Source organism: Ceratotherium simum, chromosome 16 (assembly GCF_057802395.1).
Source record: "Ceratotherium simum simum isolate JZ-2026a chromosome 16, ASM5780239v1, whole genome shotgun sequence".
Lineage (NCBI taxonomy): Eukaryota > Metazoa > Chordata > Mammalia > Perissodactyla > Rhinocerotidae > Ceratotherium > Ceratotherium simum.
This window is the reverse complement of record NC_141915.1, coordinates 18,993,078-19,129,201: the sequence shown is the minus strand read 5'-3', so window position 1 is coordinate 19,129,201 and position 136,124 is coordinate 18,993,078. Positions and strand designations below refer to the sequence as shown.

The 136,124-nt window shown below is 49.4% G+C and overlaps 8 protein-coding genes and 1 long non-coding RNA gene across 15 annotated transcripts; 3 read left to right on the top strand and 6 right to left on the bottom strand.

The window, feature by feature from the left end:
* The first annotated feature begins 21,805 nt into the window (after positions 1 to 21,805).
* Positions 21,806 to 36,197, top strand: FOXN1 (forkhead box N1). The gene is made up of 8 exons (XM_004433383.3): positions 21,806 to 21,954; positions 22,310 to 22,768; positions 25,139 to 25,249; positions 27,063 to 27,193; positions 28,521 to 28,617; positions 32,117 to 32,324; positions 32,497 to 32,988; positions 34,612 to 36,197. Exons 1-8 carry the CDS (start codon positions 21,832 to 21,834, stop codon positions 34,929 to 34,931), a joined length of 1,941 nt encoding a protein of 646 aa, XP_004433440.2. The 5' UTR covers positions 21,806 to 21,831; the 3' UTR covers positions 34,932 to 36,197.
* A 5,766-nt stretch (positions 36,198 to 41,963) lies between these two features.
* UNC119 (unc-119 lipid binding chaperone) lies at positions 41,964 to 47,840 on the bottom strand. 2 transcript variants are annotated; one of them, XM_004433381.3, is made up of 5 exons: positions 47,552 to 47,840; positions 43,901 to 44,014; positions 43,306 to 43,408; positions 42,968 to 43,140; positions 41,964 to 42,681 (listed from the first exon to the last, which is right to left on the bottom strand). In XM_004433381.3, the coding sequence occupies exons 1-5, from the start codon at positions 47,775 to 47,777 to the stop codon at positions 42,569 to 42,571; spliced, it is 729 nt and encodes a 242-aa protein (XP_004433438.2). In that variant the 5' UTR covers positions 47,778 to 47,840; the 3' UTR covers positions 41,964 to 42,568. The 2 variants fall into 2 exon arrangements, with proteins under 2 accessions (XP_004433438.2, XP_087296871.1); XM_087440745.1 differs by lacking the exon at positions 47,552 to 47,840 and adding an exon at positions 44,688 to 47,396.
* A 1,103-nt stretch (positions 47,841 to 48,943) lies between these two features.
* PIGS (phosphatidylinositol glycan anchor biosynthesis class S) lies at positions 48,944 to 64,127 on the bottom strand. Its single transcript, XM_004433379.3, has 12 exons — positions 64,057 to 64,127; positions 63,639 to 63,778; positions 63,442 to 63,553; positions 56,421 to 56,510; positions 56,049 to 56,140; positions 54,652 to 54,859; positions 54,231 to 54,373; positions 53,392 to 53,506; positions 52,078 to 52,223; positions 51,414 to 51,514; positions 50,413 to 50,623; positions 48,944 to 50,064 (listed from the first exon to the last, which is right to left on the bottom strand). Exons 1-12 carry the CDS (start codon positions 64,088 to 64,090, stop codon positions 49,789 to 49,791), a joined length of 1,668 nt encoding a protein of 555 aa, XP_004433436.1. The 5' UTR covers positions 64,091 to 64,127; the 3' UTR covers positions 48,944 to 49,788.
* On the top strand, positions 58,205 to 60,533 carry LOC101397181 (rhomboid domain-containing protein 3-like). The gene is made up of 4 exons (XM_087440236.1): positions 58,205 to 58,830; positions 58,897 to 59,027; positions 59,668 to 59,851; positions 60,317 to 60,533. The coding sequence occupies exons 1-4, from the start codon at positions 58,229 to 58,231 to the stop codon at positions 60,531 to 60,533; spliced, it is 1,134 nt and encodes a 377-aa protein (XP_087296362.1). The 5' UTR covers positions 58,205 to 58,228.
* A 1,883-nt stretch (positions 64,128 to 66,010) lies between the features above and the next one.
* ALDOC (aldolase, fructose-bisphosphate C) lies at positions 66,011 to 70,169 on the bottom strand. 3 transcript variants are annotated; one of them, XM_087440744.1, is made up of 10 exons: positions 69,538 to 70,169; positions 68,891 to 68,944; positions 68,317 to 68,438; positions 68,024 to 68,235; positions 67,859 to 67,913; positions 67,604 to 67,764; positions 67,399 to 67,482; positions 66,979 to 67,153; positions 66,647 to 66,846; positions 66,011 to 66,512 (listed from the first exon to the last, which is right to left on the bottom strand). In XM_087440744.1, the coding sequence occupies exons 3-10, from the start codon at positions 68,426 to 68,428 to the stop codon at positions 66,417 to 66,419; spliced, it is 1,095 nt and encodes a 364-aa protein (XP_087296870.1). In that variant the 5' UTR covers positions 68,429 to 68,438; positions 68,891 to 68,944; positions 69,538 to 70,169; the 3' UTR covers positions 66,011 to 66,416. The 3 variants fall into 3 exon arrangements, with proteins under 3 accessions (XP_087296870.1, XP_004433435.1, XP_014645260.2); XM_004433378.3 differs by lacking the exon at positions 68,891 to 68,944 and having other exon boundaries at positions 69,538 to 69,631; positions 69,864 to 70,169; XM_014789774.2 differs by lacking the exon at positions 69,538 to 70,169 and having other exon boundaries at positions 68,891 to 69,529.
* Positions 70,170 to 70,325: 156 nt separating this feature from the next.
* SPAG5 (sperm associated antigen 5) lies at positions 70,326 to 94,687 on the bottom strand. Of its 2 annotated transcripts, none has more exons than XM_087440743.1 (24): positions 94,547 to 94,687; positions 94,171 to 94,296; positions 84,870 to 85,960; positions 84,600 to 84,774; positions 79,024 to 79,098; positions 78,685 to 78,777; positions 78,461 to 78,595; positions 78,114 to 78,233; positions 77,909 to 78,001; positions 77,693 to 77,806; positions 76,978 to 77,071; positions 76,671 to 76,818; positions 76,489 to 76,591; positions 76,166 to 76,299; positions 75,815 to 75,953; positions 72,784 to 72,895; positions 72,530 to 72,616; positions 72,156 to 72,291; positions 71,928 to 72,039; positions 71,458 to 71,538; positions 71,129 to 71,284; positions 70,974 to 71,048; positions 70,762 to 70,842; positions 70,326 to 70,522 (listed from the first exon to the last, which is right to left on the bottom strand). In XM_087440743.1, exons 1-24 carry the CDS (start codon positions 94,595 to 94,597, stop codon positions 70,451 to 70,453), a joined length of 3,603 nt encoding a protein of 1,200 aa, XP_087296869.1. In that variant the 5' UTR covers positions 94,598 to 94,687; the 3' UTR covers positions 70,326 to 70,450. The 2 variants fall into 2 exon arrangements, with proteins under 2 accessions (XP_087296869.1, XP_004433434.1); XM_004433377.3 differs by having other exon boundaries at positions 72,156 to 72,276.
* A 122-nt stretch (positions 94,688 to 94,809) lies between these two features.
* LOC147914941 (uncharacterized) lies at positions 94,810 to 107,875 on the top strand. The gene is made up of 4 exons (XR_015554668.1): positions 94,810 to 95,084; positions 95,423 to 95,554; positions 99,736 to 103,406; positions 107,731 to 107,875. It is a non-coding gene; the product is annotated as an uncharacterized LOC147914941 (long non-coding RNA).
* Positions 99,070 to 105,994, bottom strand: RSKR (ribosomal protein S6 kinase related). 2 transcript variants are annotated; one of them, XM_004433376.3, is made up of 13 exons: positions 105,611 to 105,994; positions 105,533 to 105,535; positions 105,030 to 105,269; positions 104,849 to 104,932; positions 104,647 to 104,715; positions 104,192 to 104,261; positions 103,856 to 103,960; positions 103,634 to 103,674; positions 103,365 to 103,392; positions 103,165 to 103,254; positions 102,989 to 103,077; positions 102,750 to 102,860; positions 99,070 to 102,322 (listed from the first exon to the last, which is right to left on the bottom strand). In XM_004433376.3, the coding sequence occupies exons 1-13, from the start codon at positions 105,776 to 105,778 to the stop codon at positions 102,101 to 102,103; spliced, it is 1,320 nt and encodes a 439-aa protein (XP_004433433.2). In that variant the 5' UTR covers positions 105,779 to 105,994; the 3' UTR covers positions 99,070 to 102,100. The 2 variants fall into 2 exon arrangements, with proteins under 2 accessions (XP_004433433.2, XP_087296867.1); XM_087440741.1 differs by lacking the exons at positions 105,533 to 105,535; positions 105,611 to 105,994 and having other exon boundaries at positions 105,030 to 105,494.
* On the bottom strand, positions 106,074 to 132,244 carry BLTP2 (bridge-like lipid transfer protein family member 2). Of its 2 annotated transcripts, XM_087440740.1 has the most exons (39): positions 132,134 to 132,244; positions 131,145 to 131,268; positions 130,588 to 130,637; positions 130,141 to 130,288; positions 129,844 to 129,962; positions 129,552 to 129,612; positions 129,170 to 129,359; positions 128,459 to 128,582; positions 128,173 to 128,297; positions 127,854 to 127,921; positions 127,594 to 127,739; positions 126,798 to 126,916; positions 126,523 to 126,686; positions 126,107 to 126,365; positions 125,393 to 125,598; positions 123,106 to 124,198; positions 122,497 to 122,688; positions 122,152 to 122,354; positions 121,886 to 122,004; positions 121,544 to 121,764; positions 121,040 to 121,230; positions 120,767 to 120,866; positions 120,433 to 120,635; positions 119,281 to 119,572; positions 116,413 to 116,570; positions 115,934 to 116,140; positions 112,562 to 112,661; positions 112,148 to 112,330; positions 111,651 to 111,772; positions 111,001 to 111,156; positions 110,792 to 110,913; positions 110,039 to 110,219; positions 108,859 to 108,945; positions 108,548 to 108,658; positions 108,272 to 108,407; positions 108,037 to 108,167; positions 107,753 to 107,854; positions 107,336 to 107,470; positions 106,074 to 106,916 (listed from the first exon to the last, which is right to left on the bottom strand). In XM_087440740.1, the coding sequence occupies exons 1-39, from the start codon at positions 132,199 to 132,201 to the stop codon at positions 106,734 to 106,736; spliced, it is 6,699 nt and encodes a 2,232-aa protein (XP_087296866.1). In that variant the 5' UTR covers positions 132,202 to 132,244; the 3' UTR covers positions 106,074 to 106,733. The 2 variants fall into 2 exon arrangements, with proteins under 2 accessions (XP_087296866.1, XP_087296865.1); XM_087440739.1 differs by lacking the exons at positions 106,074 to 106,916; positions 107,336 to 107,470; positions 107,753 to 107,854; ... (2 more) ...; positions 108,548 to 108,658; positions 132,134 to 132,244 and adding an exon at positions 131,489 to 131,822 and having other exon boundaries at positions 108,814 to 108,945.
* Positions 132,245 to 136,124: the final 3,880 nt, after the last annotated feature.

Sequence of the window (136,124 nt, the reverse complement as noted above, 5' to 3'; positions counted from 1 at the left end):
TAGGTCTCTCTCATTGTGGACAGTGGCATGTAAGTCCTGAGTTCATCTAGATGGAAGTTTCCAAGGGTGTCATCCAGTTTCATCCTGCAGTGGCATAAAGAAAGAGATATTTACCATCACCTTCGTGCCCAATAAAAAAGGGGCCTGGGTTGTGAAGAGAGAAAACCAGAAAGGATTTAATTCTGGATTCCCCCTGGGCTGGTCCTTCACTCAGTACTCCCAGAGCTGGGGGTTCGGTGTTGGGGGAGATGTAGATGGGAGGGGATTGCCTCATGGGGGAGACCATGGCTGTCCCCAGGGGATAGGGGATCCTGACAGGACATGCCAGATATCCAGCAAAGTGAGGAGTGTCAGGCCAGTGGCTCTGCCCCTGCCCCAGCCCCCCAGGCTGGCATTCCTCACTCATGAAGTCATAAATCACAGCTCCCACCCAGACCCATACTAGGACCCCCCCAAGGCCCCAGGCAACAGCCCCCCCCATTGGGAGTGGGCTGGCCCCAGAATGATGGGACTCCCTCACTGGCTTACCCACCATGCAGTAGGTTCCTAAGGAGCAGCCTCAGCCCTATCTGTAAGGAGGACCCTCTGCTACTGCTTTCTTCTGGACCCTGGTTGGGTATCCACTGTCCAGCCCTGGCTGGGGAAGAGGTGGGTGTGCCTCTCGGGGGGCACATGCCCCCACCCGCTGTTCTCAGCTCCCCTCAGTCCTGCTTAGAGAGGGCCAGGTGGACTGAGGCCACACAGCAGTCCCAGGGGATGAGGACTGGGCTGCCCTGCCTTGTCAGAGGAGGAGGTGGACAAGAGCTGGCCTGAGGGTTGAGGGGTCAGCTGTAGTGGGTGCCCTGGCAGAGCTCAGGGCACAGGCCTCCCCCAGGCGCTCAGAAACCATCCTCCTCAGAAAGCAGGAGGGCGGACAGGAGGCAGGTGGCACTTGTCGTGCTAATCACTATCATTAGCTGGGCAATAAAGCGGCAAGGCCTGGGCCAGCCTTGGAAGAAAGGGCCTGTCAGCCCAGGTCAGGTTTGTGCAGGCAGCCCGGCGCCTCAGCCCCTCCTGCACTCACACTCCGGGCTGCACAGGTGGATGAGGTGCTGCTGGGACTGGTGTCTGCACCCTCCCTGCCCGGGCACCCGTAGCCTTTCGCCCATGGCTTCCAGGAAGACAGCGAGGGCCTTGGGAGTCGCCTACCAGCTGAATGTGTGCGGTCCCGGGACTCAAGAACTTCTCTGGTAGGTAGCTCCCTGTTGCTGGAGAAGATCAGTGAGGCCAGAAACAACTTGAGCACAGTCTGCCTGATGCAGCTGTGTCCTCAGTCCCTAGCACAGGGCCTGGCACAGTGACTATTGTATGAACGAATGTATCAGAAGCATAGGGGACTTCTTGCTCCTGGAGGGAAGTTGGACATGCTGCCCTCTAAGCCCCTTTCCAGACTGCTGTGTGTGGAGTGCTGTGTGACCCTGAGACAACATCTTGGCCTCTCTGGGCCAATGTCACCTTAGGCTCAGCAGATAGGCCCAGATTTCGAAGGCACCTCCTACTGTTTTCCCCAACCCCTGTCCCCTAGGGCCCTGGGAGTGTCCCTGTTTGCCTCCCCACTCCTCCTGCTGGCCAGCACCAGCCCCAGAGGCAACTGTGGCACCAGAAGGTCCAGGGAAGAGCTCTCAAGTCACATTTTTCAAGGAGAAACCTGGCAGGATGGGAAAGGGGCACTTGTTAGGGAGATGGAGAAGGTGGAAGCAGGGCTGTTGATCCCACTCTCTGGGTTCACCTTGACTTGGGCCTTAGGTCAAGGGCAGCTTTAGGAGTTGGGGTCCTCAACCCCAGAGTAGGCCCCTTGGGGGCTGGAGCCATGACTTCCCTGTCTCCCCAAAGCCTCAGAGGGGAGGCTGCTTCCTGAAGAGGGAGGGGTGAGCTGTGTGGAGGGAGGGCGGGAAGCCAGGGGGTGCAGGGTGAGGGGGATAGGGAGGGGATGGGTGGGGTTCTGGTGGGCGCCAGCCTGGAGACGGTGCCCCCCGCAGCCTCCACCCGAGTCTGGGCCCCATTAGTATGATCAGCAGAGCCATGAGGTTTTACTAGGGCAGGGAGTCTGAGGGTCTCAAAAGGCTGAGCCCTCAACATCACGGAGGAGAAGGGGGAGAGGAGGGCACAAGAGCGGGGGCAAAGGAGAGGGAGCAGCCTGATGGGAAAGGTCGTGACAGGGATTCAGCAGAGTTGCTCTTAAGGGTAGAGAGATGCACAGACATGTGAACATGGAGCCACAGATTCCTGGGTACACACAGAACAACTCATAGACATGTGCACACCCACGGATACCTGTGTATACAGTTACACACACACACAGACACTCACGTGTGCAGTTACTCACAGGCACTCACAGCCCTTCAGACGCCCAGAGTCATTCACAGAAACACACACAGTCGCAGACAGTTGTACACACACAGTCCCTCAGATATCCACATAAACCCGGACACCCGTGCACACGGTGTCAGACCTTAGTGTTCTCACAAGTATACAGATGCTCACACCCATTGAGACACAGATTCTGGATTGGCACACCCAGCATCACATTGTAGCTCCACAGATGTAATGCACACCCACCGTGGCACATGTGAGCATGAGAACAGAAATGTAGATACACACCCACACACAGGTACATGGGGACTTAGACACTGATGCCAGTGAGTGCACACACACACACACACACACAGGCATTGCTCCTTCCCACCTCCACAGCTGTGCCTCCTGTAGCAGGAGGGATTAAGAAAGACGAGAGAAGCCTGCCCTCCCCACCCAGCAGGACTCTAACTATGTCCCTCCCCACTGGACGCCCCCACCAAGCTCTCAGCTTGGAAACTCCCTGGATTTCCGAGAGGGTCAGCCAACCAGAACAGGCTTAGACCTCCCAACCTGGGGCCCTTGCCACACACCCTCCACAGCTCTGGCCAGTGCTCCTCCATCATCCACAGCCAAGGAGCTGCCTGCTCTCCCCCAGGAAGCCCATCCTGATTAACCCCAGACCTCTCCAACGCTTCTTTCACATGGGGTCCTTGGGCCTCAGGGCCTCTATGCTTGGTCCCAGTTCCTCTGCGGGTGTTCTTAAATGTTTTCCATGCCAATGGAGTGAGACTCGGAAGGCCTGGAAGGGGCAGAAATGGAATCCACTTTGGGAAGACAAGTCCAGCTTACATGAGCAGAAGTGGACAGAAGATGGCCAGTCCTGATGTGGAGTACAGGGAGGGGGGCCCCTCCTCCACCACACTGAGGCTCCAAGAGTGGGAACAATGCTCTTCCTTTTCCCTGGGGTCACCAGAGTCTCACCCCAGACTGGAGCATGGCAGACATTGGCCCCAAAGATTTCTATCCCCGGTCAGGGCTGCTACTGGCTCAAAGCAGCCCAGCCCTGGGCAGAGCTCAGCAGCAGAGAGTGAACCAGTCCTGACTTCTGGGCTCCAGAGAGACAGAGCTTCCCCTGGTCCCAGTTTGTTTAAAGACTCAGCTACAGCCCTTCCCGCTCAGCTACATCTGCAGGTCCTGTGGTTAGGGTGCTGGAGCATGTGGGACCAAACCTTGATAGAAGTCCTTTCCAAGGAAAGCAGAGCCGACACTGCAGCAGCTGGAGTTGAGGCTAGACACCAGGACAGACTTTCCGGGTCTAAGAGAGAACTCTGAGGGGCTGATGTGATGAGAGAAGGAGAAGATGGTCCTGTCGGGGGGCAGAAAACGAGGAGAACGACCTCATAAATCCTATTTCAGTCCAAGGTCTCTGGAATTCCCAAGGCTCCTGCTTCAACTCCCAGACTGCATGCAATGAGGAAGTAGTGCTTCCCAAAGGAAGGAGGCAGCCAGAGCCCGCACCCATTCCTGGGGCAGAGGAATCCTGTCCCAAGAGAAAGAAGTTCATCTCACCCATCAGAAGCAGAGTCTCGCTGTGGAAATGTGAAAACCACAGTCTCTCTGGTCATCCCATCAGAGCCTCCCTGGGACCCCTGGCTCCTGAACTAATTTTCATTTCTTTGATTTTCAATGAAGTTGAAAATCTTTTCATTTGTTAATTGGTCGTTTGTATTTTATCTGTGAATTGCTTATTTATGTCCTTTGCCCATTTTCCTCTGAGATTGTCTTTCTTCTTATTTATTTAGAAGAGCTCTTTATATATTATGGATATTAACCCTTTGTTTGTTATATACATTGCAATGCTTTTTTCCAGGCTGCTTTTTGTCTTTTAACTTTGTCTATGGTATATTTTGCTCTAATGAAATATTTAATTTTTACTTAGTCAAGTAACATATTCTTTTATGGCTTCTGGATTTGATGTCGTGCTTTAAAAATGCCTTCTCTATCCCATAATTATAAAAATGTTTCCTATATTTTTTCTATTTATTTGTATGGTTTTCATTTTATATTAGATCTTTAATCCATCTGAATTTTTTTACATATAGCATGAAGTAGAATTTAACTTTATTTCTTCCAAATGGAAAACCTATTATCCCAAGTCCATTTATTGAATCGTTTACACTTCCCTCTTGCTTTAAGACACCTTATTATCATATACCCAATTCTCACAAATACCCAAGTTTTTTCTGGACTCTATCATCTTCCATTAATTTATGTGTTAATTTGCACCAAAATCACACTGTTTTCATTGCAGAAGCCTTATTGAACATTTTTAAACCTGATTAGGAAAGCTCTTCCCATTAATCTTCTTTTTCAAAAAGTTCTAAGCCATTCTCATATATTTACTCTTCCTCAAACTTTATTTTTTATTTATTTATTTTTTTTGTGAGGAAGGTCAACGCTGAGCTAACATCCATGCTAATCCTCCTCTTTTTGCTGAGGAAGACCGGCTCTGAGCTAACATCTATTGCCAGTCCTCCTCCTTCCCCACACCCCAAAGCCCCAGTAGATAGTTGTATGTCATAGTTGCACACCCTCTAGTTGCTGTATGCGGGACGCGGCCTCAGCATGGCCGGAGAAGCGGTGCGTTGGTGCATGCCCGGGATCCAAACCCAGGCCGCCAGTACCAGAGCGCGTGCATTGAACCGCTGAGCCACGGGGCCGGCCCTTCCTCAAACTTTAGAATCAACTTGTCAAGTTCGGGAGGGTGGATATTAGACATTTATTTGAATTACATTCAGTGTGTAGATTATTTAGGCTAGAACTGACATCTTTACAACATTCTATTGAACATTCCAATTCAGGAACATGATATGCTTTTATATTTATTCAGGCCTTATTTTTATGTCTGTCTGTAAAGTTCTATTGTTTTCTTCACGTAGATTTTATTTTTTGTTATTAGGTTTATTCCTGGGTATTTTGTAATGTTGTTGCTATTATGAATTGGATCTTTTGTCTCTATATTTTCCAATTGGTTGTTTTAGTTGTACAGAAAAGGTTTTGATTTTTCTATACTTAACATATATTCTGCTACCTTACTAAATTCTCTCATTAGTTCTACTAGTTTTTCAGTTGATTCTCTTAAATTTCCTAAGTAAACAATCACATCATTCATGAAGATTTTGCCTCTTTCCTTCTCATATTTATGTCCCTTATTTCTTTTTCTTATCTTATTGCGCTGGTTAGGGCCTTCAGAATAATGTTGATTTGATAACAATGATAGCAGCCTCCAGTTTACAGCTTTCATGGTTCTCCATGCCCAGAGTATCCGTGTGGAAATAGCTGTCAGTCTAGAAATAACAATTAGCCCCGTATACATCAGATAGGAGCAATTAGCAAACATACCGGAAAGTCCTGACAGCTGCCCTTTCACTGTGCAACTCCATTGCTTATTAGGTTAAGGGAGCAGGGCTTTGATTGCTAGTGCAAGGCCTGGAGAAAAGTGGATTGAGTCATGGCCCCTGTTGTAGCCCCAGAACACAATTCCTATACCCAAGCGGCCAAGCCAGCACATGCTCATTTCTCACCCAGCACCACTGGGCTTGGGGAAGAGAAAGGGGGCCCATGTTTATTGAGCATCCACTATATACAGGAGTTGTGCTAAGAACTTTAAATGTAATCTTATTTAATCCTCACAACAACTTTATGGGTGAATAATATTATTCCCTTGTTCACAGATGAGGAAACTGAGGCTCAGAGTGGTAAGTAAGGAAGATGACACAGCTAACCATCACTCACAGACGGGTTCATTGTTATCTGCCTCGGCACCCTCTTTTCTGAAATAGATGTTCCGTGCCTAGACCAAGAAGTCTCAAAATGTTTTGGTCTCCCCTACACTGGTGCCAGATGACCACTACCATCTCCCAGCCAAGGCTGACATTACCTCCCTCCTTGGACTGAGATAGAGTAAGTGAGGAGGAGTTGATGTGTCCATGCCCTCAAGCTAGAAGCCAAATCCCAGGACTTGCTAGGCAACAAACCTATCACTAGGTCCCTGGAGCCTTTAGCTCCAGGAAGAGATACAAGTGGGCTTAGAGGCCAGGACAAGGGGGAGGGGAGGAGGGAAAGAGTGACCAGGGACAGGAGACAGGGGTGAGCAAAAAAGATGAAAAAGGAAGTGAGAAGGCCCTGGGGACAGGGTGTGGGGCAAAAGCAGGGAGGGCTGTCAGGGAGCCAGGGACAGGCCCCAGGCCTGGGTCCAGGTAGGAGAAGGGGGGGCCAATTCCCAGGGCTTACCAGGCACTCCACTCTCAATGTGGACTCTGAGGGGCCGGGACCAGGGCCACAACCACATGGGTTTCTGTTTCCATCCTCCAGACCATAAAGAGTGGCTGTGGGATCATGACAGAGAACCAGGGGGCCCCCATCTCCAAGCTGCCCAGACACACACACACACACAGGGCAGAACTGCTGACCCAGAGCAGAGACATGTGCACAGACACGAGGGTACAAACACACAGATGACACACAAGAGGACATGGACACACGCCTGGATACAGGGACAGAGACCCACACACAGACATGGGGGAAGACACAGACACAGATGCACACCAACCCAGGAGACAAACATATAGACAAATCGGGAGACTCATGTGCCCACGGACACATGGAGGGAGTCACAGACACATGATCCTACGGGTGCACACACCCACACACACAGGAGACACTCTGAAGGTGCCAGAAGAACCCTCAGATAGACAAACGGCCCGGACCCCGTGGAGAGACAGTTCCTAGCAAATCTGTGCTTGTGCCTGGCCCTTGGGGGGGTCACAGCTACTGCCTGTCCTCACTGAGCCTCAGAGAACTCTGGGCCACTACCCAGAGCTGCTCCTCAGAACCCCTTCACGGGCTCCATGAACACACATGTGGTGGCCTGGCTCTCCTGACACGCGTGTGCATGCCCCAACAGTCCTGTGCCACACCCGTTGGGGCTGACATCCCCGTTCGGGGGTGCAGCTGGGGGCCACAGGACAGCGTCCTCCTCTGCAGGCCACAGGCTGTGCCCACTGGCAGAGACAGGGACCCGGGCTGGCCCAGGAGGAGGGAGGGGTTGGGGGGACTGGGGCGCGGCTGGGGCGGGCACAGGAGCCGGTACCTGTCAAACGAGAGCCAAGGAGCAAACTAGCTTCTTAGTCACCTTGCTCTTCTCCCCGTTTTGGCAGCAGCCCCTCGGGGCAAGGGGAAGCTGATATCATAATCATTGGCTCACCCAGCAGCTGCCTCCCCTCACCTGATGTCAGCACAGACCCGGGACGGCCGAGCTGACGGACTGACAGACGGACGGAGCTCCTGGCCCCCCAGGCCCAGGCCCCCACGCCGACCTGCTTCACTGAGCAGGTAAGAGGAGACCCGGCCCAAGTCAGCCGTGGAGGCCAGCAGGGCTGGGCCAGGGCCTGCGGAGGGGGGTTGCCTTTTTAACGGGCCCTGGGAGTGAGTGGGAGCACCTGGGTGCTCCCCATCGTCTCACTGCAGCTCAAGGGAGACTCAGGAAGTGGGGTGAGTTCCTGAAGGCTGAGGAGGACCCCCTCCTCCATGCTCCTCCCTCTTCTTCTTGTTCCGGGTTGTCTAACTTCAATCCTTGTTGTCGCGTGGCTTTTCATTCTGGTGTTTGTTGGATTTTGTGTGTGTGTCTCTGTGTGTTGGACAAGGAGTGCTTAGCCACCGTGCGCTGGGAGAAAATGAGGGCTGGGAAGGGCCAGAACTGGAAAACTAGAGCTGAAAGACAGGGAGGCCGATTTCCAACTTCATGGCTTTTCTGGGTGGAAAGTGGAGAGCCCAGCTCCGGGGGCTGGGTGGTGCTAAAGGTGTGTGTTGATCAAGGAATCACTCAACATCTCCCGGCAGCCTGGGCTGGGGTCTAGATGCCTGGAGCCTGTGAGGAGGCCTGGGTTGCAGGAAGGAGATGGTGCACCTGGTGGAGAGGCAGACAGGTGGCAAACAGGTGCTGTGGCCAGTACCTGATGCTGAGCCCAAAGCAGAATCCTCCGGAGGTCTAGGAACGTCTCTCTCCCTCAAGACCCCTGAAACCAAAAGATCTGGGATATGCAGGGAACTCGCAGACTCTTGAAGTCTAGAATTGGAGGTCTGGGATGTAAAGGCCCTTAGGGAAATGATTGGAGCAGCAGGCAGCCCCTCTGGTCCCCCGCGGCTCCTCCCCACCCCCTACGGTTCTGGCATTCCCCGTGGAGTCCCCCAGCCCCTCCTTAAATGTCCAAAGCAGCAAGTTAGATTAAGAACAGACTCTAACAAGCGGGTGTGTGTGCCTCTTCCCTGGGCACCTACAGGTGTGGGGGGGCATGTCTGTGTGTGCGTTGTGGCCAGGCACAGCTGGTCAGCAGGAAAGGACCCAGGTGGAGAGGGCCCATCCTCTTGAGAAGCTTCCATGCTGGTCATCTCCCACACCAGACAGGGCTGCCCCCTCCTCAATTTCCTAATCTCGAAGGAGGAAACTTGATCGGTTCCCTCATGGTCCTGAAGTCCTTCGTGGAGTCTGAAGTCTCTCCTGCTGCAGGTCCAGCTCTGCTTGCCCCCATAGCCGTCTCTTTCCCCCCACTGATAAAACCCAGTTCCTCTGGGCTGACTGGAGGGTGAGGTGGGGACGGGGGCATCGCACTCCTGTCCTGTCCCCATCGGCCCTGGCTCAGGCCCTTTTGCCGCCTTGGTCATTCCCTGACCCCCAGGACACAGGCAGTGGAAGGGCATCCCAACTCATGAGGGGCAGCACCTCCTGTCCTGGGGTGGACCAGGAGGACCAGAGTCGGGCCGGGTCCTGGGGAGGCCTGGGATCCTCAGGGGCCAAGGTGCCATGGGGAGAGGCGCATGTCCTCCCAGTTCCCCGCCCAGCCCCGCCCATGCTGCCTCTGCCGAGCTCAGCTCCCGGCTCCAGGGCCTGCCGAGGCACGCTGCCCCCCCAGGCCCGGCGCCTCGCTCACCTCCCAGGACCAGGAACCTGTTCTCCCGGGAATGCCAGGGAGTTCTCAGAGGATTCTATTTCCCAGGGGCTCAGGGAGCCCCAGAATCCTTTTGATTCTGCTCCTCAGAAGGTGAAAAAAAATATTAGGGGGTTTCAGACCCCTCTCTGCTCCCCATCTTTGTCTCATCCATGCACTGACCCCACATGGCCCCCAACCAACAGCCTTTGTCATTCATTGTGAGAGGGGAGAAGGCTTGGGACAGTTAAGGACAAGGGGAAAGCCCACCAGTGACATGTGCCTTCTGGGAAGCTATCATGTGACCCCTGGGTCTCAAGGAAAGCCTGCCTTTAGCCCTCATGGAGAGTCCCATCTGCCCTCTAAGAAAGCAACATAGCACCACTTCCCATGGGCTCTCCATCCTTCCCAGCCAAGAAGTCCTTCCTGATGTCTAACCTCCCTCCTTCCAGCTTGAGTCTTCACGGACCAGCAGAACTCCCACTGCCCAGGGCTCAAGCCCATAGCCAGAGACTGCTACTAGGTCACATTGAAATTTCCTGGGAGCTTGTATACAGGAAGGGACAGAAAGAAGGCCCCATGCCCAGTGCCCGTCTTAGTTTCTCCAGCTCCATACTCTAATGAGGAGGGAGCTGCTGGGAGCCACTTCTGCCCACCTCCCCTTATTTCCTCATAGCAGAGGGATGCAGGGGCCATGGCCCAGTGGCATAGCGGTTAAGTTCGCACTCCGCTTTGGTGGCCCAGGCTTCACTGGTTCGGACCCCAGGTGCAGACATACACACCACTCATCAAGCCATGCTGTGGCAGGCGTCCCACATACAAAATAGAGGAAGACTGGCACAGATGTTAGCTCAAGGCCAATCTTCCTCACAAAAAAAAAAAAAGGAAAGAAAGAAAGATGCAGGGGACAGAGGTCCCACAGGTATGCCCTCCCCTCTTTCCTTCCAAGTCACAGCCTGCTATCCCTGCTGAGGCCAGCAGGGGGGAGCTCAGCAAGCAGAGATTGGCTTCTGCAGCAGGAGACATCGACATTAGACTTCAGAGAGACTTTTCAGCATTTTAAATTGAGTTTGGCTCGACTATGTGACCACAGGAGGTGGTTTCCTGAGTGGAGAGGCAAGCATTGATCTGGCACCAGTGCGGTCGGGCTGGCAACATGCCCAGGAGCAGGGGAATGACAAGATGACCTCGGGGAGAGTGCATCTCAGAAGCATCAGTCGAAGGGCCCTGAGTGATTTTGGTCTTTCAATTTATCCATCCCCATCCTTTTTCCCTTCCTCCATCTCTGTGCCCATCTCCAACCTCAACCCCTACACCATCCCTAACCCCTCCACTCCATCCCTATCTTCTTTCACAACCCAACCCTATCCCCATCCCCATCTCCAACCCCACCCCAACCCTCTTCCTATCCAACTCCCCATTCCCATCCCCATTTTCACCTCCATCTCCACAAACTCATCCCTCTCTTCTGCCTCTACCTCACCCCCTCAGCCCCACCTCCACCCTCATCCCTAACCCCGTCTTCCCATTCCTCACCATCCCCACCTCCCCAGGATGTCTCTCTCCATACGTCAGAGATCAGCCTTGGAGTCCAACCCCCCTCATCATCGTCCCCACCAGGTCCTAGTATGTCCTCCACATTCTCTTAGTATTAGGAAAAGCCCAGAGCCATGCCACTAGGACAAAACGGATTGGATGGTATCATCCCTGGAGAGGCCCTCAGCTTCCTGACCCTATCTGGTCCTTAAAGGCTGGGTGCTGGCCCAACAGCAAAAATGAATTCAAGTACAACAAGACAAGTTGAGGTCTGATGTCCAGATGGACCTCTCTATACTGCAGGTGGGGGGCAGGTGGAGGTGAGAGATGGAGAGACATGCTCAAAGAGTCCCAAACGGAGGCAGTAGCAACCTTTCTCAGCGGGCTGGGAGCATAACCAATGCAATTAGGCATGGCCAGGCTGTAGGCAGGGACATGGACAGAAGCTGAAGCAAGGAGGCCTGCCAGGTTGTTTCGGAAGGACTGCTGTTGTGAGCATCCCCTGGTCTCTACCCTGCCTGTGGCTCTTGCTTAGTCAGCTCAGATTAATGGGGCCGAGGAGAGAATTAGCTGAATCGTGATCTCTCAGGGAACTTGAGTTGAGAGCCAGCTGTGAGTCACAGAGAGAAGGGAACCCATGCTCTCACAGCTACTCTGGAAGCTCAAGGGGGGTGGGGGATGGGAGGTGGGGGGTAACCCTCAAGACTCCCCCCCGGACGCAACAGAAAGCCCACTGGGAGTTCTGACCCTAATCCTCTACCCCACACACATGGGAGGATGCATGGTCAGTCAACTTCAAACCCTGCTCCCCCAGTCTGAAACTACTGCTTCTGACAAACTACAGCCAGGCTGGACACCAACACACGCAGGCGCGCACTCACACACACACACGCACACACACACACACGCCCAGAATGGGGAGTGTCCCTGGAACCGGATCGTCGGAGACAGTTGGAGATCCCACCCACACTTGTAAATTCCACAGCCATGTCCCAGACTATACCAGCCCATCAGTCTTGGAAGGCACAGGATGTGCATGAGGACACACACACATCACCCTGATCAGAAAACCCAATTATCAGACTCTGCCCTTAGCAGTTCCCCCCAACAGAGCCAGGGTGATCGCAGCAGTGTTCACTGTCAGAAATGTCCCCAGCTCCCTCTGGAGGGGTTCCTGGAGCCCATGTTGGGCCCCACAGAGCACGTGGCTTTGGAGAGGAGGCTCAGTCTCTCTGGGCCTTCCCATGAATATGTCCAATCTGCCAGAGATGGGAAGAGTTATGGTGAGAAAGTTCTTCAGGATGACAATGACAAGCCCAAGAGGATCTGAGAGAAAGTTAGGGGCTGGACCCCAGGAGTTGGATGGGCTCAGGGAAGCGGCCCCAGAACCTGCCACTTCTCCACATCCTTCTCCTCAGATGGGCAAGGGAATGACTGGGCACTCAGAGCCAGCTTCACTCAGCCCAGTTGCCTGGAGGAAGGACCCATGCCCAGGTACCTGCAGTGCGGGGAATAATCCCTTCTGCTGGTGGCTCTTCAGTTTCCCCATCAAATAGAAAGGGGCTTGGGTGGGAGGGCCTCCCACTGCTTTCCTCACTCCAAAGTTTGGTAAGTCCAAGCAGTTAACTTACTGTCTGCCTCGTGTGTGCGCACGTGCTCTCTGGACAGTGCGGGGAGGGGCTGCACCAGTAGGTATTTGTCTTGCACTAGATCTGTATTATTAGCAGTGGTGGCAGAATTAATATCCCTAATAATAGATTGGTAATAATGAGCAGTCCTTCTGACAATGATATGTACAGAGTGCAAGAAGCCCCTGGCCCAAGGGATGGTGGGATCCTGAGCCATCTCATGCCCCCACTAAGGTGGGCAGGCAGAGAGAGGCCCACCAGCTGGATGTGAGCACTTCTGACCACCCCCATGGGGAGCACCCTGGGAAGGGCAAACGATTGAAGGGGAAAAGATCTCAGACCCCATCTCTCTCCTGAAATCCCATGAGCCCGGGACCCTAGCAGAGGAGGCAGGGGTAACCAGACAAGATAGTGTTGGTTTATTTTCCTTAGAGCATTTTGACATTCTGGTTCTCATTCAGTCCCTAGGACAGCCAGGTGAGGTACGTAAGGCAAAGATGAGGATCCCATTTCATAAAGGAGGAAATGAGGTTCATTCCCGTGACCAGCACACACTGGTGGCAGAGATGGGAGAGGACGTTTCTGGGGTCCTTCGTCAGAAGGACTCCCTGTGAGGGCAAAGGGGGGCTTTGTAGGGCAGCTGGGGGCTTCTGAGATGATAAATGCCAAGCTAGGGGATGAGATGAAACAAGGTCCCAGTCATCCCCGTTGGTGTCACAGCTCAGATCCTCAGCTGCCTTTCACTGCCATAGCCAATCAACTCAGCAGCCAGTTACCAATGTGGCCCTCAGGATGCTGGAGGTGGAACCACCAGGCTCAGCCCTGAATGACTTCATTCATCAATCTGTCCTCATTCATTATGAGGGTGGGACTTCAGGACCACAGGACCACAGAGCTAATGGGTGCTTAGAGGCAAGCAACTTCATCCCATCCTCCAGCCGATTTCTCCACCCTCCTTCAGCCCGAATGGCTGGAGGAAGCTTGTTGTAAGGAAGGATAAAGGTGATATTTCATGATCTGTGAAAAATCCTCCTGTTCCTTCAGTCACTCCCCAACTCATCTTCTACCCTTGGGTCCCTTTCACAGCTGGGCAGACTGAGGATTAGAAGAAACTTTCTTCTGTAGAAATCAGTGTTTAAGGCCTCAGACCACTGCTCTCTGCACACTTCCCATGAGAGGATTAAGCAGACAAGAAGTCCCCACCCACGAGGAGACCAGCTCTCCAGTCAGGCCCCCAATGGTTCTAGGTCACCTTGCCCACCTACAAGTCCCTTGCCAGGCCTGTTTTCACCATCAGACCCAGTCATGCCTTTAAAAGTCCCTGGGGAAGAGGGGGTGGGGGACACCTTCTCCCTAAGTTGCCCGTCTAAGGGTCTCATGTTCTTAGAATTGAGAATTTTGCCTCCCCTTCCCCCTGCTAACCTTGGAGGGCAAGCTGACCTTGCTTCTGGGAGCAAGATCTGGAGGTGGGCTCACGGCCCCAGAGCCTGGACTCCAGAGTAGGCAGGAGAAAGGAAAGACCATGAATGACACCCAAGAGTGAGAGCAAAAATCCCTGGGGGCTGCAGGTGTTTAGGTGGGAGGTCTCTGGAAAGCGGCATCTAAGGAGTAGGAGAACCCAGCAAAGCCAGTCTCTTAGACCAGCTAGCCATAGCAGAGGTGAAAGGGGGTCCTGGTAGGTATGTCTCAGAAAGGGGTAGATGGGAGCTTGGAGGGGTAGCATTTCTTGTTTCCTTAAAACCAAGCATCCCTTCCTTCCCATCTACCAAATCAGCATCCACAGGCAGGTCAAGGACTCCCATCAATCTGTCCCGCTGTCCATTCATCCATCTGTCTGTCCATCTGTTTATTTATCCATCTGTCCAGCTTTATATCCTGTCATTTGTCCCTCCATCAATCTGTCCATCCATTGATTTGTCCATTCCATCTACCCATCTGTCCTTCCATCCACCCACCTATCCATCCTTCCATCCATCCACCAACCCATCCATTCATCCATCCATCCACCCATCCATCATCTATCCATTCAGAGAGGTCAGGCCCCAATCAGTCTCCCCACGGCTGCTAGGAAGGGCCTGTGGTCCTCTGGCATTTATGGGGCATGTGACCTGCCTGCCTGGCCTGGGGAGGTAGCCCCACCCCAGCCCTCAGGCAGGGGGCCGGTCCAGGCATATGGGAGTATTTATACCTCAATAGAGGCTCCTGGGATGTTGCTGGGCTGAGTGACTCCCCGAAGCCGTGATGGTGGCCATGGCCCAGAACCCACTGTGAGTGCTTGGATTCAGCTCCTCTGGGGCCAAGGCTGGGTGGCAGGGGCTGGGGACGGGCTGGAAAGATGGGAAGCTGCCCAGAGGTGGCCAGGGATGGTGGAAAGGAAGGCGTGCTGGGCAAAGGAGAAGGGGAAAACAGGAAGCTGTTGGAGTCAGGCATCCGCAGCCAGTCTGGGACGCACCCTGGAGAAGGGATGAGTCCATTGCCATCTACTAGTCTCTGGAGGGTCCCTTGGTGAATGTCAGGAAGGATAGGGCAAGAGAGATTAAGGTTAGATATCTGAAAGAACTTCTAGGTCAGCCCCAGGCATGGAAGCTGGCTCAAGTACTTTTTCAGGATGGGCATACCGAGTACTACTCTAGGACTGGCCTACTTCCAGAGGCAGGGGAATGACTGAAGAGCTTCTGGACAGCCCTGATTTGGGGGATGGGAATGACTCAGCTGCAGGTGTCAGTGGCTCAGGTTTGAGGAAAGCATCACATGGAGGACATGATTGTTCTTCATCCTTTGTTCTTCCCCACTCCATCCCCTGCCCTTTCTGTCTGTAGCTGCCTCTCAAAGCGCTTTAATCAGATCTCAAGGCAGGGACAGCTGACCCATTTCCTGAAACCGAGGCAGGGTCAAGGGCCAGAGGGGCCAGAATTTTGGCCTCAGAACCCCCAACCTTAATGGGAGGAGAGGAGCTAGAAAACTTTTCCTTCTTGGCTCCCCCAGACTCCCAGTATTCTAGGGTACCCAAACCTCAGGAGCGGCCCCCAGGCCCTTGCCTGCCACTCCTGACTTAGGTAATTACCGAGCTGCTCCAGGGGACCCCTCCCAGGAGCCAGGTGGGCGGAGCCCCAGGTGGGGCCACAGGCAGCACTGGGCACAGACCCCACCCCTTGTAAAACATGCTGCCGCAGCCAGCAACAGAAACCATTAAGGCGGAACTGCGCTGTCTCCACCTCTCTTATAAAGGCCAGGTAGGAGGCAGCCCCAGTGGGAGGAAGTGTGTGTGGAGAGAGCCCAGTGAGGGCCTTCAGTGTCCTCTGTGACTCAGCTGCCCACAGGGGATGCAGGGACAGACCCTCCCAAGGAAACCTCCAACCTTGTCCCTGAGCCACCACTCTGGCTTCCAGGTGTGAGCAAGGAAGCTGAGGTGTTCCTGAGGTGGGGCCATGTAGCGTAGTGGTTAAGCACAGTGGCTTTGAAGCCTGTGTCTGAATCCTGGGGAGCATAATTTACTAGCTGAGTGAACTTGGGCAAGTCAGGTTAACCTCTCTGAACCTCAGTTTCCTCGTCTATAAAACGAGGGTGATAATACAGCACCTCCCTTGTGGGGTATAATAACTTACCCAGCTGTACCTGGTGCCCTTGAGGATTTCCTCAGGGAAGTCCCTCCTGAAGGCAGAGCAGGGGTGAGGGCCCTGCTGACAACTCTGTGGACCATAACACATCCACAGGACCAGCTTCAGCATCTTGAGATGCAAATGGTCCCTACACCTCATTTTATTTATAAGGAAACTGAGTATGGAAAGAAGTGATTTGTCCAAGGTCATACAACCAGCAAACAGTGTGGCCCCCGACCCCACCCCCAAATGGCCCCGTCTGCCTGAGTCCTAAGGGGTTAGGAAAGGGGTCTCTGAGAGGTGGGGAGATGTGCTGGGTAGAGGGGGCACAGGGTCCGGCTGTTTGTGAGAAGAACACAGAGCAGGGATTCAGTAATGATCATTGTTGATCCTGTTATGCTTTCTGGGGAATTTCTTACTTGTCATGCTCCTTACTCAGTTTAGAGAGGCATTTCTTTCTTTCCTCTGACTCCAGGGAAGATCGAGTCTACTTCTTTTTGTTTGTTTGTTTGTTTGTTTGTGAGGAGATCAGCCCTGTGCTAACATCTGCCAATCCTCCTCTTTTTGCTGAGAAAGACTGGCCCTGGGCTAACATCCGTGCCCATCTTCCTCCACTTTATATGGGACGCCACCACAGCATGGCTTGCCAAGCAGTGTGTCGGTGCGTGCCCCTGATCCGAACCGGGGAACCCCAGGCCGCCGCAGCGGAGCGCGCACACTTAACCGCTTGCGCCATGGGGCCGGCCCCTCGAGTCTACATCTTCCAACCCCAGTCCTGCCCTTCCGCTCCCCATGGATCATGGAAGGAGAAGTTCAGAGAGCAGAAGGTAGACAGAATGCCCAGATACTGAAATGTCTTCAGCTAATGTTTCGCCAGGGTTGCACCCCTGGAGTGTGTGTGTTTGGGGATGTGGTTGGAACTCTTGAGGCCTGAGAATCAAGAGATGTGGTTTTCAGTTTTAGCTATTTGGCCCTGGGCATGTCACTTCTGTCTGGGCCTCAATTTTCTCCCCTGAAAAATGGAGTCAATGACCTTGCTCCCCTACCAGTGGTGTGCTAATAATAAACATTCACCAACCAGCTCTCCAAAAAGAGAATAAGAAAAAAATAGCTCTGATTTGTAGTATTTGCTAATTTCCATGGGTAAATACTCCCACTGTGGCCGATTTCGGCCAGCTTCACTGAACGTGGAATTGGGACGAGGTGGGCACAATCGGCTCTCGCAAGCCTATAGCAGCTGGCTCCAGCACACCACAACCTGCTACCCTCTGGGGCAAAGAGGGGATGAAATGAGATGATAGACACAAAGGTGCTTTGTAAACTGCAGAGTGCTTTATAGACGCAGGGTTGTGATGATGATCATCCTTATGGTTGAAGGGACCCCAGGGCACCATCCACCATGGAGAGCCCTGGGGTAGCTCTAGCCCAGGAAGGGCGCAGGTTGTGGGTTGTGGGAGCCCACACTAAGTGGCAGCGTCAAGAGTGCCACCCGGGGTAGCTTCTGGGATCTGAGGAAGGAGGAGAGCTGCCTGGACCTCCTGCCTTGGTTTGCTGATATTTGCAGACACACCTCCCATAGCGCTCCCTGAAACTGAAGTAGGTAGGATAGAGGTTAGACTTCAGTGAAAGATTCCTTCTGAATGCAGATGGCTCTTAATGGAGCCATCAAAGATGCCTCCTGAGGGATCCAGAGAAAGATTCACCCCACCCCCTTCCTACTTGAGTCCCTGGGAGTTTCTACAGCCATTCTCCCACAGGGGAATGGCTGAAATGATCTCTGAGGCCAGAGAGTCAAGAGGAGGTAAGTGTAGCCTCTGTCAATAGGGGAGGATGATGTCAGGGAGACGGAGGTGGGAGGCAAGAAAGAGGAGTTCCCTCTGCTTTCCTGCCTCCCACCTCCAGAGCTCATGCTTTCAATTAACTCTGTCCCACTGTTAATTATTAATAATAGCTATCATTTATTGAGCATATACTACGCATTAAGCTATTTACAAGCAATATTTCGTCTAATCCTCCAGAGACATATATATTATTAGCCCTATTTTACAGATGAGGAAACTGAGGCCCAGGGAAGGAAGTTAAGCAACTTGCCCAAACAAAGTCCCAAAGTTACTGGGATTCAAATCCTATCCTGATTCTAGAGCCTCTGAACTAGATCATTCATCTTCAGAAGCTCCACCAGCTACTCCAGGGAGGGGTGAGGGGCCAAGGTAGCCTCATCCCTCTCCCCACAGTGAGCCCGTCCCTGTGCTTGACAGGATTCCCCCATATATACCAGTTAAAGACCTTCTGCCCAGCCCCTGAGGCAGAAGGGCCGTTTGGAAAGCAGTTGGTGGAGAACTCCCTCTTTCCTGGGCTGTGTGGTCTTAGGCAAGTCACTTAACCTCTTCTCTGGGCCTCCTTTCCTCATCTGTAGAATATAGCTTCTGCTGAGGCAACCAAGCAGGTATCACTGAATCAGGAGTCATCATTTACAAAACCTACCCAGAGGAAACCCTGCACTGAGGACCATCCAGGGACTTCTGCATCCTCAATGCAAATCAAGGGGCTGGCCTCTGAACTCTGCATAGCCTCCCTGGTTCTAATCCTGTCCCTGGGGGGTTGGAGAAGGTGGGGTGGTGGTTTGGCCAAGCCAATGAAACGATATGAAAGTCATGGCTGTAAACTGAAGTCTTCAGTTAAGGCCTCTGACATGCAGAAACTCAGCCAGGGCTACAGATAATGTCCTGGGACATAGTGGCTGGGGCAAGGATGGGAGTAAGGCAGATGCTGCAGGAGTCCTTCTGGGGAGGCCAAACCCCCAGTGGGAGGTGCGGCCCAAGCCGGGGCTCAGAGAGGCCTCCTCAGGTTCATGTCTCAGAGGAGCAGAGCTGGAGTCTGAGCCCTCTGAGGCCAGGCTGCGTGAAGCCCAGGCAGACAGGGCAAGGCTAGCAAGGGCAGCTGCCACCTGGGCATAGGATCATCAGCCAATCTCCCCAGGCCTGCCAGGCCTGAAGCAGCAAGAGTATCAGGGAAACTAGAGTCTGGGGTCACAGCCACAGCCACATCTGTCCAATGAGGCCAGATGTACAACATGTGTCCTTGAGCATTTTCTATGTGCCAGTACCTTATACACATCATCTCACTTAATCTTCGTGACATCCTTATGAGGTGGGTCCACAAGCCCCGTTTATTAGAGGAGCAAAGTGAGATACGAGAATTACACAGTTTGTTCAAAGTCACACAGCCAGGAAGTGACACAGCTGAGACTCAAACTCAGGTTGGCCCAAATCAAAAACCTTTCCTCTTAACCACATGCTACTCTGCCCCCGGAGAAGAGAGCAACCACCGCCCCATGGGTTACAAAGCCGGAGACCTGAGGGGTGGAGGAGCCCCCAGCCTTGCCTCTGGAGGTGCTGGAGAACGCCTTGGGAGAGCGGCTCTGGGCCGGGGCCAGGCGTGGCAGGCAGGCCCGAGCTGTCCAGGAGCTGTCCAGGGAGCGCGAGCCAGGTCGGGCGGTCATGCGGAGCCAGAGATGGGCTACCCTGCACCTTGGGCCCCAGGCCTACTCCACTGCGGTGTCCAGTTACGGCCAGCTCGGCGCTTCCCTGGTCACGCCACATTTAGCAGTGCCGAGTGAGCGGGCGCCAGGACACGGAGAAGGGGCGGGGGAGACTCTTGCAGGGGCGGGAGAGCCTCCCACCAGGCCTCCACCTGGACCCCAGCCACTAGCCCCCTCTGCCACTGATTCCCTAAGAGACTTTGGGCCAATGCCCTCCTTTCCTTGTCCCCATTACTCCCCTGTCAAGTGAAGGGGACAGTTTATTTACCAAAGATGTACCAACCCCGGGCTGGGCACCATGGGGCCATTGAGGCCATCCCTCCCTCCCAGAGATCCCGAGACAGCATGGCTTGGGAAGTGCACAATTATCCTGCTCTGCTTGTGGGGGGTCTTGGGTAGGAGGGGTAAGTGTAAACCTTATGCTTTTCTAGTTGCCTGGCCCCCAACTTATCCCATCCCCACTCTGACCCCACCCAATCAAGAAACTGTAAGAGGAATGCAGCCTCCAGAGTCGGACAGGGCTGGGTTCAAATCCAACTCTATCAAGGATTAGCTATGTGACTTGGGCAAGTCACGTAAGCCCTCTGAGCCTCAGTTTCCTCATCTGGAGAGTGGAGTTAAAAACGTACATTCCACACAGGTTTGTTCTGACAAACCAGTGAGAAAATTCTCCAAATCATTTACACAATGACCAGCCTTTATCAGGGACTCCCTGGGCAAAGAGGAGTAAATTCAAGAGGAACTACCTTGGGGCCGGCCTGGTGGTGCAAGCGGTTAAGTGCGCGCACTTCACTGCGGCGGCCCTGGGTTTGCCGGTTCGGATCCCAGGTGTCCACCAACGCACTGCTTGGCAAGCCATGCTGTGGTGGCATCCCATATAAAGTAGAGGAAGATGGGCACGGATGTTAGCCCAGGGCCGGTCTTCCTCAGCAAAAAAAGAGGAGGATTGGCAGATGTTAGCACAGGGCTGATCTCCTCACAAAAAAAAAAAAAAAAAAGAGGAACTACCTTTTGCAGGTGGTGGAGAATGAAGGCAGAGGATGACAATAGTAGTAAGAGGCATACTAATGATGATACTAATAACGAGAGCTGGCATTTATCGAACACTTACTACGTGCTAGGCACCGCGCTAAATACATTGTGTGCATGATTTCATTAATACAGCATCCCCATGAGGGAGGCCCTGTCTCTTTCCTTGTTTTGCAGATGATGCTGCTGAAGCTCAGAGAGCTTCGCTGACACAGCTAGCAGGGAAAGGCAAAGGCTGGCTTTGAGTTGAGTCCTCTTACCACTTGGCTGTGTTGGGGACAGAGTTCTCCTATAATTCTAGAAGGTCTGAGCAAAAGAGCCCTCAGATATCATCTAGTACAAGCCCCTCGTTTTTTGGATGGTGAAATGAAAGCTTAGACGGGACAGTGGCCTGCGCAAAGCCGCAGGTACGAGATAGAGTTTGGAGGATGCGGGAGAAAACAGCTCATGCCAGACATTCCACAGTGGGCCAGTGGCAGCGTCCTCGGTACTGTGCCTGGCTCACAGGGCCACCAGGCAACCAGGTCCCTGCAAGTCCCTGGCTGCACACTGTGGTCATGCCAGCCAGACCAAGGCCCCCGAGGGTGGTACTGTAGGCCCAGCCTCTGCAGAGGGCTGGGTCACCTGCAGTGTGAGGATCACTCCCACCCCAGGCCTGGGCCTGACCCCCTTTCTAGCTCCCCTTCCTCTCAGGACCACCCACTTGCTCTGCCACTGAACAGAGACTGCTTGCCACTGTCACCTAGCCCAGTCCCTCATTGTGGAGACAGGAGACGGTTCCAAGGAGCCGGAGGCAGGGTCTCTCTGGGAACCACTACTGGTTCACTCCTCTGCAGCTGCAGAGCCTGAGAGCAGCCAAGGCCTTCCTCCTGGGGGGGTCGGTGGAAGCTCCTAACGGGCTCATTTTGCTCTCTCTCCACCAGTCTTCCCTCTCTCTGTCTCCTTCTTGCTCTGTCTCTCACATTGTTTATCTGCTTCCTTCTGTTTCTGATGTTTCTCTCAGTTTGTCTGTCTGTCTGCGTCTCTCACTCTCTCTCATCAGATGTTTGGCTGGAGTCAGGGTCCCAGCCCAGGGATGGGGTGGGAGTGGAGGTGGTCAACTTGGGGTTGGTCACCCCTGGACTCTGGTCCTCGCTCTCATCACAGCCGGCTTTCTTCAAGGCCAGGAGTGGGTGATGGTGTCGCTACTCCAGCCACAGTCTGACGTCACGCTGCCGGGCCCCGCCAGACTGGAGGGCGAGCCCCAAGGGGACCTCATGCAGGCGCCGGGCCTCCCGGGCTCCCCTGCCCCACAGAGCGTAAGTACCTGGCACCTAGGACTGGGCTGAGGCCTCCCGGGGTCTGTCTTAACCCTTCCACCAGCAAACAAGTACCCAGTGACTCCACAATCCGGAAGCACACAGCTATGGGCCTCTGTTTATCCCCTTTAGTCTAGGGCTTTCCCAGCGCAGGGCTGTGCATCCACCCGACTGGGGGCACCCCAGGTTTAGGAGCAATGTGCCTTCATCAGATTGGGGCATCCAAGGGCAGGCTATGTCTCCTCCATCATTTAGGGGCTCCCCAGAGCTCAGCCACAGACCCCGTCACCTTAGCACAGAGTAGGGTCCTAGTCCAGCCTCCACTCACAGGCTCTCTACCCTCTGTCCACCCCAGAAGCATGCCAGCTTCAGCTGCTCATCGTTTGTGCCTGATGACCCTCCAGAGAGGGCACCCTCACTGCCCCCTCACAGCCCCAGCATCGCATCACCAGGCCCCGAGCAAGTCCACTGCCCAGCTGGCCCCGGCCCGGGCCCCTTCCGGCTCTCAACCTCAGACAAGTACCCTGGCTTCAGCTTTGAGGAGGGCCCAGAAAGCAGCCCTGGGCGCTTCCTCAAGGGCAGCCACGTGCCTTTTCACCCATACAAGCGGCATTTCCATGAGGACATCTTCCCCGAGGCCCAGACTGCCCTGGCCCTCGATGGACACTCCTTTAAGACCCCAGGGGCGCTGGAGGCCTTCGAGGAGATCCCCGTGGAAGTGGGGGAAGCTGAGGCCTTCCTTCCTGGCTTCTCAACAGAGGCCTGGTGCAACGGGCTCCCCTACCCCAGCCAGGAGCACAGCCCCCAAGTCTTGGTGAGTACCGGTGGCCAGTGGGCATCCCACCTACTCCCTGTCTCAGTTCCCGGCAGCCCAGAATGAGTCCTCTGAGATTCAACTCCCTGCCTTCCCTTTCCAGACCTTTCCACTCAGGCTCAGTGTGCGCAAGGCAAGCAGCAAGCTGAGAGATGTGGAGTCTCTTGGCTTCATTCTGGGCTTCCAGGCCAGCTGGGAAGGGAATGCTGGCCTGGCCTGGCATGGAGGGGGTAAGGAGGGGAGGTCAGGCTAAGGAAGCTGGCAGCTTCCCAGAGGCTCCTGAGTCAGGATTCCAGTGTGTGACTTCTCTCTGCTTGTTAAGTGTCAAGAATCCCCAGCTAGACCTACACGCCCATATGCAAATGTGAGAAGAAAAACACATTCCAGAGGCCAAGAGAAAGGGTTTATCGAGGAACCACAGAATACAATATTCCCCTCTCCAGCATTAGCATACAGAGTTGAGAGAAGACTTAAGTCTTCTCAAAGGACCTTCCAGGTCCTGTTCTTTGCCCAGAGTGGGGCCTGGGTGTATTCACAGAAATACCTTGAAAGCACATTGGAAGGTCAACGTGTCCTTCCACAGCCATACTCACGAGCTGTGTGACCTTGGAAAAGTCACTTAATTTCTCTGAGCCTTATCTGAAAAGTATGGTTAACAGTACCTGCCTCATTAGATTGTTGCCTTAGGAAGAGGAAAGCTAAAGGGAGCTTTGCTCCCCATTCCCCAGCTCTGGTTTGGAGGTCTCCGAGGTGGTGGGCATCTGGACTAGGCACAGCCCAGGCTGAACCCACTCAGTGCTCACCACCCCTCCTCACTTCTTGCTTTCAAATGGGCTCCCATTCCATCCCCAAGCCACCCCCAAGAAAGGCCTATTTCCCAGGCTTGGAAGATAGAGAAGGGGTTGGGCACCTACGAGGTGTGGCTGAGACAGGACCTGGTTCTGGTTTGGGACCCTTTGATGTTTTCTCCTCAGGCCACCAAACCTGACAGCAGCTCACAGTGAGGGCACCATCACACCAGCTACCACCCCCCAAACGTCCACTCAGCAACAGCCCCTGGTCACCATGCCAGATGCTTTCTCTCAAGTGCCCCGTTTAATCCTCACAACAAGCCTCTAAAGAGTTCCCACTATCCTCATTTTGCAGATAAGGAAACTGAGGCTCCATAGAGCCAAATGACTTGTCCCTTGGCCTGTAAGAGGAGAGGCTGAGATTTAAGCCCACGTCCTTACCCTCCCACACAGTGGAGAAGAGCTCAGCCCAGAGACCCACAGCAAGCTGGTCGACTCGCTGGGTGACCTTGGGGACATCGCTTCCCCTCTATGGGCTCAGCCCCATCATCTGACAAATGAGGGGGTTGGACACAGTGCTCTCGGCCCTTCTCAGGCCTGAGATTCTATGAGTATGGCAATCTCTGCATCAGCAACCCCAGGGCATGCCCAGGAAGAGCTCACAGCTGATCTGACCCTCTGGGCCCAGACGCTGCTTCCCAAGGCCCCTGGTAACCCCAGGAAGAGTGGTCCACCTCCTCTTGGCCTTGTTCACCTTCCAGTACCCAGCTTACACCGCTCCTGTCCCTACTCAGGGTAGAGCTCTGTGCTAGGCTCTGGGGGCTCCAGGTGGGGCTCACAATCCATAGGAAGCCAGAGTCTGGCCACCCTCACAGGCAGCAGCTGTCGGCTCCCTGTGCCAGGGTGAGAGAGGGCCATGGGGCTCATGCAGAGCAGCAACTGGGTCGACTCCCTGGAGCAGGGAGCAAAGGCTCCCATTTGGCAATGGCCGGGAGATAGAGCACAGAGGACTCACCTGCCCCCTCCAGGGAGCCTGCTGGAGTCACCTCGGGCTTTGCAGAAAAGGAAGTGGCAGGCCCTGGGGGCCCCAGCTGGACCAACCTGTCTGGCCACTTCCCGGGCTCCCCTCACCATGGCTCTGCAGTGGGAATTCTAGAGCTGTGGCCTTTTCCACGTGTCCTTCGCAGACCTGCTCTGAGAGGCTGGGGGCTCTGCACCAGCAACCAGGCTTGGTGAGTGGGGTCAGGCACTGCACCCTTGTGCCACTCCGGGGAGATCCCTGGCCCTGCCCGAGCCGCAGTGACTGACAAGTCTCCCCTACTTCTCTGGACAGCCCAGCCTCAGCATCTCACCTGCAGTGAGGTGGGATGTAGGGAGCATTGTTGGTTCCAGCGCCAGCTCCACCACTAACTTGCTGAGTTCCCTCAGGAAAATCCCTGCCCTTCTCTGTTCTCTGTACTCCTGGAATAAGCTGTGGGGGAGGAAGAGTAGGGGTTGCTTTTGCGTAAGGTTCAAGATGCACAAGAGAGGAAGGGAGAAAAATAGGCCCAGCCCGGTCATCTGCTTTTTCTTCCAGCAGGGGTCAGAAGTTAAGGTCAAGCCCCTGGCTCTGGAGAGTGGTCCTGGCATGTACTGTTACCAGCCCCCCCTGCAGCACATGTACTGTCCCTCCCAGCCCCCCTTCCACCAGGTGAGTCTGGGGCAGGTGGGCCTGCTTCCGTGGGGTCTCAGGATGTTATGTGGGTGTGCTGTGTGTGAGTGTGTATGTGTATGTGCACACCTGGGTGGGCAGGTACAGGCAGCAAGGCCCTGAAGCTCAGGCTGGGCCACCCGGGGTGGGGGACAGTGGTTCACAGGGAGGGAAGCAATTGCCCTTCTCTAGGGCTGGGTGGACCTTGTCTGAGACCCTGGCATGGCTTGAGAGGTCTCAGAAAAAAGAGTGGGGCTGAGATTAGGGCAGGGACCAGATGTGAACGAAAAAAGAGGGAGTAGGGAGCCAGACAAAGATGGGCAGAGAGAAAGAGGGGGTGTGGGTGACATATAAGGCCTATCGGGGCAGGGAATAACCCTCTTACTGTGTGGCCTTGGCCTCAAACCTCCCTTTAGCCTAGACAGGGTAGGACCAGGTGTGGGGTTAGGGTCCTTCCCACCTGGAGTCTCCAAGTTCCCATCATCTTTGGCCCTTTCCTCCTTCCCTACCCCACTGCCCAGCCTCAGCTCCTCCCAGATGTACAGGATGCCAAATAATTACCCCACACTGGCATGGGATGGAGGTTTTTAAAAAGAGAGAGAAAAGAGCCCTAGAGCAGCCAGGCAGCTCCCAGGAGTCACCGGGCAAGATGGAGCAAGTGGCTGCCCAGCACCCAGCTCCATCCACCTGCAGCCTGGCACTGAGACAGGCCCTGCCTGTGGAGCAGGTTCTACTTCCAGCTCTTTGGCATTGGCCCTGATCTTGGCCAAACCAGGGAGGCAGGAACTTGATGGGGAGGAGGGAGAGAGATGAGGGGAGGTCAGACAGCTTGCTTTGTAGGGGGAAAGAAAGAGATGGAGGGAAGCAGAGGGAACACAAGAGGGGTCATCTTCACTGTGGTGAGGAGCCTGGCTGGACTGGCCAAAGCCATCCTGAGGCTCACAGTCTGAGCCAGCCTAGGGGGTTTCCCTGAGGCAGCCTGGCCTATCAGGGACTGAGCCACAGCAGGGCTAAGGGGCTACCAGACCTTTAATGGCCTCACCGTGCCCAGCCCTGCTTTGATGCCCTCTGCATTCCGCACCCCCTCCTCGAACAAGATGGCCGCACCCAGGGCTTTATGAAGCCTGCAGAGAGGGTGACTCAGGCACTAAGTGCCTCTCAGGTGACCTGGAAAGAGCACTTCAGCCTGGAGCAGATGGGGGAGTCAGAGTCTCCTACCACCCACCCCCACCCCCATAAAACACCATCCCTGGCACCACAGCCACTCCCTTTGCTGTAAAACCACCTCCTACCCCCACCTGCCCACCACCATGACCAGCCCTTTCAAAGAGCCACTGAAACTCATAAAAGGTGGCAGTGCCCAGCAAACGCCCAGGCTGGCCGTTCCGCTTCTGGCCCAGCTACTCCGGGAGATGCAAGGAGGCCTAGAGCGCCTGCCTGAAAGAGGGCAGGGGCCAGGGCTACCCCTCACACTCTGTAGCCCAGCCAGGCTGCTGTCCCATCACCATGGCAACCAGAGTACCTGGAGAATGTGAGAGGAAGGAGCTGGATGAAGGGAGCTTTGAGGCCTCTGAGATCCTGAATTCTGGAATGTGGATCTCCTCACAGGCCCTCAGACGTCTACGCTCTTGGCCAGTCTCCTCAGATAGCTCTGCCATTGGAGACCATAACCATGGGTGATGGAGCCCATGACCAGGGAGAAAAGAATCTAGCCTCAGCTCCATCTCTGGATGTATATGAATGGGGTGAGGGGACCCCCTTCTTGGGAAGGCTGGTTACCATGGCAACCACTCTGCCCCTTTGACCTCTACAGTACTCACCAGGTGGTGGCAGCTACCCTGTACCCTACCTGGGCTCCTCACACTATCCATACCAGCGGATCGCACCCCAGGCCAGTACCGATGGGCACCAGCCTCTCTTCCCAAAACCCATCTACTCCTACAGGTAGGTTTCCCAGCACCCCTGGGGTGGAAGGAAGAGGCGTGAGAGGACCCCTGGGGAAACTGGGGCATAGAATCCTCAAGGTATAAGGGTAACGGCAGGGAGTACAGGTCATCCCCAGTGGGCTTCCAGAGGATGCTGGAGAGGGGATTCCTGCCTGGGGGCAAGGGGATAGACTAGATCACCTCTGACCTCTCCTCTAAACCTGGGGAGCCATGTTTGTGGCTCAGCTCAGCAGATCTGGTGCCCTGGGGTGAGCCCGCTAAGTTCTATCCTCCTGGGGCCTAGGGCCTGGGACTGAGAATTTAAGGGGGATGCTTGTCCCCTTTCCCCTCCCTACTCAGATACAGAGAGAAGCCCCACCCCAAAGCTCTAGTGGAGATAAGTGAGGGATGAGGACTGCAGATGCAACTCAGTTATCCAGCATCTGCCAGACCTGGTGCGACTTCTCTGGGGCTGGGGTTGTAGGTGCCAGGCCAGCAGCACCCAACTCATCCGGGAGACCTTCCATCTGAACTTGAATTCAACCGACCAACAGTGACACTCGACCTCCCGTGTACCAGGCCCCACGTGGGCCTGTGTGAGCTCAGGGTAAAGAAAAAGAACTAAACATCAGCCAAGAGCACAGAGAAGGGGTTTGTGGGAGGCGGGATGATGCACAGAAAGGACACACGCAATCCTCGGAGTCCAGGAGACTGGTTCAAGTCCAGGCTCTGGAATTTACTAGCTGTGAATCCTCAGGCAAGTTACTTAATCTCTCTGAGCCTCTGTTTATTCATCTGTAAAAAAAAAAAAAAAAGAACAGCAATATTTGGGCCTGTGGCAGGATTAAGTGAGAGAATATGCCTGGCACATTGTAGGGACTCAAGAAACCTTAGTTGCCTCCCTTACTATCCAGTATTCATGCAATTGGCTGAGGGCTGACTAGTGATGACAGCTTCCGTTTAATGGGTGCCTTCTATGTGCTAGGCGTCATCCTTAATCCTCACAACTCTGAGGTAGCTATTACTCTCTTCACTTCAAAGCTGAGGAAACTGAGGCTCCGAGAGATTAAGGCACTCACCCAAGGTCACACAGCCTAGTGAGTGGCTAAGCCAGGATTACAACCCAGGTCTCTCAGATTCCACAAGACCCTCCTCGTGTATCCGTAATTCCTGACTTCAGTGGATGCTTTCTCATCCCTTCTCCTTTTGACCTCATAGAGCCTCTCACCCATTAATTCTGCAGCAAGTCATTGCTCCTCGAAGACTCCAGGGGCAGGGAAGATAGTAGGGGGACACTCTGGGCCTGGTTAGAGGTTAAAACACTCAGGGGCTTTCTCTGCCTTCAGCATCCTCATCTTCATGGCCCTTAAGAACAGTAAAACTGGGAGCCTTCCTGTCAGCGAGATCTACAATTTTATGACGGAGCACTTTCCTTACTTCAAGGTGAGACCAAGATTCACCCCCACCCCACCACTCCCAAGTCCTGGGCAAGCCATGCCTCTCTGGAGCCAGAGGATTCAGCTGAGAGGTGGGAGAAGAGTTAGAATGAAAGCCAGGAGAGGGTTTGCTCCCAACACGCTTCCCTTTGTCTCCACTGCAGCATAGAGTTCCGTGTGGGGCATAGAGAGCTCAAGCCATTCACCCAAGGTCACATAGCAGGCTGGAGTCAGACCTTATGCTGAGGGAAGGTGGACATGTCAGTCATGATAGGTTTCAGGGAGCATCCACCTACCCCAAGTGGGGAGAGAGAGCCTGGGAAGAAATGAGAGATTGTCCCCACTCCTGCCCCCAGGATGCTGTAGGGCTGGAGGAATTTGGGTAGGAGCTGGCCAGCCAAGGTGACATGGGATCCTGGGACTGCAGAGCCCATTGCCTTCCAGGAGAGATTAGGATCTGCCTCTGTGGGTGGCAGGCTTACCGGCAGTTCTGCCAGAAAGCGGGGTGTGGGCTTCATGATCTTTGAGTGTCCTAGGGAACTGGCTGGCTCACCTGACCTTCCCCTGTACAGGCTCTAGTTCCTGTCATCCACAGAAGGGGCTTCTGGGGGCTATACAGGACTCCCTCTCTAGAGGCAGGACAGATGTCCTTCTTTCTAGATGGGCAAACACATCAGAGAGGGTGATCCATCTGCTCTAGGTCACACAGCAAGTGGGATCAGTTGCTGACTTGAGCTGTTTGGCTTTATACACCACCCACATGCCTCCTTTGCATGCCCCCCAGACCCTCCAGCACAGACCCTTTCTCCTGGGGTGGGGGGCAGGGAGATCAGAGTTTGTGTATGAGGAGTGCCTTCTCCAAGGCCTGCACCTTGGTGGATACAATCTGATCTGCTACCCAGGCAGAGGGCAGGAGCTGGGTCCCCGGTAATCCAGAACTCAGCTCCCCCTGCCAGTAGGTGATTCCTGGCCCCACTATCTTCCCAACTGTCCTGCCTGGGGAAAATCTGAGGCTGATATTCACACAGGTTTGTACTTGCTGAGCTGCCATCAGATGAGGAGTGGGCAAGATGGCCAGAGTGGTCTGGCCAGGAATGGAAAAGTATGGTCATCCACCAGAGGTTCTGGAAGGGAGAGGAGGAGTGGGGAGAGTTGTCTCTGGGATTTAAAAAGCATCAAAGCAGGTATCCAGGGCTGCCCTTATATCCCAGCAGGTCAGGGACCAAACTCTCCCTAATCCCTAAAGGTTTTGGAGGGTCCTCTAAGCGCTTCAAGGGACCAGGCCAGAGAGAGGTTAGTGAGGGCCCTGCCCTGCTCCTCAGACTTTCCTCCTTGCCAACTCCCAGCTGGCCCCCAGTTCCTCCCTGCATCTCCTCTTCCTGGCTTAATTATTTTTCCTGGGAGCTGTGTAATCCCTGTTTTATGAGGCTGAGGAGTAAAGAGGTCTAACAGCTTTTTTTTTTTTTTTTTTTGGTTCTAGTTGTTGTTCTTAGCCAGTTGTATCACCCCTTCCCTCCGAGTTTACATTTGACCTCAGAGAGAAAGCATCTGTGAGGATGGGACGGGCCCCAGATGGTGATACCAGCCCTATGGTGTGACTTGGGCAGGGCCCTTAACTAGGCGACAGAGTTGGAGTCTGGGCTGTCACTGCCTCCCTGTGTGATCTAGGGCCAGCCCCTTTCTTCTCTGGACCTCAACTTCCCAATCTGTGAAATGGTCAGGTTGGACCAGTGGGCACGCAGATTCCTTCCAACTCTGACAGTTCCCCTCTGACCCACCTAAGGAAATAGTTCAAAGATCCCCTGTCCCCTCTATCTCTCACTCCCCATTTGAAGGTCATTTTTCTCGGCAAGGACAGAGTGGACCCTGGGTGGGCAACACTCATGCCCGAGGCAGCTGAGGTGGGCGTCCTGTAGCCCCGGGAGTCAGGGATGTGGGACTGGGGAAGTGTCCAGCCACTGGACATAATTGCTAGTGCTGACCATCACTCTTCCAAACAGGAAGTAGCTGAGCTGGGGGCTGCCCTGGCATCCCGAAGTCACAGATTTATGGGGCCATAAAAGGGCCCAGTGCCCATTAACTCTGCCCATCGGGTGACACAGCCTTGACTCCTAGTAGGGACTGTGGGGGGAGTTGAAGGTGAATCCCCAGTTGGCTGGTCTGGTGGCTCAAGAATCCTCCCTTGGGACCCCGGGAGCCTTGGGGGTTATATCAACCAACCCCCTACCCCAGGCCAGCTGCCCCTAAAAAAGGCTCTAGCAGCTCCTACCAGCAAGTTGTAGTGATGCTGGCATCAGGGCCCAGTTCTGCTGGGCGTGATTCAGCCTGGCTGCTCCCTGAGGCAAGTGAGCTGGGGAGGAGGGAGTGGCCGCCCCTCATTAAGCAGAAACTGTGAGCTGAAAGGGAGAGGGGCCAGGGGGTAAGGGTAAAGGGGCCCCATCAGCCAGAGCAGGTCTCTGCCCAGAGTCAGCCCCTGCTGGGCCCAGGACTGTCAGGGATCCTGGAACAGAGCTGGAGGTAGGGGGACAGGGGTGCCCACTGCCTCCCCAGCCACCGCCTCTCACCCAACTGAGTCAGCCTAATGGTTTTTACAACCCTCCCTGGGCACAATTACTGCACTGGTGGCATGACCGGGCCTCCTAATGGGTGTTTATTCTGTTGGCACGAGCACCCCCTGCCTGAGGGCTGGCCTCCCTACCAGTGCACTCCCCCCAGGCACACTCATATGAATACTCACACCCACACATGCATACAATCATGGATACCCACACACACACCCAGAGAGACTTTCTCACACACACTCATCCTCAGGGACGCACACACCCTAACACTCAGAGGAATCCACAGACCCATACCCAGGAGACAAGCTCCCACCAGGGAGCCACGCTTACGGACACGTGCATGCTCCTACACATAGCTTCTCTCTCTCTCTCTCTCTCTCTCACCAAAACCCAGATATTCACACAAACGTACGTGCAACACGATGAGCACACACCCAAACACTCACCAACCTCACCCGTCTTTCTTTTCTCCAGGGTTTGCCCCAGCATGGATGAGGCAGACCCAGGAAAAGAGCATTCCTTCATTTCCCCTGATTCCCTCTCCAAAGCTGGCACCAGAAACCTCAGATTAGTGAGTTCCCTTTCCACAGAGGGTCCAAGCACAGGCCTGAAGACCCAGTGGGGGGTGGTCCGAATGCAGATGGGGGACAGGCCGGAGGCCTATAGCACCCACCAGTCCTCCTTTTATGAATCATCTCGACAATCCTCTCAAGGGGCTGCCAGGGATGGCAGTAGGATGAACGCAGATTTTAGATGAAAATAAGTTGTGTTGAAGGTTCCTGCCCAGCCCTTCCCCACCACTGAAGGGTACCAAGTGTGGACTGGGTGCTGAGGAGGACAACAAGCGCCAGAGTGGGCGGCAGTTCTGTGCCCAGAGGGCAAAGGAGTTTTTTGGAGCCCACACCGGACCCCAGCCTGAATTCTTGTCTTGCTCTGCTCTGGCAGACTGCACCCGATGGCTGGAAGAATTCTGTCCGCCACAACCTGTCTCTCAACAAGTGCTTCGAGAAGGTGGAGAACAAATCAGGAAGTTCCTCTCGCAAGGGTTGTCTGTGGGCCCTCAATCCGGCCAAGATCGACAAGATGCAGGAGGAGCTGCAGAAGTGGAAGAGGAAAGACCCCATTGCAGTGCGCAAAAGCATGGCCAAGCCAGGTGAGGCTGACGGGCCACGCAGGGGGCGGTGGGGGGCCTGGGGTACCCATGAGCCAAAAAAGAGGCAGAGAAAAGCTGAGCAAGGAGAGTTGATGAGTGAGATTCCAAGGCTGGGGAGGGCTTATAGGGAAAGGGAGGTCTCATGGTGTCCCTCTCTCTTGGGCCTTTTCAGAAGAGCTGGACAGCCTCATTGGAGACAAGAGGGAGAAGCTGGGCTCCCCCCTGCTGGGCTGCCCACCCCCTGGGCTGGCAGGCTCAGGCCCCATCCGGCCCCTGGCACCTCCAGTTGGGCTCTCCCAGCCACTGCACTCAATCCACCCAGCTCCGGGCCCCATTCCTGGCAAGAACCCCCTGCAGGACCTACTTGGGGGACACGCACCCTCCTGCTATGGGCAGACATATTCGCACCTCTCACCGGGCCTGGCCCCTCCTGGACCTCCGCAGCCATTGTTCCCGCAGCCAGATGGGCACCTTGAGCTGCGGGCCCAGCCGGACACCCCCCAGGACTCGCCTCTGCCAGCCCACACCCCACCGAGCCACAGCACCAAGCTGCTGGCTGAGCCTTCCCCAGCCAGGACCATGCATGACACCCTGCTGCCAGATGGAGACCTTGGGACTGACCTGGATGCCATCAACCCCTCTCTCACCGACTTTGACTTCCAGGGTGAGCTGAGGGTGGGAAAGGGGAGGAGGGACAGGACTGGAGAGGTGCATCTGGCAGTGTGGCCCATCCCCTCCAAGTCCCCAGGCTGCAGCTGCTAGCTGCCAGGTTTCCGGTCAACTAAAGCAGAGAAGGCCCACGCTGGCAGAGGTTGTCAAGAGACAAAGAGGAATGTCCTTGCCCCCATCTCCCTCCTGCTGGTACCCCTGAACACGTTCTACCTAACCCCATCATCAAACCACTCTCAACTCTAGGTAGGCTGGAAAGGGCCTGATGTTTCATTCCATACTTACTTGGTTGTGAGTGACTGATAGTCTGAACATTCCCAGAAGTGGCTGCATTTTCTCAGAGGTCATCTTTTAATGCAGAGACATATTCCCCCCAGAAGAATGTAAGGCCTCAGAGCTAGGCAGGTCCTAGAGAGATTTGGGGATAGGAGTCCAGGGAAAGGTTCTATCTATTCCATTCCATCTGGCCTGCTCCATCTCCGTATGAGAGATGCCAAGCCCACCCACTCCCGTCTACACTCCAGTGCACTCCCAGGCCCTGGCACTGGCCACAGGACGTTTGGAGGAGGGTGCTGACCCAGGCCTCAGATCTGTGTGTACTAGGGTAGGAGACATCCAGAAGCAGGTGGAGGCAGCTGATGCTCAGAGAACTCCTAGTCTGATGGGGAGACAGCCCAGATCTTGGGAAGCTATTGTTAGAAAAGTGCAGCTAGACCCTCACCACCATCCAGCAGTGGGGAGCAGGCTCAACAGCCTGAGAGGAAGCTATAGACATGTGGGCACCATAAACATTTACTTGAGCCCCTACTAACTATCAGGCATCATGTGAGTTGCTTTACACGTGCTCTATCATAGCATAGGAGGGATTATTAAACCCATTTCACAGAAGCACAGGGGTTAAGTAACTTATTCAAGGTCACTTGGCTAGAAAGAAGGGGACTTAGGATTGGAACCCAGGCAGCCAAGTTCAGTCCAGGGTTTAGTTTGCTCCCTTTCTCCAGACCCTGCAGCCTGATACCCAGGCTAGGAGTGCCAGGCCCTGGCCTGCCATGATGCAGGTCACATGACACAAAGGGGGGATCAGGTGGCAGCACTGTTTGCTCCCCAGGATCACTGCTTCCCAGCTCTGCTCCCATCCCTTGGGCCCTGCAGTGGAGGAGGCCCAGAGAACCGAGCCGAACCTCATCGGGTCCAGCAGTGCATTGTTGGACGATCCTTGGTCTGGACAGCAGACCCATCCTCCTGGGGAGCCTGGGCAGGAGCCAGGTGAAGAGTTCCTGGGGCTCCCTCCCCAGGCTAACCCTGGAGTGCACAGCATCTGCCTTAACCCTTCCAATAGGCACTCTCAAATCCTTGACCCTCTCCTTGACCCCAAAAAAGAGCCACAGAGATCATCTGGGCTGTGGCTTTCAGACCATCCTTGCATGGGAGGAGGAATTAAAGACGTTTGGCAGCTGCCTGGGGTCACACAGCTAGTGCCAAGGGCCTGTCTCCAGTCAATGTTACCCCAGTGTTACCCCAGTGTTACCTCTTGTGAGCAGGTGAGAGCTGTGGGGGGCGAGGGCAGTCAGGGCCTCTTTGGTGCCTCCCAGTGACGCCTGTTCTCCCCTCCACCTAGGAAACCTATGGGAACAGCTGAAGGATGACAGCTTGGCCCTCGACCCCTTGGTACTGGTGACCTCGTCCCCCACGTCATCTTCAATGCCACCACCCCCGCCACCAGGCCTCTGCTTCCCCCCTGGGCCCTGTCTGACAGAGACAGGCATTGGGGCAGGCGAAGTGGCACCACCAGGCAGCGGGGGCTCTGGGGCACTGGGTGACCTGCACCTCACCACCCTTTACTCGGCCTTCCTGGAGCTGGAGCCCACACCCACTGCAGCCCCTGCTGGCCCCTCCATGTACCTCAGCCCCAGCTCCAAGCCCATGGCCCTGGCATGAGCTATGCTCAGCAGCAGCTCCGGCCTTCACCTGGCCTGGAAGTCCCAGCTGGCCGCCCACGACAGGCTCACCTTAAAGGTCAAAGAAGGACAACACTCCCTGTCCCCTATGCCACTAAGTCAACTTGTTTGTTAGCTGGCGCCTGGAGGGATAGAAGACCACCCAGGATGCTGCCCCTCACATATCTCTGCCATCTAGTGGGCCAGCTCCTCACTCAGAGCCCCTGAAGAGCAAGTGCCTGGGCAAGAAGAAAATGCACTCTCCTTTGCTCACACTTATCCACACTTAAGCCCTCGTATACATACGCACACATGCACACAAACACACAGAGTTATTCAGACAGACACTCATCCACATACCTTATATCTCAAGGAATCAGAACGACATCACTGAGAGCCTGATTTCATTTCTGGGGCTGCTGAGAGCTGAGGGCTTTGGTTACCAAAAGCTCAGGGCCCCCATGCCAGGTCCAGGGCCACCCTGGAACCCTATTCTGATGTCCACATTCTCTGCAGGCCTGGCCCTCTCCAGGCATGATCTTTCCCAGAAGCCCCCTGTATTTATTCTCCCACCTTCATCCCAGAAGCACATCCAGGAGAAGGAGATATGGAGCTTCTCCCCAAGTTGTCTGTGGACCCCTCAGGGGGCTGCTGGTTAGCAGCACCTGCTCTGCCAGGCTCTACCCATCCTCAGCATATGCTCTGTCTGGCCTCCCCCAGGGTGACACACAGGAGGGGTAATATGCACCCCAGGACCAAACTGAGCCCAGTTCCAACACAAAGTGTTTGGAAAAGCCCTTGCCCTCGGAAGCTTGAAAGTGTCTTCTTCCCCCAGCCCTGGGTGCAGGAAGAGCCCCTCCAGGTCACTACAATCACTCCTTCTCTGTAAGAATTTCATGTAGTTTAGGTCCCAGCTCACTAATTACTTCAAACTGTCTCTGGCAGCCTGGGCATTCAGGGGAGGGAAGCCTGGTACAGGCTGGCAGGGGAGTACGCATGCCCCTCTCTTTGGCTGCCTGGCAGACCCGGGATGCTCCTGGAGCTAGGAGGTGTGGCCCAGTTGCCCGCCACGCCCTACCTGAGAGCCCAACCCCCACCAAGGGGGAGCCTCAACCTACCCTGGGACTGGGGGTGACAAGAGCCCCCAGAGGTTGGCCCAGGCTCAGATGAGGCACAGCAGATCCCTCAATGGCTTGTTACTGTCCCCTGTCCTGGAACAATAAAACAAGTGTCTTGTGGTCTTAGCTACTAAGCTTTCCTTTCTGGACCTCCCTTTCCTGGGCAGAAAGGTCAGGCCACACTGACTGTAGATACCCTGGGTCTCTGATTTCACCCCAACCCTTACCGAAGACTGAAGTTTCCAAATCCAAGGAGTGAGGAATCTAGGAGGACTTCCTGACCAGCCCAGGGAGGATGAGAAGGCAGGTGGGCGGGGCCTCTTCCCAGGAGAACTTCCACAGGGATTCGAGGAAGCAGCTGCTCTGCCCACAGAAAGGAGAAGATGCCCTCCCCCTATACTCCTTCCTACTGAGATCCATCCCCTCCCTCTTCGCACCCCCATCTCCTCACACAAAAGGGGTCACTTCCCTGTCTAAGCGGTGCCTTCCTGCCCCCCATCTTTCCCTGGCTGGGGCTCTGGGTTCCACAGGTGACATGAATGGAGCATAACCTGATGTTGTGTGCACTGCTGGCCCTGGAGGGTGGTCTCTGGAGAGTCAGGGGCCCACGTGGTCCCATTTTAGACTCACCTCCCAGGTACCACCTCCAGGTGGACTGCTGTCACCAAAGGGTAGCCTAAGAGGCAGCCCTACACTCTGCCTGAACAGGGCTGGAGCAGACGTAGGAGCCAAAAGCATACACATGAACCTCAAGTCTCAGAGCAGCCACAGGTGGGGACTCTGCATAGAAAGCTCTTCCAGGGTCCAGACCTGAGGGCTGGCCAACACATCTATCTGCCCCAAAGGACAGCTCTGCAGAAGATCCCATAAGTGAACCCCACCCTACATCAGCACCCTTCTTCCCAGAGGCTCTAAGTCTGGGTCCAGGGCTAGAAGGATAGGGTGGAGCGGGGAGTGGGGGAAGGCATAACCAGCCGGAGCACCCAAGAGAAGGACACACCTGCCCCAGCCCAGCCCTGGCTGTATAGGAAGGAAGTGAAGGCTGTCAAGCCCCCAGGTAATGTTGCACCCCAGCCCTAACCAACCCCAGGCCCCATCTTGATGCCCAAGCCCCCAAGGACAGGGCAAGTGTTTCATGGGAGAACTTTACTGGGGTCTACTTCCTTGCCTCAGAGCCTCAGACTCTGGGCGTTCAAACCTACTCTACACTTCCAGCCTAGACCATGAGCAAAGGAGATCTCCAGGGACACTCAGTCAGACCTCTGTCCCATGGGCCCATTCAGCACACCTACGAGTGAGCTGGCCCCGCGCATGTAAGACAGGTGGCAAGCACATAGGTCTTTGGGTCTCATGTTTGTTTGTAACCAGACTGGTCCTTAGACTTAAAACCCGGCGGCAACTCCTGGCTGAACTGAGGCCCACGTTCCCGCCCATATGCTGCCCCCTGCTGGCCACTCCACACCAAGTGTTCAACCACCATCTTAGCATGAGCAACAGTCTGAATGGATGCATGGTCAAGAAGTCCCCTATTTTGGGAAAATTAACCCTTTTGTTCAGGGGCTCTAAACCTGAAGGTTCTAAAACTGGTTAGAATTCATGGATCTGTGGGGCTGGCCCCGTGGCTTAGCAGTTAAGTGCGTGCGCTCCGCTACTGGGGGCCCGGGTTCGGATCCTGGGCATGCACCGACACACCGCTTCTCCGGCCATGCTGAGGCCGCGTCCCACATACAGCAACTAAAAGGATGTGCAACTATGACATACAGCTATCTACTGGGGCTTTGGGGGAAAAAAAAAAAGGAGGAGCCTTGGCCATAGATGCTAGCTCAGGGGCCAGTCTTCCTCAGCAAAAAGAGGAGGATTAGCATGGATGTTAGCTCAGGGCTGATCTTCCTCACAAAAAAAAAAAAAAAAAAGAATTCATGGGTCCATGAATTTGGATAAAGAAATTACACCTTCATTTTCATTCATCTTTACCTCAAATTTAGCATTTCTCTCGATTACGAATGGCAGCAACAAATCATAATAGCTTTAGTAGAATCTGTGACTTTGTCATTATGGAGAGAAATCACAGATTAGAAATCACAGATGTTTTCATATTACGTTAAAGGTACTGCAGAATAGATATAGATATCTCTATATAGATTTTAATATATAAAATATATAGGATTACAATATATGATATGTACATAAAAACCTTATTGTCCATAGGCTTCAGCGGGTGATAATGAAGAACTCCATGACATGGGCCGACCCCGTGGCTTAGCGGTTAAGTGTGCGCGCTCCGCTGCTGGCAGCCTGGGTTCGGATCCCAGGCGCGCACCGAGGCACCACTTCTCCGGCCATGCTGAGGCTGCGTCCCACATACAGCAACTAGAAGGATGTGCAACTATGACATACAACTATCTACTGGGGCTTTGGGGGAAAAAATAAATAAATAAAATTAAAAAAAAAAAAGAAGTCCATGACATACAAAAAAATAAAACCCCCTTGCTTTAGTTGCCAGGTGGTGGGGAAGTGGAGGGTGGCTCTTAGGGGAGGGGCCAGTCTAGGGAGGAAAGCACTGGCGGCTTGAGACAGCAGCTCTTTACCAGCTGGAAGGGAAGCATCTCAATAATTTACAACGGGTTAGGCAGTCCCAATGTGCACCCTGCAGGCCAGCCCAGGTGGGCATGAGCAGCGGGTCTCCCCATGATATTTGGGCTTTCCTGCTCAACCCAGTGGTGGGGTCCTCATGACACCCCTGAGGAGTCAAAGCGAAAATATCTGGCCAACTTCAGAGAGACAGAACCTGAGGCCCAGATCTGGCAAGGTCCAGATGGACCTTCACGGTCAACAGCTCATCATTATCAGAGCCAGGACTAGCCCCCTCCCCCCACCCTGTCTTCTTCCTCCTTCTGCTGCCCAGGGATCCTCTACGTTCCTAGGGTGAGTGCCAGGAACCAAACACAGCAAGTTGCACCAGTGGCACCAGGACCAGTGCAAGATGCATTAAGACTTAAAAGGAGGCAGGGGGCCAAAGCTTTTCCCAGCCGGGCCTACTCCAAGCCCAAGGGACACGGGCCTCTCTGGGTGAGCACCAAGCCGGTATCTGCCCCAGGGGTGAGGACCTCAGAACAGGGACCTCCCTCCCTGTCTGAAGGTGGAAATGCAGCAGGCCCAACCCGGAACTTCAATCCAATTCGACTCGGCAGGGATAGTGATGACTGTTAACAGGGTGGTAGAAAAAGGTCCTCCTCCTGATACCTAGGTAGGCCTAAAAGTCCCTCTTACTCGCTACAGCTTCTCTGTAGACTTGTAACCCCATAAACAACACCTCCAACTCCAAATACTTGTACACCTACACAGCCTCACCCGCAAACCAACTCCCTGCTCCCACCCCATGCCCCTTCCTCACCTTTGTGACAACTGACACTTCCTGACCACTTGCTTCTTGATGAAATTCTTTCTTTTTTTTTTTTTTTTAAGATTTTATTTATTCATTTTTTTCCCCCCAAAGCCCCAGTAGATAGTTGTACATCATAGGTCCACATCCTTCTAGTTGCTGTACGTGGGACTCGGCCCCGGGTTGGACGGAGAAGTGGTGCCTCGGGGCGCGCCCGGGATCCGAACCCGGGCTGCCAGCATCAGAGCGCGCGCACTTAACCGCTAAGCCACGGAGCCAGCCCGATGAAATTCTTTCTTCCCGAGCTTCTAACATAGTCTGCTCCCACCTCTCTGGCTGCTCCTCCTGTCTCCATCACTGGTTCTCCCTCTGCCCTGCTCTCAAACACTCGCTGGCCTTCCCTAGGGTTACACACTGTCATTCAGTGACCCTCAAATGGGAGGTGTGGACTATTAGCTCTGAGTGCCCCATTAATTGGAAGACATTTGACATTCTTGCCTCCTGCTCAGTAAACACCAGTAGTGCCAGTTGGGGACGCCATAATCTCAGCCACCATCATAGCTTCAGCAATCACCTCTGTGGTCAACGACCTCCAAGGATCTCCAGCCTTCATCCCCCTCCTGGTCTGTGCCTGAATTCCTGTCTCCCCCTGGTCACCTCCTTCAGGACATCTGTACCACACCACAGCAGGTCCCAACCTGAACCCATCATCTCCTGCTAGCCCCCACTCTGATCCAACTTGGGTTCCCAAGCCCAGCGATAGCACCTCTATCCACCCCAACACTCAGGCCACAAACCAGGGATTCAGCCTCAATTCCTCCCCGTCCCCAAATCCCCTCATCCAATCAGCCACCAGTCCTGGAGATTTTGCCTCTTAAAAATTTCAACTTCATCTATTTCTTCCCATCTTCAGGGATATTGACCTCATTCAGTTTCCCTTCATCTCTCACCCGAATTCCTGCAACACCTTCCTCAGCGCCCCTCTGCCTCTAGCATGGTAGAGCATGGACTCTGGAGCCAGACTCCCTAGATTAGAATCCTGACACTGCCACTTAATAGCTGTGCAACGTTGGCAGGGCAAGTTAACCTCTCTGGGCCTGCATTTTCTGTAAAATGGGCATAATAGTGCCTTCCTCAGAAATTATTGTGAACATTCTAAGTTAACACACATAAAGCACCCAGCCCAGAGCCTGACATTCCATGTGCTGGCTATTAGTCTGTTTCCAATCCACCCTTCACTCAGCAGCCAAGAGATAAACTGACCAGGTCATTTCTGCTTAATCCTTCCATCTTTCTCAGGAGAAGCTCCAACACCTAAACTACAAGGCTCCACAGATCTGTCTTCCTTTCACATTGTAAATATTCACTTTCTTGAATGTGCCTGATAAATCTCACCTCCAAACCTTTGCTTTATGCTGTTCCCCATGCCTAAACACTCTCTCCCCCATCTCTTCCTGTCAAAGTCGTCCTGAGCTTTAAGAACCCGCTCCAATGCTGCCTCCTCCAAGAATCCTCCCCAGAACCCTCTGAGCAGGATGACTCGCTGCCCTGTACGCCCAGTCTAACCTATTCTAGGGAAAGGTATTTATTCATTTTAGAATTCCCAAAGTTCAGCCCAGGTCCTGGCCCCCAGCAAGGGCTCTGTGGACCCAGCTGAACCCAGCGCTTCTAGGCCTCTTAGGGTTAGGTTAACACCTCAGCCCAGAAAAAGGGCTGGCACCAGGCATATCCAAATTAGTGCCTGGACCAGTAGGGTGTGAGCTCTCTGCCTATCTCAGTTCCTCAATTTCCTCCACTAAGGAAATTAAGACCTCCTCTGGGTCTGGGGTAGGGCTGGGGGTGGGGGCACTGTTATATGCAGGGCAGCCAGGCCAGGGGGCTCCCCAAGGCAGCTGAGGGCAAGGAGATGGCTCTACGCTTAGCCCAAGTCCTGTCCACCTTTTCTCTCTGATGAGGAATTCTCTCTAAAAGCACAACCTAGTGGTCCTAGTGGCCTCTGGGGGTTAGGGAAGGTGGGGTAGAGAACAAAACCACCTTCCTTCCCACCTGAGAGTTGAAGGCCCTTGTCTCAGCTTCTCTTCTGCCAGTTGGCTATGACTTTGGGCCAAAGCTTCCCCTCTCAGGACCTGGGTCTCTTTCTTTATCAAAAAAAAAAACCTGGGCCGGCTCTGTGGCTTAGCGGTTAAGTGCGTGCACTCTGATGCTGGCGGCCCGGGTTCGGATCCTGGGCACGCCCCAAGGCACCACTTCTCCGTCCAACCTGAGGCCGAGTCCCACGTACAGCAACTAGAAGGATGTGAACCTATGACATACAACTGTCTACTGGGGCTTTGGGGGGAAAAAATGAATAAATAAAATCTTTAAAAAAAAAAAAAAAAAACCTTTTCCAGCTGCAACATGTACTAAATCCCTACTCTAGATGCTGAGTGCAGCATCAGGGTGCAAAGGATTAGGGAACAGGAGGACTTAGGGGTCACATTATCGCTTGCCCCCCTCCCTCCCACACACACACACACGCTGGCCCACAACCAGAGAACAGAAAAGGAAAAAGAATTTATTGAAAACTATATACAGTTGGTCCAGCCCCCACCTCAGGCTGCAATCTGGGCCAGTCCCTGCCATACCTCAGGCAGTATCTCGGCCCCTGATGGTAGAGGCTGGGGCTGGGGCCACGGCCCAGACTCCCTTGGGAAGTTTGGCAGCTACACCCCACTATGAATCTTTGTCTGTGAATTTACAACTCTAAACAGCCTGTCAGTGGTGGGCAGAGGACAGGGAATGGGACTTGCCCTACCCTGACCTAGTCAAAGCCTGGATAGGGGAACATTATTCTGAAACTTGGGCCCAAGAGGCCCAGCTAGGCTGGCCTGTAATCCTGGCTATTCCTCTCACAGGAGGCCCTCCTGGACATGGAGGCAAACAGCCCCCCTACCACCCCACCCCAAGTGCCAGGTCCCATGGGCTGCATGGACTTGGTCTGGGGACCTCAGGCACCCTCCCTCCCAACACTGACTCAGGGTCCAGGGCTCCTGGAGCACTCCTCAGGCAGGGGTTGAGACTCTTGGGGTTGAGAGGTGAGTGTTGGGGAGGTCACGGCTGAGGGCCCAGGACCTTCTGGGGGCAGGGGTGGTTTGGGGGTCAAGGCGTCCCACTGTAGGAATAGTCTGCTTTGTTGTGCATCACCAGCCGGTCATCCACGAAGTAGAAGCTGTCAGACTGTGTTTCGTATGGGTGACAGATCATCTCGTTGACTGCAAGAGAGGCCCAGCCAGTTGGGGCAAAGGTCAGGAGCCTGCACCAGGGCACTACAGGGGCTTCAGGACTGGGGACCAGACAAGTTGAACAACCTCAAAGAGTTCCCCCAGCCTCTCTGAGCCTCAGTTTCCCTATAAGTGACATGGGAATGGTGGCCAGACACAAAAGAGACCCAGGGTGGGAAGAAAGGGGATCAGACCCATAGGTACTCCCCTCCCCCCAACTTGGTCTCTATGAGGAGTCCCCCCCTCCCCCACCTCCCATAAGGCCCTGCCCACGCACTCAGCTCCTCAGACAGAGGCGGGAAGTCGTAGATGTGCTCGCAGGTGTTCTTGCTGCTGGGGATGCAGAAGCCAAAGTGGAAATCAAAGCTTTTGAGCAGCTGGTTGCGGAAGTAGTGCCTCTCAATCATGCGGAAGTTGTTAACAGGCTTGTCTCCCACTGTGAACTCCACCCTGAGCAAGAGAAGGGGGCGGGACTGAGCTTGGTTTTGAAGTCAGCCAGCCAGGCTCAAGACAGACTGCCCCTAAGAGAAGCTCAGTAAGAACTCAGGAAGGGCTCCATCTCACCCTCACCCTCACCCCCAGGCCTCACCCGCAGCCCGCAGCCCCATGACTCACGTGGCTCCCACCTGCCTGAGGCGGAGGAAGGCAGGCGTGAACTGGTAGCGGACAAAGCGCCCAGCATTGGGGTCCAGGTCCCGCCGGATAATGGGCAACTGCTCTGTAATGCACCCCAGCTGGGGCTCAGTGGGCTTCTCGCTGGGGCCCATGCCCACCCAGGGTTCCACCCCAGAGCCCCCATCTGTCTGAATTTTTAAACACTCCCCAGAAGATTTTGATGCACACTGAGGGTTCAGACCATTGGCCAAATGAATGGTCAGCAAGTCACCAATTTCAACTGAAGTTCCCAGGGCCACAGGAGGCAGAGGCCTGAGGCCTCCGAGACTGCAGTTCTCAGGGAGGCCTGCAGAGGGCGGGTTCACAGGGATTGAAGGGGCAGGACTGTCCAACCCTGGATGTCCAACCCTAGAAACAGACTGGAAGGAGGAGGCCCAGCCCCAGGCAGAGGCGCCCCTGCCTGGTGACTCCTGGGAATGCTGGGGTCCAAGCCCCAGCTCTGCTCTGACTCCTCTGCAGCCTGAAGAGTCCCTGGGCAGCCCACTTCACAGTTCTTGCCCACCTCCCTCTGTCAGTGGCCACCCAGCCCACTCACCTGAGGCTGGAGGCTTCTTGATTTCAAAGAGGACAGTGCCTGAATCCATGTCCCGAATCTTGAACCTGACGAAGTCAATCTTGTAGATATTCTCCTCGGGGGAGCACAGGTAGTCTAGGGGAGACAGGTGGCTGAGCAAGGAAAAGGCCCACCCAGAAGCCCTTGCTGCCAGCTCAGCTTTTGTGGAACCCCAGAGTAGCTACCACTTTCTCTTATCCCTAAGGTCACTGCTTTCCAGAAAGAGAGAACTGAGCTCCTGCCTTGAGGGAGCTCCAACAGTGTGGGGGAGACATAGCTCTGCCACTGGGATCTAATGGGGGACAAACAGCTCCATCCCAGTGGCCTCTGGGGTCAGGGAGGGGGAGGGCAGAGAAGGAGGAGGACAAAGCCACCTCCCCCATATTTTCTCTGCCACCCCGGAGTTGAGGGCCCTTATTCCAGCCTCTGCTTTGCCAAGGCTGGCTCAGTGACTTTGAGCCAAATGAATCTCCAATCTGATGGGGAGCCCCCAACATGAGAGGGAAAATACAGTCCTGCCTTTGGGAACTTCCTTCTAAAGGGGATGACACAGCTCTCTGCCTCGGGAGAGACACAGTACTTCTCTGAAGAATACCCCACCCCCACCCCATAGCTGCCCCTGGTGCTATACCTAGGTATGTCAGGCAAGGACTGTCCCTGACCTGGGTACTCTGGGGCAGGCAAACAATTTCTTCTCTGTTCCTCTGCACCCCCTCAGCCCCCTCCACTCCCCATAAGCAGCTTATACAAGCCCAGCTCCCTTAAGCACCTTAGCCAAAGCTCTGCTGACTCAAGCCCAGAACCTGGAATATCGGGGGAGAGGGGGCCACCTTTGCTCCCATTCCCTGTTGATCTCCAAATGAGAGGAAGTTTAGCGAACAGAGGGAACCCTCTCAAAGGTCATCTACCCAGCCTTGGCTCTGAACCACCCCTCAAAGAGGAGTAGAGGCAAGGCCAGGAAGAGGGTGTGGCTGCTGCAACCGGGGGTGTACATGGGGGTAAAGGGAGTCCTCAGGCCCAGAAGAGGAACCAAGAATAGTGGCGGTACCGCCTGAGGAAGCTCAGGAATACCACAGCCTGATCCAACCTTCATGGCTCTTGCAGCAGCAACCGCAACTGCTCAGGGAGGCCCTGGCAACAAATCGGAAGGAGCAGAGAGGCACAGTGAGGGGCTCCAGTGCTGTCAGCCTGCACAGCATCACATCCTCCCTTTAGAGGCCCGGAAGTCACCCTCTAGGCCCCTGGGCCACCTCCTATCCCCCTGGGGCAGGAAGAGGAAGTGAATGTAAAGTCATTCTCTCTTCCCCAAGCCTGGGACAGCCCCCTCCAGGAAGCCCTCCTGGTAGCCACCTGGCACCTTGGGGTCCAGTTGGGACTACACAGGGCTTGGGGGAGGGGTCTGAGCCCCAGCCTGTCCACCACAGCCCACGGTGGGGAGAGGAGAGACGGAGGAATGGAAGCGGGCAGCCCCTACCTCACCCTCTACACAGAAAATAAGCACTAGTCCAAAGATGTAGAAAGCAGGTGCAGGGCATAGGGAGAGGAGGTAACAGAACTGGGAGCAGGATCCTAGTCACCCAACTCCCAGCTCTCAGTAAAGCCCTCCCTTCTTCCCCCATTCTCCAACTTTTGGAGTCTCTCCTTTCATCTATAAACAAGTTCTTGCAGTCTGACCTCAGTCTCTTCTCTTACAAACAACCTATCAACTCCTCTGACCTTAGAGGAAGTGAGGAAGGGGGGATGCCCATGGCTCAGGACATCACTGCCACTCCCTCCCATCTGCCAGGAAAGGCTGAGACCTGGGACCCAGGGTCAGGCCAGAAAAGAGGCAGAGTAGCCGAGGGCTCAGAACACAACTGCTCCCTTCCCTCAGCCACAAATAGCTTCCTAAGCTGGATTTAGGGCCCCGTAATCCAGGAGGAGCAAACCTCAGATCTGTGTGATGAAGGTCAGAAGAGACCAGGGGGTGCCAGGGTGGAGACAATGGAACCCTGTTCTCAACTTCTACAAGAGGAAAGGGATCCCGTGAAGCTCCTTCCCCTACTCATCCTCCACAGATGCCCCACCTGTAAGGGCTATGAATTTTCTCCAAATTAGGAGACACATGGTGGTACATGGGCTGGAAGCCCCCAGAGTTGCAAAATAATCTCTAAAGTTACCTAGGACCCAGGCAGGTCAGCCTGACCTCCAGACATCTTATAATGAAGTTCTGCCCCAGAGCTAACCTGAATCCTAAATAAATGCCACTGTTGCCAACCACAGCCCAACTGGCATCAACATCAGCCTGGTCCAGGCCCCCTCCCTCTACCAATGCCTGCTTGGGCAAGGCAGCTCAGTACTCTGGGGGCCCAGCCAAGAATGGCTGTTGCCTGGCTCAGAGAGGGAGAAGCTGGTCCCCCAGGGACCCAGATGCACAGGCCTAGACCTGCCATCATGGTCCCCTCCATGGCTCTGTCTGACGGCCCTGGGCTCTGTTGCTCCTGCAGCTCCAGAGCTCAAGTCCACTCCAGCACCTGCTCCCAACCCCAAAGAGAGGCCCCAAGAGTTGCTCTCACAGAGGGAGCCAGGGCAGGGTTACTGATGAATGAGGCCAAGGTCCAGGGCCACTGCATCTCCAAAGCCTCCTGTTCTTTGAGGCTCAGCCACCGCCTCTGCCTTGAGGCTTCTTAGCCCTGTTCCCTGCCTATGGTGACCTCCCCACCACCCCTGCCCTGAATGCCTAGTTGTCTGCCTCTGGGCAGCAGCCACGAGCAGTCCTGCGGGGCCCTCAGTACTATTGATGAAAGAGCTCTATTTACAGAGCACGCACAGCATGCCAGGCACTGTGCAAAATCAGAGGATTTATTTTCACAATAGCCCTAAGGTAGGTGTCATTATCCCCATTTTACAGGTGAATACGCTCATAGAAGTAAAGTTACTTGCACAAGGTCACACACCCAATTACATGGCAAAGCTGGGACTCCAAACCACGCAGTCCAACTCAGAAACTCAACCACAGTGGAGACTATCCTTCCCAGAAGAGGACAGGCCCCAGTCCAGGCTAATGGGGGCATTAACCCACTCCCTTGAGAAGAGAGCCAACCCACTGAAGCTTTCTGCTCAGGTCCTTTCCTGGGGAGGGGGATGGCCTCAGGTTTCCTGGGGAACCCACGGTGAGTGCATTAATGGTCAGGGAGACCTGAGGGTCTTAATGCCACCTAAGGAACTCAGCCTCCACTTAGCCTCCAGGGTGGGGACTGAGGACAGACTGCACTCAGCCCCCCTCCTCATTACTGCAAAGAAAGCCCTCAAAGGGCTCTGAAGATTCCATGGGGAGGGAGTCACAGTTGCAGCTGCTGCCCACCTCCACCGTAGGAAAGCGGGATGGACTCCTCAAAAAGGAAGGAGTGGAGTGGAAATAAACCTCTAAAGGGAGATGAAGGGGGCACTGGGAGATCAGGGGAAACGGGAACATGGAGATCTCAGGCTTGGAAGCAGAAAGGCAGGGAGCACAAGCAAGGGGGACCTGGGTGGGGGAGGGGAGGCGGGGGGAGAGCGGGAAAGGGGGCGGGGGCCGGGGCTCCGCGCGCCTCGAGGGCCCCCTCCCGCGCTCTCCCTCCCGCCCGCAGGCGGCGCTTCCTCGCCGGTGCTCACCGCCCGTGATCCGCTGCAGCCCCAGCACGTCCTCCGGCCCGATCGGCTGCTTCCTCTGCAGCGGCCCCGGCCTGGGCCCCGGGCCTGCCTCCGGCTCTGACTCGGACTCGGATTCGGATTCCGCCTGCGGCTGCGGCTCCAGCTTGGGCTCCACGCTCGGGCCCGAAGTCCCTGGGGCGGGCTCCGCCCCCGTGCCGGCCCCGCCACCGCCCTTCTTCACCTTCATGGCCTCACCGGGCCGCGGCTCGCCTCCTGCCGCCGCGGCTGCCTGCGCCGGCTGGAGCCGGGGGAACTGGGAGCGTCCGCAGCCCCACCCCCGGCCGGGGCCCCAGGTACCGCTCCGCCCCCGGGGTGGGTCCGGCACTGGCCCCGCCCACCCAGCGAAAGGCTGTGGGCGTCCTGACCTGGGCTATTCACCCAGGCCAGGGCGACCCTGGCCCTCATCCATTGTTTCGATGGCTACTTTACAGGGTCCTGGCTACCTCTGCTTACTCGCTGTTCTCCAGCAAGTTTGCCCTTCCCTCTGCCCCTCAAGGGACTTCCTGCCTCAGGGTCTTTGCCTGGGATGCTCTTCCCCCAGATGGCCTCTTCTTGTCCTTCTGGTCTCCGCTGAAATGCCTCTGCTCAAAGGTCATCCCTCATAACCAACCTAAAGTACTAACCCCCAGTCACTATCTGATCAACCTGTTTTTTCTTTCTAATGCATTATCTGAAATTAATTTTATTTGTCACTGACTCTTCCCCCTAAAAGATCAGTTGGGTGAGGGGGCCAGCCCTGTGGTGAAGCAGTTAAGTGCGTGCGCTCTGCTGCTGACCGCCCGGGGTTTGGATCCCAGGAGCGCAGGGATGCACCACTTGTCAGGCCATGCTGTGGGGGCGTCCCACATAAAGTTGAGGAAGATGGGCACAAATGTTAGCTCAGGGCCAGTCTTCCTCAGCAAAAAGAGGAGGACTGGCATGGATGTTAGCTCAGGGCTGATCTTCCTCAAAAAAAAATAAAAATCAGTTGAGTGAAAGCAGAGATCCTGTCTTTGTTCTAATACCCCAGCACCAAGCACTGTGCCTGTTGCAGCCCGTGCTCAATATATTTTCTTTTTTTGAACTGATGAATGAGTTAGCATCTGAGGGCTTACACTGGTACAAGCTATTCTCTCCCAAGACCCCCTGCTAAAAAGCAGAAATAGATGCTGTCTTGTTGGGCAACTGAGGACATGCTGAGAAACAACAGCCTAGCCACCACAGGGCCCTCCAGGACAGGGATGCAGGAAGGGCACACAGCCACATGGAAACAAGGTGGACCTGTGAGCCCAGAAGGACAGACACTAAGAAACTGTTACTTACACATAAATGAAGGAAGAATGAAAGGTATGCTCATACTTCATATCATCCCAATTCACATTCAGTCAATGTTTATTGAGACCCGAGAATATGACCGACACTTCACATGCTTATCACATTTAATCCTCATAACCACCTTGTAAGGGAAGTATCATTAGCGCTATTTTAACAGATGAAAAACTGAGGCTCAGAGAGATTAAATGGCTTATTCAAAGCTCCTCAGATGGTAAGTGCAGAAGCAAGGGTTTGAATTCAGGCATGTTTGATCCCAAGTCCAGAACTTTCCCCATTGCACCACACTGCCTCTAGGAAAGGGTGAAGGGAACTTCTGCACACACACAGCACCAGGTCCTGAGCTGCTGCCTTCTGGACTCCCCGTCAGGCTGTACCCAGCAAGTATAGACAGCCAGGAGGGAGGGGGGTAAGGGAGAAGACCCCCGAGGTGACCTGTGCCTGGCCCCTTCCACGAGAGCAGTGCTAGGGCTTCTCCCTCGAGAAGCATGAGGGCAGGGGGCTGGAATCCAACCCAGGGCTTTCCCCTAAGGCTCTCTCCCAGTACAAGAGAACTGTGAGGAACAGAGCAGAAGCACAACAAGCTGCCCCTGCCCCAGAGGGAGACAGGCAAGGGCCTTCAACTTCAAGCCAGATAAGGAGACCCAGATGATGCACTTTTTGAGGACTGGGGGGGTGTGCATGGAGTAGGGGAGGACCTGAGCCACAGGAATGGGAAGGGAAGGAAAGATGAACCCATCTTGGAGTGTTGTACTCTAGTTGCTGGAGAGGCAACAGGGGCTGGAGACAAACAAATCATTCGTGTCAGGCCCTGTTTATTTGCCTCTAAATCTAACACCTCCCACCCTGGCCAGAAAGGAAGCCTTTCTACTGAGATGCTGCCCTGCTCAGTCTGTCTTCTCAGGCTTTTTCCAGGACTTGCGGGTCTCCAGGAAGATCTTGACCAGGGATACGAGGATAGGCACAGCCATAGGCAGGAAGAGCGGGATGTAGATAGCAAACTTCTGGTCATCAGGGAAATAGAGGAGGTGGAGGAGCGAGGGGTCAAAAAAGGCACGCTCCGAGGACGTCACAGCTTCCTGGGTGGCAACGAAGGCAGAGGCCAGGTGCCCAGAGGCCAGCTCCTCTGCTGCCTTCTGGACTGCAGCTACAGCCCTGTACACCTAGGAAGGGGGCAGGGGGTTACCAATAAGTCCTAGGCATTGGTTGGGGGGGGATACTGGGCCTCAGTGTCTTCGGTCTACCAGACAGGTTGCCTGAAGTTCACCCAGGATATACAGAGGCCAGTATAAAAGGGCTATAGTGTATTTTCTTAGTGCCTGCTTAAAACCTCACAGCCCCATCTGGACTCTTGCTGCGGAGCTGGCAGTGCCCTCTAGAGGAAGCCTGGGGCACTCAAGGATGGCATGACACATACTCCGAACCTCAACTGGCTCTCTGGTTTCACCACACCCTGGCCCTCGATGACCACTCCAATTCTAGGCCACAGAATCCATCCCCCGCCTGCTTACCTCAGATGCCACATCGTCCTTGATGACAATGTTGCTGATCTTGCCCAGAAGCTGGGCCAGGGAAGTGAGAGTGGTGGTGGCTGTGGCCAAGTTCTCCACTGACCGAGCCCAGAGCAGCCGGTCTAGCTCCCAGGTCATTAGCCCTTCACTCTTAGGCTCTGAAAACAGGCATTTTGGAGGCACCTGGGGCTGAGCAATCCCAAAGAGCAGCCTGTAGGAACAGTGAAGTGAGGTCAAAGGGGCTGAGAATAACTAGAAGGTGAGAGATGGTTAAGATTCCTAGAATAACTACTAAGATTTTCAATCTTACCCAGAACCACAGGAGTTGTAGGGAAGTACCTCAGGGTCTTGGGGGGTGAGTGGCAACACTAAGCAATCCTGAGCTCCAAGTCCCACTTTAACCAGTGTTTTCTCTTTTACCTGTTTCTATATTGGACTTCCAAGATCTTGTTTGAAGAAAGGTTCCATGGTTAAAATATTTCTGATAAGCCAACTTAGTTTAATCTCCTCACTCTGTCTACCCTCTCTTTGGTCAAATGGGGCCACTGAGCCTTGTTATGGGATGATCCAGGACCACCTCTGACAAGGCACGCATTCTGTGCCTCTCTAATCCCTGCACCCAGGGCAGACATTGCTAATCAATCAGAATCCTCTTTCCAGATGAGCCCAGACACAGCCTTAGAATCCTCAACATAGGGCTTCAGGCAGCCACTATCAATAGAGCAGTTAGCCCAAGAATTACTAGCTGTTTTCTTAGGTACCCCTAATCACACCCCATGGACCTGACATTCATGAGTCTATTTTTCTTAAAACAGTTTTTGTCAGCAACTAGTCCTTCTTCGGAGACAGATGAAGCAATCTTTGGAAACCTTTCTTGGTTTCCCTGGGGCTCTAGGCACAGCCAAGGAATCCTTGCCAGGTAAGATTTCATTCCAGTCAACCCAGGAGACTGTGGTCAGACTCAGTGGCCATGCCCCCAAGTGGATCACCCAGGACCTCACCGCAGCTGAGCCAGGAACACCTCCATCACTCGCACCATGTCCACCTCCACTCTCACCGGCAGTTCCGAGGCATTGTAGGCGTTGGGGTCCACATTGTATACCTGCAAGGGGAAAGGAGGTTGCCACGTCACACCAGGACCATGCACAGCACTGCCCTGGACACTCTGGAGCCCATGAGAGAAAAGGAAGACACATTCTGTGCTCTTTAGAAATTACAAACTTGATGGTATAACTATTATTTTTTGAATACCTGCTGTTAGGAGCTTTATATAAATTTATCTCCATTACCCCCTCAAAAGTCCTATAATAGAGATATTTTTTATTCCACTTTAGAGTTACTACCCATGAGAAACTCCCAGTCTAACAGAGAGACAAAGTTCCCAACGTTGCAAGACTCCCACAGATAGGGCCAAGATCTAAGATATATGCAGAATAGTCCTGAGTAACTGCAAACTGCAAGTGAGAAAGGGTCATATCATAGAAAATATTGACAGAAATAAGCAGCATGTGGGCTGGCAGAAGAGGCACACGAGCTCACAGCACCCTCACCTCCCACAGGCTGGGCCACAGAGGACACCAGAGGAACAAGAGAAGGAACAGTCTCAGGGGACATCTGTCTGTCCCTGAAGCTTGGGCTCTGGGGTCTGCACAATGTGACCATTACCATAATGCCACCCCAGCGGGGACTGTGGAAGGCGTTGGTGGCCACTGGAGCCCCGTCCTTGTCCTGAATGTACAGGGGGGAGTGGGCAAGCTCAGGTACATAGAGTAGGAAGTTGAGCACAGGGTAAAGAGAGGCAGCGCTGGATCCTGTGGTACAAAGAGAAGGGGAGTCAGATACTGAAACATGCTGGATCAAGATCTTAGTTCCAGGTCATCCTCTAACTTGCTGGTCACTCACTCTGGGCCTCATTTCCTCACTAATCACTAGGATATCTCCAGTCCTGGGTTTCTGTGATAAAGTACCTCTGAACGTTCTCCCAAGATGTGCCACATAGATGAAGTGCAGTCCTCAGTCCGGGAACCTCCCCTCTTCTTAAGAGGGCCCCCCCTTGCCTGTCTGAGACAGCTCTCTTGGCCACTGCCTCATGGCAGCCATATTACTATAACTCGTTTTATGCAAAGTATAAATCTGACCTTATGTCAGTTCCCTGCTAATATCCTTCAATGGCTAGCCATTCATACCAGGTTAGTGTTCAAACTCCTTAACATGGCCCTTTATGATCTGGTGCCTGCCGGCTTTACCTTGGTCACTTTCTCACCATTCAGCCACACTAAACTTAAGAGCTTCCTGAATGTCTCTGCACTCTTACATCTAAGCTTATAGTTCCCTTGCCTGAAATGCCCTTCTATCTCTACTCAGCACTGCCAGAAAGCAGTCCCTCAACCAATATCTGCTGAATCAATGAATGAAGGAGGAATTTGCCAAGGCCTCACATGCCGCCCCTCCCAGACCCCTTGGTCCACACTGGCCTAGCCCTGATGCCTGAAATTCCACAACTAGTGATATACTCACTTTGATTTGCCTGTATTACAGTTCTTAGTCACACCCACTGTTCCTCGGTACCACTCCAAAAATGATAAACCGGAATCCTAGCTTCGATATTCCTCAACCTCACTCAGCAGAACTGTCAATTTGAATTCTGCCTTCATGTTCTTTTGCTGTTGTCCTTCCTACATGAGTGACCATACCTTTCCTGGATGGCTTGCAGGGAGGGAGACACAGCCTAACCATTTGTTTATAAAAAGAGCTGGCAATCACATTTAATAAATGCTTTTGGATATGAAGGTGTGGAGATGGAGATGTCATCAACAGGGTATCATGAAAAGGGAGCCTAAATGCCCAGCACTTCCTTGACACCCTCAGACCAAGCCAACCTGGGAACCATCACTATATACAATCTGCCCCCAAACCCAGGCTGAGCCTTCAGGGTCCCTCCCCAGCTTGGCAGAAAGACCCTCATCCTCAGGAGCTCACCCAGCCGGGACTCCACTGGGTTGATGACGTGGGGGAGGCTGTGCGCAGCCAAGTAGTAGCTGGAGGAAGCTGGGTCAAAGCGAGGGTTCACCCCCAACACTGCATAGTAAAGGATCTGTAGAGCAGAGGGAGAACGTTATTTTGTTTATTGATTTATATTCCACTTTGTCCCAAAGAAGATTTGAGGTACCTTGAAAAGATACAATTAGGACAGGGCAAAACATAAGAGGCAAAATTAGAGCTAAGAGAAAACAGATGTAGGAAAAATATAACGAAGCCAAGAGTAAAGTCAGTACACTAAATACAAGCTTTGAAAACCACATATTTTACCAGGTTTTCTAACAGCCTAAACAAAGAGAGAAACAAAGAATATAATTCAGTGTCCACAAGATCAAATCAAGTCAGTTATTCAGAAGTAATTACTCCCACTATCAAGACCTGATAAAAATTTCTCCCATGTTTTCCCTAAAAGGACACTGTGTAATATAGAAAGCTACATTCTTTACATCTTTACTGTCACTTCATTAACATATTTCAGGAAGTTTTGTGTTTTATTTTTTTTAAATAAATTTCTTAAGGATGGCACAACTGGTGAATACAGTTCTGGGGGGAGCCATAAGGAAGTTAGTTTTAAACAGCATTGACAAAACTCCCCAAGTCAGACACCAAGGAGGGAAAATAGACACCAGAATCATATACATACACAGGAAATTCCTAGCAAATCAGCAAGCTCTAAGAGCTGGAAGAAGAGACTACATTTGTAAACACCAAATATGGATGGACTTTGAAAAGGATGGTGCAGCCAGGAAAAGGACTCCTCAACTTGCTCCCAGTCTCACCTGAGAGTCCACAGAGAAGTTGCCCGCAGCACTGAGGGCATTCAGGAAGGGCTGCACATAGCGCCGGACAGCCCCCTCGATATCCCAGTGGACGTCATGGGACTTGGGGTCTGGGTTGAGTAAACTGAAGGTGATCTCATAGCCTATAGAAACAGGAGTCAGGGAAGCCAGAGGCTTTTGTGGATCAAGAGCAGCCTGTATCCCTGGCTGAGCTGAACTTGTTTCTCCTCTGGAATGGGGCTGGTTGTCATCATGGAACCAAAGGGAGGATAAAACTAGGATGAGGAACACTGAGTGCCTTAAGAAAAAGCTAAGACCAGAGAAGAAAGGAGTAAAGAGTTCACCTGCAGATTCCCCTCCTGCCCCAATGCCTCCACATAATTTCCTTCTCCCTTCCCATGGCAAAGCCCAATCACCCTACCCAAGCTGGACTTGAGAGGCCGCCTCTTATCAGAGCTCCACTTGTCCTCTGGAAGGTGGTCAGCCAGGGCCGCAGCGAGCACATCCTCAGTCAAAGACATGGCCTGGGCTACTTGGATTATGCGGCGGCCAATGACGTTAAAGGCCTCCCGGTGCATTATCCCCCGCACAACTGCTGTCCTCTTGGGCCCAATGTAGCTCATCATGTCCTGTGAGAGGCAAGCAAGGGACAGAATGCCCATGGCTCAGGAAAGAAAGCAGAAGAGCACTCTGGCTCCCTATCTTTGAGACTCTGGCATTCTGCCACTGACCAATAGGCCTACAACTCTCTTTAGATTCACAGTGAACTATTAACTCAGCATTTCTGAGCTACGGGTATATACACGAGTGTTTTCATTCATTTCAGTTCCCTTTGCTTCCCCAGTAGACATAGGCCCAGGCAATTATCTAAATCTTCACAGGCTAGAAACTAAGAGATGGCATGCTGAGCAAGAAAAGCAGAATAAACAAACTGGAAAGTCTGATATAAGTAAATGGCACACAGCAAAGAGGCAAGTACAAGAATGTTCACGACAATGTTTGCATTATTTCTAATAGCAAAAAAGTGGAGACAATCCAAATGCCCATCAGCAACAGAATGGATAAATTGTGATATGTTATACAATGAAACATTAGACAAAATTAAAAATGAACACATTAGATTCAACTACACGTATTATCATGGATGATTCTCTCAAACATAAATGTTGAACAAAATGAAAGTTGCAGAAGAACATCTGCTGTATTATACCATTTATATACAGTTCAAAAATATATAAAATTAAATACACTGTTTATAGAGATACAACATAAGTGATAAAACTCGAAAGAAAAGTAAGAAATGTTACATACAAAACATGGTCATCTTGGGCTGAAAGGGAGTGGGATGTAACCATGGAGATGCACGGGGCTCCAACTACACTGCTGTACTGTAGTTAGCAAGCTGGGGGTGGGTACGGATGCTCATTAAAATTTTCTTTCATCTTTTTATAAGAATTAAATATTTCATTATAAATTTAAAAGCAAAATGGTATGTGGTATAGCTCCCACCATAAAGTAAAGAGGTCAATGCAGCACCCATATTACCACCACAACCCATTCAAACCATCTTCTTTCTTTTAATCCTACAGATTTTTTTCCACTTTAAATGGTCATTGAAGCTTTAACCATTTATAAGTCTTGGATTTAAAAAGACCCAGAGTCAATGAATAAATCCCTATTTGCATTCTTTTTAAAAAATAATTGGAGAGTTTTCTGTAGCGAATGGAAGAAATGGGCAGCAATACTGCAAGAAGGAGGTGACCTACGAGAGGACGAGCCAAAGGGATAAGGCAAGGCCGCAGCTTCTGCTCACCCTACCTGGGGGAGAAGTGGAGAGTGTTCAGAGATCACGTACACAGTCAGGGAGCCCTCTGCTTGCTCCTGTGGGTCAGCTAACATGGGTTCTGCCTCTGGAGACAAGAGCAGGTAGTGCACCAGGAGCAAAAACACCATTCCCTCTCCCCTTGGCCCACAGAGTACCTAAGCTATCCCTCCACCACCCACTCACACCCAGCTGACACTGTGACCAGCCTTGGCCCTCAGTGGTCCAGGCTGAAACACAAGGTATCTCATGCCCAGTTTTCCCAGAGAGATTTTGGAGTTAAGACGAGGTATGGAAACCACACACTTAGAGATCAGAAGGAAAAAGAGGGCTTCGAGTTAAAATGGTGTGATCACCCCTTTGGGTACCTTGCACACTGCCCAATGACAGGGCCTCCTCTTCATGGTCCAGAGCTCTCCGATAGGCCTTCTGGAAACGGCATTTGATTTTCATTTTGTCTGAGAAGAAAAGGAAGAAGCATGATGGGAAAAGCAAGTGTCAGATCTCTGCCCACCTTCCCAGCCCTAGACGCTGTCCAGCATCTGACGACAGCAAGATGATTGTGTGCAGAGAAAGATCAAGAAGCTACAGCCAATTCTAATGACTTCTGCATGGATGCTATCCAACACACGACACTCCACCTCTTCCATCTGCCCAACTCTTGCCTCTGCCTACGTACACACTACCTTCAATGTGAAGTACCCTCCCACAGGGAAATCCTATTACAATATTCAGTACATTAATAAATGAAAAGAGAAGAACCATAATGATCACTTCAATAGGTGCCCCAAAATAATTACGTTCAATGAACACTCTTAACAAAAACAAGAGGCACACTTAATGACAAAACAGTAAACACAGTTCCATTAAAATCAGTAATAAAACAAGGATGCCTGCTTGCTCCTCTATTATTTAGCACATTCTTTTTTTTTTTTTTTTTTTTTTTTTTAGATTTTTATTTATTTATTTTTTCCCCCAAAGCCCCAGTAGATAGTTGTATGTCGTAGCTGCACATCCGTCTAGTTGCTGTATGTGGGACGCGGCCTCAGCATGGCCGGAGAAGCAGCGCGTCGGTGCGAGCCCGGGATCCGAACCCGGGTCGCCAGCAGTGGAGCGCACTCACTTAACCACCAAGCCACGGGGCCGGCCCAATTATTTAGCACATTCTTTACAAAGTTCCTCACCAATGTAGTAAGTGAAGAAAGAGAAATAAAACAAATATTTGAAAGAAAGAGACAGGGGCCGGCCCGGAGGCATAGTGGTTAAGTTTGCGTGCTCTACTTCAGCAGCCTGGGGTTCGCAGGTTTGGATACCGGGTGCGGAACAACGCACCACTTGTCAAGCCATGCTGTGGTGGCATTCCATATAAAGTAGAGGAAGATGGGCACGGATGTTAGCCCAGGCCCAATCTTCCTCAGCAAAAAGAGGAGGACTGGCATCGGATGCTAGCTCAGGGCTAATCTTCCTCACAAAAAACAAACAAACAAACAAACAAAGAGACAAAAGGGCCCTTTTGAAGTAGTATAATTATTTTCCAAAAAAATCAAAGAGAATCAACTGAAAAATTATTAGAACTAGTAACAGTTCAGTAAGATGACTACATATGAGAATACATAAGAATCAATAACTTTCTGATAAACACCAGCAATATTCAATTAGAAAAGCAAGTTTTTTTTTTTTTTGGTGAGGAAGGTCAGCCCTGAGCTAACATCTGCCAATCCTCCTCTTTTCGCTGAGGAAGACTGGCCCTGGGCTAAGATCCATGCCCATCTTCCTCTACTTTATATGGGACACCACCATAGCATGGCTTGACAAGCGGTGCGTCGGTGCGCGCCCGGGATCCGAACCGGCGAACCCAGGGCTGCCGCAGCGGAGCACGCGGACTTAACTGCCTGCACCACTGGGCCGTCCCGAAAAGCAAGTATTTTTTAAAAATCCAATTGCAGCTAGAACAACTGCTGACTAATCGGCGGGCGGCGGCAGAGGGGGTGGTGCGCCGGCCGGTCGGCCGAGGTCACGCGCCCAAGTGCGAACAAAATGGGCTCCGGGCACTCGCGCCTTGGTGGGAAGTTAAAGTCCCAATTCGCAGGCAGGAGCCCCCCCGGGCTTCGGGGGGTGGAGGGCGCACTCCGCACACACACCCCGAAGACCACCCTTGACCACCTTCAGCCAAGCTATGCCTGCCAGAGGCTCCCCTGGCCTACTGTCACCAGCGCTGCCTCTCGCCTCCTCGGTCCTGATGCTACTCATGAGCAGCTTGTGGCTGGTGGGGGCTGGCCCCAGCCTTGCCCTAGCCCCAGAGCTGCTGCTGGACCCTTGGCAAGTGCACCGGCTGCTGACCCATGCCCTGGGCCACACGGCCCTACCCGGCCTGCTCCTGAGCCTGCTGCTCCTGCCTACATTGGGCTGGCAGCAGGAGTGCCACCTGGGCACACTGTGGTTCCTGCATGCCTCTGCCCTGCTCGCCCTGGGCACCGGGGTAATGGCCATGCTGCCGGCAGGCCTCGGGGTGTCCAGTGCAGCCGGTGGCTGCGGATACATGCCTGTCCACTTGGCCATGCTAGAGGGGCAGGGTTGTCACCCTAGACGGCCCCATGGGGCACTGCCACCGTGGCTGCTGCTCGCCCTGACACCGCTGCTCAGCTCTGAGCCACCCTTCCTGCAGCTCTTCTGCGGCCTCCTTGCTGGCCTGGCCTGTATCTTTTGCCTGGGCCCAGGGCCCATGCGGGTTCTGTGGCTGGGCCCCCAGGGTGCCTGGAAAGGAAGTGGCACAAGGAGGTAGCCCCAACAATGCCGGGAACCTGTGCAAACACATTCTGGGAGCATCTCCGAGTCCTCCCCTAGCCAGGCTCTGCGCTGGGGACTGGGGGCTCGTGGCTGGGTGGAGGTGCCGAAGTGGCCCAAAGAAGCACCTAACCTGGACTTCCGCAGTGGGGGCAGCATCTACATTGAGATGTGCAGGATGAGGAGTTCAGGTGAAGAGAAGTGGAAAAGGAGAGAGTGGGCCAGGCAGAGGGCACAGAAAGGTCAAAGGCCAGGGGTGAGAGTGAGCCTGGGGCTGTGTGGGCACTGAACGGGGGAGCCGCCTCTGGCTGGTGGTGCAGGTGCGTTCAACACAGGCTCTTGCTCCAAAGATACTTAGTGCCTGGCAAGGAAAACAGTGCAGTTGGAGAGAACAGTGGGCACAGGCTGACCCCCTGTAGGCATTTAGGACTGGGGATGCCAGCTGCCCAGGCCTGGTTGAATCCTGGAGCATGGGCAGCATCTTTCCCTGGATGAGGGCAATAGGGGATATGTCACTGGGCCCAAGAGTTGGCCTCAAGTCACAGACCTGAGCACACCACAGGGCTCTGGGAACAGAACAGGGCAGGGGGTGGCTAAAACGGGATGAGACAGGTTTTGGGGTGAGGCATATCTGGCCCCACCTCTTACAGGCTGAGTAGCTTCAGGCAGGTCCCTTTTCCTCTCTGAGCCTCCACTGCGGACTAGGGTCACGACACATCCCTTGCACGGCCACAGTGAGGAGACAGGAGGGAATGCCCATCACACACCTGGCACAGGGTCTGGCATGCAGTGTGGGCTCACCCCTGGCTGCTTTTGGTTTTCCTTGACCAGTGCCCTACCCTGGGCAGACAGATGTAGCTGGGGCCTTCCGGTGGCTGGAGCTCTCCGAGCGGCGGCTACAGGCACTGCAGGAGGGCGTCTTGTGCCGGGCCCTGGCGGGGTGCTGGCCACTCAGGCTTCTTCCCCCCACAGGCAGCCTGGCTGAGCTGCCTGTCACCCATCCTGCTGGAGTGAGGTAAGGGTGATGCCAAGGACACCAGCCCTGGTGGTGGAAGCTGTGGCAGTGGCTAGCAGTCAGGCTCTCTTCTGCTTCTGCCCCTCCAGGCCTCCCAGCCCTGGACCTCCTTACATGGCCTCCTCTAGCCTCTGGTCCCACTGTGAAGGCTCAGCCCTACTCCCGCCAGGCCTGGGGCCTGCGCAGCCAACCTGGGAAGGCTCCTCAGAGGTGGGCCAGGCCTGGGCTGGGCCCAGCTTCCCTCCAGGGACCCCGCTGTGGGCGGCCCTGGATGAGCAGAGGCTGCAGGAGGGGATCCAAGCCTCGCTCCTTGAGGGGCCAGCACAGGGTCCTGAGAGCCCACTATGGCTGGCCAAGTCCTCTGTTTCCTCTCTGTGGTAAGGCAGGGTGGGCAGGGGTGGGGTCCCCTGGTGTGGGGGCTGGAAGTGGCCCTGACACTCCCTCTCTGCCCCCGCCATCCCACAGGCTGCAGCAGCTGGAGCGCATGGGCTTCCCCACGGAGCAGGCAGTGGTGGCACTGGCAGCCACAGGCCGCATGGAGGGTGCCGTGTCACTGCTGGTCGGGGGGCAGGTGGGCGCTGAGGCCCTGGTGACTGAGGGGAGGGCCTGCCCACCCCGAGGGCCCTGGGCCCCCCTAGCACAGGCAGGCCCTCAGGTGACTAGAGGCCTGGCCTCCGGGTAGGCAGCCCCAGCCCCTGCCCTGTGTGCTCAGAGTCACAGTGGGACATAGGGGCACCCCCGGGGACAGGAGAGGCCCCTCCAGTTCCCCACCCTCGTATTGTTTAGAATAAAAACCAGTTCACTTTTCAAAAAAAAAAACTCAATTGCAATAACAATAAAGAACACAAAAATACCCAGAATAAATGTATAAAACTATAAGAAGAAAAACCCAAGACTTTACTAAAGGACATAAAAGAAGATCTGAATATAATGGAAAAAACATGCAAGGCTCCTGGATGGAAACACTAAATATTCTAAGGATGTCAATTCTCCTCAAGTTAATCTATACATGTAAGGCAATCCCAAAGGGATTTTTTCACCCCCTGGAATTTGACAAGTTGAACCTAAAATTTATTGGGAAAGTTCTTCTTTATAGAAGAATTCCAGGTCATATACACAGAAGAAATGATAGAATTTTAAAACTGCCATTTTGCAACTGCTAATGAAATGGATTCCAGCATCAATGAATGCTAAAACCATCAGATGAAAGGTTGACAGGGAACTAAAATACAGAAATCAAGCTGACAATACCTGAACTCACTAAATCATCTTTGTATCACCCAAAGTGAAACAACCAGCCATTACATGCTTCATGATATACACAATAGGAAGTACACCACGCCAACTATAAAGTATTCTTGCCTAAAAAATTGAATCTGATTCTAATTGAACCTCTAAATCTAACTAGGAGTTTATAAGAAATATGGGTAATGAGGAATAAGTTAAATGAAACTAGGAGGAAGCAATCTGCCAAATCCAGAATGTGAGATGTTCTACAAAACAAATGACCTGGTTTCTCCAACAAATCAATGAAAAGAAGTTATATCGAGATGGGGTAGGGGCAGCTGATAACAGAAGAGACAAAAGTGACTCAACAAAATGCCATGTATTGATGCTGATTAGAATAAACCAGCTGTAAAAGGACACCTTTCTGATAACTGTGGAAATCTGAATATAGACTGGAAATTAGGTGATATTAAGGAATTATTGCTAACTTGGTTAGGTGTGATAACTGTGGTTATGTTTAAAAAACAAAAAAAAATCTTCAATGGCTTCCCTTGTCATCCAGAATAAAAGCCATATGTGAGGCTTGTCCCCTTTTACTGCTCTGGTTTTGTTTCATTGCCTCTTCCTCTCTCCCTCACTCACCTCACTCTAGCCACAATGGGATTCTTACTGTTCTGCAAAGGCACCATCCCTGCTCCCACCTCAGGACCTTATACCCGCTTTTCCCTCTGCCAAAAATGCTCGTTTCCCAGATATCTACACAATTTATTCCCTCATCTCTTTTAGGTCTTTACTTGCATGTCCTGTTTTCAAACGATGCCTTTGCTGGCTACCCTATCTAAAGCGGTAATGACCTCCCTATCCCCCAAGAAAACCTCTCTATCCCCCGCCCTGCTCTATTTTTCTCCTATCACCATCTAACATACATTTTACATGTTTACTTTTTGTCTTTTCTCCTCTTCTTTGTTCACTGCTGTATCTCTAGCAACTACAACAGTATCTGACATAGGTACTCAATAAATATTTGTTGAATAAATCAACAACCCTACTACTATTCCTAATTAACAGATGAGAAAACCAAGGTTTAGAGAGGTTTAACAAATTCACCCAAATTCACACAAATAAGTGGCAGAACCAAGGCTTTAATCCAGCTCTCTTACAACAAATTCCATACTCCTGGCCATTCTACTCTACTGCCTCCCCAGTAAGTCCATATTACTGAATCCTGTGCCACTAAATACGAAGAAGTCCATGACAAATTGACAACAATCAAGTTGCAAACTAACATGTGAGGTATGATCCCATTTTTGTTTCGAGAAACAAAAAGTATGTATCTGTGTCAGGCTGAACCATATGAAATATGATTTTTTTTAAAAAAAAAAGTGTCACCAAGGTTAAAGAGCTAGAAAGTAAATGGCACACAGGCACTTCATGGTCTGGACTCAGCCTAAGTCTCCAGTCACTCCCAATCTTTCACTTCACACTCCAGAAAGGTAAAACTGCTCGTAGATCTCCCTCCATGGTTTTACACAGGAGGCAGTATAGTTTGTTGCTTGAAAGCTTGAACACTGGAATTAGTTAGGCCTGGATTTAAATCCCAGTTCCACCTCTTACTAGCTAGCTGTGTGATCTTGGACAAATTAAAATCTCTAAGTCTGTTTTTTCATTTTTAAAATGAGGATCATAATGTTAGAGAAGATTAAATGAGGCAACACATGTAAAGTGCTTCAACTAGTTTCTGGCATATAGTGAACAACAACTAATATTAGCTATCGTTATTACTGGCTCATGCTATTCCCTCCTTCCCCTCCCCATTTAACCTGAATTCCCACACATCCTTTAAAAATTACATCCCTCAAAACATTCTCTGCCTTTCTTTCCTCCCAGACAGTTAAAGGCTCTTTACTTCAACTGTGATTTCTTTATCTAAGTGTCTTTCTGCCCTGACTATGAATTTCATTATCAATTTCTTATTCATCCCCAAATTCCTGGTACTAAGAAAAGTGCCTAACACTCAGTAAGTAAAGCGTTTAATGTTAACCTGAATAAGGCCTGTATGTAAGTCCAACTTGATTCCAAACCCTGTGTTCTTTCCACCACATTCCACTTCCTCCCTTACCCCCTAATGAGCATCAACTGCTTCTGATCAGGTAGCATAACTGTTTTATGAATAAAATTGCCTCCTTAACTGTGAACACTCAATTTAAAGCTGCTTTTTCTTCTAACAAACACACTGTTCATCCAGAGAGGCCTTTTAATAAGTTTTTAACTACCTTTATGTGACACTCAACGCTCCTCCTACCCAATCCATCTCTGGACTGAACTCAGACCGGAAAGGCGGCGCTGACCCCCCAGGAACTCACATTTCAGAGGGATCTCTCTCTCATGCACAACGGTGAAGGGCAGCTTCTCCTGGTCGTCCAATGGCACTGAGTCCCGGGTAAATACGACAGTGACGGGCACCATGAGCCGCAGCTACGGGAAGGAGCATCAGGGCCACCAGCTGAGTCTCCACCTTGCCAGTGGGCTGTCCCCTGCCCCCCCCCCACCGGGGTCTCACCTGCAGAGCATTCAGCCCACTGATCTGGGAGTAAGGCAACGGGGCCCGGTAGGTCTCCGTGGTCTTCCACCAGAGCGGCAGCCCCAGCACGATGGCCACCGCAGCGAAGAAGAGGGCGGCGCGCTTGCCTCGGACCACCTCTGGGGGCACGGAAGGACCGACTGAGGCGCCAGAAGTGGGCTCGGGTGCCTGCCCCACCCCCGACGCGGAGAAGCTCCGGCAATCGTTACCCAGAGGCTCTCGGACCGCGTTCGTAGGGATCCCCGTGTGAGGGGCCCCGGCCCCAGTCTGAAGGGAGCTTGTCTGAAGCGGCCCCCGACCTCCAGTCCGCGGGACCTCGAGCACACCACAGTCCCCTCCCCCACATTACTCTCTTGCAATCCGCCAGCCGCAGGCCCCCGCCCGAATACCACCGCACCTAAGTCTGTAGCTGCGGCCCCGGGGGCCGCCATGCTGGCTTCCGGCTGCTCCAGCTGCCGAAGGGCGGAGCCACGTAGGCCTCCCCCAATCGGAAACCTGCCGGGAGAGGGCGGGGCCACGGCAGCGATCGCGGCCAATCGCGAGCGGCCCTCCAGACGCGCAGGCGGGAGAGAGCCGGCGAGCGTGGGCGGGGTCAGCAGGGCGCTTCGCTCGGAGTTTGAAAGGACAGCCCGGCGCCAAGGGGCAGTGGAGGGGTTGTGCGGGTTTCGCCGTTTCTGGAAGACGCTTGATTAGTAGAACTTCTTGTAGAACACACTACTAGCCCTGGGTATTAAGAGCGCAAACTCTGCAGTCGTTAAATACTAGCTGGGTGACCACAGGCAATTCTAAGTCTCAGTTTTCTCAACTGAAAAATGGAGATATTTACTAAAATGAGGTCATTCGTGATAAGAGCCTGGCACACAGAAAACACTCAAATGTCACCTATCACGGTCATTGTTTATTATCCCTAACACAGAACTCTTCTTCCAGACACCCTCTCCTCAAGCTTCAAACATGGCGGTGGCAAGTTAGTAGTAACTTTGTAGCATATTTGGCTCATGTAGTATTTTTTAATTCATTTGAATTCATTTCCAACTTGTAGAAGTCTGGATACTTCACTTAAAATTCTTGAAAATTCATGAGCATAGCCTCTGGATCCTGATTACTTGGGTTCAAATCCTGGCTTCACCCCTTCACCTGAGTGATCTTGAGAAGTTAATTAACCTCTCTGTGCCTGTTTCCTCCTATTAAAATAGGGATAGTAATAGTATCTACTTTATATAGAGTTGTAGTAAATGAGTTAATAAATGTAAAGTGATTAGAATAGGGCCTGGGGAGCATATAGAAAGTGCTATATAAGTGTTAGCTATTTTTGTTAATGTAAGGTCAGGTCACATTGGGCCTACATTCCAGTATTGCAATAATTAGCTGGGTGGAGCATTGGTTGTGCACTGTACACAGAATATGGCCTCCCTAGTTCACACAGAACACATCAGCACGTTCTCTCATCTTTTTTTTTTTTTTTTTTTAAAGATTTTATTTATTTATTTTTCCCCCAAAGCCCCAGTAGATAGTTGTATGTCGTAGCTGCACATCCATTCCAGTTGCTGTATGTGGGACGCGGCCCCAGCATGGCCGGAGAAGCGGTGCGTCGGTGCTCGCCCGGGATCCAAACCCGGGCCGCCAGCAGCGGAGCGCGAGCACTTAACCGCTAAGCCACGGGGCCGGCCCCGTTCTCTCATCTTTTTATCTGCTCAGATAGACCCGGGTGCTCCACCTACCCCCATACCCCAGCCAAGTGGTCCAAGTTCAGCATGAGACTTCACCAGGTCTGCCCTTGCCCAGACCCTCAAATTGGCCCCCTCTGTGCCCCCATCTACCCCAAACGGGAGTGCGCAATAGCCCTTGGCAACCTCCTAGATACCCTGCCCCGTCTGGCAGTCCTGAGCCTTGGGGTTTTTCCTTGTTGGGCAGGAGCCCAGGCGCTCCCCTGCAGTAGCTCCCCCTAAAGGAATGTGTCAAGCTCCAGCAGGGCTCAACACAGCTGAGAAGTAAGAAACTCCCAAACTCTCTTATCCCAGTTTTAGGCCTTGCACAAAAGCTGCCTTCAGGAGTTGCTCAAGTCTTGCCTCACTCCATCCTTCTGCAGCTGCAGCCTAATGCCTCCGATGTGGCAGTCCCAGAAGACTTGCAGCCCTCCGTACTGCCACGCTCCAGCATTGGACATTAACAGGCAAGAGCCTAAGCTGGGAATGGTGACTGGGTGTGCCCCTCCTCCATGAACTTAAAGCCCAGTAAAACTTAAAACCCACCCTCTCCACCTCCACAATCAGAGGGCCCAGAGACAGAGTCAGCAGAGATCAGAAACTGGGAGGTGGGAATTTGATGTGTAAAAGACACAGACAAAGTAGCATGTTTTGCTACCATTTATTTGCTATGTGCTATGTACCCAACGCATGAGCCAGGTCTGGTGTCCTACCCTCTGATCCCAGGAGAGAGGGCAGGCAAGGAGAGCCCAAGGAGAAGCTATCCCATCATCGGGAAATTGTGGGGGCTGACAGAGACAGGGAAAGACCCAGGCATCCTGCTCTGACTTCTAGCAAGTTCTTCTGCCCTCAGTCATGAGGGGCTCCCTATCCTCCCATCCAATGGTCCCAGGTGCAGCAATGGGAGAGGAGAGGGAAGGAGAAAAAAGGAAGATGACTCAGTGCTGAATGGAGGTATCTCTGCTCTGCATGGCTATTTGGCCCTGGTCCTAACTACAGGCAAAACTGGGTGCAGGTGACCGGGCCAAGTGCTGTGGTATGGAGTAGGTACTCAGTAGGCATGGTTGGCAACGTAGAGGGACTGTGCTGCCGCTCCACCATCTTCTCCGCTGCCTTCATACTTGCCCTGGGCCGCAAGTCCATTCACCTGCAAAAGGGAAGAGGTGGGTAAGCAAGCTGATCCAGCCCACAGGTGCCAAATGCTGCCCAGGCTATAGCCTCCGGGTGCTGCCCCCTGCCTAGCTACACACCACCCCCCCACCACCACCTCTAGCTCCCAACCTCGGCCCGCTTGATGAACTCCTCAGTGGCGGCCCCAGCATTGTCCTGTTGCCCTCGCCATGCATTGAGTGCAGAGGCCTGCAGGGCACGCCCATAAGAGAAGGTGAGGGCCCAGGGCCGGGGAAGGGGGCAGCGGTTGATAGCATTGAGGTTGAGAGATGCCTCCTCTTCACTCTGACCCCCAGACAGGAAGGTCACTCCTAGGAAGGAGAAGAGAAGACAAACTGATTGGTCACTCCCTATTTTTCGAGGGCAAGGGACCCCTGAAGGCCACAAGAAGAACCTGAGGATGGGTCTTAGAGATGGGAGCAGTTTAGGAAGCAGGGTGGTACCTGGGACAGCTGGAGGCACAGAGCGACGCAGGGCAGTCACAGTTGCCATGGCAATCTCCTCTGGGCTATACTTAATGGGACAGGCATGGCCAGGGGTCACCATGTTGGGCTTGAGCAGGGTCCCCTCCAGGTACACGTGATGGTCACTCAGGGCCTTGTACACAGCAGCCAGGACCTGGGGATCAGAGGAGGTTTACTAAGGTTCTGGGCCCCTGCCACTGATTGCTCTATGCTCCCTGTCTAGGGGCAGATGGGCATGACTGTGAGGGTCAGTACAGGCTGAGACTCACAGGTCTGTTCTGGGATCCAGTAAAAGAATGCTTGGGGAAAGGGGCTACATCTGAGCCAGGAACTATGGGTAACAGGCTCCCCTGTCAGGCTGTCCCTGCAGTATGTATCTGTGCCCAGGTGTGGACTCACCTTCTCCGTGACATACTGGCAACGTTTGAGGTCATGATCTCCATCAGGCAGGATTTCTGGTTCCACAATAGGCACAATGCCATTCTACAGGTAAGAGCAGAGTAGCTTGGGAAGGGCAGTATGTAGGACGGGAGAAAGCCCTGTAACCCTCTCCCTACCAGGCCCAGGGCACCCATCTGACCCCCTGACGTACACATATACACACCTGCTGGCAGATGCTGGCATAGCGGGCCAGCACGTTGGCATTCTCCAGAATGGCAAGTGCTGAGGGTGTGCGTTCGCTGATTTTCAGCACGCAGCGCCACTTGGCAAAGTCAGCGCCATCCTTCTTGTACTGGGCACAGCGTTCTGAGAGCCCATCCAGCCCTGCAGGCACAGTGTCAGCCTCATCACTCTGTCCCTCTTTGCCAGCATCAACTACCCAACAACCCTGTGGTCCTGAAGCCTACCCATCCTGTACCTTGAGTGGTGGTTTCTCCATCAGTCCCAGCTAGAGGCACTACACCCTTGTCAACCTGTAGGGGAAACACAGGCAGAGGGCTAAACCCAAGCAAGATTCCCCTTGCCACCCCTCACACACACACCTATTTCCATGCTTAGCCCCATCCAGGGCCAGTGGCTGCACCTTGATGCCCACGACAATGCCCTTATCCTGGATGGTACGGACGAAGGGAACACCATTATCATCTTTCTGGTAGAGTGTCTCATGGAAGAAGATGACACCTCCAATGCACTTCTTCACACGGTCATCGGCACTGAACAAGACCTGGCGGTACAAGCGGCGGTTCTCCTCTGTGTTCTCCACCCCGATTTGGCTCAGCCGCTTGGCCATGCTGCCTGGGGGCAAAGAGGGTAGCAAGGTCATCCCAAGGGCTCCCTGGCCACCTCTACCCCACCTGGCCACAGGCCCCCACCTACCTACAGACTCATCTGCAGCCAGAATGCCTTTGCCTGGGGCCACAATCCGGAGGGCAATGTCAGACAACTCCTTTTTCTGCTCAGCAGAAAGGGCTGGGTACGAGTGGGGCATGGTGACAGCTCTATGGAATGGAGACAAGATATAAAACCTGGACCCCACCCACTACTTCCTCTGCTTCCTCTCCTGGCCATATGGGCCAAATGGCCATCCCCCTGCCCCCCAACGCCCAATAAGCATGGGGCTGGGGATAGGGTAGCAAGCAGTCTTTGGCATGAGTCCTGGGCATCAAAGTGGCACCAATCTCTCTGACAGCTAGCAGGCTTGGGCCCCAGTTCCTACATTTCCTTTTGTCCCTGGTGGGCACCCTTCCCAGCCCCAGGGAAAATGCAGGGTGGGGGTGGGGAGGTGAGCAGCCATGAAGCTATAGATCTTCTTATGAAACTACTTCTCAAATGAAGAGGCCAATCCTTCTTTCACTGAATTTGGCCTCTTCTTCAGGTAGGCATAAGCCCTGGCCCTTCCAACTTCCCTTTTCTCATCCTCATCAGGACCTCTAGGGAAAAGTGCACTTACTTCCAAGGCTTCAGGATGAGGCAAAAGTACCGATCACCCCTCTTCCCTTGGCTTCTGGAGGAAAAGGTTGGGAGGAGGGGGGCAGGCAGGGAGTAGGAGTGGCACAAATAACTGCCACAGACTTCCATCACCTCTTCTTTTCCATACCCCAAACCTGACTGCGTATGCAGTCAGATGGGAGAAGAGGATCAGGGTTGAAAGGAATAAGTAGAGAGGCTGAGAAAGAGAGGGAGAGATGCAGGAGGAGCAGAGAGGAGACTTGTGGGGAGGTGATGGTTAGACAGGCTAACCAGTCAGGGGAAAGGACCTAGACCAGGGGAACAGAGAAGGCAAGAGAACTAGAGAGGAAACAGCCTAGGAGAGGGAACAGACTGAGATTAAAATGGTCTGGGTGGGAGAGGTTGACCCCAAGGAAAAATCCAGTAGGTAGAGGAAGATTTGGGATTGGAAAAGCTGAGGTCTGGGCGTGGTGTTGTGGGACAGGCTGAACCATGGGGTTTCGAGTGGACAGAAATGAGAGAGGATGTAAGGAGAGCGCCAAGAAGACACCTCCAGGGGCACAGGGAACCGGGCAAAGATGGCAGGGGGAAGAGTCAGGGAGAGGAAGGGGAGATGCTGAGCAGCTCCCACTTCGCCCTGGGCCTCACCTGTGCGCAGCGAGTTAGCGGTGGCAACCACTGCAACAGCTCAGCATCAGATCAGGAACAGCTGTGGCTCCAGCCCAGGCTCCTGTAAATGAGGCTGCGGATGCCGCAGAGCTACGTGACTCCCCCTGGGGGCGTGGCCAGCACCTCCCCGCCCTGGCCACGCCCCCTCCCCAAGACTGGTGTTCGTGTCAAAGCCACGCCCACAGAGGCGGGCAGACGAGGTGGAGTGACTGCCCCGCCAGGCTCTCGGAGGCTGTTGCGGACTGCCTCCCTCCCACCTCGTGGAGCCCTGCCACCAGGGCCCAAGAGGCAGGAAATGGCCTTACCCTCATTTCTGCCACAATTGCCTCTACCATATGCCAGGCACTGTGCTGGATGTTGGGGATTAAGCCTGGTCTGGTGAAGAACAGTCACCTAAACAGTCACAACAGGTCGGGTAGGTGGGACAGAGGCACCAACAAAGTGCAGGAGTCCAGGACAAGGAGTACAGAACTGAGTTTCTTTGTATGCACCCCCTTATTCACCGGGGCCTACCCCAGAGGGGGATGGAGAAGGTAAGAGAATGAACCCTTGTCTGTTTCCCTCTAGGCCATGAGCCAGAGAACAAGGAGTCCAGTGCCCAGAGTTTGGGGAAGCAAGAGAAGGGTGGATGGGCAGCCGGCTTTAGCTCTGGATGCAGCGGGAGGGGTGTGTGGAGGGTGCTCAGGCAGGAGGGCCAAGCTGCCTCTCCCCTGACCTCATCCTCCTCCCTCTCACCTAAGAAATAAGATTCAGTGAGCTGAAAGAAATACATTAAACACACTTTATTTAAATAGCATTAAACGTAGCTGGCTCTATGACAGTTGGTCCTGGTGCTGGGGTAAGGGAGTATTGCGGGTAAAAAGGGGTAAAACAGATTCTAGCTTTCAGTTTCTTAGCTTAGAAATTCCATCAATCCCTGTAGCTCCTTGCAACCCCCAACGACCTCTGGGATGGACAGCAGAGTCTGGGAAGAGAGGCAGAAAAGGCAGCTCAGGGTCACAGGCCCAAGGCCCAAGGCTCCCAGCCCCAGGAAGCACCCACTGACCTAGAGGGGAGAAAATGGAAGCCACAGAGAAACCTGCAACAGTGAGTCAGGCCCAGCTCTCAGCACAGGCTGGGAACCAGAGCTATGCTCATCAGTACTTCCTGGGGCCAGGCCTTGTACCAGGTGCCTTAGTTCCATCAACTCCGTTTCTCCTTTACCTCATAAATATGCTGAACAATGTCATCTAGTTTCTTTAACTCCTTGTCAGAGCGCCGAAGATTCTCCTCCAGGATGTTTCTCTAGAAAACAAATAGGCTGCATAAGTCCTATGGCTTAAAAGAACAGCACAGCTTGTGGGGCAAGGAAAATATGGCAGGGCACTTGCTAGTGGAGGTGGGAAATGGCCCTGGAACTGCGTGGGAATTCTTACATGGCTCTGGAACTTGACCATGAGTTTTGCCTTCTCATTTTTCATCTCCAGGAACATCACCCTCAGCTTGTCCACCTATAGGTATGTCCAGATCAGTAGGGGCACAGCCTTGGGTTCCCGCCAGCTGCCCAGCTCCTCTGTTAACTTTAAGTCACCTCCTGGGAGAGCCACACTTTCTCCTGGATCCAGTCAGTGGCCGTGGGCTGACAGTCAGGGTTCAGCTGGCCTGCCAGAGTCTCTTGGAGCACCTTAGTCTCTGTTTCTGCACGCCGAAGTGAGCGGGTAAGCTGGGTCACCTCCTCTCTAAGGCTCTGGGGATGAGAACGGAGAGGTATCCAGTAGCCCTCAAAGGTCCTCTCTATCCTTCTTACCCCATGTGGTGGAACAAGGGTAGACCAGGGAATCCAGTTCCCACATCTGGGATCCTGGCTACCAGCTACCAGTGACACAGAAGGCAGAGGGCCGGGCATCATGATGAACGTACTATGAGCTCGCCACTCTTGTCTATCTGCTCTAGGATCTTCTCGTTCTGCTGCTGGATGACTTCCTGGAGCTCCTTTTCATTCTGTGAGGGAAAGGGATGTAAGAAGGCACTGGGAAAGCTGGCTTCTTTGCAGCCCTTGCCAAGAGATAGGATTTAGTGTCTGACCATGCTCAGCCCAGGTGATACCAATTGATAACACTCCAATTCTTCCTCTGGGACTAAGCCAGGCAAGGCACATTTTAGTGTTGAGAGAGTTCTGCTAGAATTCCCAACTTCTAGGTCAGCCTGGGAGATAGGTCAGCCCATAGCTGATTCCCAGACATGTGAAATGTCTGACCTCAGGAAGGGCAAAACTAGGGCAATGGTTGGAAAATTCCCACCACCCAGATTCCTGGAGAGACAATGGTTCCCAGTGGGCCAGAAGAGCTGCCCCAGTTCTTCATCGCCCCACTTCTAGGCCCCTCCTTCACCTTGTAGCGCAAGCACAAGGCCTGGTTCAGCTTCTCTATGTCTGCTTCCTTTGCCTTCTGGGCTTCCTGATACCGTTCTTCCTGGGCCTGCAGCCTAGCCTGAAGATCAAAACTAGGGGAAGGAAGAATTCAACATTATTCCTGTCCTCTCAGGGCTAGCTGGGCCCTTGACCTATGGGGCTGTCTCACTTGACCTGCCCTCTCTCACCAAGACTGCACTCCACTCACATCTTTCGCTGCAGAGTCCTGACAGCTTCTTCTTTAGACTCTTGCAGCAGGGAACACAGGCTCTGAAGCTCCAGAGTTCTGGTACTCATTTCTGCCAGGCTCTTCTCCATGCCTGGGGTCTCTGAAAGAGAAAATCCTAGATAGGGGTAGAGCCCTTTAGCTCTGGAAGGAAGTGTGTACCCATCATTTCCACTTATCCCTGTTCCCCACCCATAGGATTTGAATGCCCAGAACATTACAGATCCCAAAAGGCAGAAATAAAATGAGCTCAAGTAGAATTGAGGTTTTTAGAGCAGAGCACTTCTCACTGCTTTAGTCTTTACCATCACTACCAGATCTAGAAATGAGGCAGGATCCCAGGAGCCCATCCTAACCTGTAGGCTGAAGAGAAACCATTGATGCTACTCGGGTGAAAGCACTCTTGTCACTTCCAAGCAAGGGCACAGATGCTGATTCTGGCTCTAAAACAAAAACCAACCATGGCAGAGGGCCCCTCTGGTGACCCAGTCAAGGGTCTGCCATAATGGAAGCCAGGGAGAGAGAGGTCTGTTGGTGGGCATCTTCAACAGCTGAAGATATCAGGAGCAGGGTCACAACTTTCCCACCCCTAAAAACCAGGGTCTTTAACCTTTGTCTGCCATTGCTGTCAAGATGCTTGCCAAGAAGGCGCTGTCAGTGGGCGGAGGGTGTTCCTGGGCAGGAGCACAAGCTGTGCTTATTAGGAGGGTCTCCGGTTCAGCCTTAGGGCAAAGGAGAAAAAAAATCAGCTGCTTTCCAGGGTTAGTGATTTCCCTGAACTCCCAAGTACTCACCAGTCATCTCCTCTGGAATTGCTGTTCTATTTATTACCTCTCTTCTCTATCTTCAACTTCTCCATTAGCTCCTTTCCCTGAACTGAATTCTCTCTCACTAAAACCACAATTTTAAAAAAGCTTCTTCTTACCTTAAATCCTCTTTTAGCTATTGCTTTTTCTCTTTCCCTTTAATTAAAAAAAAAGAAAGGAAAGCCTATATTTCTTGCCTAAAATTCTCACCATCTATTGACTCCTCAGCCTACTACACTCAAGCTTCTTCCTTACCATTCAATCAAAATTCTTGTTATTTGGTTCACCTGTGGCATCCTTACTTTCAAATGCAATGGACACTTTTCAGCTCTTATTTTACCTGACCTATTTGATAATCAATGACCATGTTCTTCTTTCAGAAACTTCCTTTTTCAGGGCCAGCCCAGTGGCGTAGCGGTTAAGTGCACGTGCTCTGCTTTGGCGGCCCCAGGGTTTGCAGGTTCGGATCCCGCGCGCACAGTGACGCACCGCTTGTCAAGCCATGCTGTGGCGGTATCCCATATAAAGTAGAGGAAGATGGGCACGGATGTTAGCTCAGGGCCAATCTTCCTCAGCAAAAAGAGGAGGATTAGCACTGGATGTTAGCTCAGGGCTGATCTTCCTCACCAAAAAAAAAAGAAAGAAAGAAAAAACCTTCCTTTTCTTAGCTTCTGGGACATGACTCTTCTTCATAGGTAGGCCTCATACATTTCTGGCTATTTCTTCTCTCTATCCACAGATCCTTCCTTTTCCTTAACTCTTAGGCTCCTTTTGGCTCATCTTTGGCCCTCTTTACAGTCTAATCCATTCCCCAGGTGGCCTCCACAAAAACATCTACTTCTACATGGATGACCCTTCAATTTGTCTCTCTCAACTGGATTTTTTCCCAATCACTAGACCCAAAGGCTCAACTGCCTATGAAAAATCTACTAGAATGCTCCATAGTTCACCTGAAATTTAGTATGTATAAAGCTGAACTCACCATTTTCCCTGTCCAACCCAACCCCAAATCTGTTCCTCCTCCTGTATTTACTATCCTAGATCAGGGGGACAGCAAATTAGAGCCTGAAGTTCAAATCTGGCCTGCCACTTGTTTTTGTAAATAAAGTTTTATTGGAACACAGCCATACCCATTCATTTACATACTATCTATGGCTGTTCTTGAGCTACAAAGGTAGAGTTGAATAGTCGAGACAGAGACCACATGGCTCGCAAAACCAAAAATATTTATTATATTGCACTTTATAGGAAAAGTTTGCAAACCCCAGTTCTAGAGAGTGTCACCATCTTTCTAGCAATCTAGAGATCATCATTCACTCTTCTACCTTACTCCTACATCAAATTGGTCAGCAGGTTCTATTAGTTCTACTTCCTAACTATGTACTGAATTCATTCAATCTATCCCCTCCTCTCTACTGCTTCTATAATTGCCATTAGTCAAACCTTCAAAATCTGGCCTCCTACTTCTCCACTCTTGTCTCCTTGTCATCCTTGCTCCATATAGCTCCTACACTCTAATTACAAAGAGCTAATTCCCAGTCCCCAGACTTGCCACATTCCATATGAGGAGGGCCTTGCCTTGTTTACCCTGTACTCCCAGCACGTAACCTAGGTCTTGTTACAAGATAGACACTACAAAAAAGTACACGTAGTGCCTCTATGACTTTCATATACTGTTCTCTCTGCCTGGTGGGCTTTCCTATATACCCACCCCTGCCCTACAAACTTGTAAACTTCAAGACTCTGCCCAAGGGTCACCTGCTTTAAGAAGACATCCTAACTCTCAAAAGTAGAACTGATGCTCCTTTCTCTCTGCTCCAGAGGTCATCCATGCAGACCTCTATCATGATCACAAGTCAAGATGATAAATTTACATCTGTCTGTCTTCCCTACTAGACTGTGTATTCTTTGGCATTTCCTGTGCTTAGTACACAAATGGGAAAGAGGGTCAGATGATAAGCACTTTCAGATTTCAGGATGCTGACTGTACCTTTAACTGTTGAATAAGCTAATTAACTCTGTATTCTGAAAGATATCAACCCTTTATTGTTTGATGTACACTGTGGGGAAGCCAAAGACACTAGGCTAAATTTCTGCTTTCTTTAAACACAGTCTAGTTGAAGAGACCAGACATCTAAGGAAAATTAATATAAGTGCAAAAGGAGACTAAGTTTGTGAGGCATGTAGCAAGAGATCACTGAGTCCGTGTGATATGGGGACATTTCAAAGAAGAAAGTGAACTAGGGAGGATTTTAATAGGAAAGGAAAAGGTATTTCCAGTTTGAAGACAGAGGAGAATGGATGTGGTACCAGCCCAAGTCTAGGTGTGAATGGAAATGGGACATGTGTGGAGTGTATAGACAGTCTAGTTGGAGTAAAGAGCTCCTAATAGGGAGGTAGCAGACAGATGTAGAAAGGTTTGAGCAACAGGCTGAAGAAGTCCAGTAGGCAACTGAAAGTCATTGAAGGTCACAGAGATGGAACAAGAGTAGTGTTTAGGAAGACCATTCTAGACAATAAAGATACAATTGGAAAAATTCTCAGTAAATTAGGAATAGAAGGGAACTTTCTCAACTTGACAAAGAATATCTATAAAAAACCTACAGCTCACATCGTACTTAATGGTGAGAAACTTAAAACTTTCCCTCTAAGATCAGGTACAAGGTAAGGATGTCCCCTCTCACCACTCCTTTTCAACATCGTAGTGCAAGTTCTAGCTAATGCAGTAAGACAAGAAAAAGAAATAAAAAGTATACAGATTGGGAAGGAAAAAATAAAACTGTCTTTGTTCAAAGATACAAGTGAAAAGGAAGAGAAGGAACCCCCGGATCCTACCTTCTCCTTTAGTTTTGTCTGTAGAAAGAGGGTTAGGCTCTGTAGTTGCTCAGCCATCACCCCTAACTCTTGAGAATACTGGCGTGTCTTCTCCAGGTCTTGCTCCTGGTTCTCTGCTATGGTGCTAGCCAGTTTGGCCCTGAAATAAGGAAGGAACAGAGAAGATGGCCAAAGACCAGGAGACCTTCTCTGAACACCTCTCCCAATCCCCATACACAGCTGCATTCAAAGAGGGAAACAAGAGTTTCTTGGACCCTATCACAATTCCCTTCTTGGAGATTTTAGCTTCTAAAAGCGTCCCTGGGAAAGATAAGCACTTAGTGGAGAAGCACCGAAAGGCAGAGATCTTACTTCAGGTTCTCTACAGTGTCCTTAAGGTCCTCACACTGCAGGCTGCGCTCCCGGAGCACTTCCAGGGTGGTTTTCAACTGACACTCAACCTGGCCCAGCTCCAGGTGAGCAACCTGATTCTCTTGGTCTGCAAACTAAAGAGACAGGAGAAGGAAGGTAGGGAAGGAGCAAGATAGGAAGGGATAAAAATGAGTCTAAGTGTGAAATTTTAGAGCCCTGGGAACAGAGGCTTTTCCCAGTCCACAGTCTCAAACTTCACCTCAGTACCATCAGGCAAGAGTCACACTCCTGCCAGCTCCCCTGCCCCAAGCCATATCCCGTACCTCCAGGGTCTCCTTCAGGTCCTGCACCTCCTTGGCCAGGACAGCGTGTTGTTGCTGCAGCTCTGCCTGCCTGTGTTTTAATGCCATCTCTTCCTTTTGCCACCTGCCAGAGACCTTATATTAGATGTCATTGGTCCTATATCCTGAGTGCCTAATGCCACAATAACCTGATAGGAACTCACTGAGCAGCCTGTTCCTCATTTCTCTGGGTAAGCTGGCAGATCAACTCATCCTTCATGGCCAGGTCCTGGATACAGTGGGCATGCTGACTCTGTAGCTCTTTTAGCTGACTCTCCATGCTGGTCAGAATCTGCATCTGAGCCTGGAGATCTAAACCAAAAGTATCCTAATGATACTATGTGGTCACCAGGCCAAAACCTCCCCACACTTCTGCTCCAAAACAAGTGCTCTAGAGCATTTTCTTGCTCTAATGCCACACCCCAAACTGTAGCAGGGAACAACTACTTGGATGCACACATAGACACACACCTGTTGCTAGGCGACTGTTTTCCAACTTCAGTTGTTCTATTTGGCCTTTGCAGTCCTCTAAATAGGTAGAGACTTGTTCCAGCTCCCTGGAAACCTAGGAAGAAAAGACAGTTTTACTCCCAAATTCCTCCTGAATCAAGAGTTCCAGGACTTAGTCTAGCTTCTTTTTCTCTACAGGACACAAACCACATTGCTCCTGGGCAACAACACCGCAACAAATAAGGCTGAACCTCAGGAAAAGTAGAAACAGGAGAAAGTTGCTGAAGCAAGTACTGAAGGGGAAAGGAAACAACTGGGCCCAACGCCATCTTATAGCAAAGGGACCTGGCTGGTCTCCAAACCCACAGGGTGAAAAGAAGACAGGTTCAGGGTAAGAGGCTAACGATACCGCTCATTAGAAAGGCCTTCTGGGGCCAGCCCTGTGGCGTAGCGGTTAAGTGCGTGTGCTCCGTTGCTGGCAGCCCAGGTTCGGATCCCGGGCGCACACCGACGCACCGGTTGTCAGGCCATGCTGTGGCAGCGTCCCGTATAAAGTGGAGGAAGATCGGCATGGGTGTTAGCCCAGGGCCAGTCTTCCTCAGCAAAAAGAGGAGGATTGGCATGGATGTCAGCTCAGGGCTGATCTTCCTCACACACACACAAAAAACAAAGAAAGGCCTTCTGTGGACAAGAAGGAGGAAACCAGGCCTAAGCAGTCCCCACTCCTGGTTTGTACCTGCTGCTTTTCCTCAATTGCAGCATCACGTTCCTGCAGGGTCTGCCGGCTCTTGGCTGTGAGTTTCTCTGTGAGTTGTCGAGACCGGCTCAGCAAAGCTGTCCATGTTATATACTACCAGGGGAAGCAAGCAGGTCAGTAGAGCACACTTGAGGGAAGGCTCATAACAGGGCTGGCTGTGAGTAAAGGAGTGGTATGATGGCCCCAAATACTCACATCCAGTTGCATGGATATCCAGTCCTGTTGCAAGGTTGAAGTAAGACTTGCTGTTTGCTGAGCCAACTCTTCTTGCTCAGTATGAAGTCCTACCTACAGGAGAAGGATTGCCTATGGAGGAGGCCCCTTCAGCAAAGTGGGGGTATATGACCCTCTTCCCAGTGTGTCAGCATGGATCCCAGGAAAGAAAATGCCCTCAAATTACCAGTTGGGTCTGGGTCTCCTTCAAAAGGCCTCTGAATACCCCCATGGATGCCAGGTCGTGTTCCAGCTGGCTGATGCGCTGGCTGGCATGTGCACAGAAAGCCTCTAGCACTGTCTCTGCCTGTTTAGGGAAGAGGTTGCAAGGACATGGTGGGCAGTGGAGAGAAACAGCACAAAAAGCCATAACTATCCACCACACCAGTAGTTTAGTTTGTTATTCCCCAGGGCAGGCAGTTCTCAGGCCACCCATCTATGTCTCAAGTGAATTTGTGTTCTTACAGGAACCCTGAGAAAGAAAACCCTGAGAAAAACCCTCTCACATCCAGGAAGAAAAGCTTGACACCTTACCACATCCTTGCCTCTGAGGGCCATTTCCTCTCTGTGCTTTGCCTCCTCCATTTCTGCTTTGAGGCTCTGGAGCCTCGCCCTCAATTTCTTCAACACATCGAAACAGCAGGTGACCAAGGTTTCTGCACGCCGAGACTACAAGGCAAGGATCAGATGCTGTCTGGGTCCCTTTTTTGGCTTTCAGTCCCACCAGAGGCCTTTGCCTTCATCTTCATGCTGCTTACCTCCTGACTCACAGCAGTTTTATCTTCCTCTAGGTGCAACAGAGATAGGTGAAGCAAGGATATCAGCTCTTTAGAGACCAGCACCCATGATTGCTATAGAGGGAAAGATGGTTAGGCTAGATCAAATAAAGTCACTAAGTAGGAAGTAAGCAGGGACACTGGGGAAGAAAGCCACTGACCCCAATTTCAAACTCCCAATAAGGAGAGGTCCTTAACAAAGGTTTGGAAACCTCCCTTCACTACCGTGGCAGAGTACCACCATCTGCTAACCATCCAGGACTCTCCATTCTTAATCTTCACAGGAGACCCAGCAGTGTTATAAGGTCAGTCAACACTTACCATGATGTTCCTGGCCTGCTGCAGAGCCTGTCCAATCTCTTGGCTCTCCTGAAGATGCTGAGGTTTCTTACTTATCTAGCCAGAGAAAGAGAGTTGTTCCTTTTGCGTAGGCAACATGCACCACCAGCACCTCATTCACCCTGCCACTCACTGAGATACAGGAGCCTTTCCTAGTAAAAGCAGGAGTAAGGCTCACAGCTCGATGAAGGCAAGTCAGAAAAAAATCCAGAGGTAGGTAAAAAATTCCTTTTTTTGTTTTTTTTAATTTTATTTATTTATTTTTTTACCCCAAAGCCCCAGTAGATAATTGTATGTCATAGCTGCACATCCTTCTAGTTGCTGTATGTGGGACGCGGCCTCAGCATGGCCGGAGAAACGGTGCATCAGTGCGCGCCTGGGATCCGAACCCAGGCCACCAGCAGCGGAGCATGCGCACCCAACCGCTAAGCCACGGGGCCGGCCCCAAAAAAACTCCTTTTTAAAATAATTTTTGGGGGCCGGCTCCGTGGCTTAGCGGTTAAGTGCGCGCGCTCTGATGCTGGCGGCCCGGGTTCGGATCCCGGGCGCGCCCCGAGGCACCACTTCTCCGTCCAACGTGAGGCCGAGTCCCACGTACAGCAACTAGAAGGATGTGAACCTATGACATACAACTATCTACTGGGGCTTTGGGGGGAAAAACTGAATAAATAAAATCTTTAAAATAATTTTTGGTGCCAGCCCAGTGGCACAGCGGTTAAGTGCACATGCTCCGCTGCAGCAGCCCAGGGTTCGGATCCCGGACACGCACTGAGGCACCACTTGTCAAGCCATGCTGTGGCAGCATCCCATAAAAAGTGGAGGAAGATGAGCACGGATGTTAGCCCAGGGCTGGCCTTCCTCAGCAAAAAAAAAAAAAAAAAAAAAGAGGACGATTGGTATGGATGTTAGCTCAGGGCTGATCTTCCTCACAAAAAATAAAAAATAAAATAAAATAACTTTTCCCCCTATTTATAAGGATATTCGGTGTTTATTGTAAAATTTTATAAATACAGAAGTGAAAAAAATGGAAAAAGAAATAATTAATAATTTCACCACCTCAAGCAGTGATTCTTAACCAACAGTATAGCACCCACTACAAGAGATTTCAATATACCTCCACACCAGAGATTTCCTTGCTATAGGGATTTGCTGTAACTGATGCATAGATTATTTCCCTCAGGTGTCAGGGGAAAAAAAAAAGTTGTAGACTACTGATTTAGAAAGAAATTACCATATTCAATAAATTCTAAGATGACTGTCTTTTTGCATTTTAACACCACTGAAATTGGGATACATCTTAAAATTGATAGTGTCTTTTTTGTGTGTGTGTGTGAGGAAGATCAGCCCTGTGCTAACATCTGCCAAGCCTCCTCTTTTTTTGCTGAGGAAGACTGGCCCTGGGCTAACATCTGTGCCCATCTTCCTCCACTTTATATGGGATGCCGCCACAGCATGGCTTGTCAAGCGGTGCATCGGTGCACGCCCGGGATCCGAACCAACGAACCTTGGGCCCCCGCAGCGGAGCGCACGCACTTAACCGCTTGTGCCACCAGGCCGGCCCCGATAGTGTCTTAGATTTGATGAAATACAGTAATACTTCAGAAAAACCACAATTGAGATTATAACATATAAATAAATTTGGGGTCCTGCTTTTATTACTTAATTTTATTATACTAATGTTGTTATTTAGCCCTGAATTTATATTCACTTTCCTCATTGGAGTAGCCTAAGACTGGGATGTCTGCTTTAGGGGGACCTATCAAAGCGGAGTACCATCCATTTTTAACTTCTTTTTTTTTTAAAGATTTTATTTATTTATTTTTTTTCCCCCCAAAGCCCCAGTAGATAGTTGTATGTCATAGCTGCACATCCTTCCAGTTGATGCATGTGGGATGCAGCCTCAGCATGGCCGGAGAAGCGGTGCGTCGGTGCGCGCCCGGCATCCGAACCCGGGCCGCCAGCAGCGGAGCGCACGCACCCAACCGCCAAGCGACGGGGCCGACCCCCATTTTTAACTTCTGCTGGTATTTTACCTCACCTCAAAGGCTCTCAGAGGTTATCTGAATTCTGATTTCCTTTCTTTAAAAACCATGAACTTATATTAAACATTTTTTTTTTGGTGAGGAAGAGAGGCCCTGAGCTAACATCTGTTGCCAGTCTTCCTCTTTTTGCTTGAGGTAGATTGTCGCTGAGCTAACATCTGTGCCAATCTTCCTCTATTCTGCTTGTGGGACGCTGCCACAGCATGGCTTATGAGCGATGTGTAGGTCCGTGCCCAGGATCTGAACCTGCAAACCCTGGGATGCCAAAGCAGAGCGCGTGAACTTATCCGCTACGCCACCAGGCTGGCCCCCATAAACATACTTTTAAATAATTACAGAATATCCCATCTTATAGATGTACCATTATTTTTTATTATATTTTTTCATTATTTTTTTTAAAAAGTTATCACCTTTATACAGAGTTCTTTTTCCTTAGGATATATTCCTAGAAGTGGACTTACTGGGTCAAAAAGTTTGAACTGCTTTAAGGGTCCCACTTAAATTACCTTCAAAAAAAGTTGAACCAATTTATACCCTACTGACAAAAAGAGAATGCTTACCAGCATTATCTGTTTTTTTTTTTTTTTTTTAAAGATTTTATTTATTTTATTTTTTCCCCCCAAAGCCCCAGTAGATAGTTGTATGTCATAGCTGCACATCCTTCTAGTTGCTGTATGTGGGACTCGGCCTCAGGATGGACGGAGAAGTGGTGCCTCGATGCGCACCCGGGATCCGAACCCGGGCCACCAGCATTGCAGCGCACGCACTTAACCGCCAAGCCACAGGGCCGGCCAGCATTATCTGTTTTATTCTTTGCTATTTTGTCAGAAGAAAATAGCATCTCACTGTTTCAATTTGCATTTCTTTGATTATCAGTAATGCTAACCTCAAATATTTATTAGTCATTTTTATTTTCTTATTCTCTGTCTGTTCATTATCTGGGGGCAGATAAAAATCTTAGTGTGCTATGCAGAGTAGATAAGTATGATCTCAAAGGCAACAGAGCCATAGAAAGACTTTAAGTTCTGAGAGAAAAGTGGGGAACCTTCATTACTGCTGAAAGGCAGCCATCATCTGGGAAAAAACCTACTGCTGGAGCAGCAGTGCTGAGTCACGATGCTGTGGCAGTCTGGATAAGGAGGCAGTCTCTTGGAGTTCATCGCTCCCTTTCCCAGCAAAGCACTCATCATTCCCTCCTGCGTCATGCAATAAGGCACGGCGCACCCCATGAGGCCTGGACAGGGCGCACATTCAGAGCTGGGCAGTCAGGCAGGTGATGAGATTAGTGTGAGGGAGGCAGCCAAGCGGCAAGGACATGGCACTATGATGGGGAATGGCTGAAGGGGCTGTCATTTCCCCTCTTTGGTTCTGCTTCAGTGGCCTCCAAAGGGATCTGACAAGCTTCAGGGGAAGGGGGTACAAAGCCAACTCAGGGATGGGGAACGAAGAAGTCAAGAACAAGAGGAAAGGACACAAAGATAAGAAAACACAGGAGAGAAATTGAGCAGCTAGAGGAATGAGGAGCCTATGGTTTCCAGGATTTTGGCAAAAGGTAAAGTCATTATTTTGAGGATATTTCCAACCCAAAGGAGGTCTTTAAGCATTTGGAGACCATCACCTCTTAGCAGCAGCCACCTATTGTCTCAACAGCTACAATACTGAATCTCTCTGTTCCTTCCCCTGACACCATTCCCTTCCTTCCTCAGCCTGTGTTGTCACAGCTAGAGTCCTCTAGAACAGTGGTCTTTAAATTGTTTCCCTCTCTTATCTCCTACAATAATTCTGAAAGACTGAGTACCCTGAAGTTTAAAATGTTACAAAGGCTGTAATTTCCACCATATTATAAATATTGACAGAAATATAAAGTTTGAAATAAAACTGTTAAATCACTCTTAAATATATCCAATGGTATAAATACTACATATACTATAATGACTTAATACCTATTTGAATACCTTTAAAAAATGCATGAACAAGCTCTTTTTTTTTTTTTTTAATTTTATTCATTTATTTTTCCCCCAAAGCCCCAGTAGATAGTTGTATGTCATAGCTGCATATCCTTCCAGTTGCTGTATGTGGGACGCGGCCCCAGCATGGCCGGAGAAGCCGTGCATCGGCGCGTGCCCGGGATCCGAACCCCGGCCACCAGTAGTGGAGCACGCGCACTTAACCACCAAGCCGCGGGGCTGGCCCCACAAGCTCTTCTTTAACAGTCAGAAATTTTATATCATCCCTTTTTCTCCTTGAACCTATATTTTTATTCCTCTCAGAATTTTATCTTAATGTAATATAATTTTATACTTTAAAGTCTGATATTGATCAATATCTCTGTAACAACAACAAAAGTTCATCTAAATTTAAATTAAAATTTCTTTTAAATTCCTCTGACCGTAAGACTTTAAGTGAAAGAACTTTGTTTTGGATTGAGAAATATTTTCATCAGTTGTATACTAATCACTGTAATATTATAGTTTTTAATAAAATCATAAACATACCCAGTAAAATTTTATTGGGAATCATCTATTAATGAAATGGATGGAGCCTCTCTCTCCTTATTAGTTCACATGTCTGTGGATTACTATATTTCCTATAATAAGACATGGTTCAGCAACAATTTTATGCCTATTCTCCATTCTTATAGATGTAAGCACTGAGAAATCTTCTTCACATAAATAATGGGAATAAGTAAGAACAGAAGGAAGGAAGAACGGCATGTCACCCAATTCTGGGAGCTCCTTTGGAGATATATGCCAAAAATCTCATAGTGAACTTTCATCAGAAATTTTTAATCATCCACTGACATAATTAGTCTTCCTTCAATTTTGTTGAAAGCATGCAAAAATGATGTGTTATATAATCTGTGCAATCATTCGTTTTCTCAGCATGTACATAAATATTTTCTATTGTCCTTTGATTGCTATCCCTTGACCATGTAAGATTCAGGATAGGTAGTAAACATGCTCTTCTTTGGTAAAGTGGGCAAGGATAATTGAGAATGGGGAAGTAGGAAAGACAAAAATCAGTGAAGAGGGCCGGCCCCATGGCTTAGCGGCTAAGTGCGCGCGCTCCGCTGCTGGTGGCCCAGGTTCGGATCCCGGGCGTGCACCGACGCACCGCTTCTCCGGCCATGCTGAGGCTGCGTCCCACATACAGCAACTAGAAGGATGTGCAACTATGACATACAACTATCTACTGGGGCTTTGGGGAAAAAATAAATAAATAAAATTATAAAAAAAAAAAAAAAAAAATCAGTGAAGAGTACATGGAAGATGATATAGAAACCAATTTCTTTAAAATGTTCCTTGCTTGCATTCCCTTGGAAAATCTTGACATACCCCTGGGGTATAGTGAGTACCCACAGCTTTAAGGGATTTTCCAGATCCTCAGCTTTCAGACATATTCTAACACTGAGCCTCTAGTTAAGGAGTCTCCTTTGCCCTCTGGCAGCATATCAGATTAATTTCTGAGGAACAGGGCCCACTGGGATCCTCCAGGCTTTGGGAGGAACTTTCTTACCTCGCTGGGAGAGGTGTCAGTCTGTGTGCTACTGTCCTGAACTTCTGGGTGAGGGACAGTCAGCTGGGTCTTCCAGTCCCGCAGCTGGCGGGAGAGAATCTCCAGAATGACAAGAGAGTTCAGCAGATTATCTTCTAGGTCATGTCGCGATAAGGCAGTCAGATCTGGAGGACGGCTGCAGCAGCAAGAGAAGAACATGAGGGGAAGGGATGGAAGTGGAAGGTCCAGGTTAATGGAACTCAGGAGGCACAAGGATATAGGGACACTTACCCCCTTAGGAGGTGCTCTGTCTCAGAAGTACTGTCCTTGGTGCCTACCAGGCCTGTCTGGGATGTGTTTGTACTCTTTTCCTGTGGTGCTGGAGGAGTAAACCAAGTTCCCACCGAGCAAGTAGAGAGAGGGGTAGTGCCAGTCGCAGCATCTCGGAGCACAGAGGGAAGGGATAAGCTCTGGCGGAGATTTTCCAGCATGACGGAAGTATTTACACCTTTTTCCAGCCAGGCCAATGGGGACATCCAAGGCCCTGTATCAGAGACAAGAATCCTACCAGCATCTTCTACTGCTGGGCCTGGAGCTGCCTGGGATTCCACTTCTCCTAGATTTGGGGTCAGGCATGTGGACGGAATATCTTCCATATTCAAGACAAGTGCTTGATCTCCCAATTCAGCCTCCTCAGGGAGTGTGGGAAAGCTCATTTCTCTTCCCTCTACAGCTCTGTGCTCTACAATGTCCTCCCCTGGGTCCACATGACTGACAGGGAAATCTGCTGCTAAGGCAGTTGAAGGGGAAAGCCAGACCATGGAGGAAGGCAAGCAGGCATTACATTCGGAAGGGACTAAGTCCTCAGGCATAGCCTCAGTCCTACTGTCCCTCAGGCTTTCACTGGAGCAGGGTAGCTGTTGCTCAGAACAGGGATTTGGCAGATACTCCAAGAGATGGGATGGAGGATCCTGAAATGTAGGTTTCTCAGGCGTAGCAGGAACAACTTCTGAAAAGCTCTCTTCCATGCAGGGTGCCACCCCCTTTCTCAGCAGATCTCCTAGCCTCAAAGGCTCATTTAGAGTGATGCTGTTTGTTTCCAGCATGGTATCTAAATGGGCCTCAAGTGTGATGTCTTGCTGCTGCCCCTCTGGGGAGGGTACAAGGACCATGCTTTTAACCACATTGTCATCCAGTGGGTCTACTGCTTCTTCAGGTATTTTGGGAGTAGAGTTCATTTGGGGAATCAGATCTAAGGGCTGCTCATCTGATTCATGTTGACAAGCTTCTAGCCACTTTGAGGGATAGCTGAACTGTTCTGAAGGGGAGTCTGTCCTCTTCACATTGACAAAATCCAGTGGAGATGAGCTGTTGTTGCCTTCCTGCCAAAGGAAACAAAAGTAGTTGACTGAGGCAGTCAATTCAGGTTCCCAACATACAATTATGGGTCCAGGATACTATCCGAACTCAAAAAAGAAAGAATTTTCATTATCACTGCTTAGGTAAGAACTTGGCTAAGCCTCGCTGCTAACTAAAGAAAACCAATAGTAGAGAAAGAAAAGCTGGTAAGCCATTTTGTGTCATTCCAAGTGAACCAGCCTACAATATAAAAAAGCTAAGATAATCTATCCATATCATGGGGAGATGGTAGCTTGAATGTGACGCCACTCCTCTCCAATCCTACCTCCAATACACTTCTAGGGGAATGGGTAGAGGAGTCCCTAGGCTCAAGCTCTGTCAGAATCTAGAGTTGGTTTTCTCCCTTCTGGAACAGATGAGAAATTGGGGACCAGAGTTAGAGAGCACTTGGCCCATAGAGATCCATGGACCCTAAGGAGAAATGGCAACATCAACCTGCACCAGTGACCTAGTCTCCCTGGCCCCAAGGGCTGAGGGTGTCCTGAACACATGGGTTGAAACCTTTAACCCTTGAGATTTGAAGAGCTCTATCCTTTGTAGCAGAGGAGAATGGAGAGCAGAGAGACTTCCTCCTGGTGCCCTGATAAGGGACTCACAACCTCCCTACATGCTGGTTCACAGGGACAAAGACCATTGTGCCTTCTACCACTTGCAGGATTGCTGGTCCTGAGACTCAATGAGCAAGAAAAGGAAAATATGAAGGTACTTAAGTGGATCTAGTAGCCAGAGAGATGACAAACCCTAAGATAGTTACAAAAGGTAGACCCTAACAAAACAAAGCTGATAGAAGAAACAGATGACAATCTGACTCCCAAAAAATATGAGTATGTTAAGAAGATTTGAGTACAGCACACATACACACACAAAGATTTCTGGAAATAATATTACTTTTAAACAAAAAATTTTAGTAAAATAAATTGAAAGAGGATGGTCAGAGTTGAGACTGGAATTACTGGCCTGGACAATCAAGTGGAAGAAATATCTTAAAAAAGACAAAAATACAAAGAAATGTAAATCTGAGGGAAAAGCTAAGAGAACTGGAATATAAATCCAGTAATCCTAACATGTGAATAAAAGAAGTTCCAGGAGAAAAGAGAACATATACAGGTGAGGCACTGATTAACAAATATTAGAAGAAAATTTCTCAAAGGTTAAAAAAGATCTGAGTTTGCGTATTGAAATGGCTCACCAAGTTCCAAGCAGGGTTGACAAGAAAAGATAAAATTTCTGAACTACAAGGAAGACAAAACTATTTTAGAAGCTTTAGATAGAATGACCAGTTATTTAGGGAAAAAAAAACAGACAACATGAAATTTCTCATTTACAGCAGTGGATGAAACTTTAAAACATAAGATTGAGCTAAAAAAGGCTTCTGATATTCTGGCAATGTCCTATTTACTGACCTGCATGTTGGTTACAATGATGGATGCTTTATAAGAATTTGTTAAGCTGTACTTTTTATGTACTTTCATGTATTTTATTTCAATTTTTTAAAATTTTTCTTTCAAAGTCTCACAGGAAAAGTAGAAAATAAAGGGGATGGCAAAGAGATACCAGGCAAAAGCAAAGAGAGCAGAGGCAGCAATGTTAATATCAGACAAGGTAGAATGTAAGGTTATAGCACTATTGTGATAAAAGATATAATTGAAGATATATGATTATGAAAAACATAAATCAGTCTGCACTAAATTGCCCAGAAGCTAAATATACAAATCAGACTTTTTAGAAACACAAAAGTGCACCTTAAAGTTTTTGCTGTGTTTATCAAGTTCCTATTTATTCCTTTAGAAAAATTACTTAAGGAGAAAATATTTGCAAATCATATATCTAATAAGGGGTTAATATCCAGAATACATAAAGAACTCTTACAACTCAACAACAAAAAACCGAATATCCCAATTTAAAAATTGGCAAAGGGGGGCCAGCCTGGTGGCATAGTGGTTAAGTTCACATCCTCTGCTTCAGCGGCTCAGGGTTCCCAGGTTCGGATCCTGGGCATGGACCTATGCACTACTGATCAAGCCATGCTGTGGAGGCGTTCCACATAAAATTGAGGAAGATGGGCACAAATGTTAGCCCAGGGCCAATCTTCCTCAGCAAAAAGAGGAGGATTGGCAACAGATGTTAGCTCAGGGCTAATATTCCTCACCCCCCACCCCCAAAAAAATTGGCAAAGGACTGAAATAGACATTTCTCCAAAGAAAATATACGGATGACTGATAAGCACACAAAAGGATGCTCAACATCACTAATCATCAGGGAAATGCAAATAAAAACCACAATGAGATACCAACTCACACCCATTAGGATGGCTACTATCAAAAAAACAGAAAATAGGGGCCGGCCCAGTGGGGTAGCAGTTACGTTTGTGCACTCCACTTTGGCAGCCTGGGGTTCTCAGGTTCAGATCCCGGACGCGGACTGACACACTGCTTGTCAAGCCATGCTGTGGCGGCATCCCATATAAAGTAGAGGAAGATGAGCACGGATGTTAGCCCAGGGCCAATTTTCCTCAAGCAAAAAGAGGAAGATTGGCAACAGATGTTAGCTCAGGGCCAATCATCCTCACTGAAAAAAAAAAACAAAACAGAAAATAACAAGTGTTGGCAAGGATGTAGAAAAATTGGAACCCTTGTGCACTCTTGATGGGAATGTAAAATGGTGCGACTGCTATGAAAAACAGTATGGACGTTCTTCAGAATATTAAAAGTAGAATTACCACATGATCCAGCAATTCCACTTCTGGGTATATACCCAAAAGAATTGAAAGTAGGGTCTAAAAGAGATATTTGTACACCCATGTTCATTGCAGCATTATTCACAATAGCCAAGAAGTGGAAGCAACCCAAATGTCCACTAACAAATAAATGGATAAACAAAATGTGGTATATACATACACTGGAATATTATTCAGTCTTAAAAAGGAAGGAAATTCTGACACAAGCTACAACATGGATGAATCAAGAAGACATTATGCTAAGTAAAATAAGCAAGTCACAAAAGAACAAATACTATATGATTCCACTCATATGAGGTACCTAAAGTAGTCAAATTCACAGAGACAGAAAGTAGAAAGGTGGTTGCCAGGGACTGGGGGAGGGGAGAATGGGAAGTTATTATTTAATGAGTATAGTTTCAGTTTTGCAAGATGGAAAGAGTTCTGGAGAAGGACTGCACAACAATGTGAATATACTTAACAATGTGAATATACCGTGCATTTAAAAATAGTTAAGGGGCTGGCCTAGGGGTGTAGGGGTTAAGTTCACGTGCTCCACTTTGGTGGCCTGGGTTCTCGGGACCCCGGGTGTGTACCGATGCACCGCTTATCAAGCCATGCTGTGGCAGTGACCCACATACAAAGTGGAGGAAGATAGGCACAGATGTTAGCTCAGGGCCAATCTTCCTCACCAAAAAACAAAACAAAACAAAAAAATAGTTAAGATGGTAGACTTTATGTTATGCATATTTTACCACAATTTCTTTTTTTGTGAGGAAGATCAGCCCTGAGCTAACATCCGATGCCAATCCTCCTTTTTTTGTTTTTTGTTTTTTTTTTTGCTGAGGAAGATTGGCCCTGGGCTAACATCTGTGCCCATCTTCCTCTACTTTATATGGGACGCCGCCACAGCATGGCTTGACAAGCGTTGCGTCGGTGCACGCCCGGCATCCGAACCTGCAAACCTCAGGCCGCCAAAGCAGAGCACATGCACTTAACCGCTGTACCACCAGGGTAGCCCCTACCACAATTTTTTAAAAAATCACTTTAAAACACCTCTCTCAAAACTCAACAGATCTGGCAGACTAAAAAACATGCAAGGACCGAGTAATTAACTATCTGTTGATGGATACAAATAGAATGTAACATCCCTTGAACAGTAAATATGCTTTTTTTCATATGTTCATGGCACACTTAGAGAAATTCATCCTATACTTCGCCACAAAGAAAACAGATTATAGTCTGATCATAATGCAAGAAAATAAATTTAAAAGGTGACAAAAAAGGTTTTTACACACTTGCAAATTAAGAACCACTCTTAGATAACCCTTGGTTTTAAAGATAAAAATCAAAAGAAAATTATAAACTAGCTAGAAAGCATTTCAAAGGATGACTATCTATAATATATAAAGAACACTTATAAAATGACTAAAAAGAGTAACAACCCAATAGAAAAATGAGCAAATAATATCAATAAGCATTTCACAAAAGAGCAAATCCAAATAACACACATATAAAAGATACACTCACTAGTAGTCAGGAAAATGCAAATTAAAGTAACAACGAGGTTCCACATCAGACTGGCTGAAATCTTAAAGATCTCTAACAACTACTGCAGGAGGTGATATGAAGAAATGGATATCCTCAAATAATGCTGGAGAAAATATGAATTGTAATAGCTATTTTAGATAGCAATCTGGCAAAATTTATTAAATTAAAAATATCTTAGGGCCGGCCTGGTTGCATAGTGGTTTGGTGCGATCCACTTCGGTGGCCCGGGTTCGCAGGTTCAGATCCCAGGCACGGACCTACACCACTTATCAGCCATGCTGTGGCGGCAACCCACATACAAAATAGAGGAAAAGTGGCCACAGACGTTAGCTCAGGGTGAATCTACCTCAAGCAAAAACAGGAAGATTGGTGACAGATGTTAGCTCAGGGCGAATCTTCCTCAGCAAAACAAAACACTTTCCTTCAACCCAACAAATCTACTCCTGAAAATGTATCTCGTTGAAATAAAAGTATCAGTACCTAATATATGTACAAAGATATTTATGTTAGCATTGTTTGTAGAAGCAAAAAGAAAAGGAAAAATAAATGACCATTTATGAAGAAATTATGATCATTCATACCACATTATCTTATGAATTAGTTCTACACCAGTTAACATGGAGGGATTTGCACCACATTGTTAAATGAAAAAAGCAACATACAGAGAAATGTATACAGTCGATCCCCATTAATTGTGGATTCAGTATTTGCAAATTTGCCTACTCACTAAGATTTAAGACCACTTTTCTGGTCATTTGCAGACGTGCAGAGCTGCAAAAAATATGAATGCCCTGAAACACATGTTCCTAGCCAAGGTTGAACAAGGTGACATTTTGCCTTCTTGTTTTAGCTCTCATATCATAAACAAATGGCTTTTTCACGATCTATTTAGCGCCACGGTTTTCACATTTTTGTGCTTTTTGCTGGTGACTTCGCTGTTTTAAATGGCCCCCAAATGTAGTGCTGAAGTGCTGGTTAGTGTTCCCAAGTGCAAGAAAGCTGTGATGTGTCTTATGTGAGTTAGATAAACTTCATTCAAGCATGAACATTGTTAAGTTCAATGTTAATGAATCAACAATATATATAAAAATAAGGTGTTTTTAAACAGGAATATACACATAAAATAAGACCATGTATTGATTGGTTAATGAAAATGTTTGATCAGAAGCTTGCAGGAATATAATCCTGTATTTCCCCTATGAGCAGCAGTTCAGTATTTGCTAAGTAAGTGTTCACAGAGACTTTATAGAACATATGTACTACAAATAATGAGAACTGACTGTATATTGTGATCCTATCAGTAAAATAATTATGCATGTTTGCATATTATTAAAAGAACACAGAGAAAAATATGGAAGTATACACATCAGGATGTTAAAATGGATTGGTTTCTTGGGAAGAGCAGGGCACGTGTGGGAGGGATTAATTCCAGAGGAGGGGCAAAAGAGAGAGGAAAAGTGGAGCTAAGCCAAAAAAAAAAGGGAGAGAGGAGAGAGAAAAGGGAAAAAAAATTGACCTGATAAAAAAGTAATATGATAATCTATGGATATGTGTGTATATAAACATATACACACAGATAGATACACATAAAGAGATGCAAGAAAGGATTTTCAAATATGATAGTTATCTAAGATGGCAGAAACATTTTCATCCTTATATTTACACATCGTTCAAATATTTCAAACAATGAACATCTAAGATATAAATAATCACGTTTTAAAAAGTAAAAAAAAAAAGTTATTTTTTGGGGGGAAAAAACTTCGTCTATATTGCCGACTATATCAGGAGGTAGCAAGCCCTCCAGTTAAGAGTAGGGAGACCTAAATTGAAGTCTATTTTGCTACTGTGATTAAATGGCTGTGGTTAAATTCTATAGGCTCTATGAAGATCAGTTCCCACTCAGTACTTACTTCTTTTCTACCTAAGCTGTACTAATATAGTTGCCACTAGCCACTTTTGGCTATCTAAATTAAAATTAAATAAAACTTAAAATTTAGTACCTCAGTCACATTAGCCTCCTTTCAAGTGCTGAGTAGCCATGTTAACTAATAGCTACCATATTGGACAGCACAGATTATCAAACATTTCCATCATCCCAGAAAGTTGTATTGGACAGTTGGTGTTAGAGCTCTTTCAAGAAAGACTGCTTCAGGGCTGGCCCTGTGGCATAGCGGTTAAGTGCACGCGCTCTGCTGCTGGCAGCCCGGGTTCAGATCCCAGGGGTGCACCAATGCACTACTTGTCAGGCCATGCTGTGGCAGCCTACCATATAAAGTGGAGGAAGATGGGCACAGATGTTAGCCCAGGGCCAGTCTTCCTCAGCAAAAAGAGGAGGATTGGCATGGATGTTAGCTCAGGGCTGATCTTCCTCACAGTAAAAAAACAGAAAGACTGCTACTCTCATACATCTGTTACTCAGGCTGCCATGTGCTTTTATTCTTTCTTCCTCTAACCTATTTTATTTATATCCCCTCTCCTTCCAAAAATAATTCAGACTGCATGAAAAAGAACAGATAGATGGATACATCAGGTTAAAGAAATACAAAAAGAAAAAGAAAAAGAAAAAGGAAGAAAATCTTCCTATTTCAGGGAGTAGCAGTAGTTATACCTGATGATCAAATTTGAACCTGAGCTTTCTAGAAGCCAGTTCAAGAGGGAAAATGTAAAATGTAGTAAACTACATAGTTGTCACTATCAGAAAGAGAAAAACAAAGCAATTTCTTCAGAATTTTCCCAGGCAGTAAGTTCTAAAGGAAATTTCTTTTTTAAATTTTTTTTTTGGGGGGGGTACGGAAGATTGGCCCTGAGCTAACATCTGTAGCTAATCTTCTTCTTTTTGCTTGTGGCAGATTGTCGCTGAGCTAATATCTGTGCCAATCTTCCTCTATTTTGTATATGGGACGCCGCCATAGCATGGCTTGATGTGTGGTGTGTAGGTCCTCACCAGGGATCCGGGCAGTGAACCCTGGGCCACGGAAGTGGCGTGTGCAAACTTAACCACTACGCCACTGGCCACTGGCCCGCCCCTAAAGGAAATTTCTTCAAGGAACCTTATAGAGGGGTCACTCGCCTTCCTTGACAAGTTTTACAGCAAGTGAAAAGCAGTTTCTACATGGCAACTTCTCTCAAGACCTTTGACAAAAGTACAATTCAGTGAGGGCAATTCTACAAGGGGCTAGTTTAAACGAAGATGATCTGGGGCCAGCCAGGTGGTGCAAGCGGTTAAGTGCGCACGCTCTGCTGCAGCGGCCCAGGGTTCGCCGGTTCCGATCCTGGGCACACACCGACGCACCACTTGTCAGGCCATGCTGTGGTGGCATCCCATATAAAGTGGAGGAAGATGGGCATGGATGTTAGCCCAGGGCCACTCTTCCTCAGCAAAAAGAGGAGGATTGGCAGATGTTAGCTCAGGGCCGATCTTCCTCACACAAAAAAATAATGAATAAAAATAAACTTAAAAAATAAATAAATAAATAAAAATAAACAAAGATGGTCCAAGTGCTCTGCCTTCCAGTGGTGTAACTTGATCCCAGGAGAGTTTTGACTCTCTCTTGGAATGGATGGACATTGCCTCACTCTTGCAGCTGACTGACCTCTCCATAAGTGAGCCCATATTAGAGGGAGACCCCTAATCAAAGTGATAGTATTTCTCAGTAGTTCGGTAAAGACTGAATGGGGGAGGAGGTGATAAAAACTAACATCTAAATAGAGGTCTGGGTTCTCAGCGGATTTCCTTTAACCACCCTAGGGCACCTCTCTGTTGGCCTGAATAGCTGTAAATGGATGTCACTGAGGTAGAAGACTTCATTATCGTTATTAATTACGTTCCAGCCCGGGTCCTCTATTCCTCTGAGCTCTTGGCCTCGGCAAAGAGCCCAGTCGAGAAGCTGGGCAGTCGAATCTCACCTGCAGCCCCAGTTTGCACAGTGATGGAGTCAGCGAGCAGCATATCGGGGCCCCTTTTCCAGAGTTGGTGAGGGCATCGGGCTGCAGGGTAAGTTCTCGGAGGGGAGTTCTCACAGCTGGTTTTCCCTGAGAAAGAAAGAGAGTGTGAGAAAGCCTGGCTCTGCCAGCCCGCCCTTCCTCCCTCCCTAAGAAGCCCATAGGGCACTAAGAAGAGTAGGCTTCGACGCCAGTCGCGCTGAAGCGTCTGGACCAACAAAAGACTCCACACGCCCCCGCCCCCAGGCTCGACCCAGCTTTCCAGCACACTCGGCACTGCCAGCGCCCCCGCCCCCGAAGCCTCGGCCCAGCTCTCTCTCCATGAGGCTCTCCCACTCACCGGCTGAGGCGAAGGCGACAGGCTAACATTCAGTGTTTTCACCCGCCACATCTTCAACACAAAACACAGCCCGATCTCCTCCCAGACCCAAGGGGTGACGCCATGTTCACCCGCCGTCTGAATTTGAACCTGCTCCGCGCTTCCCGATTGGCTGCGGAGCCTCAGTGCGTCGGCCTAGCGTGTTTGCTCCGGGCTCGAACACGGCGGGTGAGGGGGCGGGGCCTGCATTGACCACGCCCCCGCCCCGGACCGCGGTTCGCGCGCGCTCTCTGCGGATCCCGTACCAAAGACATGGGCAGGAGGGGCGACGTGCTGCAGGCCCGAGGCCAGTCTTATGGCCTCACTTCGGGGACGGTACCCAAGCAGCAGGAGAGTCATGGAGTCCATCCCTCCTGCTTCCAGGAGACCACCCTCACGCCCTGACAGAAAAGTTGTCTTCGTGGCCTGGCCTCAGGAAGTCTCTTCTCCGGTGTCCCTTAGTTACCTCGCGCCTCAGCCTTGACCAGAAAGAGCGGGCCGGGTAGTCCGGCAAGGAAAGGTGAGTGTAGCCTTTTTTCCTTAGGCTTGGTCGGTTCGCGCATAGGTCCTGCGTTGGTGAGGGCCTGAGACGTAGTTCTCAACCTGCGCTGTAATTTAGCCTCTTCAGAATTTTTAGCGTATTCTTGGGACTTACCTTGGGGCCTGCAACAAGTTTACTGGAACAATAGCTAACGGGTATCGCACATTTATTATGTACCTGGCACTGTTCCAAATGCTTTATCGATATTAACTCCTTTAATCCTCGTAAGGACCTACGAAGTAGGTACTATAAATATCCCCATTTTACAGACGAAGGAACTGAGCCATAGATAATGTAATTTGCCCAATGCCGCGCAGGGAGTAAATGGCAGAGGCAAGATGCCAACCCACACTACGAACTACTGCATTCTACTGTCGCTTCAGTCCCCTCTGTATGGGAAATCTACCTATTTAAGAGGAAATTGATTGATTTTTGGAAACAGCCTAAAGGTAAGTATTCACAGTTATAGTTTATGATGAAATGTGTTCCTTTGAACATTCAGCATCTTATTTACACTCTGAAGTCTTAATGAGTTTGGAAAAGGCAATAATCCCAAGAGGAGGAACTGTAATCTGTTATGAACTGTAGGGCCCTCAGGGGATGGGCTCCTCTAGAAACTGCGTTGTCCAATACCTCAGCCACTGGCCACATGTGGCTAGTCCCAATTGAGATGAATTATAGGTGTAAAACGTAAACTAGATTTCAAAGACTTTGTATGGAAAAAGTAAAATATCTTATTTTTTAATATTGATTAGGGCCGGCCCCCTGGCGTAGTGGTTGTTTGGCATGCTTTGCTTCAACCGCCAGGGATTCCTGGTTCCGATCAGGGGTGCGGACCTACATCACTCATCAGCCATGCTGTGGCAGTCACCCACATACAACACAGAGGAAGAGGGGCCGGCCTGGTGGAGTAGTGGTTAAGTTCACACACTCCACCTTGGTGGCCGAGTTCACGGTTCAAATCCCAGGCATGGAGGGATGCACTGCCCATCAAGCCATGCTGTGGCAGCGTCCCACATAAAAATGGAGGACGATGGGTAGGGATGTTAGCTCAGGGCCAATCTTCCTCAGCAAAAAGAGGAAGATGGGCAATAGATGTTAGTGCAGGGTGAATCTTCCTCAGCAAAAAAAAAAATTAATATCGATTACATGTTGAAATGATATTTTAGATATACTGGATTAAATAAAATACATTAAAATTAATTTAACCCATTTCTTTTTACCTTTTTAATGTGGCTACTAGAAAATTTAAAATTACTTATGAGGTTTACATTATATTTCTATTGTACAGCACAGCTCTAAAAACAATGGTCCAGGCCGGCCCGGTGGCACAAGCGGTTAAGTGCGTGCACTCCGCTGCGGCAGCCTGGGGTTCCCCGGTTTGGATCCCAGGCGCGCACCGATGCACCGCTTGTCAAGCCATGCTGTGGCGGTGTCCCATATAAAGTGGAGGAAGATGGGCACGGATGTTAGCCCAGGGCCAGTCTTCCTCACAAAAAAAAAAAAAAGGTCCCAGCCTCAGGGCACTAGAGAGAACAGTTGCCTGAATGGAAAACTGGGAGAAAGACAACATAAGAGCACAAACTTGAGTCTGGGATTGCCCAGGACTCAGCAGAGGGAATCCTAAGGTATGTATACTTCTGGCCAATCGAAAAGATCCAGCAAAGAAAACAAGGGTAGCAAGTGGCACAAAAACCAAGACAGAAAACTCTTAAGTGCCAGTAGTATTGTATTAGCTTGTATTATAGAAATGTGTGAATTGGACTGCTTAGTCCTTGTTGCAGTTGGTATGTCAGATGCCAGCAAATTAGGAGAGAGATGGAGGGGTAGATAAGAGGGAAAATACCATTGTAAATAACATAAACAGAATTGGTTTGTTGGTGTTGTTTGGATAATAATTTTTTTTTTTTTTAAGATTTTATTTATTTATTTTTTCCCCCCAAAGCCCCAGTAGATAGTTGTATGTCATAGCTGCACATCCTTCTAGTTGCTGTATGTGGGACTCGGCCTCAGGATGGACGGAGAAGTGGTGCCTCAGTGCGCGCCCGGGATCCGAACCCGGGCCACCAGCATCGGAGCGCGTGCACTTAACCACCAAGCCACGGGGCCGGCCCTGGATAATAATTTTTTTAATTTGGTGTTTTTCAAATTGTAAAAATAATAGATGCTTGTTATAGCAAGAGAAACAATTCAATGCAAAGATGTATTAAAGGCACAGCCTCCCCCATTCATTCTACCTGCCTGAGGTAACCAATAGTGTATATACCTTTATAAAAACATATATGCATTCACACAGGTTTTTGTCTTCATTTACACACACATATTTGTTTTTCCCAAAAATTAACTGATGTGCAGCCTGGGGTCTCTGGGATTGAGGGCTCATGCCTTTCTTTTTTTCTCTTCTCTTTCCACTTGCATTACTCCTCTCTCCCTTCCAGGTTCCCTTTTTCACATTCTTGCGCATTCTCTCCCTCCCTCCCTCCCTCTCTCTCTCATACACACACAAGGGAGGGGAAGAAGGTATTGAGTCCTTTACAAAAATGGCATTATTTCTTACACTTCTGCATTTTTTTCCTCACTCAATGTCTAGTATAGAGCCTTCTAAGTCAACTGATATAGATCTAATTAATTGATTGGTCATTTCTTATTCCTTGCCCTTTTTAAAAAAATGTTACTTCTCTTTTCTAATTTGTACGAGTTCTGTGTTATAGACATTAACTGTCATCACACTGCAGAATTTTTTAGATCTATTTTTTGTCTGTTGACTTTATTAATGATATCTTTGGCCATACAAAGATAAAACTTTTATGTAGTCAAGATGTTTATCTTTCGTTTTAGTGCATTTGGATCTTATCTGATTGAGTTATTCATTCATCAAATTTTTATGTAAATGTTTTTCTTTTTCTTTTATAGTGCTTTCATTTTCTGTCTTGGTTTAGGTATCTCCTCCATCCCTTGATTGTAGGTCTAGTCTCCCAAATGTTCTTCTAAGGTATTTAATGTTTTGATGATCACATTTAAATCCTTAATGTATCTGGAATTAAGTTTTGTATATGATATGAAGTAGGGGTCCAACTATTTAAAAGCAATTGTAGGGCCGGCCCTGTGGCTTGGTGGTTAAGTGTGCGCGCTGAGATGCTGGTGGCCCGGGTTCGGATCCCGGGTGTGCATCGAGGCACCGCTTCTCCGTTCATCCTGAGGCCGAGTCCCACATACAGCAGCTAGAAGGATGTGCAGCTACAACATACAACTATCCACTGGGGCTTTGGGGGGAAAAAATAAAATAAATAAAATCTTTAAAAAAATAAAAAAATAAAAAAAAAATAAAAGCAATTGTAGTTTTTAAATTTTCGGATTAGAGATTACTTATTTTATGAAAATCAAATTACATAACCCAAATCAGCAACTCTGAGAAGTATCCACCAGGCAGTTGAGTGAACTCAAGGATGAAACTGGAATTACTAGACCTGCTACTGTGTATGATGAAGTACTGAACAAAGGAGGCAGTGTGACAGCAGCTAATCAGTGGAGCTCTGTAAACCAGCAAAACTCATAGAGAGGCCAATGAAATCTAAAATAATTACATGTTCTCAGAATATAAGCAAAACCAACCTATAGGGAAGAAGATAGCATGCATTTTTGTAAATAAATAATCATTCCTGATTAATCTATTAGAACTCTTCATAGGGGTTGTATTAGTTTGCGAGGGCTGCCATAACAAAGTGCCATAGACTGGGTGGCTTAAATAACAGAAATTTATTTTCTCACAACTCACAAAAGGCTAGAAGTCCGAGATCAACATGTCAGCAGGGTTGGTTACTTCTGAGGCCTCTCTCCTTGGCTTGTAGAGACTGTCTTCTCCCTGTAGCTTCACATGGTCTTCCCTCTGTGGGTGTCTGTGTCCTAATTTCCTCTTTATAAGGACACCAGTCATACTTGATTAGGGCCCACCCATATGACCTCATTTTAACTTATATCTTTTTTTTTTTTTTTTTTTTTGTGAGGAAGATCAGCCCTGAGCTAACATCCATGCTAATCCTCCTCTTTTTGCTGAGGAAGACCGGCTCTAAGCTAACATCTATTGCCAATCCTCCTCCCTTTTTTTTTTTTTTTTTCTCCAAAGCCCCAGTAGATAGTGGTATGTCATAGTTGCACATCCTTCTAGTTGCTGTATGTGGGACGCAGCCTCAGCATGGCCGGACAAGTGGTGCGTCAGTGCGCGCCTGGGATCCGAACCCGGGCCATCAGTTGCAGAGTGCGTGCACTTAACCGCTAAGCCACGGGACCGGCCCTAACTTACTTATATCTTTAAAGACCCTATCTCCAAATACAGTCACATTCTGAAGTACTGGGGTTAGGACTTGAACATATCAATTGTGCGGGGCACGATTCAGCCCATAACGGGTTGATAATGCAATGAATATGCTTTTATTTAATTTTTTTTAAAAAGCTTTGACAACAGTTTTACATTAAAGACTCTATTTAAGAACTGAGTAACCAAGGAACTGAGATTACCAGTTTAAGTCAGGTGAACAAATGAACAGGGATGAGCATAACAAAACAGGGGGTGGGGGCAGTGCTTTTCCAAATTATACTTTCTGAAACTTCTATTTTCTATCACACCTTCCAGTCTACCCTGAGAATTGCTGCTGTAGTGTATCACTGATTGAAGAGAGTGTGTTAAAAATGTCCTCATTTGGTAAGAAATGATTCAAACTACACTTACATGATCAAGGTCTCTAAGCTATCTAATATGACCTAGGAAAGGGACCCTAGTGACATTATGTTAACTATGTCCTAAAGACCTTAACCCAATATGCTGCTGTGACCAAAGAGGCTATATGATGTTGGGTGACTTGAACATTTAACACTGGGCTAGACACACAGTATCATAAAATCATCTGCATCTGCCCTTTGAAAAAGCATCACAGAAATCTGAAACCCATCCCTCACAATTAAGAACCAGTTGTTATAACCCCCTCATTTTATACATAGGAAACTAAGATCCAGAGAGGTTAAAATGACTTGTGTAAAGACACTGAAATAGTTATTGGTGGATCCAGGCACCAGGTCTTCTAAATTCCAATTTAGTACTCTCAACTACTATTTTAGAAACCAGTAATTCCTATTTCTAGTATTCAGGGTTATTATCCAATGTGCAGTTCTGGTCACTACAACTTAAAGAAAATGTAAAAAAAGCTAAAAAAGTGTCTAAAGAGAAACAAATGAGATAATCAAAAGGATTAAGGATACATTCTTTTATTTATTTCTATCCCAATCCCATTCCGAAAAGGCTTACAAAGATGCAGATAATATAGTTAGATAAAAAAGATTAAAACAGAAAAATGAGAATAAGGAAAATAAGATTGGAACCAAGAACGGTGCTAGCATACAAAATACATAACATGAAGTCCTAAACACTTGCTGGAGGTGGGCCACAAATTGGGCTCTAAGTGGTCTAGCATCAGTATGAAGAGAAAAATACAGTCACTTGACTATTTAGTGTCTTCCCAAGGTAAAAACCAAATAGCAATTTAGGAAAAAGCACAACTGGGTTCAGAGAAAATTTCACCCATGTATCCTTAAAGAGAACATTATGAATTGTCATGATAAATACCCTTTACAGTATCCACAGCAATTAAGTTTCACAGGGATTTTCATAAGGATTGCCAAAGTGCAATCCAGAAGAAGCAATTCTGCAAGGTCAATAAAATGCCAGCTATGTACAGGGAAAATCAGGTTTAATCCAGGGACAGAATTAATAAATAGAAGTACACAGGGGCTGGCCCCGTGGCTTAGCGGTTAAGTGCGCGCGCTCCGCTACTGGCGGCCAGGGTTCAGATCCCGGGTGTGCACTGACACACCACTTGTCCGGCAATGCTGAGGCGGCATCCCACATACAGCAACTAGAAGGATGTGCAACTATGACATACAACTATCTACTGGGGCTTTGGGGAGGAAAAAAAAGGGGAAAAGAAAAAAAAATGATGATGGAACCATGGAAATAAAATTCAACTGTTTTAAAAAAAAAAAAAAAAAAGGTACACAGAGTACTTTCCAGACTCTCTTTGGTCTGGAAAGAGAGTTCCCATATAACTGAAGAATAATAAAAATGAAGCTTTTGAGGAGTTAAAGAAAAATGAAGAGAAGTCATAAAGGCCAGAAATGTATACAAATTTAAGGTCCAGATGATTTCCCTTACTAAAAGAAAAGGTTCTTGAGATACATCTCTAACCTTAAATCTTAAGGTTAATGTCACGCCTCTTAATCCCTTGGCTTGCCCATCAGAAGCTGAATCCTGGGCTGGCTAGGGAAATGATCAGTTTAAGAATCCTTATGTCTTTCGAAGAGGTTGTTTTGGAAAAAATTTGGATAGCTATTCCAATTATGCCTAGAGAAGACATTTAACCCACCCACGTTTCAGTTCCTATTTTATTCCTCATATTAGGCTATTAGATTCACTATTTAAATTTTTAAAAATTAGATTTATTACAAACTGGCTTTGAGCCCCCAGATCATATGTTTTAAGTTGCATATTTAGGGGTTGAAATGCCAGCTTTTGAGACCTTTGAAAAATATTCATACTGCTTCTGACAAGTCTGTTAAACACACAAATAGCACATTGGGAACCCATGAAGCGTTATTATTGCTCAAGAAAGGAAACATGGCAGAGAAACTAAGGAAAAGTGGAATAAGCCTCTGGCTGAAAGCTTCAAGGTATGAGCACTGGAGAAATGAAGCAAAGGAAAAGGTCAACATTCTGATCTGAGATGTTGAATTGAGAGGTGAGTTGTGTGATGGGGGAAGGGCTAGGGCCAGTTTTAGCTGCCAGCAGCAGAATGTCCAAGATTTGAACTCTGGTACACTTCTAGAAGAACAGGATGGTAAGAGGCTACAAAGTAAAAACAAACTGGATCTTCAGGGTGGTCATACTGAGTTGGCAGTGGAGGAGAGCCTCAGGTTCCCAGATGGGCCCCAGTCTACAGTAGAGGGCCTCAAGCAAGGCTGGGGTGGACCAGGTAGGACTCCAGGTTACAGTCAAAGTCCTTGAAGAGCAGGGACTCTGATGGACTGGGCTGGGTAGCTTGTATCTCCATGACAAAGTTCGCTGGCTGCTTCTGTAGGAGCTCTGGGTCAAAGGCCACACCCCGAAAGAAAGGGTGGACCTGGAAGTGATGCAAATAACGTAGCCGGTGGAGGGGATTCTGGCATAAGAGCTGAAGAGAAATAGAGCATGAAGGATGAGGGACTGGGATAGGAAAAAGAAGCTGAAAAAGGAGAAGGAAGTTCATGGAGCTGTGGAGGGCAGGAAGAAGAACACTAAAGAGTAGATTTGTAAAAAGGGAGACAGGCTAATGTGGGGGTAAAGGTGGGAATAAAGGAACTCGATTGGTAAGACAGCAGCACTGGCCCACTGTCTCAGAAGTGACATGTCTGTTACAGATAGGAAGATTTGGAAGATCAGGAACTCAGGAATGAAATCTGAAGTGCTAGTTAGAGGGCAAGTAGTGAGGTGGTACTTGATCAAGTTGGAGCACCACCCAAAAAATTAATCCGAGGAATGGGGAAATATCACTTCAATGATAGGGAAAGGAAAGAGTGAATGGTTTGGTAGTCAAGATGGAAGGTAGTGCTCACCCTTACCTCATGGAGCAGAAGTGAGAGCCCCTGGTTAAGAGAAGCTGGGATCTCCGAGTCATAGTGGGTCACACTTGCCAACATGGCCACATGATCTCTCTCTGCAGTCACTGGGAACTAAGTTAAGGGGTAGGGGGATGTCACTCCTCAGTAGGAATAAGGCAAGATTTCCTAAGGCCTTCCTTCTTCCCACCACAGGGCAAAACTCCTGTCTTGTCTGCCCAACATCTCTACCATTCTCTCACCTTTCCAGTTGCCAGAGAGAAAAGCAAGACACCTACGGACCACCAATCAGCAGCATGGTTGTAAGGCCCTCCACTCAGGACCTCTGGGGCTACAGATTTGAAAGATACTTGTTACTGACATCCATTGGCTATCCTCCTGCCCAATGCTTACCCACCAGCTTTAGCCTCTCTCTTACCCATGTATTGAAGAGTGCCACAGATAGTATAGGCTTGAGATCCCCGGGGCAGATGGCGGGACAGACCAAAGTCTGTCAGTTTCAGATGGCCTATGAAAGATAAGGTAACAGCACCACTCTGTTCGACCCCTCATCAGCCATGACTTATTCCCAAACTGAGGTACCTCTCATTCTGGGGCTAGGAAAAGAAAAGGACTTACCTCGTTCATCCACAAGGATATTCTCCATCTGAAAAATCGCAGGTGAGAAGTTATTATTTATCCTCTTCCTTTCAACTCTCTTTCATCGTGTATAGCCCCACAGCTGAAGATGATGCCCTACTCAGCATTCAAGTCTATACTTGGAAGTCCCCTTAACACCCATAAGAGCCCCAAAGTCACCCGTTCTCAGGTCCCCCCTGCCTTCGGACCTGTTGGAACTTCTCACTGAGCCCTCTCCTCAGACAAAGATAAAAAGCACTTAACTCTACCTTTACATCTCGATGGATGATGCCCAAGTCATGGAGATAGCCTGTGGATGACAGCAAGCATGGGGTGTGCTGAAAGTCTCCTGTCCTTTCTGATTTCCCTGGTAGTCCCCACCCCATCCCTCTCCCTGTTCTTTGACCTCCAGAATTAATATCAATTCTCTTCTCTCTGTTCCCCTCCCCTTAATCCTTCCCTCATTTCCATGCCACTCCTGTTTCACTTACACAGCACTAGGACCAGCTCAGCAGCAAAGAGGCGGATGGAAGCCTCAGCAAAGCAGCCAACAGCAGACCACAGGGAGTACAGATCTGTGCTGCAGTAGCTGCACACTGTAAAGCACCAGAAGTTTAGGCAATATTTGGGGGCTGCTGTGCTTGGGCTCAAGGCACTGTAGGCCTCCTGCCCAAACTGATGCCACCTGCTGTTCCCCCTCCCTTTGGGAGAGAGAAGTGCTATGAGAAGGGTAACAGCAAAAGCAGAACAAGCCAAAGGGATAGGTAATCTCAAAGGGGGAGTATGGTAGAAGGACCCATGGGAATGAGGAGAGGCCAGTCACTCACTAATGAAGAGATGCCGTTTTCCCTGCCAGCTGTCCCCCAAACTGTGTACAAAAGGATGGTTGATCTGTCGCTAGGGACAAAGAAAACAGGAAGTTAGGGAGGAACAGGGTCACTGAGGATCAAGGCAGCTAAGAAGTCAGGATTTACCTAGCTGTGCAGAAAGGGAGCTGCTGCTCCACCTCTCAGTTCAGGTGCAGTAAATAATTGGGACTGCTTGCCTGGTGATCCCGGAACCAGCATAATACTAAGGCACACACACACACACACATGCTGGAGAGATTTCCCTGGCAGGACCTAGAATAACTCTGCCGGTAGCTACTTTTCCCAGGATCTACTTTGGCTGAAGCAGAGGGAGGGAGCAGAACCAAGAAGAGCAGGACAGTTGGATAAGAAAGGTGTTTCCTCCACCTGTAGTTTAGTTCTTCCTAGGATCCTTTCCAGGGCTCTGTGCATACCTGGATGCTAACCTCCTCTTTGCACTGCCTCAGGATGTCTCTCTGTAGGACCTTCACCTTGGGCATCACCTGTAAAAGGAGAGGAGTGATGACTCCTAGAGGGGAGTAGTGCTACTGAATTGTTTTTTCTTCCCAACCTTTCTGGAACCAAGATCGGAGGCAAGGACTAGAAAATAATGTGGAAGAGTACATAGATCCCTACCTTCACTGCAAATACTGCTTTCTGGCCACAATCTAGCACCTTGAGGACAGTTCCAAAGGACCCTTTAGCCACAAGGCCTAAAATCTGTACAGAAAAATGGAGAACAGGGCAATTGAGACTCCAGTTGTTTCTAGATTTCTCCCCAAGACTGAGACCCCTTCCAGGGATTCCAATGACCTACCTTCAGCTGCTGATGCCCCCTAAGGGGCCTAATGGGGAACTCCGGCAGAAAGAGGTTGATGAACTGAGGCACTGGCCACTCAGACAGAGGCTTCTCTACTAGCAGTGGGACTGGCTGCTCCTGCTGCAGGCACTGATGCCCCCGTAGTCCCCACAGCTCTTCCAGACCTGACCTGGTGGCCCCCACAGCTGACCAGAGGCTCTTCCAGCCTCGGACCCAGGGACCCTGAATGTTGCCACCCTGCCGAGAACCAAGGGAGCCACTCTGAAACTTCTGCCCCTGAGGCATTACAGGTTCTGCCCTATGCAGGCACTCCCTCAAATCTCAACCCTAGAGATACATTTTTGAGCACCAGGCAAAATTGCCACCACTCTTGCTTTGGGCCAAGACCTAGATTTCCTGGACACAATCCAAATCATCTAGCAATCTTGGACATTTTCCCTATGAGGCATCAAAGATTCAGCCTGCACCGCCCCCCCCCCCCCGCAGTGGGTGTCACTAACCTGCTCCTCAACAGTCACTTCCCAGGCCTCAAGCCCATGCTTCTACCTCCCCTCAACAGCCAGAGCCCCACAGCCTACCTTATGAGCAGCCGCCACCCGGGTGTGTTGCCCTTGCTGACAGCTTACTGCTCCCATCCCCAGCCTCTGCCTCCTCTCGCCTTCCACTAAATCTATCCCAGTTACATAAGCAATTCCTCCCCCTGATGCTGCATTACATGTGAACCCCGCCTCTTCTTTGCTCTTCATGACTAGAGATGCAAGTGATGCAGCCAAACCTCACCCTTATCCCTAAATCCTATTCCTCCCTGATTAAGAATAGGCTTTTATAGCCAGAATTAAAATGCGCATGGACCTATCAGCATGGGACCAGTGTCACGTGAGAGCTGGGAAATATATGTGATACAGCTTCAAGCAGGAGGGAAGAGGCCACTTTCATTAAAGTGGCAGCTAGAGGATGTGTATCGGGATGATACGGGAGGGAAGGACACAGACAGGTTGAATCCATGCACTCAACGCAATTGAGAAAAAAAAAAAAACAGCATCAAATTTAAAATATATTTTTTCTCTTTAAATCATCTTCTTACCATTCTCCAGAGCATACTCCAGGGGGACCCATGGCCAGCCCTGGCTCCTATTGCCATCCTCCCATGTGAGCTTGGCACAGATTGGGGAGGGGCTGATTCCCCCCAGAACACTAATACCGCTTTCATACAAGGCAGTGGAATGAGGGACAGAAGATCAGTCCCTCCCCTTAACTTTCTGGCACAGAAGGAGAGCAGTTACACTTAGAAATATATATATTTATATATATGCGTATTTATAAAAATTTATCACACTTGATCAGAACTGCCCCCCATCCTTTCAGTTGACCCCAAGGGAACCAGGTCCTAGCCCTGGGCCATTCCCTGGATCTTGCTCTCTTGATGCCTCTCTGGCCCTGGGCCTGCTGATCAGTGTGAGGTAGAACTCAGCATTATTATTATCCACCATGCTCTGTAGGGAACAGGCCAGCTGCTAAAGAGCAGTGCCTCTCTCCACAGTACCCTGTGGGCTCCTGATCCCCACAAATCCTGATGGATGAAGGGAAGCGCCTCCCACCCCACAAGTCCCTGAGGCCTGAGCCAGAGTCAGACACCCCACAAGTCCCTGAGGCCTGAGCCAGAGTCAGATCCTGTACTGCAGCCACTCTTGGATTGCTGGATCACTTGCGCCTGCCAAAGATGGACTTCTTGCCAGGGTTCTTGTTGCCCACGCTTAAACCGATGAGGAGCCGGGCTTTCTCCTCCTCTTCCTGCTGTTGCATGTTGAGATCTGATTTAGTTTCTAGCTTTCCCCGGACCTCAGACCCTGTTGCGGGCTTCAGCCTTAGCTTCTCTTTTATTACCTGACAGATCAGAAAGGAGTAAAGGGGAAGGGAAATATTAGTGGGATAGGCAGAATAAATCACAGTGAACCAAGTCAATAGAGATTTATTAAACTTACATGAAGGTACGATGGGGCAATTCAAATTCTCTGCTTTCAAGAAGCTTACAGTCTAATTAGGACCCATTCTAAACCTGAGGTTGTATCAGCCCTCAGTTCCCTAAATACCAAAAGTAGTTAACATATATGAAACACTCAGTAAACATTCAAGTGAATCATCTGAGCAAGTCATGGAGAGGGCAGGGATAGAAGTTGCTCACTTCATTCACCTGCCCCTTCCCAAGGCTGCTTGTTAAAACATCCTACAATGAAATGCTCCTGAGCAGAGGATCTGCTTGCCCGCTCCTGCTAACCGAATAGCCATGAACTCTGCCGGGATACCTGGGCAACCAGGGCTTTGCGGCTGTCCCTCTTGACAGCCATGGCAAAGTCTAGCCATGTCCATGTGTTGTTGTGGTACTCCAGACAGGGCAGCACCAGGTTAAGGTCACCCCAGTCCACACTGTTCTTCTCACCCTGCAAGAGAAGGAGGGGGAGGGCAGAGAGAAGAAGGAAAAAATTAATTAGCTGCCATTTTTAGTCCAAGTCTAGTACCTTCCTGCAGCAGCAACCTACAGATACTGATTTTCCCTTACCTCAGTCTGATAATGGTACCAACTCCTGAAGGGAGCAGAAGGAACAGCAGATTTATCATCCATAGACTAGCTTCAAAAGCTGGACTCTCTCCCTGTCTTTAATCTCTGATCTTATCTGATTCTCTTCCCACCCTGTTCTAGAAAGTGCAGAGAAGAAGCATACCTTGTAGCTGACGCACAGTGGAACCTGTGGAATCTTTATGTAGATGAAGGAGTTGTTCATGGCAGCTCGCTCTTTCATCTTGTCAATATCATCCACAGGGTGCTAGGAAAGGCAAGAAAGGAGTTGTGAGCCCCTGAAATAATCAGAAGAAACTTAGGACCCCAAACATCACCATCTCCTTTCACCCCTGGAGTAGACTCAAAGGAAACAAGAAATCCCCAGCCAAGCTGACAGAGTACCCCAGGACTCTCCCATTTTTCTATCATCAGGGGCATGTCTGGTACCTCAGGTGCTTTGCGAAATGACCTTCTGACCCCAGAACTCCGATTCAAGCCCTGTGCCACACCCTTCCCAGGACCCAGTGGTGCTGCATCATCTGTTGCAATCAGCTGTCGAGGCTTCACCACTGGTATTCCTATGAAAAAGCAAGCACACCAGCTGTTTTCCTCTTTCTGAAGCTGCAGCTGTCTCTGGGGCTGCTACCTCAGTCTTCTGAAGGTCCACCATAAAAGTTCTCACCAGTAGTCACCAGTTTGGACTTATCTTCTTCATCACCAACCTCATCATCTTCCACACTTCGGCCAGGAAAGAAAAAGCCCATTATTCTATGGAAGAACTGGTGTGTCAGCTGGATGGTGAGAGGCACCACATTTACCTAAAGAGGAAAAAGGCTGAAGAAGCAATTAAGCTCAGACATCATCCCTCAGTTTACCTACCCCTAACATAGCATAATAAACACACAGATAGCTTTCGACTGCCCTTTGTTGCTGGGTCCCCAAAGGAGTGTTTACTAACCTCAAAGTGCTCCTTAACAGAGATACCCCCAACAGGGGGCCGGACTTTGCTGAAGAGGCGGAGAGCTAGCTGTCGCCCAGACTGGCAGGAGCTCTGGGGCCGCAGGACTACCTGTACGATAGAGTGATAAATCAACCCACAAATCCTCTGCGCACTGAGAGAAGGAGCAATGGTCTTGCTAAGCTGGGCAAGCTTTCACCATCTCAGATCACCACACTGTTTCTCATAGTGGGTTTAGGTGGAAGAGCCATTACAAATGCCCTGTGCTAAGAAGCATGTGAATAGGCTAGGAATGGGGAAATAAGACTTGCCTTATAGACAGCATTGGGGAGGAGGTTGTTCATAGTGAACCAGCCCAACTCAAGAAGATGTTCTGCTGTGTCATCAGACTTATTCACCTATAAAGACAGATTCCCCCCCACCCACCCAATCCATTATAGTAAGCCTTTTTCAGGATCTTGCTAGAGAATGGCTATATATCCTGTTTGTTGTCAGGTTCTCCATATGCTTAATCTCAACGTTTGATATTTCTTTCAATCTCATACAGTCAGTGCACCCTCTAATCCAGTGTTTCTCATGGGTGCTACTGGCCAGAGCACTAAATGCCAGTAGTACTTCCCAGTCACTGTGACATTCAAAAATGGTTTCATTCATGGGGCCGGCCTGGTGGCGTGGTGGTTAAGTTCATGCACTCTGATTCAGCAGCCCAGGGTTCATGGGTTCGGATCCCGGGCACAGACCTATGCACCACTCATCAAGCCATGCTGTGGGGGCATCCCATATACAAAAGAGAGACAGATGGGCACAGATGTTAGCTCAGGGACAGTCTTCCTCAAGCAAAAAGAAGAGCATTGGCAACAGATGTTAGCTCAGGGCCAATCTTCCCCACCAAAAAAAAATGGTTTCATTCATTTCCAAACATCCCTGGGGGAATAATGTCCTCTCCTCCATGCCATGGCTAACTGCAGGAAAGCTGAATGCCAGTATAGAATTAATGGTTCTGGGCCGGCCCCGTGGCTTAGCGGTTAAGTGCTCGCGCTCCGCTGCTGGCGGCCCGGGTTCGGATCCCGGGCGAGCACCGACGCACCGCCTCTCTGGCCATGCTGAGGCCGCGTCCCACATACAGCAACTAGAATGGATGTGCAACTACGACATACAACTATCTACTGGGGCTTTGGGGGAAAAATAAATAAATAAAATCTTTAAAAAAAAAAAAAAAAAAAAAAAGAATTAATGGTTCTGTTCTGAGTTGGACTTGGAAGAATACTTCCCTCTGGGCCACATTTCTAAGGATAATCTTATTCAGTGAGGGAAGTATTTGATCAATCTATTATTTAATATTACAAACAGATGTGTCTAAGGGAACCATCATGATTATTAATGATAGAAACATGAGTCATATAATAATTGGCCCCTTTTTGTGAATTAGACTCCTGAGATAGGTCAATGCCTCTCAACACAGCTGCCTTTGTGTGTCTATATACCCAATACCTTGCTGTAGAGGAACCGCTGCAGCTCCAGTTCAGCAATTCCAAGCTGTCCATCTTCCTCTGTCAGGCGCCATCGTGCCTGAGCAAAGTAGAACTCGGTACGACGGACCACGCTCACATCTTCCTGCTGCTTTCGCAGCTCCATCTTGTTGGCCTGCTGCAATTGGAAATCCTTAAAACACCTATAAATGGACAGGAGGGCCAAAGCCATTAAGGGCAACAACATTCAGGCTGTGGGTGGGGTGGAATGCTCGAGAATGAAGGAGATAAACCTAGAGATGGACCTATTCTGGAACAGCTGTTCCCTAAGTTTTTTCCACTGGATTCATTGTGCCTCACACCCTGGGCCATGGGAGCACAAATTCCATCTTTCAGTTCTAGAGCTTCCTAATAAGGTAGTCTCTTTCCACTAATAACCACTATGATTGTATCTGCAATTGTGTTCCTTACTGATCAAGATATTTTATTTTCAGTTCAGATGCACTGTATCAAGGCCACAAAAGTGATCTTTCCCAACTACCTATTTTTCTCCTTTCCCAGGAGGTACTCTATTGAGGATCCAAAGGAAGGGCTCTCCTGTTCTCAACCTCTTGGCTAAGTCCAGTAAGACTCATTCCAGAAGACATGCCTGAATCTAATACATCAGCCTTTGATAATGCACACTAGACCTAAAGACCATCAGAACATGGGCAAGGAAGAGAAACTTACTGCAGCTAGGGCACTGGAAAAGGGCAGGGAAAGAATGTTATGGCACCTGATGAGGATATTAAGCTCTTCACTTTCCAGCTGTAAGTTGGCCTTCTCCTGGTTTAGCTGCAACTGAAGCTTTTGATTCAGGTCAAGCAGGTTCTCATTCTTGCTGTCATCCTGCAAAGACTAGGCAGCCAGGACACGAGAAACTTGAGAGGAGATCTCCCTCATCCTAGGAGACCTCCCTATCCTCAGACTACCCAGGTTAACTACCTTCATGATAGAATACATCTGCTTTTCCAGCTGCCGTATCTGGGCCACATGCTGCCGCACAGCCTCCTGCAGATGTAATATGCTGCTACGCTGCTCCTCAGGATTGCTAGAGATCTCAAGCTGGAACCTGACCCGCTGCTTCTTCTCACTATGCTCCTGAAGGAATGGAAAAGGAAATGAACAAGACTTTCTAATAGACAAGTCTTGTAGTAAAGTGAAATAGAGAAAGGAACAAGAAATGGGGATCTCTTCTGGAAAGCTCACCTTTATCTGTCACCATTAATAGCAAGAGTAAGGGGTAGGCCAATGCAGAAGATCTGGCAATGTGTATTTCACAATAAACCAGTCCCACAGGGTAGGGATAGAGGTGGAAGTGGGGAGTAGTTATTGTTTTTAAAGGTACTTAAGTGGCTGAGGAGAGAAATGACCAAGAAAAACAATCAAGTAAACAAGCTTTATAGTCTCAGGGACACTCAGACCTTTTCTAGACAAGTGAAATTTCAACTGCTGCTGCTGACTAATAGAGAATATACTAACCACAAGGCCCTTTTTCAGTCTGAAGCATGGCTTTTCTTACTGGACCCAAATAAAGGACAAGGTCTGCGGGCTCCTGTGAGGCTAACTGGCATTCCACAAGGGCCCATGCTCACCTTTCGCTTGGGTTCTACATGGAGCAGCAAGTTGTTGACAATGTCCAAGATCATGGCATACTGAGCCGGGTTGGTAGAGATTTCTAGCTCATGATGGATGAGGGTGAAGGTATCCACAGCCCCTAGGGTAATTGTTAGCAACTAAATAAGAGGCTCAAGTTTCTCCCTAAATATCTATCCCATGTCCTAACCCATATTTGTAACCACCCCAAATTATGTTAGTTAACCCCATAGAAAGGGCTTGATGAGAGATGCTCATAGGTAGAAACATGTTTGCTCATTTCACAATCAAACAATACCCATTCATCCCAGTTCCCTCCAAGAGTACAGGTCATTCTCTCATAGCAGCATGTACAAAGTGTAGAGCAAAGTGAAACGTTAATGCCCAGTGCACAATGGGACTCTTAATTACACTACTGCCTCAAAACCACTAAGGAAATTAACTACTTTCACAAGTTCCCTAGTCCCCTCCTAAAAGCTTTTCAAGCCCTGAATACCTTCCTGCTTCTTTAGGAGATCTTCCTTTTCCTGGTTCTCATGAACCTCAGGTGGCTCTATCTGAGTTGCCAGCTCAGGATCAATGTCATGGCTGTAACTAATATAGTACATTCGGCAATTGCAGCGTGAAATGATTCGCTGGACTTGCTGGGCTTGTTGCGCCTCAGCTGGCTGGTTCCAGTCTGGGAAGAGGTGGGAAAAAAATAAGAAAAAGATTCTCAATAGAGGTACTGTGAGAGCCTCCAAGCTGCATGTGATGTCTAGGGAACTCCAGACATTTGCTTTCAACCTCACCTAACACAAAATGGTCCTACCCCAGCATATACTGATCTTAAGAGTAGGTAAGGAAATGAGGCCCATTTGGGATACACCTCTGCTCTTAAACAAATGATGAGGAAGACGGGAGAGCTGACCTGTGGTGGTGGTAACCATGCCTCCCACTGCCTGCCCGCTCTCCATCAGCTCCTGCACAGAGTCCAGACTACGCTGCCGGTGCTCCTCAATATTTTTCACCTGCAGAGAGAGATACAGGCACCTTTAACTCCTAGGGGATCAGCAGCTTGTCCTGGCCAACTGGGTCACAGATCTCCATGATGCAAGTAGTTAGACTTACTGTCTAGAGTTCCACTGCCTGGAATAGCTTGAAGGATCTCCAAGAGTAGAGGACATACATATCTCTCACTCCTGGCCCAAACCACCCAAATTCTCCAAACCCGACTAAGTTACATGCACATTTTGCCAGGCCTGCAGACCTCAGATCAGAAAAACAAGCTAGGTTAAAATCAAATCATGTCCCACATCACACCCGTTAGGATGGCTACTATCAAAAAAAAAGAAAATAACAAGTGTTGGCAAGGATGTGCAGTAATTGGAACCCTCGTGCATCGCTGGTGGGAATGTAGAATGGTACAGCCAGTGGAGAAACAGTATGGCAGTTCCTCAAAAAATTAAAAATAGAATTACTATATGATCCAGCAATTCCACTTCTGGGTATATACCCAAAAGAATTGAAAGCAGGGCCTAGAAGAGATATTTGGCATCCATGTTCATAACAGCATTATTCACACTAGCTAAAGTATGGAAGCAACACAAGTGTTTATTGATGGATGAATGGATAAGCAATATGTGGTAGATACATACGATGGAATATTATTTAGGCTTGGGCCGGCCCCGTGGCTTAGCGGTTAAGTGCGCGCGCTCCACTACTGGCGGCCAGGGTTCGGATCCCAGGCGCACACCGACGCACCGCTTGTCCAGCCATGTTGAGGCCGCGTCCCACATACAGCAACTAGAAGGATGTGCAACTATGACATACAACTATCTACTGGGGCTTTGCCGGCGGTGGGGGCCAGGGAGGAGGAGGATTGGCAATAGACATTAGCTCAGAGCCGGTCTTCCTCAGCAAAAAGAGGAGGATGCACGGATGTTAGCTCAGGGCTGATCTTCCTCACAAAAAAAAAAAAAAATTTTCAGATTTAAAAAGGAAGGAAATTCTGATACATGCTACAACGTGCATGAAGCTTGAGGACATTATACTAAGTGAAATAAGCCAGTCACAAAAAATATTTATATATAGTATGATTCCAGTTATATGAGGTACTTTAGAGTAGTCAAAATTATAGAGACAGAAAGTACAATGGTGGCTGCCAGATAATGGAGGAAAAGGGAGGTGGGGAGTTATTGTTTAATGGGTATAGAGTTTTAGTTTTACAAGATGAAAAGAGTTATGGAGATGGAGGGTAATGGCTGCATAACATTATGAATGTCTTTAATACCAATGAACTGCACACTTAAAAATGATTAAGATGGGGGGCCTCCCAGTAGCGTAGTGGTTAAGTGCACACACTCTGCTGTGGCGGCCTGGGGTTCACAGGTTCGGGTCCCAGGCGCAGACCAATGCACCGCTTGTCAAGCCATGCTGTGGTGGCGTCCCATATAAAGTAGAGGAAGATGGGCATGGATGTTAGCCCAGGGCTGATCTTCCCCAGCAAAAAAAGAGGTGGATTGGCCACAGATGTTAGCTCAGGGCTAATCTCCCTCAGGAAAAAAAAAAAAATGATTAAGATGGTAAGTTTTATGTTATGTGTATTTTACCACAATAAAAAAAATTAGAAAAAAAATCACGTCACGGGCAAAAAATTTCATCAAAACCAATGACTTGCCCACCCACTTTCTTATTCATGTGTTTATGTTCTTGCTGTTTTCTGTCTTCAGACAGACAACCACTCTGACACTGTTGCCATGGAGGAAGGGCACTGAATCTTTTGACTCTCTCTGCCAAGCTGAAGTCAAAGCAAATAATACAATGAGTGATATGGAAGACCATAAGCAGATCTGCCCAGTCACAAAAAAATTCATGTAGGAAAAGCAAGATCAAAGTCCCTCCCACCTAAGCCAAGGACATTCTACCCTAATACTAATATCACAGCCTAAGGGGGAAAGAAAGAGTTCACTTCCAAAAGAAGGCATACCTAAAAGAACCAGAGGCCCAGAAAACGCCAGATAGAGAGATCTTGCATATCACATCCTGCCCACCTCTGCATGAGTAGTTAACACTTCTGTGCCTGCCTCCTGAGACAACTGGTAAAGGGCACTGCTTGCCTGAACCACCGCTCTAATATATCAGCATGACCTATCATATTACCAATAACCTGACCCTTACTTGGCTTGACATCTGATTAAATGCTTATTACCTCTTACATAATTAACACTTGAGGTTTCCTGGATTGAGCCCTAAGGTCGTTGGAATAAGAAGCACCAGCCAGGGAGGAGGGAAGAGAGATTAGCTTTATCCCCATTGAGTAGAATGGCAAATGAAATTATCACATTGGTCCTTATCAGATATAGCTGGATCCAGTAACTCATTTGGGTGTACCATGCCCAGCACAATGTGGACACTTAACACCTGTTAAGTAATGACAATACAAAATATTGGCTAGGTACATCTCATAACCATTAGATCTCCCAATAAGTCTGATGATGTAATATCCTAGAAATTATAGTGCAAATTCAGTTTTACCAAGAAGCTAAAAAGAATATTTACAGCCTAGTCCCTAGCAACTACTCACAATCTCACTATCTAACAAAAACATTATCTTGACACATACTTAGACCTCCCCAGACATACTGACTTTTAAAAAATGATAAGATTACTCTCCATCTGAATGAATTTCAAAGTACATTCTCATTTGATCCTTTCAACAATCTTGAGAGGGTGAAGAATTAACTCCATCTTACAAATAAAGGTAACTTGCCCAAGGGCTCATGGCTACCATAATGGCAAAGCTGGCATTAGAACTCACATAACCTGACTCCCAGACAAGCAGTCTTACTATTCAACCTTACTGCCTTGCTGAAACAACCAATCAATCATGTTCATAAGAGAGATCAGAGAAAGGGCAGATAGAGAGCTTATTTAAAATTCTCAGACTGACTTACTGCCTGTTTTCAGGCTGCCTGCTGAGTAGTGTGATCTTATTAATAGGGGTCAGCAATCTTTTCATAAGTAAAAGTTCCAACTCATTTTATTCTAGTGCTGGGAAATGAGAACTTCCCTTGCAATGAAATAGAAAAGCATGAGATTAAAAATGTATATATATATTATATGCTCACGAACACAGACCAGAGACTGCCTACGATTCCTACATTCAAGATGTTACCAATCTCATTATTCTGCTAAGCTGGTAGCAACAGGTACTGTCAAGAATCTTGCAGGTATTCCGGTAGAAGGGGCCAACTAGGGAAAACTGGGGATATAATAGGCCTTCCCAGCCCTGCTGACTAACCTCTAACCAGAGCTGTCGGCCATCCTGCTCGGTGGGGCTGCTTTCAGTGGTGGCAAAGTACTGCATGCCATCCAATAGGCAAGTCCAGGATGTCTTTTGCTTCAATGTGTCACCATACCAGGCTGGATGGTGTTGGCACTGCAGCAGCTGGGCTTTGGCAGCTGACACAATGACACAGCCTTCTGTCTCCGCTCCACGAAGAACCATCTATGCCAGAGACAGAAGCAGAGTCACAGCACCAGGGCCACCATGGAAGATAGGAAGGTTAGTGAAGGACTACCAATGACTACAGCTGAGTCTAGTTCTGGTTTACTGAGTGAACTCTACTGGCTTTTAGACATGGAAGTGATTATCCATGATACCTCTTGAATAATTCTTTGGGGCTCTATCTACCCATTCTTATTTAGAGGTGGGGGAAAGTGAACACATATGATTATCATCTAGCCCAAAGTTGGGGTGCTCTGGTAAAGAGAAGGTACCTGGCAGTTGACCAACTCAATAAGGCAGTTTCGGTTATATATATCATCCGTCTGGCAGGCAGCAATACCACACAACTGGTCACTCACACCTGACTCCTCTTCTGTGAACACTACAAACCTATCTGTCTCTTCAATCAGCTTCTGTAACATGTAGGCACCTGGCAGAGAAATACGAAGAGGGGAAAAGTCTCAGTCTTAAATGAATAGAGAACACAGCCGGGGCCAAACTGATCTTCCTTCAATTTCTCTGGCTAGGTTAGGGCTACAACATATTCTCCTCAACCTGCATCTCCAACCCACCCCATCCACCCCCTGACCCCTGAGGGCAAAATAAGGTTTGTCATTTCATTTTCCCCCCAATTTTAATAAAAATAACAGATTCCCAAGAGAAACTTAGAAATGCTGCATAAGTAGTTTTTTTGTTAAGCAAGCCACCTCTGGATTACTCTAGGATCTTTTTTACCCCATTTTTTTCCTTTTATTTTCACTTAATATTATTTTAAATGCTCTTTGTTGATCACTTCTTTCAATAGGAATCCACTCCCTTGCCATCAGAGCCATTGTGTTCTCCTAGCTCTACAGCTTTCTTTCATTGTAACTCTAGATCCTCTTCCTTCTTACAGGTCTTAGAAATAAGTATCTCCTGGGGCCAGCCCAGTGATGCAAGCGGTTAAGTGCGCACGCTCCACTGCGGTGGCCCAGGGTTCGCCGGTTCGGATCCCAGGAGCGCACCAACACAGTGCTTGGCAAGCCATGCTGTGGTGGCTTCCCATATAAAGTGGAGGAAGATGGGCACAGATGTTAGCCCAGGGCCAGTCTTCCTCAGCAAAAAAAAAAAGAGGAGGATTGGCAGATGTTAGCACAGCGCTGATCTCACAAAAAAAAAAAAAGAAGAAATAAGTATTTCCTAAGGTCTATCCCTTCTCTTTCGTCCTCTTTCTTCTAATGAGTTTGTCTAACAGAGTTATGGTTAAGAGCAGTCTCCAGAATTAGACTAGTCTGCTTGTGTTCAAGATCCTATCTCTGCCAGTTACTTGACTGTGACCTTTGGCAGCCTGCTTTAACCTCCCTCCGTGTCTCAGTTCCCTTATCTGTAAAATAACAGTAACTATCTCAAGGTTGTTGAGAAAATATAATGGGATAATATATAAAACTATTTCGTAGATTACCTGCCACACAGTAAGCAACTATTATTATCTCCTTGACATTAACTCTTAGCTCTATGCAGAACTTCCCAAGCCTCTATCTCTAGCCCTAAGCTTACAGACCGTCATTTCCAGCTGTTTGTTAGACGTTACCTAGATGTACTACTTGCACCACAAACTCAGCATGTCTAAATGAACAACCCTACACCTCCCCAAACCTGTTTAGCCTTTGGCTCTCCTATTTCTGATATTACTGTTACCATCATACTAGTCACCACCCTCGAAGCCTCAGTCATTGTCACTTGCTCCCTGTTTTAACTCCTTCTTCCAACCAGTTACCAAATCTCTTATATGCACAATAACATTTCTATCCATCCCCTCATCTACATTCCCACTGCCTTTACCTAGTTCAGGCCCTTGTTGCCTCTTGCTGAAAAACCATAATAGTTTCCTAATTTGTCTCCCCACCTCCAGTTTCTTCCTCTCCAGTCCTCCACTGCACCAGTGCCAGATTTTATCTTCCTATAAGTAAAATTCTTATGATGACACACTCCTATTCAAAACCCTTCAGTAGTTCACCAGTGTCTACTGAATAAGGACCAAAAACTCCTTAGCTTTGTATAAAAAGGCCTTTGATAGTCCACCTCCAGCTTTCCTTTCCAGCATCTTCTCTCACTCCTCTCTAGCTACTCTCTATGTCAACCAAAACAGACTGTTCACTTTCCTTTGAACATACTGAGCTTTACCAACTCCACTCCTCTTCAGGATATCCCCTCTGCCTTGAATGCTCCTCCTCATTTCCACATGTTCAAACCATACTAAGCCTTCAAGGTCCAGTTCAAAGTCTACTTCCTCAATAAAACCTTTCCTGATCGCACTCCCTCCTTCACTCAAGTCAAGAACTCCCATATTCTTTAATTTCTCTCTTGTGGCATTTATCACTTTTCACCTGGTTCTTCAACTCACCGTGAACTTGCATTCCTCTATACTTGTTATACTCTCTCCCTAAAATGCCCTCTCCTCTTTCCTTGCCCATTGAACTGACTCATCTTTTAAGACCCATCCCCATTATCATCTTCTCTGTGAAGGCTTCCTAGACTTCCTTATGCTGATTTAAATACTTTCTTCTTGAACATTCTTACAAAGCATTTTCATAATGAAATAATAATTTACCTGGCTATCTTCTGGTTTCTGAGCTTCCCCCTCTTTGTATCGCTATTGTCTAGCATCATTTCTGATACACTATAAACCTCAATAAAGCTGAAATGAATCTATGAATGAATGAGTGATTGAGTGAATCAATGAACTAATCTTAGCTCATCCAGAAATGATAAATTTGTTGACACAAGTAGAATGTTATACATTCTATATCCCTCACTGAACCCAGCATAGTGCTTTGTGCCTATAAGTAAGTACTCAATAAATATTTGTTGATTGAACAAATTAATTCATCAAAACACAAAACAATTCTCTAATCCTTTGCTTATTTTCCTTATGCATCCTGTTTTGGCCCAATCACTCCTTCTTGATCCTCCTCTTGGCCACAGGACCAGAACCTTTAATGCCCCCATATCATTACTATGTAAGACTTAAGTGGTCTACTATGGAAAAATAATGGTTTCATCTCTATACCTAGATGGAACCAGCCATGATTTAGTCTTCTCAAACTCTTAAGTCTATATTCTAAACCTAACCCTATAGAGTCTCATCTCCTCCAGCTTACCTCCTGATGACCCCTTATCAGGCTGTCCACTAAAGCTGGGAGTGTTGACAGGAGGTGGGGCCGGGGCACTGGTCAGGACACTCTTTGGCTTTTTCGCTGGCATCTGGGGATCAATCTTTAACCCCTTTAGGGCCTCAGTAGAGAGATTACGTTTGAGTACAGCTGCCTTTTTGTAGCCATCATATAAACCAAAGGCAATGTCCCGATTGGTGGTTGTCCAGGAAGCCCGTAAATCTACCAAGTGCAGCTGGTGTGTGTGAAAGGCAGGATCCCCAACTCGAGTAGAGAGCTCCTAGGAAATACGAAAAGAACCTCAGGGTAGCAAGGAAATTCTCACCATTCCCCCTGGCCACAAATGCAAGCTTGTTCAATAAGAAACCTGTTCTGGGGGACACAAGAAGACCCTGGAGAAAGAAAAACTAAGTGATCTTAGCGTGTGCATTACATTTTGACTATACCTACTGTATTTTAAATGACTCAGGGAATGACAACTTAAAATAACTTCCTTAATTGGGGGGAAAAAAACACGAAATAAGGTGCTAGGAAAAAAGTTTTACTCCATTTCCTGAAGGTCAAGAGACTATCTTTAGAAGGACAGAAGAGAAAAGGAATTTTCAAAAAGAGGAAGGCTGATACAGCTGATACAAGTGAGTGCATCATAAAGTAATGACATATATGCTTGGAATATAGTTAGGAACATTACCAGGAACTTAGCCTGAAACCTACTACTCTATGAATTGTGTCCCACTCAATTCATATGTTGAGGCCATAATCCACAATATGTTGGTAGTATTTGGAGATGGGGCCTTTAGGAAATAATTACATTTCAATGAGGTCATGAGAGTGAGGCCCTCATGATGGGATTAGTGCCCTTATAAGAAGAGACACCAGAGAGCTTGCTCTCTTTCTCTCTCTCTTTTCTCGCCACGTGAGTACACAGCAAAAAGGTCACCATCTACAAGGAAGAGAGCCCTCACCAGAACGTGACCATGCTGGCACCCTGATCTTGGACTTCCCAGCCTCCAGAACTGTGAGAAATAAATTTATGTTGTTTAAGCCACCCAGTCTATGGTATTTTGTTATGGCAGCACGAGCAGACTAAGACACCCACTGATACAAATAAGGTAATCAAGAGACTGTGTCAGGCAGTACCTCCTCAGCCGTGCGATTGCTGTGCCGTTGGTAGGTGAGGGAGGACAGACTCAGTAGGTGGGTCTTTGTTACCAAGGGATCAAGGCAGTGATCAGCATTCTCTTCAGTGGGTGAGGCCATCAAGTGAACAGTCACCTGACTTAGGTCACTAACCATCTGGGTCACACTCCAGTCAGAGATGAGGCGCCGCATTACTGTGCCCGCTGAGAAAAGGAGGCATTCAGAGCCCATGCAGACCAGTACAGAAGAACAGTGTGGGAAAGAAAGAGAGGAAGGCAGGGGAACTGAGAAGGGGAAAAAGGACAAAGAATAGGCTAGCAGAAATTGACCTTACCTTGTGGTATAAGCCGCTGAGTTCCCCGAGTGAAGACATGGCCCTGACTGCACTCAATCTGGATGCCCCGTTGCTGGGCAAATGAGGCCCAATAATGCACCTGACAACAAGAGAGTATAACACTGAAGGAAGGATGGCAGGAGAGACATAGATTAAGAGACCCGATAAGAGAAAACAAGAAAACCAGAGAATGGGAACAGAACTAGGGAAGGGGAACAGAACTAGGGAAGGGGAACAGAACTGAAGATGTCAGCAGGGACATCAGAGCCTGACCTGCAGCTGGGGAAAGAGTGCAGTAAAGGAAAGCTGCTTGTAGTGCTGGCCAAGTTTCTTCTTGCTGGGTTTCAGGTTATTGAAGAGCTTTCCCCTGCAGATAGGCCTTGTGACACTAGTCCAAGTTGCCCAGAAGTTTTGCATCCAGCGCAGGGTACTACTATATAGCAGAATTCGGGGCTGGGATATTGCTGCAAAGTAAAGGATAGACATTTCCTAGCTGTAGTTAAAACATAGAGATGAAGCTAAATCCTTCCCTAGCTTCAGGTTTTAGAGATTTAAAAACCCAAACAGTACTCAGCCTCACACTCAATATCCCCAACACCCTCTCCTTTCAAAGACCCAAGCTCTTTACTTTCACCAACCCTCTCCGAAAACAAGGTCTAACCCAAATCTTCCCTTGCCCTTTCTCTATGCCTTCCCCAGAGGATCAAGCTTAAGTCCTCAGTGTCTGAGCCCATCCTCCCAGTCCTTCCTTCCCACTGCCCCAGACCCCAGTCTCACTCCCGCTGTGCCGAGTCAGATCCATCTCGATGGAGAGATTGAGGTTTTCAGAGCGGAAGGCCCGGTAGGAGTCATGGAGCTGGCCCAAGGGCACCTCAGGCAGGAACTCTGGGGCCCGCAAAGTGACACCATGGTGATCATGGGGGTTCCCATGGCATAGCCACTGCAGATCCAGTGTCATGCAGAGGTCAGGAAGGTGAAGGAAGCAGCAGTCGTCATACCTGCCTCACAACAGAGCCCCAGCCCTTAGTGCCCTGGTCACTTGCAGCCCCGCGGCTCTTCCCCTCTCCCTCCACCCTGCGTCCCTTACCCTGTTAAGGTCCCACCCATCATTCCACTCACTTAGAGGCTGTTCTCACGTTGATGTCCAAGTCACCCTTGAACACAAACTGACCCGGTTTCCAATGAAAAGAGAGGTGGCTCCACTCCCAGTGCATATTTTCAGTTGTGTTGTATGGATCCTATAACCACCCCCAAGAACTTGGTGAGATATGGATAAGAGTATCACCCTTATCTCCCAAATCAGTACCTTTCTTTCTTCCCCCATGTGCTGTACAAGCCCCAACCCTACCACCCTAATGAGAAAACAGCTCTTCTAGACACCTCACCTCAGTAGCCAGCTGGTGCAGGTTTGCCTGTTCAATGTCCATATGCCAGTCCCCGTGGAACAGAAGACGGCTCTTGTCCCACCAGGGCAAAGGTGGGCTGGGGTCAGCTGAGGGCTTGGTCAAGAGGTCCACAGATTGGCCAATCAGCGTCCAGGCTGGATCCCAGCATGGGCCCCACACCACTGTATACTGGAAGATTTCCGCTGGGGTAGAGAGACAAAGGGTACAGCTTGTTACACAACTTCATCCCTCTTCTTCCTTCACTCCAGATGGGCCTCAGCTCATCTCCCACCCCAACCATCACAAATATCTCTCAGCTAAACCAGCTGCCCTTCCTCTACTCACAGTGGAAGTCATGGTAGAACTTGAGTGGGGGCATGTTCCTCTCTACTGCCACGTTACCCCATGGAAGGCCCAAGTGCAGGATCTGACGCCGACGGGAACAAGGCTGACCACTCTGTTCGGTGCCCACAAGTCGACCCATCAGCCGCCAGTCATGGATCTCAAACAGGTACCGGGGATAGTCTCTTATCCGAACTGTGATCATAGGGAGGATACACACTCACTATTCAGGGGACTGTTTCAGCACTCTCAGGCATTCTTTTCTCTGCCACTACTTTTACCCGTCTATTTCACAAAGTCAATGAGAGAATAAGAAGGGGCAGTTGGTAGCAAAGCTGAAAAAGGGCATGGAGACCCTGAGCAGATGGTGAGGGGACTGGACTAACCCCAAGATCCGAGTGTTAGTGTTATGTGTCCTTTTATGTTAGTCAAGCAGTTTTAGTGTGAAATTCAGGAACAAAGAAAGGGAAGAGGAGCCCACCCATCCCACTCCACCCATCCAAAAACAGCCACACTTCCCAATATAACCATGCTCTTCTGTAATCACTCAAAGAGCTCCCTGGAGCTCCGAGGACAAACACCAGGCCCTGCAAATAAGGAAGTGCTACTTACCCAGAAACGTCTTGACACTGCACTTGAGCATACGACACCACTGAATGACAAGGTCTACTCCCTCAGCAGGAAAAGGACTGCCTGGATCAAGCTCTCGAACTTGCTCTACTACACGCTCAGGCCCATGGAAAGAGGCATCTGCCAGAGCCACCAGCTCTAGCCCTGACAGGCTCCAAGTGAGCAGTGCCCGGCGCATGGGTGTGTTGCCATAGAGACGACGGGAGCGCTGGATGTAGATTTCAATGTTTTTGTGTTCCAAAGAGGCATAGAGCTCCTCAATTTTGCGGGCTGGCAATAACTCCCCATGCTGCTTCCGAAGGGCAGCCACTTTGGCATCCAGCAGCTGCAGCCTTTTGGCACTCTCCTTACTTTCATCCTTCATCAGTTCATAGTTATCACGAAGTTTCACCTCAAAAATGTCATCCAGGAAAACCCATGAGAAGTGCTGAACCTTCAAGAGCAGATCAGGCGGGAGTGGGGCAGGGCTTGGAGAGGCCTGAGCACGAGTTCCTCGATGCAGCCCCTTCAGCCATTTCTGAACTCCTACAGCCTCATCCAGTGTTCGAGAGAAATCATACTGATAAGGAAACTCCACTGAGACTGAGCCCAGGCAGAGGAGCCAAACACGGTTCCGGAGGGTCTGCAGCACAGGGAAGGGGTTCCGGTGAAGGATCATCTCCTCCAGCTCAGGTAGCAGCTGCAACTCCGCCTCCTTGAAGTTGAAGATGCTATTGCCATCAAAGCCAGCAGCCAGCTCTGGGCAGTAAGCCTGCAGTGAACCCCCATGCCGGCTCAACGACACACTCTCTGCAGCCAGCGTAATGAACTTGTCCTCAGCTACAAAAGCTGTCAGCTTGGCTGTGCTCACCTCTAGTGTCAGGTTTAGCAGCCGCTTTGGGGGAGATGGCTCAGGGAGACGGCCTTCCGGCTCAGACGTGGTCCCTGGAGTCTCTAGTGCAAGGGGTGGAAGAGTCTCGGGAAAGAGAGTGGTTCTTAGTAGGTCTCGGCACTGCAGGGTGGCCAGGATGTGCTGGTACAGGTACATGTGATCTGGGGGGCTCCAGAGTAAGGTCAGCCCTGCACCACACTGAACCTTTAAAAAACAAGAGAAGGACCTGTCAATTACACTCTCTCCCAGAAAAGGAGAGATGGCAGGGATTGTTATACATGCACATCTGGCTCAAGAACCATCTCCAACCCAAAGTCTTTCCTGAGTAACCATACTAATTACTCCCTTGCCTTGTTCCCCTTAGCACTAATATGCTGAGCTAACAGTTTCTGCTTATCTTACACTTAAGAGCACTTACACTTTTTAAGTTTTCCTCAACTAGATTCTAAATTGTCTGAGAGTAGAGGCATGTGTTTTAATTCTCTGGTATCTACGACAGTACATACGAAATATATAGCACATACTCAATAAATCAGTTGGCTTTATGTTTCTGCTCATGAATTATCTTTCTATAACAGCCACACTCTGTATAATAACCACTGCAACAATTAATTTGAAAATGTTGCATGCATTGGATTGCATCTTGACTTAATTCTTAAAAGTATAAAAAGTACTGACGACAAAAGTCAATATGGCAATTGACTTATGTGAAAGTATGCCTCAAAGAAGGGAGTATAGTCCTTGACAGCTTGAAAAACAAAGTCAGTTCTGAATAGCTAAGTGGACAGAGAAAATTTAAATTCAAGGACAGAAAAATTCATTTGAGTTCCAGCCTCTGAAAAGGAAACTCTTCAGTTTCCAGAGGAAGTTGAAGTCTGACAAACAGGAAGATATCCCACTCTCCTCCTAAGAGGGTCCCATGTCCATCTGATACCCTGAGATGGAAAACTTCTCAAAACTTGTCAGTTTTTTGATGAGCTGAGTGCTTCAGCAAAATGACACCAGATCATGATCTTTAACAAGCTCCTTATTTTTCAGAGATATGCACTGAAATATTTACAGTTGAAATTATACATCTGGTGTCTGCTTCAAAATAATCCCAGAGCCAGAGGTGGGGGCAACTGGCAGGAATACAACTAAAACAAGTTGGTCATAAGTTGGTCATTATTGAGGCTGGGTATGGATACATGAAAGTTCATATATTCTCTCTAGTTTTGAATATATTTTAAATTTCATAATAAAACTGAGTTAAAAATATACAGAACAAGCCACAAAAAAAAAGAACACCAGGTGTTGTATTTCTCACAGATGAGTTCCACAATACAACTCAATAGACCGGGAAATGCTCTAAGCCTAGGGAAAAACCAACCTGATTCTACCTCCCCATAGAAGCATTACCTCTAGAGAGCGGATGCTGCTGTGATAGGTGATGGAGAGCATGGAGAGGCTGAGCACTGGAGTAGGGATGTCAGGAGCCTTGCAACAGGGCTGCATCTTCTCTGTCACTGACTTTACCAGTGCAAGCACAAGTCCTTGAATACCCACAGTGGAGGTTTCAGCACTTCCCAGGATAGTCAGTGTGTCCAGTCGGACCTCTGAAGCACCTAACATCCAGAAACTATGTCAGCCTTGGTTCTCAGCTCTCAAATGGCAACTTCAGTCCTCAGTCTCCTTTCTTACTTATTTCCTTCACTCTACTTATCTTTATTCCCCACACCTCCCTAAGTTCATTTCTCATGTTTTAAGGGAATTTTTCCTTTCCCCTCTTAAACTAACTAGATCCGGTAAGGCCAAAGAAGTTCCCTAACTCCTACAAATTGACCAAAGATATATCAGTTACTCTTTGGAACTAAACACACAAGGAAATAAAAAACTACATATATCTCATTCTCTTGGTCAGACATCAAGGCTGTCTTCTTCTTATACACCTTGCTTAATACTTACCTTTTGTACGCCCTTAAGAAACAGTTATGCAAGACCTTCCAATATCTCATGCCTCTAATTTGGAAAAATTCCAGATAATCAGCTTCATTAAATGAGAAGGAGCAGACTGAACTAGCATAATGTGCTAACAAACTACCCACTTCAGTACAGACTCCCTGTCCCACTTACCAACCAGGGCAGAAAGGGTGAACAAATTCATGTCCTCCACCTTCAAGTCCACTTTCCACAGTAACGATACAGATTCCCCCCACGAAGATTCCCTAGACACAGCTGACTTCCCAGATTGTGGGCCCATCAAGGATAAGATCCGAGAGAGACATTGGGCACAGGTGTCTGATGCTTCTATCTGCAGTCCTCGGATGGTACAATCAAGAAAGAGGGTATCTGACTGGGTGCTGGACAGGCCCAGAGGCTGGTTATAGCTACCCTAAAAAAGAAGCAAAGGAACCCTATTAGGAGCACGCAGACACACAGTTCTATAATGCCCTGACCTATCGCCTGCTGCCAAAAAGGTGCTCAGTGCTGTAAAGCATGGCAGGATGAGGAAACTGCATGGGCCCCTGTTCACCCAAGTCCCCACTTACCTGTAGTGTGAAGGAGTCCAGGACAAGTGCCTCACCCCAAACATGCATATTGGGTGGGTGGGGTGCTCGCTGAATGTGGGAGTCACTGCCCACCCGCCAGCAGAGGTGGTCCACAGTTAGGACGCCCCGCTGATGAATACTTTGTGGCCTCAGGTGCTGGCAATCTAAACAAAGAAGGTGGAAGAGAGGAGTTCTGTGAAATCACTGTAGCCACCAATTGGGCCCAGCTCCACTAATGGACAGATTCTTGTTCCTTTTCCATCCCAGAGACTTACCTAGAGAGATGGAATTGAATCCCAAGGCAAAGGGTGGTGTATCTCCAAGTTGAATGGAAATGTTGACATTGGAGATGGAGGTGCTAAAGATGATGGGAGCCAGGATTCGGGGGAAAGTTCTGCATAGGGACAAGATATCATTGTCTGATAGGGAAAGAATTGCAGCTTCCTATCATGAAATAGATTCTTGAAGCTCTCAAAAGTCAGGGTAAATTTGGTTGTGATTCTTAGGATGGGATGCAACTAGAAAATAAAAGACAGAACTCATCAGTTCACTGCTACTCCCAACGGTAATCGCAGGAATGCCAGAAAGACATTAGGTTGAACCATATGAAATTGCCATTTCATAGGTCAAATATGGTGAATGTCAGCATATCATATGATTCCACCTAATACAACCAAGGAGCATCACTTCCAAACCATTAACCTTAAGTTCTCCATGACACGATGCAAGCACTACACAAAGATATGGCACTGCTGACATAACCTGTCACCTTATAATCTAAGGCAGACAAGATATTATTTATCATTTAAGTTCAGTTCAACAAACATTTATTTTGTATAATAAGGCACTGTGCTGGGCACTGAGGACATAAAAACAAAGAGGACATCATCTTACTGTCAGACAGTCTAGTCTAATGGGGAAAGTATATAAAATAGGATTGCTACTGAGTCCAGGCTACTGAAACATATTTAGGAAGATCAAATATATATTTAACACAACATGTCACTTTAGACCAAAAGACTCCTAGAGAATCCACCTGATAAGATGGTGGCTGAAAAAGATTATACTGACCTTTTTTCCCTTTGCTTAAGAACAGACAAACTAGACCCTTGGGTCTCCAGGGCTAGCATGTGCAGCCAGTGAGAGAATTCCTGGTGCCGGTAATGAATAATACAAGTATTCAGAACCAGGGAGGCTGAGAGGTCAATGGTGGTCACCTGGAAATGAGAACATCAGAACCGTGGGCTTGGGTTTTATTTCATTAGCTCTTAATGCAATGATGTATGAGAGAGAAGAGAAAGGAATGATTCTTGGTACCACAGTCATCACACCTGCACACTAGCCTTGAGGGAGTTGAGGCAGACAATGCGCTGGCGGCTCTGAGACAGCAACAATCCATCTGTAAGGGCAGAGGGCAGATCAGAGGAGAACACTGGGAGGGCAAAAGGTAAAACTAGGAGAGGGTCAGAGGCAGGCATGGAAATGAACAGACTGTCACTAACACTCATGTTGGGGCTATTTTCTCTCAGTACGTTCCCTCCTCCCCCTCCCCAGTTACACTGATATTAAATTAAGAAGATGTGGGGCATGGGGGAAGAGAGTATCTGGTCCTCCCATTGTCTCTCTGTACCAGTATCCCCACCCATGAACCTTTCAGTAGGAGTTCAGTGCTCATCTGTGCCATATCAGAGTCTGCTGTGAAGCTTCGAAGGGGCAGCTGATCCTCATCACGGTGGTAGAGGAAATTCAGCAACTTCAGTGTCCAATTCAGGTGCCTGGACCAGACACAGACACAGCTCAGAAATACATGGAATGCCACTCTTACTCTCTTTCTCTCCACAGACAAGCTCAGTGCAGCCACTAGACTGGCTATGGAGACTCAAGCGTATGGCTCCAACTATCACTCTCCACCCTTCTGTGTCAGGAGAGATCTCACCTCTTTTGACTATTCATGGACAGCACCACACTTGTGATCTCCATCTTCACCTTGACCTGGTCTGGCAGCTGCTGAAGGAGGTATAGGCCAGGGAGAGTTGGCTCAGCCAAGTTCTCTGTCCCCTCTGAAAACATGAATGAATAACACAAGAGCCATCAATCCTTAACACTTTCAAGTCTCCCAAAATGCCATGCCCTCTTTGGCCAAATCCTCCCACATAAAGTAGGCTAAGCAAATGCCCAATCTTAGGCCACAAGGCAAATATCCCAGAGATCCAGGCACCTGCTGTACCTCCTTCCCCAGAGTCTAAAAAATAGTATGGGGAGCAGGTTGGTATAACGGAAAGAATATGGACTTTAGAGCCAAATAATTTAAACGCCATTTTTACTACTGACTAGCTGTGTGACCTCAATCAAAATACCTATCTAATCTTCCTAGACTTTGGCTTCCTCTTTTGTGAAATGCTGAGAATTTAGTGAGGAGACATATAAAACACATAGTACAGGTCTGATTCATGATAATTACCCACTAAATGTTAGTTCTTTCACTCACCACAACCAAATACCCTATTTCCTCTAACTATCCTCAGGGTCAAAGGCCATGGTAACTAACAAATCATACGTAAATGAGCAGTGAGACCATTATGGTTTTTCTACTTCCAAAATAACCCAAGAACATGGCAGCCAAGAAGCTCACTGACTGGGGCTTTACCTGAACAGGAAACAGGCCTGGGTGCCAGGCTTGGGCCCTGGCGCAGCAGCTGACTATGGAAGAGGCCCTCATGCAGTTCAGCATGGAGTGTCCACACATCCACAGTGATCGCCTTCAGTTGCCAACTGCTGATGCCCACCTCTAAACACAGCTTTAGGGCCAGTGAGAGCTCTGCTAGGCAGGTGTCCTCCTATAAGGGGAATAAGCCTCTAAGGTATGTACGTGTAGGGAGTTTGGGAGTTTTCGGTCAAAATGCAGTGGTCTGGAACACTACCTTGAAGGAACCCCATAAGGACAAAGAATCTAGAATTTAAGTCCTAAGCTCCTTTGTATCTTATGCCCAGAAGGAAATAAAACATCTGAATGACCATGGCATACTCACCAACTGGCCGCTCTTTAGAACTTTGCTGTTGATCTGACTTAGGCTCACCTCACATTTTAGCCTGGGAAAGGAAAACATTAAGAGCACTTGGCCCCTTTCCTCACCATTTACATTCAATCAAGCTTTTGTTGGCTGGAAGGGACAGGGCAAGCAGAAGTGCCTAATCTTAGCCTCTCCTCAAATTGCACAGAAGAACTTGACACCTTGATAAGAAAGCCCTGACATCCACCCACCCTCAAATAACTATAAAGCAAGAACGGGACTATTAGACTCTCTTCTACCCAGTGTTTACCTTTTCCCATCACTATCCAAAAGAAAGCTGCTTTCTCTGATCTGAATATGCCACAAAGACTCAGAAGTAGCCACCTTGAGAACCATGATGTTTATAGAATCTACATGAATGGAGAATAGCTAGAAGGAAGAAGCAAAAATGAACGATAATTAATGTCAAGGCACTGCCATTCCTTTCCAGTAGAGAAAGAGTAAGAGGGAGCTCTTAGTATTATACCCCCAAAATAATAGAAAAATCCACCCATGACTCCAAAGCCAGCCATCCCTAGTACAGTCAGGAAAGTGGGAGTAGTCTCACCTGGCACAAGATCTTCAACAACGACGGGCTGAAGGATAGCTCCTTTTGATGTGCCCCAGTGCTCTGGGAGAATGGGGCAAACAGGCCAGAAACCTTCTGTAGGTCCGTTCTGATACGCACTTCTCCAAAGCACAATGCCACATAGTGCCTGCCCAGAAAAGAAACCTCACTGCCATCAGGTCCAGCCCTTCTATAACAGTCTCTTCCCCTCCCTCACATTCACTCTCCCATCCTCCTTAGAAATGTAGCTCATATATCATGGAGAATAGTCTCATAGTAGTTATCAATGTCTGTCTTACAAAATTATAGCTTCCAGGCTAACTAGGAGATATCAGCAAGAACCTACTTTCCTCCTGGGGCTGTGAGGCCTCTGCAGAAGAATCTCATTCTGCAAACCCCAATCCCAAAATATTCCCCAAGGGAAGAGTGAGGATATAAGGTACTCACGGCAGATCATGGCTAAGGAGTTTGCTGGAAATCCACAGGCTATCAATTTCCTAAAACAGTGTGAGAGAGAGCTTTGTATACTAGCTGCTAGGTAAGCCATAAGCAGCTTGACAAGCCAGAAAAGGTTCTAAGAAAAGGAGAAAGTGCCTTAGCCCTTCCACCAAATATTCTCCATTCCATTTCCACCAGCTTCTCTCCTCAGCACTATATCCTACTCCTCATAATGACGTTAGTTGCTTAGTATTTCTCTTTTGTGGATATGTTGCCCTCTTGCCCCTCTTAAATTAGAACAGTGAGCTCTTCTATTTCCTGTTATCTTTGTCCTGTGCTTTACTTCTGTATCTTTCTTATGTGCCCTGGACACTCTGTGCCTTACAAGCATTTTTAACTGAACAACCTGCATCAATCCTAGTGTTCTCAAACTACTCTAAGATCGTCTTGGCAAAGAGGTGGATTAACTTGGAAAGCCACCTAGAATTTAAAATAAAGGAAATTAAAAGTTGAAATTCAACTGGATCAACCCCACACATACACCCAGGGAATTCTCCAGGACTCACCACTGTTTGTTGGTGCTGCTGAAACTTAAGACTAACATTCTGGATCCAAAAAAAGGAGCCAATCTTTAGCTCTGCCTGCAGCTTCCGCTGACACCACTTGGTGGCCAACCGGACCACAAGCCACCTGCAGAAAAATCCCTGTAAGTTCATAGGACCCTCTCCCAATTACGGCTTCCCATACTCCTTGCTGATGCTACAAGGCCTTGCAAAAGGTCACGTTCTGAAGCGGATCTTCTGGGCAACTCTCCTGTCTCCGAAAACACCACTCTGTTACATACATTCAGCCACACTGATCAGGACCCTAGCCCCTATACCCAGATGAAATCGGACAAACTAAACTCCACCTTTTAAGTTGGGGACAAAGAAAATCCTTCAAATCCTTGGGAACCGCAGAGGTAGACAGAAGAGACCCCAGCAGGAATCGAAATACAGGCAGCCGTGTCAGATGTGCCATCACGCACTCCCCAAAGGGGCTCAGTCTCCACTCTCCAGATAGGTGTCCACGAGAAGGCACCGTGGGCTCACACCCTGCGAGCTCAAATGCCGCTCTCCCCTGGGCAGCCAGACCTGTTCCGGCTTCCCAGGGCGAGGCTGCAGGTGCCCTTCGCGCTCGGTGAAGGGGACACTCAGGGGCGTGTGGAAAGGAAAGAGAGACCACCGAACCGGACCCCCTCCTCACACTCACCTATTTGGCTCCCAGCCTCAGCATTTCCTCAGGCCTCCACCGCTTCCTCAATCTCTCCCCCGCGCCCCGCCCTGACTCCCAGTTCCTCGGCGCCAGCTCCAGCCATACGCCCCCGGTCGACCTCTCCCCTCGTCGCGCGCCCCATCCTCGGGCCCCTCCCCCTCCCCCTCCCCCCCGCCGCCGCCGCCCGCGAACCTTTCCCTCAAGCGCCCTCCCTTCCCGCGCGCCTCTCCTGCGCGCGCCCCCTCCTCAGTCTCTCTTTCCACCCTTCCCTTCCCCCGCCGCCGTAGCCGGGATCCCTCACCGGCCTAGGAAGAGGGCACTGAGCGCAACCAACAGCAAGGCCAACAGCGCAGAGAAGAACTGGGGCATTCCGGCCCCGGCCCGGCCTTGCTCCGGCCCCCGCCCCGCCGGGGCCCCCTCCCGCCGGCTCCCCTCCCACCGGCTCCCCGCTGGGCCGCCGCGGGCCGACCAGCCGCGCGCGCAGAGACGGCGCTGGCCGAGGAATCGTTGGCGCGCGTCCGCCCCGCCCCCCGCAGCCCGCCAGCCAGTCAGCTGTCTCCCCACCCGGCCTCGCCCGGCGTCCGCGATTCGGCAGGGCCGACTGGCTGTCTCCGCGAAGTGAAGGCGTGGCTCCGGAAGGAGAACGCGGAAGAGCGGACCTCGCGCCGACTAATACGCATGCCCCGCCTCCGGGCGCGCCCTTCGGTGCGTGGAAAATACGCCGCCGGGGCCTTGCCGGGGGCCGGAGTCTGACCCCGCTCCCTTGCTGGCTCATTTCGGCCGCGGAGAGATGCACCTTCAAAGCCCTTTCCCGGGGTAGTTATAGAATCTGCTTGGCCACTTAGGGCCTGGACTGAGGATACTGCGGAAGTTATACCCCTGGGTCATAAGAAGTAACTCTCCTATCTTATTCATGGGCCTTGTCTGAACATCATTGAGGAGGCAATCAAGAGCTAATTAAAAGGCCTCAAAAAATCCCACCTCATTCCAGCCACAAAGGAATGAGTTAATTCATTCACTGTTCGAATACTGTTCTAGTCAATTAATATGTATTGACCTACTGTGTGGGCAGCACCATTGTGGACCCTTCATTGGAGAAGTTTTCAGTGTCTACTGTGTACAGTAGTCACTCCTTATCCGTGGGGGATACGTTCCAAGCCCCCCAGTGGATGCCGGAAACCACCAAACTCTATATATACTATGGTTTTTGGTATACATACATACCTATGATAAAGTTTAATTTCTAAATTAGGCACAGTAAAAGATTAATAATAACTAATAATAAAATAGAACAATTTTAACAATATACTGTAATAAAAGTTACCATAGACTTTAGCAACCTCAGCATGTGATTTTTTTCTTAGTAAGTGGAGAACTTGCACCTTTTCACTTGAAGCACTTTATGGCTTCTGCTTCTCTTTGGCATATTGGAATTGCCAGCATCACTACTCTTGCACTTCAGGGCCACTATTAAGTAAAATAAAGGTTACTTGAGGGCCCGCCCAGTGGCTTAGCAGTTGGGTGTGCGCACTCCACGGCCTAGGTTCGGATCCCGGGTGCGCACCGACGCACCGTTTCTCCGGCCATGCTGAGGCTGTGTCCCACATGCAGCGGCTGGAAGGATGTGCAACTATGATGTACGACTGTCTGCTGGGGCTTTGGGGGAAAAAATAAATAAATAAAATTAAAGGTTACTTGAACACAAGCACTGCCATACCTCTGCAGTCATCTGATAACCTGGCTACTAAGTGACTAAAAGGCAGTAGTGTATATAGCGTGGATATGCTAGACAAAGGGATGATTCACATCCTGGGCAGGACCTGGCAAGATTTCCTCACGCTACTCGAAACGGCCACTCAATTTAAAACTTATGAATTGTTTATTCCTGGAATTTTCCATTTAATATCTCTGGACTGAGGTTGACCATGGGTAGCCAAAACCACGGATAATGGAGGACTACTGTATAGCACAATCTGGGCACAGGGCCAAGGGGATACTACAGAAGTAGAGATTTGTTCTTGCCCTTCAGCAACAAATAGTTTATCTGTAAAGCAAACATAATTAAACAAAATAGAGAATTCAGGGTCAACTTTATTTTGCCTGTTTCCTTCTCTGTAAAATGAGGGAATTGGACAAAGGTCCTTTCCAACTCTAGTTCGGTGCAGCTAATATAATACAACCTAAAGAAATTCTGAGGATTTCAAAATAAGTACTCCATGTCCCTTTGCTCTCAATCCTAATCTCCATAAACGTCCTTCAAGATTTTACTCGGAGACTCTCTTTTCCATTCCTTCAGATAAGGCACCATTTCAACTTTAACCTGGGTTGCCCAAAGTTGCTTTTCCCCCTCTAACTGGTTTCCCTCCATATCTAGTCCTCTCTTCAGTCATTTTACAACTCCCCAAGAGCTCCACCATTGTTTGTTTCAAGTTCATACTTACCTCTCAAGCACTATAATTCTGCCATCGTCCTCATAATCTGCAGCCTCCCATCAGGGTATGTTCTGTCTGTGAACCTTCAGGGAAGGCCGAACAACTCAGTGAAAACTCTTCCAAGCCAAGGAAGGGTACTTTGCAACTCATCTCCCTACTCTTGTCCAGTCTGGTCTCTTTATTCAGCTGATTCCTTACTTTCTTCTTCCTCCCCAGACTGTTACCACCCTACTCCCAACTACCTCAGTAGTCTGAAATGTTGATTTTATCATTTGTCTACTTTCTGGAGAGATCTCAAGGGAGCAATGCAACTGAAGTGGAATAAGTGGGGAGAGGGCAGAGATGGAGCTCAACTACTTCATGGCCTCAACTTAGTGAGACAAGTCCTTGTATGAGAGATCAAGTTTTTAATGTCATAGGCCACGTCTGGCACAGACCTGTTATTCCCAAATGGTCAATGTTAACTCCCTAAAGCAAATAGAAAAAAAAAAATCCGGAAGTTTCTAAAAATAAAAAGGCCTGCTAGTCAACTGAAATTTCTGCAGATGGCAGACACCTCTGTTCACCACTACCATACTTGAAGGACACAGGAGCAAACTTTCTGGAACGACAGCAGAGGAAAGGAAGAAATGAGGTGAGCAGAGGACATAGTTTTCTACCCCCTTTTCAGAGAAAGATATCCCTACATTCGTCCAAAATAGAGTAGTTATCTTCCAAGAGGTAAACACAATTGTAGTGTAGTAAAGAGAACATGCACCAGACACAGCTGGATTCCTATCCTCAAATTATTTACTAGCTTTAAGAATTCAGGCACGGGCTGGCCCGTAGCTTAGTGGTTAAGTGCGCACGCTCCGCTACTGGCAGCCCGGGTTCGGATCCCGGGCGCGCACTGACACACTGCTTCTCCAGCCACGCTGAGGCCGCGTCCCACATACAGAAACTAAAAGGATGTGCAACTATGACATACAACTATCTACTGGGGCTTTGGGGAAAAAAAAAAGAGAAGGATTGGCAATAGACGTTAGCTCAGAGCAGGTCTTCCTCAGCAAAAAGAGGAGGATTAGCATGGATGTTAGCTCAGGGCTGATCTTCCTCACAAAAAAAAAAGAATTCAGGCAGTTACTCAACTTTTCTGTTCTGTGTTGGTAAAACCGTAGTACCTACCCCGTATCTGTGAAAATTAAATGAGGTCAGGGCGGGCCCGTGGCTTAGCGGTTAAGTGCGCGCGCTCCGCCGCTGGCAGCCTGGGTTCGGATCCCTGGCGCGCACCAACGCACCGCTTCTCTGGCCATGCTGAGGCCGCGTCCCACATACAGCAACTAGAAGGATGTGCAACTATGACATACAACTATCTGCTGGGGCTTTGGGGGAAAATAAATAAATAAAAATTATTAAAAAAAAAAAGAAAATTAAATGAGATCAGATTTGTTATATGGTGCCTAGTATTTAGCACTGAAAAAATATTGGTTCCACTTTCTACTCCTGCCCCTTTTTCTCAACTGCAGTAACAGATCCAGAGTAAAACATTTCATTGGCTATTTATTAAACTGTATTCTTTGAGGGTCTTTAGCCATAATTACTCAAAAATCTAATAAAGATGAGGTGCTGAGGGAGAAGCAAAAGTAGAGAGAGAAGAAGTTTGGTTGCAAGTAAGGCTCTTAATTTTTCTTTCTTTTTTTTTTTGTGAGGAAGATCAGCTCTGAGCTAACATCCGTGCTAATCCTCCTCTTTTTGCTGAGGAAGACCGGCTCTGAGCTAACATCTATTGCCAATCCTCCTCCTTTTTTTCCCCAAAGGCCCAGTAGATAGTTGTATGTCATAGCTGCACATCCTTCTAGTTGCTGTATGTGGGACGCGGCC

Bases quoted from the DNA above. Each gene is read 5' to 3' on its own strand.
- RSKR (XM_004433376.3), bottom strand. From the start codon at position 105,778: ATGAAGAGCAAAGAAGAGGCGGGGTTCACATGTAATGCAGCATCAGGG. The intron at 103,675-103,855 runs GTAAGTGAAACA...TGTCATCCACAG, and splicing joins TGAGCTGGTCCTAGTGCTGT to GCTATCTCCATGACTTGGGC. The intron at 102,323-102,749 runs GTAAGGGTGAGC...ATTTCTCTTCAG, and splicing joins TCTCACTTCTGCTCCATGAG to CTCTTATGCCAGAATCCCCT.
- SPAG5 (XM_087440743.1), bottom strand. From the start codon at position 94,597: ATGTGGCGGGTGAAAACACTGAATGTTAGCCTGTCGCCTTCGCCTCAG. The intron at 72,896-75,814 runs GTAGGATCCGGG...CTTTGCCCTAAG, and splicing joins AGACAAAACTAAAGGAGAAG to GCTGAACCGGAGACCCTCCT. The intron at 72,040-72,155 runs GTGAGTGGAGTG...TCCTTCCCCTAG, and splicing joins AGGACTCTGCAGCGAAAGAT to TTTTGATCTTCAGGCTAGGC.
- FOXN1 (XM_004433383.3), top strand. From the start codon at position 21,832: ATGGTGTCGCTACTCCAGCCACAGTCTGACGTCACGCTGCCGGGCCCC. The intron at 21,955-22,309 runs GTAAGTACCTGG...TGTCCACCCCAG, and splicing joins GCTCCCCTGCCCCACAGAGC to AAGCATGCCAGCTTCAGCTG. The intron at 22,769-25,138 runs GTGAGTACCGGT...TTCTTCCAGCAG, and splicing joins AGCACAGCCCCCAAGTCTTG to GGGTCAGAAGTTAAGGTCAA.
- ALDOC (XM_014789774.2), bottom strand. From the start codon at position 69,018: ATGGAAGTCTGTGGCAGTTATTTGTGCCACTCCTACTCCCTGCCTGCC. The intron at 67,154-67,398 runs GTGAGTCCACAC...TCTGATCCCCAG, and splicing joins GCCAGTATGTCACGGAGAAG to GTCCTGGCTGCTGTGTACAA. The intron at 66,847-66,978 runs GTACCACCCTGC...TCTCCTTCCTAG, and splicing joins TGTGCCTCCAGCTGTCCCAG to GAGTGACCTTCCTGTCTGGG.
- BLTP2 (XM_087440740.1), bottom strand. From the start codon at position 132,201: ATGCCCCAGTTCTTCTCTGCGCTGTTGGCCTTGCTGTTGGTTGCGCTC. The intron at 127,922-128,172 runs GTTCATGGGTGG...CTGCCCTTACAG, and splicing joins CACTGAACTCCTACTGAAAG to ATGGATTGTTGCTGTCTCAG. The intron at 106,917-107,335 runs GTATCCCGGCAG...CTGATCTGTCAG, and splicing joins GCAAAGCCCTGGTTGCCCAG to GTAATAAAAGAGAAGCTAAG.
- PIGS (XM_004433379.3), bottom strand. From the start codon at position 64,090: ATGGCGGCCCCCGGGGCCGCAGCTACAGACTTAG. The intron at 51,515-52,077 runs GTAATGGTCACA...TTCCCCTTGCAG, and splicing joins CCCGCTGGGGTGGCATTATG to GTATACAATGTGGACCCCAA. The intron at 50,624-51,413 runs GTGAGGTCCTGG...CTGTTCCTACAG, and splicing joins GTGTTCCTGGCTCAGCTGCG to GCTGCTCTTTGGGATTGCTC.
- LOC101397181 (XM_087440236.1), top strand. From the start codon at position 58,229: ATGCCTGCCAGAGGCTCCCCTGGCCTACTGTCACCAGCGCTGCCTCTC. The intron at 59,028-59,667 runs GTGAAGAGAAGT...TTCCTTGACCAG, and splicing joins GTGCAGGATGAGGAGTTCAG to TGCCCTACCCTGGGCAGACA. The intron at 59,852-60,316 runs GTAAGGGTGATG...GCCATCCCACAG, and splicing joins ACCCATCCTGCTGGAGTGAG to GCTGCAGCAGCTGGAGCGCA.
- UNC119 (XM_004433381.3), bottom strand. From the start codon at position 47,777: ATGAAGGTGAAGAAGGGCGGTGGCGGGGCCGGCACGGGGGCGGAGCCC. The intron at 44,015-47,551 runs GTGAGCACCGGC...TGTCTCCCCTAG, and splicing joins GCTGCAGCGGATCACGGGCG to ACTACCTGTGCTCCCCCGAG. The intron at 43,409-43,900 runs GTGAGTGGGCTG...GGTGCATTACAG, and splicing joins CAAGAAGCCTCCAGCCTCAG to AGCAGTTGCCCATTATCCGG.